Genomic DNA, 144179 nt, shown 5'->3' on the forward strand with positions numbered 1-144179 from the left:
CACCAGTATCCTAATTCTTTCTTAAAGTGCCCTGTCTCCTGCGGAGCCCGTCTATTCCCCATGGTCCTTACGGAGTCCCCAGCATCCACTAGGACGTTAGAGAAACATATATTGGATGGTTAATCGTCTCATGGTGACATGTAATGATGTGTTTAAGCAATAGAAAACATAGACGTTCTAATTTGGCAGTGAATGTTAATGATACATTGTGTAAAATGCTGCAAAATATGCACAGTAGGCATTATAGAGATGTTAAATTCCAATAACTGCTACTTTGGTACTTCCTATAAGTATAGCTATTTTAGGGCACCTATAAGTAGAACTATTTTAGGACACTTCAGGGACCCTTTTGGATGTCTCATATAGTGCATGTAATGACCAACTTATAGATATAGATAACAATGGTCTTATAGATAACAATGGTATATTCAAACATCTTATTTCCTATAATGTAGGGCTACTGTGACGTACATTTAGAAAAGCTCCAAGATGCCTTCTCTTATTGGATGGATGAATTAACATAACTTATCTCCTATCTACAAAGTGCTGCACACTGGTTAGTTTCTGATTTCTACTGTATTAGACTATTCTATTGACTCTGTGATTTGCTAATCTATCAATGGGACTCAAAGGGCAGGATTCAAATCTTTTATTGCCCCCAATCTCCCGTCTAAAGTGACAGGAGATCACGGGGCGATATTCTATGGCCCCCTGCTATCGCGCCCATAAGAGACAGGTTTAGCCACGTAAAGCAGCTAAACCCGACTAAAGTCATGGGCGCGATCGCGATGGGCGTCCAAATGGGTCACTTTTTGTGCATTTCAGCTCACCACCCCAGAGGGTGGCGAGCTGAAATGCTGATATCGCGCCCATCGGCAGCAACATTTTAATACAGCCGGCGGGCGGGAGGGGGTCCAGAAGATTTGAATCCCGCCCAATTATTTTAAGATTTTTTATTTTATTATGTAGACATAGCAGACAGTTTAATGAATATAACTCTCTTCCAGATATTATGTATTAGTCACAATTTGAAGGAGTTTAACTAAAGTAAACTAAAATCTGGAACCAACCAGCCAGCCGCCATCTTCTGTGGTGTAATGCTCAGCCAAGGGCATACTACTATAAATTCCACATTTAGCACTGGGATTTAACATTTCTACAATTTAATTATATGATGTTCAATGCATCAACTGGCTGTGTAATGCAGTAATTATTATTGGAGAATTGATCATATAGGTCTTAGTTTTTTTATGTATTTTTTAGTTGCAAATGAGTCAGGTTATATATATATATATATATATATATATATATATATATATATATATATATATAAGTTGTGCTCATAAGTTTACATACCCTAGCAGAATTTGTGATTTTCTGTCCATTTGTCAGAGAATATGAATGATAACTCACAAACTTTTCTTTCACTCATGGCTAGTGGTTGGGTGAAGCCATTTATTGTCAAACAACTGTGTTTACTCTTTTTAAATCATAATGACAACAGAAAGTACCCAAATGACCCTGATCAAAAGTTTACATACCCTGGAGATTTTGGCCTGATAACATGCACACAAGTTGACACAAACAGGTTTGATTGGCTACTAAAAGGTAACCATCCTCACCTGTGATCTGTTTGCTTGTAATCAGTGTGTGTGTATAAAAGGTCAGTGAGTTTCTGGACTCCTGAAAGACCCTTGCATCTTTCATCCAGTGCTGCACTGATGTGTCTGGATTCTGAGTCATGGGGAAAGCAAAAGAATTGTCAAAGGATCTGCAGCAAAAGGTAATTGAACTGTATAAAACAGGAAAGGGATATAAAAAGATATCCAAGCAATTGAGAATGCCAATCAGCAGTGTTCAAACTCTAATTAAGAAGTGGAAAATGAGGAATTCTGTGGAAACCAAATCAAGGTCAGGTAGACCAGCAAAAATTTCAGCCACAACTGCCAGGAAAATTGTTCGGGATGCAAAGAAAAATCCACAAATAACTTCAGCTGAAATACAGGACTCTCTGAAAAAAAGTGGTGTGGTTGTTTCAAGATGCACAATAAGGAGGCATTTGAAGAAAAATGGGCTGCATGGTCGAGTCGCCAGAAGAAAGCCATTACTACACAAATGCCACAAAGCATCCCGCTTACAATACTCCAAACAGCACAGAGACAAGCCTCAAAACTTCTGGAACAAAGTCATTTGGAGTGATGAGACCAAAATTTAACTTTTTGGCCACAACCATAAACGTTACATTTGGAGAGGAGTCAACAAGGCCTATGATGAAAGGTACACCATTCCTACTGTGAAACACGGAGGTGGATCGCTGATGTTTTGGGGATGTGTGAGCTACAAAGGCACTGGAAACTTGGTCAAAATTGATGGCAAGATGAATGCAGCATGTCATCAGAAAATACTGGAGGAAAATTTGCACTCATCAGCCCGGAAGCTGCGCATGGGACGTACTTGGACGTTCCAACAGGACAATGATCCAAAACACAAGTGAAGGTTCTGGAGTGGCCATCTCAGTCTCCTAACCTCAATATTATTGAGCCACTCTGGGGAGATCTCAAACGTGCAGTTCATGCAAGACAGTCCAAGAATTTACAGGAACTGGAGGCTTTTTGCCAAGAAGAATCGGCAGCTTTACCATCTGAAAAAATAAAGAGCCTCATCCACAACTACCACGAAAGACTTCAAGCTGTCATTGATGTTAAAGGAGGCAATACACGGTATTAAGAACTGGGGTATGTAGACTTTTGATCAGGGTCATTTGGGTAGTTTCTGTTGTCATTATGATTTAAAAAGAGTAAACAGTTGTTTGACAATAAATGGCTTCACCCAACCACTAACCATGAGTGAAAGAAAAGTTTGTGAGTTATCATTCATATTCTCTGACAAATGGCTAGAAAATCACAAATTCTGCTAGGGTGTGTAAACTTATGAGCACAACTGTATATTTATATATATATATATATATATATATATATATATATACACTGTATAGTACAATAGAGAAATAGAGTGACATAAAATATTGCAGGCAGTGTACAGTACTCTACAGCAATATATAAATGTATAAGGATTATCAGAGTAGATTGCTGGGTAGAGAGACAATCACCTCCATAGTTATTGATAAACCCCATACTTTATAGTGATATTATTAGAATTATTAATTGGTGTCTATATGATGTAGAAGCTCATCACTTCAACCTCCTGACTGACCCTTCTGCAAATGTGCAAACAGATTCTGATCTGGGTTCAGTGGATCAGCTGTGCCTGATAACCACTGGTGACAACCCACTAATAGTAGGCCTGCTGTATGTGCTGGAAGCTACTGTATAACTGAGACATAACACATCAAGAGTCTTCTAGAATATTTATTTCCAATATACCTGCATTGGAATATTAGACAAAAAAGGCACAAACTCACATAAAAGAAACAACAATAATAGTCTAGGCAAATCTACAAATAGTACTTATTTCAAAAGGAAGAATGTTATCAAACAATCAGAATCGGTCTGAATATCAGCTGAGGATGTACTCAAGGTATAACCAGACAAGAGCAGCAGCAGTTTGGAGAACATTGTTTGATGACTTCAGTTCAGACTCTTCCACTTTTATTGTGAGAAAAGATAGGACCATTACTTGTAGAACATAAGTACCACTGTCTGGCAGATACTGGTGTCAAACCAGCACACATACTTTACAATATGATCTTAAATTGCTCCGGTCGCCTACAAACAGGCAAGGCAGCCAAATTGTGGGCTGAACTTACGGGAATTTATCCCATCAATTCCTTCTTCACTAGTGACATCATGGTCATGAAGTCAGTAATACTCAGAGAATCAGTAGGTTGTATTCCTATAAGTATTCGTTCAGACCATAAATTAGCTGTATGTAAGTAGGGTAGCAAACAAGCCGATAATCACAGTCCAGTCCAGTATAAAATTACACTTGGGGCACATTTTATGAATATGTAAGAAACATGGGTCTATGTACTAAGCCTTGTAGAGATAGAAAGAGGACGGATAGTACCAACCAATCAGCTCCTAACTGCCATGTTACAGGCTGTGTTTGAAAAATGACAGTTAGGAGCTGGTTGGTTGGTACTTTATCTCTCTCCAAGGCTTAATACATAGATCCCAGAGTTCTAGCATAGCAGTTGTTCCCCCCCCCCCCCCCCCCCCCCCCCCAAAAAAAAATAAAAAAAATGGCAGGCCTTGCACCATGTATACTTTCAAGGGGTGGCATCAAGTGTGAAACATGCCAAAATCTCCATACAGTAATATCCTCCTTTACAGTCACCATATGTACAGGGATATTGCAATTCCTAGAGCAAAGAGATGTGAATGAGCTGTTAGTAACTGATTTGCAAACTTGTCCATTCCTTTCATGCACTTCAGCCACTTATCAGTACTACAGGTGTTTCTCCCTGCATCCAGCAACAAAGCTCTGAATGCGTATATGGTTAAAAAAAAACCCAACACATATAAATCTATATCTACTGTATTTGTGCATTTATTGCCTTCTCGTGTAAAAATAGATCTGCACCACATAGCATACCTATAGTCATACTTGCTGTGGTCCAAGTGGGAAAGCTGGGGCCGTGGCAGCGTGACTCGGCTATTGTGCAGCAGGAGACAAAGCCACCATGATGCAATTCACCATATATTGCATCAAGCTCCCAGAATGCCCACTCCACTGGAAATCTGGGAGTCAGGCCTATTCTCCTGGAAGTCCAGGAAAACTCTCCAAAAATCAGCAAGTATGCCTATAGTATATTGCATAATATAAGAAAACAGCTTTTTCTGGTAAAGGTTCATTCTCTTTATGTCATATCCCTCCAGGCAGCCATATCCTTATCAATGAACAAACACTGGATGATATACCCGCCTTATGAACCACAACTGTTGCGGCAGTAGACCCATGCTCCCTCAGCAAATGCACTGGCAGCCTATAAAAGAGCACAAACCAGCATTGGACTACAGTGTGTCCCGATTCCTGCCAAAGCTTATGGGTGTGTATTACAAGAAGGCAGCATTTGCAGAGTAGAAGAACTTTGGAGAAGCCAAAACGGGGGCTTTAGCAGAGTACTTGCACCAGGATGCTAGGTTCTGTAGAGAGGTGCAAACACAAGATTTCTTTTGGAGTGAGATTAATAATGCAATCTAAGATACAGTGTTGGGAAGTTATGGGAAGGACATATTTTAGGGGTGGTATTCAGTAAAAAGACTAATCTTCCACAAGCACAGAACTGATGGTCATTGGTTCTCATGTTATACTTTTAATGTGGCCCTAATTATGGCCCCGTTAAACTTTAGCCGAGAATCAGAAGAAGCACCTAGCAGGGTGAAACATCAGGTTACGCTGACCGTTACGGTGCTTTAAGGTGTACATCAGTGGCAATTTGTAAAAGATCCTTACTACATTGCTAGGAAATGGATGACACAGCACTGCTATGGAATATACTGTATAACTGAGGCAGTGTGATACTTGGTGAGGGAAGCTGCAGAGCGACAGCACGACAAAACTAAGAACGCCTCTGCCTTGTGCATTCATGCTGTGAGCCTGGCAGGAAAGCTCTACAGAATGCCAGTTTGCAGAATACGGTTGTTAGTCTCAATGACAAGAAAATTTCAATGATTTCTGGAAAGGAGGCGTTTAATAACTAGCATGCAACACTAACTTCAGTTATTTACCCTCAACTGGGAAAAGTTTTCCATGTCATGATACCACTCCCTAAAACCCAGATTTCCAACACCTAATTTTTTCTCTTTCTTGCAGCTTTGGTTAGCCTCCACCTTCCGCAACACAAAGCAACAATTATCACATAAAATGAAAGAGCAGCTGCCCTCCTAAAACACAAGAGGGACACGCTTAATACTGGCATCCTGTTGGCCAATGAGAGATGCAAGCTGAGGTAAAATGTTTATTTCTACAATGCAAATAGGTAATTGGGCTGATTGTAGATATATATTGCTAAAAAAATATGTATTCTTTCCCTAAACTAAGAAAAACAAAATATATACAGCATCCAACACATAATAAGGTGGGCTGTTTGCACAACTGCTGTCTGGATGTGCAGATCATTAAATATTACGTAAATCTCGGACCCATAATACACAGGAGCCGCACACAGCATGGCAGATCAGGTCCTGCAATGTCTGTTGCGGTGCCCCAAAAACTGTAGCATGATTGAGATGCTGCTGGAATGTAGGTGCAGCAGCGTTCCAGAAAATGGGGGCGTCTAGGCCCTGTTTTCCAGGCGTGCTGAAGCCAGTGGTTGTGTCCTGGGACGCAGCTTCACTGGCTCCAATAGGGTGATTTTGCAGGACATGACTCAGATGTCTGATGGTTACGTAGCTGATCCAATGCTGCGTCTTCAGAAGTCAACGGTGGGCGTCCTTTTTACTGCAACATTTGCATGATTTCGCACAAGCCAGAGCAGCTGTGCCACTTGCATCCATCTCTCAATCAGCCCCTATGTGGGAATCCAACAACATAGAAGGGCAAGCGAACAATGGTGTGTTTAATACACCTTGGACGGGATGTACTGAAGTCTGAGCTTGGCGGCCATGTGGGATGCTGGCCGAACTCAGACTTTTTTTTTTTTAAATGGGCATTCATGTACAAGATATGAATTAGCCTTGTACAGGATTGCACCTTTAAAAAAACATCCTAGTTCGGCTGCATCCCGCACAGGCAACAAACTTGGACTTCATTACATCCCGCCCATGGTGTTTTATCTATTACAAAGTACAATTGAGTATTATGTATTACTACTAAAAGTTTTCTATTAGCCTGATAGAATACCTACGGCATATCTATCTCCTACCTGTGGTTTACAAGAAATGCTAGTATTAGAAGGATTCAGCTGCCCACAAAGGAATGTGAGGAAACAGATTAGAAGTCAAATAAGTAGTACATGATGTATTTTTGAAGAAAATTTTGACAAAAATGGTTAATAAGAATATAATACTAGCTGTGATTGGTTAATTCATGATAAAGGGCTCGCTTCATTGAACGCCGCATTCTGACGTGACAAGTGGCAGGCAGTTACAGCCCAAATGCACAGTCTGCTGCGTTAATTGGTAATCATTGTCCACAAAAATATGTTCTAATATGTACAAATTGTCAAATAAGACATTAGGACTACCAGTGGAACAACTTTTATAGGAATATCCACCTGTCACTTAGTGGAGGAAGGCATTCTGTGGACAGGATCATTAGCAGGGGAACACAATATCACAATGTACATACTGAATAGATAGGCTTTGGTCTTCGATATCAGTACATCCCACAAAATGGCTGCCACCACTGTGGGTAGGTAACAGAAGCAGTTTAAGCAATATGTACTTCTAGTAAAATCCTTTAAAACATATCTGAAATTACAGAAGAAATCTGTAAATATTAAATTTTTCCTATTTTGTTTTTATGCAGCAGGTATTCTCTCTCTTTCTTGGAAATTATATATATATATTTATTCTATTTATTTTTATTTCCTTTGATTTTGCATGGTCATCCTATAGCAGCTCTGTCTCACTTTTTTTTAAGCATTACTTTGTTGGAACCTCTAACAGTGTAAACTGATTAGAGACACAAAATACACATTTTATAGATTACATTGTTTTTTCTTTCACAATCTGCATGAAATAATTATGACAGCTACAAATAGATCCTGGGAGTGAAATATAAGTGACATTTACAGTTATTACAAACCACACTGCTAGGCCCATTGTCTTATCTTCTGATACCTGATGCATTGTAAAGAGGACAGAAAGAGGTGATATTTGGTTCTAGCTAGGATTCTCCGCTAGTTACCACATAGCAGCCAGGTATCAGAGACAATCAATGAAGCCGCAGTTAGAGAGTAAGCCACAAGGGTATGGGTCATTAGGTCGACAGTCATTAGGTCAACCACTACTGGTCGACATACACATGGTCAATAGGTCGACTTGCATTTTTTTGACTGTTTTTGGTGTCGTTTTCATCGTAAAGTTACGGGGAACCCCAATTAGTGCACCGTTTGTCCTCGTGGATCGTAAAGTATGAAAAAGTTAAAAAAAATTATTTAAAAATAAAATAAAACTCATGTCGACCTATTGACCATGTCGACCAATAGCGATCGACCTAATGACCGTATCCCAGCCACAATTTGAAGATCTCCATGCTAAAGCAGTCTGTGCTGATTTGTCAAGTAATAATAAGGTGGATTCCATAGCCAAACATTTTAATAACAATCTAATTCTCAGTTGACAATTTTTCAGAACTGTAGAAAAAAATGCACAGGAATGATGTTAAAACTATGACGTTATCTGTATTTATATTAAAATAGGCCTATTTTATCATATCTTCAACAATTCTACTTTGTACACAGACTAAAACATACAGTTATCGTAAGGGGCTGAACTGCACCCAATATTGTCATTATGGCATGATGAACAGATATAATACAGGGGGGAAATCGTGAACAAATTAAATTCTGCAGAGTACTTGGTTATTGCACAAATGCCGTTTGCTAAAAGTTTAAAGGAGAACCTGAATCCCCACAGCTGTGATGGTGTGAGTGTCCCCAAGAGTTTCCCATTGTGATTAATAGGAAGCGTAGTAGGAAGGGAGCTTATATACACTGCTAGGAAGTTACCAGAGCAGGTGAAGGATTTGTTCCTGGGTCTGGAACAGGTGTAGCAGAGAGAAGAACATTTTACTTGTTTTACATAACTCAACCGAAAACTTTTTTTTTTAAATTTCAGATGAGGTTATCCCCGAATCTTGTCAACATTTTGAACATGATCCATTTATTCAACCAGATATAAGTTGTTTTGTTGAACTAGACGTCCCAGCACTCCCAGCCAGCTTTAGAAGGTTTTTTTTGGATATTGCTACCAGAGTGTCGCTTAGAAGCCTAGCAAAAGTGTATGCTATATTTCATCTGGGAGTTTTGGGAGGTATAAATTGAGATTACTTGGAATGATTATCAGATCACAGTATAAGCATTTTATGCATCAGCTTTGCAGTTATTTATAACATAGCAACTGGTGACAAAAAAGAAATAAAATAAAAACATGAATTTCCAAAATGGAGGGAGATAAATAAAACTAGTTGTGCTGTGGAGCCCTTTCATTTCATTTAGCTTTTGATCAATCGAATAGAGGGGATTGACGTAGAATAATATTGTAGAATCTTTCGGGTTTGTACCCTTTAACTCCCACAATTTTAAGACCGTGAAAGCAATTCATGTGCCTCAAAAAAAACAAAAAAAAAAAAGTGAAAATGAAAAACTATTTTCAATTCACAAATATCACAATACAATTTCTCTCTCTAAAAGTGACATTTAAATTAATTAGGAGCTCAATGGAAAACTCTCTGGGGACAATGAAAATAGAAGAGCGGAGGGCTTTGTTAATACAATATATACACAACGCACCTGAGTAGTGAGCTCCTTCATCACGCAGGTGTGAGAATCTTAGTGCTTGCTCATTATAGGACTACTAGCTCACAATATTAAACGGTGCCTAGAGTAAACTACAAGGGGTTAAAATCATCTGCAAAAACATGTAGTTGGTCTTGATCCAGAAGTGAGCAATCCATCAGGACTGGTACACAGGTTTCCTGTTCATCGCGCCAGTTCAAACCTAAAAAAGACCAGAGAAATAGATGAAGCGGCCCACGACAAAACATAAGCTAATATTTGCTACAGTGTAAAAAAAATTGAAGCCTTCACAAACTTACAAGTTGAACATCTGGAGCCCTGGGGTCAAAGCAAAAAAAAATAATAAGGAGGAATTTGCACCTTAGCAAAATCATGTTTGCACTGCAGGAAGGGCAGATTTATAGTTTGGAAGGGATGTGTCCTAGCTTAATTCTGAATTTCAGGGTAATAAAAAAGTTGCTACATGCAAGAGCAGCCAGTACTTTCCCTGCATGCAAAATAACTACATAAATGAATACATGCATTTGCACTATTTCCATTGCAACATGGTTTGTTCCAGGAACAACTGGCTCCTAAATTCTCTTCCCTCCACACTGGCATCTATGGAGTGTAGAAGGTAAGGTGAGGAGCTGGCACGTGACTCTAAAGGGCCCTACACACTGGCCGACATGAGTGCACGATATGAACGATCTCGTTCATTAATGAACGAGATAACGCTCATATCGTGCAGTGTGGAGGCTCCAGCGATGAACGATGCGCGGCCCCGCGCTCGTTCACGCTGGTCCCCCGTCAGCTGTACATGCAGGCCAATATGGACGATCTCGTCCATATTTGCCTGCACTTCAATGCAGCCGGGTCACGGGGGGAGAGAAGAAACTTCACTCCCCCCGTCACTGCCCCCCCGCCGCCGGATCGCCCGTCGGCCGTATCCGCCGTCGGGCAGCTCGGCGGCGGATCAGCCAGTGTGTAGTGCCTATAAGCTGTCAATTAAGTTAGGAGTCAGGTGGGTCCTGCAAACTAATTTTGATGGCTAATTTGCATAGGGAATAGCATTTGCAATACAATTCCAAACTTGCATTGTATTTTCCCAGGAAATGTACATTCTTTCTGCGCACTTCCCTGAGCAGGTAAAAGGTAGGGGAGATCTTATTTTAAGGTTAAAAAAAAAAAAAAAAAAAAATACGGGTCAAAGTGCAGAACCTCTGGTACACCCATCTCAATGTATAGTCATCATAATGATACATTTAGGAGGTTTGTAAGGAAAATATGACCACATAGACATGTCCGTTTTCATGGGAAGTTCTCTAGAAGCTGCATGATGGGATAAGTGACGTGGGACGGGTTGGGAACGGGAATTACGGCGGTCAAAATACCGGTGCCAGAATCCCAACCATCAGAATGCCGGCAAGGGGGGCGAGTGGAACGAATCCCCTTGCAGGCTCGCTACGCTCACCATGCTGCAGGCTTAGTGGCTCGCTTAGCTTGCCACAGGTTCTATTCCCACTCCATGGATGTCGTGAACACCTAGGAATTCGGAATAGCTGTGGCGGCGCTGCCGGCATTCTGGCGGTCGCTATCCCGACGTCTGTATTTTGACCGTAATGATCCTGACTACATCCCATGTGAGACAGGTACGGGGGGGTGTTGTATTGATGGGAGATGGGATCCTAAACTTGCAAATGAGCGCTAGAAGTGTTTTTCTCAACTGGTATAAAAACACTGAAAGAAATCATGCTAAACACATTTTCTGCACCCAAAAACACTGTAAAAAGTTTCATTTGCTAAAAAAACAATTGCTGGCTACCATTAATAAGTGCAAAAATGACCATTTCACACCTTTTATTAAACTCCAGTACTTTCCTTATAGGCACTAACAACCTTCTATACTGTCCAGCTATCTTGGTACTTTTGGTGTCCAGGATGATTTCCCCACTATTTTATGCACTTCTCACAGGTCCACTTTGCAGACAGGACACGGAAACATTCCATGAATCACCATTTCTAACTGAATGTAACATTTAGTAAGTGCATGCATTGCTGCAATGTATGCAAGGTTTATGATGCAAGTTCACATTCCCAAACTTAGGTCATGACATTGTAATTGCGTTATGCCAAGATATTGCCTCAACCAGTGAAGATGATTTATCCCTCCTGGATGTGCTCCGGGCCTTGGAAAGCTAACAGGATAGATGGGTTTGTTGCAGACTGACAGCCTTCTAATCTTGTATGATGCCCACAAAAGGGGTTGGCAAGCAACAAAATAATTAGTAGCCAGATGGATTGTGGCTTCTTTTCGTCATGCGTATTGTGGCTCATTCTACCAGATCTGTGGGCACCTCTGACGCTCATTGGAGGAGCAGCTGTGCAGGGCTGCCATCTGGTCCTCCGTTCATACTTTCACCACATATAACAAGTTCAATGAGTGTGCATCAAGGGATGCCAGCTTTTGGTGAAAAGTTATGCGCACACCTTTGGCTGAACATAACTTCTCCCTTAGGGGCAGCTTGGGATCACCAGGATTTTGGTATTCCCCATTAAATCCATTTCTTCAAGTCCATCTGCAGTACGGTATCCGGTCTCTAGGTCGACCACTATTGGTCTACAGTAACTAGGTCGACATGGTCTCTAAGTCGACATGTTCTAGTTCAAAAGGTCGACATGAGTTTCACAGTTTTTTTAACTTTTTCATAATTTACAATCCACGCGGACTACGACTGGGAATAGTAACCTGTGCTGAGCGCAGCGAGGCACCCTGCCCGAAGCATGGCGAGCGAAGCGAGGGGACACAGTGCACTAATTAGGGTTTCCGCTCACTATACGGAGAAAACAACACCAACAAATCATTAAAAAACCTCATGTCGACCTTTTGTCAACCCAGACCATGTCGACCTACAGACCTAGTCAACCTAGCTACTGTCGACCAATAGTGGTCGACCTAGACACTGTCGACCCTCCATACCACACCCCTGCGGGACACCTGTTGTTGTGCATTGTTATTGTTCATTCTCCAGTTTGGGTATGGCTCTTATTTGAGTGTTTATCTGTGTTAGGATCTCCAATAGGGGGAGGTTTTAGCTACAAACAAGTTAAAATTTCTGTGCAGCTTTAGCAGATACAGCGAGAGGCTCTCCAATCTCTGCCCCAATGTTTCTGCATGCAACAAGTCAAGGCTACTAAGTTTAAATATAAATACATACAAACCCCCAAAAAATAAAAAACACTCATGAAATGGACGGGCTACACAATAAAAAAATAATAATTTTAAACTTAAATTCTGACAATTGATGGACTGGCAGAAACGCATCCAATCCTACAGTTAATGACTCTCTTGTTCATTTTCCTTGTGCTGTGGCAGCCTCCACAAATATGAAGTGCCAGCAGCCTGGCAGTAGCTCTGATCAGACCCACACTGCATTCTGCACAATGGGGGTCATTCCGAGTTGTTCGCTCGTTATTTTTTTCCGCTACGGAGCGATTAGTCACAAACTGCGCATGCGCAATGTACGCAGTGCGCCTGCGCCAAGTAAATTAGCACAAAAGCTTGGTATTTTACTCACGGCGTAACTAAGTTTTTTCATCGTTCTGCTGATTGTAGTGTGATTGACAGGAAGTGGGTGTTTCTGGGCAGAAACTGGACGTTTTCTGGGAGTGTGCGGAAAAACGCAGGCGTTTCAGCGAAAAACGCGGGAGTGTCTGGAGAAACGGGGGAGTGGCTGGCCAAACGCTGGGCGTGTGTGTGACGTCAAACCAGGAACGAAACTGACTGAACTGATCACTATGTGTAAGTCTCGAGCTACTCAGAAACTGCTAAGAAATTTCTATTCGCAATTCTGCTAATCTTTCGTTCGCTATTCTGCTAAGCTAAGATACACTCCCAGAGGGCGGCGGCTTAGCGTGTGCAATGCTGCTAAAAGCAGCTAGCGAGCGAACAACTCGGAATCCCCCCCAATATGCATATGGGTTGTTCAGGTACTAGGCCAGGGCATCTCACACTTATTGACACAATGCATAAGAAGTGAAGGGGAACATAAAGAATAATAAATAAATGTCCCTGTTAGAACAGCAGAGACTGGAAAATTGACAGCATTATCCATTTGTGAGGAGAGTCCCCAAATAGCAGCAACTTCTAGAAAGGTTTCTTGTTTTGGGTTTTTTAGTTTAAATAAAAGATTGAAATCAGTGCCAGTCACCATATGGTATCCCAGTCTGGGCACAGCCATGAAGAGTGTTTCTTATGGAATACATGAAGAGCTAGACACACAATAATAGGATTTTAATACCTACCGGTAAATCCTTTTCTCCTAGTCCGTAGAGGATGCTGGGAACTCCAAATGGACCATTGGGTATAGACGGGATCCGCAGGAGACAAGGGCACACTATAAGACTTTGAATGGGTGTGAACTGGCTCCTCCCTCTATGCCCCTCCTCCAGACATCAGTTACAGGAACTGTGCCCAGGGAGACGGACATTTCGAGGAAAAGGATTTTGTTAACCAAGGATGAGATACATACCAGCTCACACCACAACACACCGTACAACATGGCTTTTCTGCAATACCAGTTAACAGTATGAACCAAAAACAGCAACGAGCTGAACATAACCGATACACAACCTCTGTGTAACAGAAGCAATAACTATCAACACTACTGCATAAACAGTCCGCACAGGGGCGGGCACCCAGCATCCTCTACGGACTAGGAGAAAAGGATTTACCGGTAGGTATTTGTGACGACGCTGCCGGCCAATTCCACAAATATGTCAATTTGAGAACTGCCACATGCGACGTACGGGGTCACTTTTGACACACGGGATTATTTAAATACTTTCAGCTGCCACCAGCAAAGACTTTTCAACGTATTACGGACGTTACAGGCGTCTTTAGCTTTACCTGTCACACACACACACTGCAATACTTAGAAAAATAGATAGGCGTGAGCCACACAGGCGTTGGAGTTCATAAGAACAACAGAATCAGGACTAAAATTAGGATTTTAATTTCAAGAATACTTCAGAGCTTTGGTTACAAAAAGGTTACAAAGATTATTAAGAATATTTTAAAAACACACACAGAATACGGCAATCTCAATAAATGAAAAGGAAATAAAACTTACAGAAACCCTACTCACTTACGCAAACAAGTTTTAAGTATTTCTGTTGTGGGGGCTGCACAGAATAACTCAGGTCATCTCCAGCATACTAGCTGTCCCCAAGAGATCACAACTCCTATTTTCATGAGTGGGACAGATATAGTCTCCAGCTTTATCAGGCCCCCTCCCTTGGGTTTTTTAACCACTTTCCTGCTGGACAAAACACCTAAACCAGGTTTTACATACTTGGTGCTTGGCAACAGCCAAGGGGGGAGGTAAGGGGTGTACTGTAGGAATCTCTTTCAAAGAAAGCAAGGTTTAAGACATTAGCCAGGAAACAGGATTCCTGCTCTGTTTACAGCCCCTCTGATGACACAACAACAAATGGCCTTATCAGCCCTCAATGTCCAGAGCTTGCAAATCTCTGCTTTTGATGTAGGAATGTCATCTCAAACTTTATGGTCTGCAGATCTCTCTTGGCCTGGACCTATGGGGGTCAAATGCAGGACATTGCATGTCAGCCATGTTGTCACATCTCGGCTGAAAAGAATACAAAATTATATATATATATATATATATATATTTACAGTCACTTGAAAACATTATTGGTGATTATTCCTGCAGGTAATCACCACACCAGGGATCACATATAATTTGTGATCCTCCTTTCTCTATTCAAACGTGACAGTATTAAAATCCTATTTTCTCTTACGTCCTAGAGGATGCTGGGGACTCCAAAAGGACCATGGGGTTTATACCAAAAGCTCCAGACCGGGCGGGAGAGTGCGGACGACTCTGCAGCACCGATTGAGCAAACATGAGGTCCTCATCAGCCAGGGTATCAAACTTGTAGAACTTAGCAAAAGTGTTTGAACCCGACCACGTAGCTGCTCGGCAAAGTTGAAGCGCCGAGACTCCTCGGGCAGCCGCCCAAGATGAGCCCACCTTCCTGGTAGAATGGGCCTTCACTGACTTCGGCAACGGCAATCCAGCCGTAGAATGAGCATGCCGAATTGTATTACAGATCCAGCGGGCAATAGTCTGCTTGGAAGCAGGAGCCCCAATTTTGAAACAGCCAAGGCTTCCGTAGCCACAGGCACCACAATAGGTTGGTTTATGCGAAATGAAGAAACCACCTTCGGCAGAAATTATTGACGAGTTCTCAATTCCGCTCTATCCACATGGAAAATCAAATAGGGGCTCTTGTGAGACAAAGCCGCCAATTCCGACACCCGTCTTGCGGACGCCAAGGCTAAAAGCATGACCACTTTCCAAGTGAGAAATTTCAACTCAACCTTTCGCAAAAGGTTCAAACCAGTGTGACATAAGAAATTGCAACACCACGTGAAGGTCCCATGGTGCCACGGGTGGCACAAACGGAGGATGGATGTGCAGTACCCCCTTCACGAAAGTCTGAACCTCTGGAAGGGCGGACAATTCTTTTTGAAAGAAAATAGATAAAGCCGAAATCTGCACTTTAATGGAACCTAATTTTAGGCCTGCATCCACACCTGCCTGCAAAAAATGGAGGAAACGACCCAGCTGAAACTCCTCCATAGGAGCCTTCTTGGATTCACACCAAGACACATACTTTCTCCAAATACGGTGATAATGCTTCGCCGTGACCTGCTTTCTAGCCTTAAGCAGAGTGGGGATGACTTCCCCGGGAATACCCTTTTGAGCTAGGATTTGGCGTTCAACCTCCACGCAGTCAAATGCAACCGCGGTAAGTCCTGGAAGTCACACGGCCCCTGCAGTAACAGATCCTCTCTGAGAGGAAGAGGCCAGGGATCTTCTATGAGCAATTCCTGAAGATCCGGATTCCAGGCCCTCCGTGGCCAATCTGGAACAATGAGTATCGCCTGAACCCTTGTCCTTCTTATGATCCTTATCACTTTTGGAATGAGTGGAAGTGGAGGGAACACATATACCGACTAAAACACCCACGGAGTTACCAGGGCGTCCACTGCACTGGCTTGAGGGTCCCTTGACCTGGAACAATATCTCTGAAGCTTCTTGTTGAGGCGAGACGCCATCATGTCTATTTGAGGAATTCCCCAATGACTTGTCACTTCTGCAAAAACCTCTTGATGAAGACCCCACTCTCCTGGATGGAGATCGTGAGGAAATCTGCTTCCCAGTTGTCCACGCCCGGAAAGAAGACCGCTGACAAAGCGCTTACATGTTTTTCCGCCCAGTGGAGAACTTTTGTGGCCTCCGCCATTGCCGCTCTGCTGCTCGAATAAAACCCTTCTCCCCGTTGAAACGGGGGTACCGTGACTATGACACGCTGTTGACACAGCTTTTGTATCGCAGCGCGTACTACTTCCCTTTCTGGGAAAGAAACTGGCATGGCAGATTTGAAAAAATCGGTGGGGGGGCACGTCTTGAAACTCCAGTTTGTACCCTTGGGCCACTATTTCTAACACCCAAGGATCCAGGTCCGAGTGAAACCAGACCTGACTGAAGAGTCGGACACACGCCCCCACCGGTACGGACTCCCGTAGAGGAGCCCCAGCATCATGCGGTGGACTTGGCAGAAACCGGGGAGGACTTCTGCTCCTGGGAACCTGGCACAGCAGGCGACCTTTTTCCCCTTCCTCTACCTTTAGAGGCAAGGAAGGACGACCCTCTTCCTTTTTTGTATTTATTAGGCCGAAAGGACTGCATCTGATACTGCAGCGTCTTTTTCTGTTGTGCAGGAACATAGGGAAGAAATGATGACTTACCCGCTGTAGCTGTAGACACCAGATCAGCGAGGCCGTCACCAAACAAGACACCACCTTTATATGGGAGGGCCTCCATAGCTTTCTCAGAGTCGGCATCAGCATTCCATTGATGAATCCACAGCGCTCTCCTGGCCGAGACTGCCATGGCATTGGCCCTTGATCCCAAGAGGCCAATATCCCTCGCCGCATCCTTTAGGTAAGCTGCAGCGTCCCTGATATAACCCGAGAGTCAAAAGAATGCTATCCCTATCCAGGGTATCCATGTCAGATGCCAAATTATCTGCCCACTTACCAATAGCACTACTTACCCATGCCGACGCCAAGGCAAGTCTAAGCAGTGCACCCGTAGTGACATAAATGGATTTTAAGGTAGTTTCCTGCTTACAATCCGCAGGGTCTTTTAGGGCAGCTGTGTCAGGAGACGGAAGAGCCACCTTCTTGGACAGTCGTGATAGAGCCTTGTCCACATTGGGAGATGACTCCCACTTTTCCCTGTCGTAAGAGGGGAAAGGATATGCCATTAGAATTCTCTTGGGAATCTGCCACCTTTTGTCAGGAGATTCCCAAGCTTTTTCACAAAGAGTGTTCAGCTCATGAGAGGGGGGAAACGCCTGTAGCCAGCAGGTCTCCCTGAAAATAATAAACCTTACAAAGTCTTTTTAGAGAAACTCAGGAGAGCTCCCCTAGTGTGTGTCCAGTCTCTCTGGGCACAGAATCTAACTAAGGTCTGGAGGAGGGGCATAGAGGGAGGAGCCAGTTCACACCCATTCAAAGTCTTATATTGTGCCCATATCTCCTGCGGATCCTGTCTATACCCCATGGTCCTTTTGGAGTCCCCAGCATCCTCTAGGACGTAAGAGAAAAGGGACAGACTGGGGCTCTGTAACAGCGCTGGCATTGCAACAAGGGGTGTGGTTATGGCTTATGGGGGAATGGTTTAGTAGCATACCCCTGTGTGTCTGTATGCCAAATGGCCGAGAAGAGCATTGGGAGGCTGCTCTGCTCAGCCAGGCCCAGTCTCTGTGTGGCTGTACCGGCCCATCAAGCCACTGGCCCTCCTGACATTTGCCAGAAGTGCCAGATAGCCAGTCCAGCCCTGCATGAAGTACTTAATGTTGCTGTATATAGTAGCCAAATACCTATGTTAATGGTTGGGATTCTAGATGTGACTGACTTAGGGCCTTATTCTGGGGTGGACGCTGTTTTTATTTGGCTGCAAGAGGCCGATGTTCTTTGCTATGCACATGAGGCACACGTGTGAAGTAGGGAGGCCAATCCCGGGATCGGCGGGATCCCGGGATTTAGGCCCAAAAACGTCCGGGATTCAATCCCGGGATTGGAAGCTCCAATCCCGGGGATTGAGGGATCAGCGTTGAGCGTCCTCAGGACGCTCAGACGCTGCCCGGCTCCCTCCTTTCGGCTCCCCCTGCGCAGCGTGACCTGTGCCTGTGAGGTCACGCTGCGCTGTAAGCAGCCGCAGAGCAGGAAGGTACGGCGGTATTCACCCGCCGCCTCCTCCCGGCTCCCCCTACACTTACCCGCCGCCTCCTCCCGGCTCCCCCTACACTTACCCGCCGCCTCCTCCCGGCTCCCCCTACACTTACCCGCCGCCTCCTCCCGGCTCCTCCTGCACTTACCCGCCGCCTCCTCCCGGCTCCCCTGCACTCCCCCGCCGCCTTCTCCTCAACGGCTGTGCAGGTTTGTACTTTTTTTAATGTCTGCGGGGCAGGTGGGGAGGGGCGCGGGGGATGGCTGGAAACAGTTGAAAGCCAATCCCGGGTATCCCGGGAATCCCGGGATTGACCATTTTTCAATCCCGATACCCGGGATTGAAAAAATGGCCCGGAATTGGCTTCCCTAGTGTGAAGATGGTAGTGTGACAATGGCTGCAGGCGCTGGATGTTTGACAAGTGTGTCACCAGTGACTACATCCTCAGATGCAGACTCGCTGGTCTTGGAAGGATAGTTCAACCTATGGGTTGCTCAGATGTACCATGGTCACGATGTTGATCAGATTTGGCAGCAGATCCAAGAAGACGGCAGCTAAACATTTTTAAATTGCACTTGCAGCTCCCCTAATTGCACTAGAGATTTGTGCAAGGACTCATTTACACCTCTGTTTATGGGCTTTCAGCTGATATACAACACAGCAGTATGTTTCCATAAAAATGTAAAAATACATTTTTTTTAAACTCAAAATTATTCATACTGTTGCTAATATACACCCAAAGTTTTATTTTGGGCTCATGATGGGATCACCTGCTTTCAGAGCTTTCCTTTTTGAGTGATTCATTAAAATTGTAATTAAAATCAACAAAACTATTTTTTTTCCGGGTCACTACATTAGAGGAATGCACGTTCCTCTTCAGGTTTGTTTGGGGATGAGATTCTAAAGACAGCGCCTGCTCCCACTTCTGCACAGGCGCACAGACTACAAGTGGTCCAGGGGAAGGATAGGTTTGGGAGGACTTTAAATAGTGAAGGAATGGTTACTGTGTTTTGAAGCGATCATCCAGAAATATTACTGTCTCAATACGTTCATCTTGTGTTGATGAAGTAACATGCATTCCTGTAATGTTTTCCTCTGCCCAATCAAAAAGTTGTAAGAATCTGATTATCATATGGACATTGTAGGCTTGCTCAAGATGCTAACCTCTGCACTGTGCCAGCTACAGCATCACAATGCCCTTTGCCATGAGCGAACAAATGCCACTCAATTTCTATACCAAAATCATCTTTATGAGAACATAAGTTGGTAAAGTTTATCTTGTTCTTAGATTGTGCGTCTGACCCATAGGAGAAGTAGAAAATCTTTTTGGGTGATTTTTCACCAAGAAGTTTGGGTTTCCTCTTGAAGCTGTAGACTGCCACTGTGTTGTGTTCCAGACAGTCTGAAATAACAGCATAGCTAAGATGCTCAGTTGTTGTTTTTTCCCTTGTAATGCACCACAAGTGGGAGATTGTACAGTAGCTTGAACACCAGTACAATGATAGCCAGGTGACCAAGGCTTCTTCTTTTGAGTACAGTGTTCCTCCCAGCACCCATTCTCCAAGTTGCTGTTCCTCCCTGCTCCGGCCACGCATTCTCCCAGTCTGATATTCCACTGTAATTAAACAATCCACTTTTTCAAATGTGACACAAATGGTCCAGGGACAGGTTAGGTTTGGGTGGACTTAAATTAGTGACCAGGAGATTTTTTCACTATTTAAAGCCCACCCAAACCTGTCCTGTCCCTGGACCACTTGTAGTGGTAAATAGGTGGGCCTATTCAACACAACTGATGTGTCTTTCCAGCTGGAGTATCTTTCCCCTTAAGCTTGAGCGCCTGCACAGAAATGGGAGCAGGCGCTGTCTGTAGAATCTCTCCCCCAAACACACCTGAAGAGGAACGTCCATCCCTCTAAACAAATATTGTTTTATTGATTTTTAATTACAATTTTCATAAATCACTCAAAATTAAAAGCTCTTATAGTAAGTGATACCATCATGCTCCCAACATTTTTTTTTGGGGGGGGGGATTTATTAACAACAGTGTAAACAACTTTTGAGATTTTTCTCAAAAAATAAACAAAAATTAACCATATAAAAATAAAAATTCTGATTTTTAAAATATGTTAGCCTACTGCTGTGTTATACATTATGTGAAATGGTGTGCTTCTGCAGCAGATACATGTTTGTGAAGGTATAAAGGGGTAGAGGGGCACTGATTAGATAATTTGTTAACAAATTTGAACAGTGTTTGAAAAGGGGATCATCGTACACTGCGCAATGTCATGTTTGTTCTGACGTGACGCCATGAGATCCATCTCTGGTCACCCCCATTTGTCTACCAGAATTTGGGAGACCTCTGGGTGTAAAGCCCATTCGTTTGCATGAATGGCATGTCGACTGAGAAAATCCACTTCCCAGTTTAGGACTCCAGAAATGAACACTGCGGACAAGGCTATATGATGAAGTTCTGCCCACTTTAACGTGTGACTTACCTCCTTCATTGCATTCTGGCTGTGAGTTCCTCCCTGATGGTTGTGGTACGCTACTGCCGTTGCACTGTCCGAGCGGATTTTAACTGGTTTCCCCTGAAGGATGTCCTTTGCCTCAATAAGTGCCATATATATGGTCTGAAGTTCCAATATATTTATTGGCAGACCACTTTCTTCCTTGGTACACTGCCTTTGGAAGCAACTTCTTCCTGACACTGCTCCCCAGCCCTGAAAACTGGCATCCGTTGTCAGAATTTCCCAATCTGATATCCAAAAGGGTTTCCGTTTGTCCAGATGGGATTTCTGTAGTCACCAGGCTAATGACCTCCTTACTTCCAGACGAAGGACCATAGTCTGCGTTTTTATTGTCTGATAAAAACCATTCCATTTGGAAAGGATCAGATGTTGCAGAGGCCTTGAGTGGAACCGAGTATACTCCACCATGTCGCAATGTCGACACCATCAACCCCATCACACGCATTGCGGCGTGAATGGATACCCTCCTTTGACTGTGTAGCAGCTCCTGAATCCTTGACTGAATTTTGGATATTTTGTTAAGAGTAGAATTACTCTCTGAAGACCTGAATCCAGCACAGCCCCCAAATGAGTCATCCGTTGTGACGGAACCAGGGACGACTTTGCCCAATTTATGAGCCAACGTGTCTCTGTTAACAAGCTATTGGCTCATGCAGATGACAATAAAGCAATGACTGAGATTGTGCCAGGATTAATAAATCCTTATCCCCTGCTGACAGAGATAAAATGCCATCACCACCATCATTTTGGTGAATACTCTGGGAGCTGTGGCCAGTCCAAATGGTAGGGCCTGAAACGGATTCTGGAGGATGGCAAATCTGAGATAACGCTGATGGGACAGTGCTATAGGAACATGTAGGTTAGCATCCTGGATATCCAGGGATACCATAAAATCCTCCGGGTCCATGGCCAAAATAATGGAACGTAAAGTCTCCATATAAAACAGAGGCACCCAAATGTACTTGTTAAGCACTTTGAGATTGAGCATGGACTGGAATGACCCATTAGGCTTCTGGACTAGAAACAGGTTGGAATAAAAACCTTGTCCTCGTTGCGCAGGAGGAACTGGAATTATCATCCCTGACTGAAGCAACTTCTGAACTGCCTCTTGCAAAGCCCTGGCCTTCGTTTCCACTGAAGACGGGCTGGTACAAAAACACTTTTGAGGAGGGTGTTTCTTGAAAGCAAACGCATAACCGTGAGATACCGTTTCTTGCGCCCAGGCTTCTGTGGTAGACTTCTGCCAGATCTGTGCAAACTGAAGAAGTCGGCCTTCCTCCCCTGGGGTTCCCCAGGTGGAGGCCCGCACCATCAGGCTGATGGCTTATCTTCTGATTTGGAAGCCGGTCCTCTGGTAGCCCAATGTTTTTAGTCTTACCAGACTTGTCAGATTTAGACTGTTTGCCATAACCCTTTCCTTTTGTTTTTCCTTAAATCAGAAAGGGGCGAAAAGCTGAAAATCAAGGATTGAATTTGTGTGTGAAGGAAACTTTACTTTCTTGGACTCTGCTTCTAAATCCAAAATACGGTTTAATTCTTTACCAAAAAGAATATCTCCAGTAAAAGGCAAAGACTCCAGAACCTTCTTGGATTCTGAGTCAGCTTTCCATGTACGTAGCCAAACCGCTCTGTGAGCTACTGCTGAGGCTGATGCCTGAGAAGCAATTGTACCCATATCCAAAGCTGCTTCTTCCATAAAAATAGCTGCCTGTTTGATATGTGCAATATGGGATTTTTGCTCTCTAGATGCCATTGAAAGATCATCCTCCAATGCATCAGCCCAGGCTGCCACTGCTTTTGCCATCCAGGCTGAAGCCATGGCTGGTCTTATGACTGCCCCAGACAAAGAAAATAGTTTTTAGAAAACCATCTATTTTCCTATCTGTGACATCATTTAATGAAGTTGAAGGCAGAGGTAATGCCGATTTTCGCACCAATCGAATGACATGCGTTATCTACTTTGGGAGCCACCTCCCTTTTAAAACAGTACCCAGCCGGAAGAGGATAATTGAAATTCCCTTTCTTTGGAATTCTAAACTTCTTACTTGGTGTAACCCAGGCCTCTTGCATAATTTCCGTCAGCTGTTCTGACCCAGGAAACTCAGTCCTAACTGTTTTGGGACGTTTAAACACAGGTGCCTTAGATTTTAACCAAGGCTCTGCTGCATCCTATAAGGCTAGAATGGCTTTCATAGCACTTATTAGCTCAGGTATGTCCACTGAGCTAAGGCCTTCCTCCTCGTCTCTGTATGCAGACCCGGAGTGCGATGAGTCCTCATCCTCCGACGAGTCCTCATCTGAAAAATGTGTACACTGTGAAGATGTTGTTTCATGTCTGTGATTTACTTACCACCTGCCTTTCAACCTGCTTTTGTTGAGAAGCTGTAAATTCCAGTGCTGGATGTGATAACCCCAGGTGGAATGTTGCATGTAAGGGTTAATAGGGTATCCTATCCCTGTTATAGGAGCTGGCACTATCCACTCAGCTATACTGGATAACGTCTGTGCAAAAGTAGCCCATGGGGGGTTCAACTTGAACCTGTGCCTGCCTCGGATTATTTAAAAGGCTTTGGTGAAAGCTAAAACAATTTGCACATAATCCATTTTGAACCAGATCCTAGGAGGTTAACCCAGCTTTGCAAGACAAACATGAAATGAGTGTTGTTGCTGTTGTGGAGAGTGTATCCTCCACACCCTTGCCTCTCTTAGACATGATAAATCACACACCTGTACAGTGTTACTACACAATTTGTGACATACAATCCGATCCCTCCCTGTTTTGCACCAGCATTGAGGATCGGTATACACAAAAGACTGACAGAATTATTAGTAAAGTCAGCAATCACACTAGTAATCAGTCACAGGTTATACATCAGTATAATAAGCAGTATGAGCACATAATCAACTACAGATACATTTCAAGTATGTAGGAGAAACATATACTGCATTACCTTATATAGGAGTTTAACCGTATTCAGTCGCACCTTGAAAGAAACAGCAGTAATAGTTTACAGACTCATATGCATCAGGCACTTATCCAACTAGTCTTACTCAAAGGTAGATAGACTTAGGAGGTCATTCCAACCTGATGGCATGCTAGGATTTTTCGCTGCGCTGCGATCAGGTCACAACTGCGCATGTAAATGCACCACAATGCGCAGGCACGTCGTACGGGTACAAAGCGGATCGTTGCTGAGCGATGGATTTAATGAAGAATCCATTAGCACAGCCGATCGCAAGGAGATTAACAAGAAGAGGGCGTTTGTGAGTGGCAACTGACCGTTTTCTGGGAGTGGTAGGAAAAACGCAGGCTTGTCCAAACGTTTGCAGGGCGGGTGTCTGACGTCAATTCCGGACACGAACAGGCTGAAGTGATCGCAGCGGTTGAGTAAGTTCTGAGCTACTCAGAAACTGCACAAAACTTTTTTGTACCGCTCGGCTGCACATGCGTTCGCACACTTGCAAAGCAAGCATACACTCCCCCATAGGCGGCGACTATCTGTTCGCAGCGCTGCAAAAAATAGCTAGCAAGCGATCAACTTGGAATGACCCCCTTAGTGCTGTATCACCCAGCTCAGGAGAGTGGGATACAGAGAGACTTCACCCCGCTTCCAGGATCAATCAATAGGTTAGTGAACGCTGAGTGGATCCAGACGCTATTAGTGTACACAACCGCCCTGTGAACCTACAGTGAACACAGACGCCCAAGTGAACACTGACGCACCAGCCACACAGCCGCCTATGCTGCGACTGGGTCCTTTTAGATACACAGCGTCTCAGACGGAAGCGGGAACTCAGTTCATGGCGGGAAACTCTGAGGAAACTGGTCATGAATCGGGGGGAGGGGAGACCAAGGTAGCGTCTTAATCCACACTGCTGACTTCAACCCTAGGGACCGTGGCCTTATACTACCCCTGGAGCCTATGATCCCTGAGGCCCAGTGCTAGTGCACCCGAGGTAGCAGTCGCATCAACGACTGTTCAGTAGTCTCCATCCCAAAACAGTGCAGCTGTGTCTCATGTTTCCCGTACTAAGCGGAACCGATGCCTTACCTTCTCCCCGTGCTCCGGCCACAGCAAGTCTGCTGGACTTGCTAGTACATCCTACACAGACACCTGCCGAATGCAGACACCTGTGGAGTCAGTTGCTGAAAGCAGGAGCTGAGGCACTGGGAGCCAACTATGCAGGAGCTAGCTGTGACCTGTAGTTCCACAAACGGAGGCAAAGATTATTCCAGATTTTGCACGTGCTGCAAGACGGAGGAGACGGAATGCAGGCGCGCCTGGTCGCAGCGGCTTTAAACACCTGTATCGGTACCTATGCTATGTTCTATGGTACATACAAGAGAGCAAGCTGGATGCAAGTTTTGTTATTAATTAATTTCATCTACTCCGGAACAATGGGGATTGCTTACCCCCGGGAGGTTCTGCTGGGGTTGCGGCAGCGCTGCATGGAGCCGGGGACCCTATATGCCGGGGCGGAAGTGACCTTTGGCTCCGGAGCTGGGAACGGCGGTCGAGGTGTCCGGGCCACTGGCATGAATGCAGGAGACGCAGCGGCGGCTAGCGGTGAGATCCCGGTGCGGGGTGCATCCAGGACGCCGGTTACATTCTCTGGATGGAGGGCATGGCGAGAGCAGCAGCATCTTGATGTGGATACTGGCCAGGAGATTGGAGGTAGTCACAGTCACTACCATTATCAACATCACAGGAGAGCTGGCCAAGGATTAAGGTACTGGGGGGTTCGCTGGGAGCCCGACTTTGCTGGAGGCTGGAAACGGTGCCCATGAAGAGAGAGGCAGCAGAAGCGAGGAAAGAGGTCTGGGGTTAAAACCAGGCTACAGCTCTGCCCCCTAAAGCCTCCTTTGCCTAGCTTATTCCTGGCAAATCTCCAGTCCATGTACAGTAAATTGGATGACATTCAAATGGAAATAGCCAATAAGCGACATTTGCGGAACAGTTCACTTGTGATTTTTACTGAAACGTGGTTAAATAGTTCTGTGCCTGATGTAGCACTGACTCTTGTGGATAGGACTTTATTTAGAGCAGACAGAACTAGCGCCTCGGGTAAAGTTAGAGGTGGCGGAGTCTGTATTTATGTGAATAATAAGTGGTGTTTAGATGCTATTTTGATTAAATCTTATTGTTCAGAGGATTTAGAATATATAACTATTAAATGTAGGTCCTATTATTTTCCTAGGGAATACTCTATTGTCATAGTGACGGTTGTTTATATTTGTCCTCAGGCAAATAAGGATTGTGCGTTAAATACCTTGTATGATTTTCTAATGGGGTTACAATCCAAATATGTGGATTTTGCTTTTATTATAGCAGGGGATTTTAATCAGACTGATCTACAACTACTTTTTCCGAAGTTTTATAAGTATGTCCATGTTCCGAAACGGGGTGTAAACATTTTGGATCAAGTTTATACAAACATGGACCTTGCTTATGAGACTATGGCCTCTCCACATATTGGGAAATCAGATCACATCTCATTATTTCCTACTCCAATGTACAAACCATTGGTTAGGCGTATTTGGCCCACTAGAAAGTCTGTCTTAACATGGCCCCAGAATGCAGTGGTGCGATTACAGGATACCTTAGCATTTACAGATTGGGAATTGCTAACTGAGAAGTCTAGTATAGGAGGGGATATTAATGTTGATCTCCTAGCAACTACGGTATTAGGCTATATAAGCTGTTGTGCTGAGAGTGTAACCATGAAACAAAGTTTTAGGGTCTATGCCAATGAGAAACCCTGGCTGAACGCTGAGGTACACTCTTTAGTCAGGGCTAGAGATAAGGCCTTTAGAACGAAGGATAGAGTGATGTATACAGCATCTAGTGATGATCTGAGGAAAGGAATCAGAAAGGCTAAAATTGATTTCTCCAGAAGAATGGAGATCAAGGTTAGTCAAAGTAACAATACTAGGAGTATGTGGCAAAGTCGCAGGAAAACACTGATTATAAACCAAAAAAGATAGAGCAAAGGGTAGAGAATAGTTCCAAGTAGAAGAGTTAAATACTTTTTACTCCAGATTTGACAAGAAAAATAATATCAGTGTTGAAGCTGTGGAGACTAGACTAGGCGAGGTCCCCATAATACTTGACGAACAAGAAGTCTTGAGATGTTTGCGTGGTGTCACTATAGGTAAAGCTGCTCGTCCTGATATGATTCAGGGTAAAATCCTTAGGGACTGTAGCGATCAGTTAGTGGGTATCCTTACGTTGCTTTTTAATGTATCTTTACATTATTGTATAGTTCCCAAATGTTTCAAAGCAATGACCATTATTCCTGTGGCGAAAAAGAGTGTGCCCAAATGTTTAGACAATTATCGTCCTATTGCATTGACTTCCTTGGTTATGAAATGCTTCGAACGCCTGATGTTAAGACATATTAAATCTAATTTTTCAGCAAATTTTGATCCTTTGCAATTTGCATATCGAGAGAATCGCTCTACTGATGATGCAGTTCTGACTGTATTACACCAGGTGCAGAACCACTTAGAGAAGAAGGGACATATGTAAGAATTTTATTTGTGGATTTTAGTTCTGCTTTTAATACTATAATACCAGTATCTCTGGTCTCTAAGCTTTTTTCTCTAGGCTTAAATGGGTTTACGTGCAATTGGATTTTACATTTTTTGACTGATCGCCCCCAAGTAGTTAAGCTAGGTAGTTTTGTTTCTAGCGAGGTGCAGTTAAAAACTGGTGTGCCTCAGGGGTGTGTCCTGGGCCCATTATTATATTCCATATTTACATATGATTGTTTTTCAGCTGTTGAATCTGTTAAGGTAGTGAAATTTGCCGATGATACAGCGGTAGTTGGTTTGATTAGCGAAAAATGATGAGGATGCTTATAGACAGGTTTTTAGATTGTTAAAATGGAGTAAGGAAAATTGTTTGCTTTTAAATACATCTAAAACGAAGGAGTTGGTAGTTGATTTTAGGCGAGGTAGTCGAAGACCGCTACTCCCTGTTTTTTGTGGATGGCATGCAAATTGAGGAGGTAGAGTCTTTCAAGTTTTTGGCCATCTATATTTCCAGAGACCTAACCTGGTCTTTAAACTGTACCTTCTTAGTTAAGAAGGCGCAGCAGGGCCTTTTTTCTTAAGATGACTTAAAGCTGCTTGTTTGAGTACAGATATGCTGATTAAGTTTTATCGCAGTATAGTAGAGAGTGTTCTGACTTACGGGGTAACAGTATGGTATGGAAACTGTACTGTGGCTGAGAAGATTTCCTTGGAACGTGTGGTCAGAACTGAAGGCAGGGTCATTGGTGTGTCCCTTCCATGTATACATGATCTTTATGAAAAGAGAGTGTTAAAAAGAGCTAGAAACATATTGGCAGATTCTAGTCATCCAAATTACTCAGTTTTTGAGAGATTACCATCACAAAAACGCTTTAGAAGTGTACGTACGCATACAAAACGTATGCTTAATAGTTTTTTCCCAACAGCTATACGTGCACTAAACGGCTTAACGAAATGAGATAATTTATAAGTAAGACTTGTTTTATTGTTTGTTTTATTGTGCAGGATGTTTATTGGAAAAATAGGATTTTAGTACCTACCGGTAAATCCTTTTCTCCCAGTCCGTAGAGGATGCTGGGGACTCCAAAAGGACCATGGGGTATAGAAGGATCCGCAGGAGCTTGGGCACACTATAAAGACTTAAACTGGGTGTGAACTGGCTCCTCCCTCTATGCCCCTCCTCCAGACCTCAGTTAGAACCTGTGCCCAGGAGAGATGGACATTTCGAGAAAAGAATTTATAATTTAAACACAGTGAGTGTTATACCAGCTCACACCACAAACATACCGCAAGACATGGCCTTCAACAGAATACCAGCCCACGTTATGAAAAACATACAGCCATATGCTGAGAGAATATGCAACACAACCTGTGTGTCAACACAACCAAATAATAAGAAACCGCATGCAACTGCATGAACAACGTCAGTGACAACCTGACAGAAAGGAAACACCACGAAGTGCAACCATAACCAATAACTGCAGACACAGTACGCACTGGGACGGGCGCCCAGCATCCTCTACGGACTAGGAGAAAATCCTATTTTCTCTTACGTCCTAGAGGAATGCACGGGACTCCAAAAGGACCATGGGGTTTATACCAAAGCTCCAAACCGGGCGGGAGAGTGCGGACGACTCTGCAGCACCGATTGAGCAAACATGAGGTCCCCATCAGCCAGGGTATCAAACTTGTAAAACTTAGCAAAGTGTTTGAACCCAACCAAGTAGCCGCTCGGCAAAGTTGAACCGCCGAGACTCCTCGGGCATCCGCCCAAGAAGAGCCCACCTTCCTGGCAGAATGGGCCCTCACTGACTTCGGTAATGGCAATTCAGCCGTAGAATTAACATGCCAAATCCTATCACAGATCCAGCTTGTAACCGTCTGCTTAGAAGCAGGGGCCCCAATTTTGTTGGGAGCATACAGGATAAACAGAGCCTCTGTTTCCCCAAACCAAGCCGTTCTGGCGACACAAATATTCAAAACTCCGACTAAATCGAGAGACTTCGAGTCAGCCAAGGCTTAAGTAGCCCCAGGCACCCCAATAGGCTGTTTCCTGTGAAACGCAGAAACCACCTTCGGCAGAAATTGTTGCCGAGTTCTCAATTCCGCTCTATCCACATGGAAGATCAAATAGGGGCTCCTGTGAGACAAAGCCGCTAATTCCTACACCCGCCTTACGGACTCCAAGGCCAATAGCATGACCACTTTCCAAGTGAGAAATTTTAACTCAACCTCACTTAAAGGTTCCAACCAGTGTGACATAAGAAACTGCAACACCACGTTAGGGTCCCATGGTGCCACTGGGGCACAAATGGAGGTTGGATGTGCAGCACTCCTTTCACGAAAGTCTGAACTTCTGGAAAGGTGGCCAAATCTTTTTGAAAGAAAATTGATAAGTGAAATTCTTCCGTAGGAGCCTTTTTGGATTTACACCAAGACACATACTTCCTCCCAATACGGTGGTAAAGCTTCACCGTTACTCCTTTCCTAGCCTGAAGCAATGTGGGAATGACTTCACCGGAAATACCCTTACGGGCTAGGATATGGCGTTCAACCGTCATGCCGTCAAACACCGCCGCGGTCTTGATACACGCCCGGTCCTTGCTGTAACAGGTCCCCTCGTAGATGAAGAGGCCAGGGATCTTCTATGAGTAAGTCTTGAAGATCTGGACACCAAACCCTCCTTGGTTAGACCGGAACAATGAGGGTCGCCTGAACCTTAGTTCTTCTTATGTTTATCACTTTTGGGAAGAGTGAAAGTGGAGGGAACACATAGACCGACTGAAACACCCAAGGTGTCACGAGGGCGTCCACTGCTATAGCTGGAGTGTTCCTTGACCTGGAACAATATCCCTGAAGTTTCTTGTTGAGGCGAGACGCCATCATGTCGAATAGAGGAATTCCCCAAAAACTTGTCACTTCTGTGAAAACTTCTTGATGAAGACCCTACTCTCCTGGATGGAGATCGTGTCCACTGAGGAAGTCTATTTCTCCGTTGTCTACACCCGAAACGAAGACCGCTAATAGAGCGTTTACATGCCTTTCCGCCCAGCGGAAACTTTTGCGGCTTCTGCCATTGTCGCTTTGCTCCTCGTTCCGCCCTAGCGGCTTACTTACGCCACTGCTGTTAAGTCGTCCTACAGAATTAAGACGGGCAGATCGCGAAGAAGATGTTCGTTGTAAAGAGCTCTTAAATCAAGAATGCTTATTGCAGACAAGCTTTCCAGCTTGACCTTTTCCCCTAGAAATTCTTCCCCTGGAAAGACTGCTCCCCAGCCTCGGAGACCTGCATCCATGGACACCAGGATCTAATCCTGGATCCCGAACCTTTGTCACTCTAGGAGGTGAGAAGTGTGCAGCCACCCCAGGAGAGATATCCTGGTCCTGGACAATAGGATTATTTTCCGGTGCATGTGCAAGTGAGACCCGGACCACATGTCCAACTGGTTCCGCCAAAACCACTCTGGCATTTGACCTGCTCACCGAATGGCCTCGTAGGCCGCAACCATCTTCTTCATCAACGGAACGTATTGATGGGTTTACACTGTTGCAAATCTGATCCGACTCTGGATCCTCAGATCTCTTTTCCCAGGAAAAAACACGGAACCTCAACCGGTCAGTATCCACTTTGACACCCACCTCCGAACTCTGCGTCGTTGGGAACAACAGTCATTCCCACTGTTGAAAGAACAGTCAGAGAGAAACAACGATTTGCACCACTCGTTTCTTGATCTCGCCTGAATCTGGAGAGCGTCCCAGAACAGAATAAGAATGGCTCTTACTGTTGAAAGAGAACCATCATACCGCCATCACTCCTATGAATGGCAAAGACAATCCTGGATATCCACCCAGGCAATTCGAATGCGGAGAACCACGCATAGAAACCTCTTTTTTTTTTTTTGGGAACAGCAGAACAATTCCCTGAACCTGACGCACCTCAGTACGGCGTCACTTACTACCTCCCCTTCCAGAAGGGAGACGGCAAGATTTAATAGCAAAACAGTGAAGGGTAACATTTGTAACTCAGAATGTCCCCCCTCGGATTATACAATCAAGTCACAGGTCCTAGTCAATTTTCAGACTAACGGAAAATTAGTAGACGAGTCCCCGACCAGAGTGGGATCCAGCCAGATAGACTCAGCGACCTGTGGCAGACGTGTTAAAAAACAGAAACCGAGATCCGGTTCCGCGGACCAAGCAGGGCTGCAGAACTCTTACCTTTTCAGCTTCCACTGTCTGCATAGAAAAGGAAAAAAGAACGGTATCTAACGATTAAAACAACTGCATCCCACCAAAGAATGTGTCCCCAACCGTTGCAAAGGAGTCTAACTCACAAGCTAGACTCACCAGTGGTATCCGCCGAGATTGACTGAACCGAGGTATCCCAGTATCTCTCGGAAACAACCTCAGCAGTTTTCCCCAGCCACACCTCCTGCCGTCACGCGGCAACCTGCTGCAATGTTATAGAATATAATCAACATAAGCAACCTTACCCACACTCTGTAGGGTAATTCTATCGGATGTCTGTCTGAACAGAACACTCCCTCATGTGCATGCAGTGGAAATAGGTATAGAAATAAAATATCACTTAGCTTCCTGTGTATGATCCTTTGCGACCGGCTCTGCATCGACCAGGAGTTGACTGCCACAAAGTCTCTCCGCGTCGGGAAGAGAATAATATTCGGACTCCTTGAGAGGATCGAAACCAACTCATCACGGCCAATCTAGAGCTTAAACAACAGAGCGACCGGCACATGAGAAGAATACCATTATTTCAGCATTCACGGATATACATAATGTAATACACAATAAAACACACATATCCTAACCATGCATATATAAACATATATATATATATATATATATAAACATATATATATATATATAAACATATATATATATATATAAACATATATATATATATATATATATATATATATATATATATATATATATAAAACCTATACGCAAAGTGGATTGTCCAGACCTGTCAGGTCCCTAGTGACAGTAATGTGTTCTGAATGTGTATGACCATGTACTGACGTGCCCCAGATGTGGATCTGCCAGGAACGTTATGGTCGACAGAAACTTAGTATATGTCGACAGCAGGGAATAGTAAACGGGTAAAATTAACAATCTTGGAACCCCGAGGGGTCTGAGGGAAGCATACATATACAATTTTCAATAAGACTCCCCCCACATATATCTATATATATATATATATATATATACACACAAGGCAATAACAGCCTGTTAATTTTTTTACCCAGTAAATACCGTTGATGCCGACAGGGCACCCACAAACAACTGTGTCTCCCCTAGCGTGTTTACTTTTTTAAGCACACACACACCAATCTGCTAATACTTAATCTTCTGAATCAAGTACCGTCATGCGCCGGCAAAGCCGACAGCTATCCCCACAGCAGCTTGTGACAAAGCCCTCACATATGTCGACTAACAGATAGTGGGTAAACAACAGGGAAACACTGAATGTACATATCACAACAAAGATTATGCGCCCCTTATAAAACATAATGCTATATGACTCCATATAGCATTAAAAAACACTGTGCCCCCCCTCCTTCTTACTATACAGCAAGCCTTGGTGGGGACCTGAGGAAAACGGCGCTGACTCCGCTGTGAGGGCTAAGCTCCGCCCCTTCTCGGCGTGCTGAAGCCTGCTCAAAAAGCATATATAAAACTACATATATTGAGCTGGGGGAACCTATATACAGGGTATAACCCCCTGTATATACACATAAATAGAATCGCTGCCCAGGGCGCCCCCCCTGCGCCCTCGGAAGCCGGTGGTGTGTGGGAGCAAAGGCGCGCAGCGCGATCGCTGCGGCGCCCTGGCGGGGTGACATACCCGGTGTCCAGCCCACGAAATATGTCCCCCCGCGAGCGATCTAAGTCAGTATATGCCGCCCAGGGCGCTCCCCCCCCCCAGCGCCCTGCAAGAGCCGATGGTGTGCAGGAGCAGGGAGCGCAGCGCTACCGCTGCTGCTCCCTCCGTTTCGTGGCACATTGGCGGGGTGAACATACCCTGTGTTCAGACACCTAAATATGTCCCCCCGCCAGAAATCCAGACCTCAGCAACATGCCCCCAGGGCGCTCCCCCCCAGCGCCCTGCACCCTGCCAGAGATGTTGGTGTGTGGGAGCATGGAGCGCAGCGCTACCGCTGCTGTTACCTCCGTTACTGAAGTCTTCTGCCGTCACTGAAGTCTTCTTTTCTTCCAATACTCACCCGGCTTCTTTCTTCTGGCTTCTGTGAGGGGGGTGACGGCGCGGCTCCGGGAACAAGCAGCAAGGCGCACCAAGTGATCGAACCCTCTGGAGCGAATGGTGTCCAGTGGCCGAGAAGCAGAGCCCTTAAACTAAGAAGAAGTGGGTCCTGCTTCTCTCCCCTCACTCCCACGCTGCAGGGAGCCTGTAGCCAGCAGGTCTCCCTGAAAATAAAAAACCTAACAAAGTCTTTTAGAGAAACTCAGGAGAGCTCCCCTAGTGTGTGACCCATTACTACTGGGCACAAAGTCTGAGGTCTGGAGGAGGGGCATAAAGGGAGGAGCCAGTTCACACCCAGTTTAAGTCTTTATAGTGTGCCCAAGCTCCTGCGGATCTGTCTATACCCCATGGTCCTTTTGGAGTCCCCAGCATCCTCTAGGACGTAAGAGAAATGTCATTGACATTTCATATGTCTTGTCTTGTTAATGACAATAAAGAATTCTTATTCTTAAACAGCACTGTACACGTGGGTAAGCATTGTCGCGACCCGGCGGAGAGTTGTTGGACCGACTCTTTCCACTGTACGTATAAGACGCTTTTTAGAAAGATCGCTCAAAAAACATAGTAAGACTATAAAAATAAAATCAAAAAGCTTATGGGGTATATGCAATTGCCGGCGAATCGCGGCAATTTTTTGCCCGTTTTTTAATTCGACCGTCGAATTCCGGCAGGTGGGTGCCGGAATTCAACATATTCAATAAAAAACGGATTCGACAGTCCCGCTGTCGAAAAACGGGCGATTTGACGGATTTTGATTAGATTTGTAAAAATGTTAAAAAACGGGAAAAACCCCGAAAAGAAATTGCGTGGGGTCCCCCCTCCTAAGCATAACCAGCATCGGCTCTTCGAGACGGTCCTGGTTCTAAAAATCCGGGGTAAAAACTGACATGGGATCCCCCGTATTTTTAAAACCAGCACCGGGCTCTGCGCCTGGTGCTGGTGCAAAAAATACGGGGGACAAAAAGCGTAGGGGTCCCCCATATTTTTTACACCAGCATCGGGCTCCACTAGCTGGACAGATAATGCCACAGCCGGGGGTCACTTTTATACAGCGCCCTGCGGCCGTGGCATTAAATATCCAACTAGTCACCCCTGGCCGGGGTACCCTGGAGGAGTGTGGACCCCTTCACTCAAGGGGTCCCCCCCCCCCAGCCACCCAAGGGCCAGGGGCGAAGCCCGAGGCTATCCCCCCCATCCAAGAGCTGCGGATGGGGGGCTGATAGCCTTGAGTAAAATGAAAGAGTATTGGTTTTTTCCTGAAGAACTACAAGTCCCAGCAAGCCTCCCCCGCAAGCTGGTACTTGGAGAACCACAAGTACCAGCATGCGGGTGGAAAAACGTACTGTAGTTCTACTGGGAAGATAATACCCAAATAAAAACAGGAGACACACACCGTGAAAGTAAAAGTTTATTTCATACATGCCGACACACACATACTTACCTATGTTGACCCGCCGACTGCCACGTCTCCAATGTCGCCGACGATCCGGGGTACCTGTGAATAAAATTATACTCACCTGATCCAGTGTTCTGGTCTTTTATTATAATCCACGTACTTGGCAAAAAAACAAACCGCATTAACCCGAACCAAACGGACTGAAAGGGGTCCCATGTTTACACATGGGACCCCTTTCCACGAATGCCGGGACCCCACGTGACTCCTTTCACAGAAAGGTCCCTTCAGCCAATCAGGAAGCGCCACTTCGTGGCACTCGCCTGATTGGCTCTGCGCGTCTGAGTCAGACGCGCATTGCACAGCCCCCTCCATTACTTTCAATGGTGGGAACTTTGCGGTCAGGTCACCTGCGGTCAGCCGCTGACCGCAGGTAACCCCACCGCTGATCGCAAAGTTCCCACCATTGAAACTAATGGAGGGAGCTGTGCGATGCACTGTCTGCCAGCTCAGACGCGCATACAGCCAATCAGGAGAGTGCCACGAAGTGGCGCTTCCTGATTGGCTGAAGGGACCTTTCTGTGACAGCAGTCACGGGGGGTCTCTGCATTCAGGGAAAGGGGTCCCATGTGTAAACATGGGACCCCTATCAGTCCGTGTGGTTCGTGTTAATGCGGTTTGTTTTTTTGCCAAGTACGTGGATTATAATAAAAGACCAGGACACTGGATCAGGTGAGTATAATTTTATTCACAGGTACACCGGATTCTTCACTGACGAGGGGGTCGTGGCCAGTGTCGGAGTGTCAACATAGGTAAGTATGTGTGTGTCGGCAGGTGTGAAATAAAGTTTTACTCTCATGGTGTGCGTGTCCTGTTTTTATTTGGGTATTTTTTTCCCAGTAGAACTACAGGTACCAGCGGGCCCGTTTTTCTCCCGCATGCTGGTACTTGTGGTTCTCCAAGTACCAGCTTGCGGGGAAGGCTTGCTGGGACTTGTAGTACTACTGGAAAAAACAATATTCTTTCATTTTTCAAAAGGCTATCAGCCCCCCATCCGCAGCCCTTGGATGGGGGGGGGGGGGGGGGGGGACAGCCTCGGGCTTCACCCATGGCTCTTGGGTGGCTGGGGGGGGGGGACCCCTTGATTGAAGGGGTCCCCACTCCTCCAGGGTACCCCGGCCAGGGGTGACTAGTTGGATATTTAATGCCACGGCCGCAGGGCGCTGTATAAAAGTGACCCCCGGCTGTGGCATTATCTGTCCAGCTAGTGGAGCCCGGTGCTGGTACAAAAAATACGGGGGACCCCTACTCTTTTTGTCCCCCGTATTTTTTGCACCAGGACCAGGCGCAGAGCCCGGTGCTGGTTGTTAAAATACGGGGGATCCCCTGTCATTTTTCCCCCCGTATTTTGGCAACCAGGACCGGCTCGAAGAGCCCGAGGCTGGTTATGCTTAGGAGGGGTGACCCCACGCATTTTTTTTTCTGATTTGTACCATTCCATTAAAAAATATATATATATATTTTTAAAAATATATAAATAATACTTGTGCATCCAAAATAGACAAACCAAGTACCTAATCCCTTCTAATATAAATAGATATGCTATTACCAATAAAAAAAACACAAAAAAAAAAACATGTTTTTAAAATTTTTTATTCGATTCCGCCAGCAAAGTGTGGCGGATTGAAAATGACGAATTTACTGTCTAAAAGCACTGTTGTCGAATTTACAAACTTCAATTGAATATACTTTTGTCGAATTGCCGCATTTGTACCATTGCAGAAATGTTGAATTTCAAAAAGTCGAATTTTGAAAGTCCGTTTTTTTGACGAAAAGTACTGAATTGCATTGTCGAATTTTTTTTTTTGTCGAAAATGTCCCGTTTTTCGAAATTTTCGGGAATTCGACCGCAATTGCATATACCCCTAAATGCCTCCAACCTGTGCATGTGATGGATCCACAGACCAAAAATCTTTCATTGCAAATAATAATTGATGAAAATAAGAGAAATGTTATATAGTATGTAGGAATTTACTTCATTACTCATAGAAGAATCTAACAATCAACACAGAGTTATGAAGTAACAGTACTTACTGAACTCAGTACTTTAGTGCTAATCGTCTGCTGCAACCATTCCTTTCACCGGGTCCTTCTCTCTCATCTGAGAATGAAACAGTTTTATAATTATACACATGAGAATTAACAAGTTAAATCAAGCCATAGAGAAGACTTGTTGGTTTGTGTAGTAACTTTTTGTCCACAGGGTACAGCCTCCCAATTGTACCTGCTATGTGTGAATGTACCTTGGTTAATTGCTTCCTGTAACGGATGAATAGGAGGGTACTGAAACACACATACTTCTACTCAACTTCTCACTCTGGGTCTGCTCTAATAAGTGCAACTGATAAGTAGAGGAACTAAACATACTGAAACATACTTGCCAACTCTGTACCCAGGGTGCCTGGGAGATGCTAGAGGAGAAGTGCAGGTGCACTAGCTCCATTGCAGCACCACTGTACAATACCACAATGAATCAATTCACTGAGAACCACATCAATGAACCCCCAGGCTGCCCACTTCACTAGGGAAGTGGCCATATCAAGAAGGCTGGTTTACGCTCTCGGGAGTCTGGGAGGGCTCAGATATTCTCAGGAGAGTGGTCAAATAATAAGATTTTACTTACCGATAAATCTATTTCTCGTAGTCCGTAGTGGATGCTGGGGACTCCGTCAGGACCATGGGGAATAGCGGCTCCGCAGGAGACAGGGCACAAAAGTAAAAGCTTTAGGATCAGGTGGTGTGCACTGGCTCCTCCCCCTATGACCCTCCTCCAAGCCTCAGTTAGGATACTGTGCCCGGACGAGCGTACACAATAAGGAAGGATTTTGAATCCCGGGTAAGACTCATACCAGCCACACCAATCACACTGTACAACCTGTGATCTGAACCCAGTTAACAGCATGATAACAGCGGAGCCTCTGAAAAGATGGCTCACAACAATAATAACCCGATTTTTGTAACAATAACTATGTACAAGTATTGCAGACAATCCGCACTTGGGATGGGCGCCCAGCATCCACTACGGACTACGAGAAATAGATTTATCGGTAAGTAAAATCTTATTTTCTCTGACGTCCTAGTGGATGCTGGGGACTCCGTCAGGACCATGGGGATTATACCAAAGCTCCCAAACGGGCGGGAGAGTGCGGATGACTCTGCAGCACCGAATGAGAGAACTCCAGGTCCTCTTTAGCCAGGGTATCAAATTTGTAGAATTTTACAAACGTGTTCTCCCCCGACCACGTAGCTGCTCGGCAGAGTTGTAATGCCGAGACCCCTCGGGCAGCCGCCCAGGATGAGCCCACCTTCCTTGTGGAATGGGCCTTGACAGATTTAGGCTGTGGCAGGCCTGCCACAGAATGTGCAAGTTGAAATGTGCTACAAATCCAACGAGCAATCGTCTGCTTAGAAGCAAGAGCACCCAGTTTGTTGGGTGCATACAGGATAACAGCGAGTCAGTTTTCCTGACTCCAGCCGTCCTGGAAACCTATATTTTCAGGGCCCTGACAACATCTAGCAACTTGGAGTCCTCCAAGTCCCTAGTAGCCGCAGGTACCCCAATAAGCTGGTTCAGGTGAAACGCTGACACCACCTTAGGAAGAAACTGGGGACGAGTCCGCAGCTCTGCCCTGTCCGAATGGACAATCAGATATGGCTTTTGTGAGACAAAGCCGCCAATTCTGACACTCGCCTGGCCGAGGCCAGGGCCAACAGCATGGTCACTAAGTTTTCATGTGAGATATTTCAAATCCACAGATTTGAGCGGTTTAAAATGTGATTTGAGGAATCCCAGAACTACGTTGAGATCCCACAGTGCCACTGGAGGCACAAAAAGGGGGTTGTATATGCAATACTCCCTTGACAAACTTCTGGACTTCAGGAACTGAAGCCAATTCTTTCTGGAAGAAAATTGACAGGGACGAAATTTGAACCTTAATGGACCCCAATTTGAGGCCCATAGACACTCCTGTTTGCAGGAAATGCAGGAATCGACCGAGTTGAAATTTCTTCGTGGGGCCTTCCTGGCCTCACACCACGCAACATATTTTCGCCACATGTGGTGATAATGTTTTGCGGTCACCTCCTTCCTGGCTTTGACCAGGGTAGGAATGACCTCTTCCGGAATGCCTTTTTCCCTTAGGATCTGGCGTTCCACCGCCATGCCGTCAAACGCAGCCGCGGTAAGTCTTGGAACAGACCTGGTACTTGCTGAAGCAAGTCCCTTCTTAGCGGCAGAGGCCATGAGTCCTCTGTGAGCATTTCTTGAAGTTCCGGGTGCCACGTCCTTCTTGGCCAATCCGGAGCCACGAGTATAGTTCTTACTCCTCTACGTCTTATAATTCTCAGTACCTTGGTTATGAGAAGCAGAGGAGGGAACACATACACCGACTGGTACACCCACGGTGTTACCAGAACGTCCACAGATATTGCTTGAGGGTCTCTTGACCTGGCGCAATACCTGTCCAGTTTTTTGTTCAGGCGGGACGCCATCATGTCCACCTTTGGTCTTTCCCAACGGTTCACAATCATGTGGAATACTTCCCGATGAAGTCCCCACTCTCCCGGGTGGAGGTCGTGCCTGCTGAGGAAGTCTGCTTCCCAGTTGTCCACTCCCGGAATGAACACTGCTGACAGTGCTATCACATGATTTTTCGCCCAGCGAAGAATCCTTGCAGTTTCTGCCATTGCCCTCCTGCTTCTTGTGCCGCCCTGTCTGTTTACGTGGGCGACTGCCGTGATGTTGTCCCACTGGATCAATACCGGCTGACCTTGAAGCAGAGGTCTTGCTAAGCTTAGAACATTGTAAATTGCCCTTAGCTCCAGTATATTTATGTGGAGAGAAGTCTCCAGACTTGATCACACTCCCTGGAAATTTTTTCCCTGTGTGACTGCTCCCCAGCCTCTCAGGCTGGCATCCGTGGTCACCAGGACCCAGTCCTGAATGCCGAATCTGCGGCCCTTTAGTAGATGAGCACTCTGCAGCCACCGCAGAAGAAACACCCTTGTCCTTGGAGACAGGGTTATCCGCTGATGCATCTGAAGATGCGATCCGGACCATTTTTCCAGCAGATCCCACTGAAAAGTTCTTGCGTGAAATCTACTGAATTGAATCGCTTCGTAAGAAGCCACCATTTTTCCCAGGACCCTTGTGCAATGATGCACTGACACTTTTCCTGGTTTTAGGAGGTTCCTGACTAGCTCGGATAACTCCCTGGCTTTCTTCTCCGGGAGAAACACCTTTTTCTGGACTGTGTCCAGAATCATCCCTAGGAACAGCAGACGTGTCGTCGGAAACAGCTGCGGTTTTGGAATATTTAGAATCCACCCGTGCTGTCGTAGAACTACTTGAGATAGTGCTACTCCGACCTCCAACTGTTCTCTGGACCTTGCCCCTATCAGGAGATCGTCCATTTTCTTTGAAGAAGAATCATCATTTCGGCCATTACCTTGGTAAGGACCCGGGGTGCCGTGGACAATCCAACCGGCAGCGTCTGAAACTGATAGTGACAGTTCTGTACCACGAACCTGAGGTACCCTTGGTAAGAAGGGCAAATTGGGACATGGAGGTAAGCATCCCTGATGTCCCGGGACACCATATAGTCCCCTTCTTCCTGGTTCGCTATCACTGCTCTGAGTGACTCCATCTTGATTTGAACCTTTGTATGTAAGTGTTCAACTATTTCAGATTTAGAATAGGTCTCACCGAGCCGTCTGGCTTCAGTACCACAATATAGTGTGGAATAATACCCCTTTCCTTGTTGTAGGAGGGGGACTTTGATTATCACCTGCTGGGAATACAGCTTGTGAATTGTTTCCACTACTGCCTCCCTGTCGGAGGGAGACGTTGGTAAAGCAGACTTCAGGAACCTGCGAGGGGGAGACGTCTCGAATTTCCAATCTGTACCCCTGGGATACTACTTGTAGGATCCAGGGGTCCACTTGCGAGTGAGCCCACTGCGTGCTGAAACTCTTGAGACGACCCCCCCCACCACACCCGAGTCCGCTTGTACGGCCCCAGCGTCATGCTGAGGACTTGGCAGAAGCGGTGGAGGGCTTCTGTTTCTGGGAATGGGCTGCCTGCTGCAGTCTTCTTCCCTTTCCTCTATCCCATGGCAGATATGACTGGCCTTTTGCCCGCTTGCCCTTATGGGGACGAAAGGACTGAGGCTGAAAAGACGTTGTCTTTTTCTCCTTTATACGGCAATACTTCCATGTGCCGTTTGGAATCTGCATCACCTGACCACTGTCGTGTCCATAAACAACTTCTGGCAGATATGGACATCGCACTTACTCTTGATACCAGAGTGCAAATATCCCTCTGTGCATCTCGCATATATAGAAATGCATCCTTTAAATGCTCTATAGTCAATAAAATACTGTCCCTGTCAAGGGTATCAATATTTTCAGTCAGGGAATCCGACCAAGCCACCCCAGCGCTGCACATCCAGGCTGAGGCGATCGCTGGTCGCAGTATAACACCAGTATGTGTGTATATACTTTTTAGGATATTTTCCAGCCTCCTATCAGCTGCCTCCTTGAGGGCGGCCCTATCTGGAGACGGTACCGCCACTTGTTTTGATAAGCGTGTGAGCGCCTTATCCACCCTAAGGGGTGTTTCCCAACGCGCCCTAACTTCTGGCGGGAAAGGGTATACCGCCAATAATTTTCTATCGGGGGAAACCCACGCATCATCACACACTTCATTTAATTTATCTGATTCAGGAAAAACTACAGGTAGTTTTTTCACACTCCACATAATACCCTTTTTTGTGGTACTTGTAGTATCAGAAATATGTAACACCTCCTTCATTGCCCTTAACAAGTAACGTGTGGCCCTAAAGGAAAATACGTTTGTTTCTTCACCGTCGACACTGGAGTCAGTGTCCGTGTCTGTGTCGACCGACTGAGGTAAAAGGACGTTTTAACGCCCCTGACGGTGTTTGAGACGCCTGGACAGGTACTAATTGGTTTGCCGGCCATCTCATGTCGTCAACCGACCTTGCAGCGTGTTGACATTATCACGTAATTCCTTAAATAAGCCATCCATTCCGGTGTCGACTCCCTAGAGAGTGACATCACCATTACAGGCAATTGCTCCGCCTCCTCACCAACATCGTCCTCATACATGTCGACACACACGTACCGACACACAGCACACACACAGGGAATGCTCTGATAGAGGACAGGACCCCACTAGCCCTTTGGGGAGACAGAGGGAGAGTTTGCCAGCACACACCAAAAACGCTATAATTATACAGGGACAACCTTTATATAAGTGTTTTTCCCTTATAGCATTTTAATATATATAGTCATATCGCCAAATAAGTGCCCCCCCTCTCTGTTTTAACCCTGTTTCTGTAGTGCAGTGCAGGGGAGAGCCTGGGAGCCTTCCCACCAGCATTTCTGTGAGGGAAAATGGCGCTGTGTGCTGAGGAGAATAGGCCCCGCCCCCTTTTCGGCGGGCTTCTTCTCCCGTTTTTCTGAGACCTGGCAGGGGTTAAATACATCCATATAGCCCCCAGGGGCTATATGTGATGTATTTTTAGCCAGAATAAGGTACTATCATTGCTGCCCAGGGCGCCCCCCCCAGCGCCCTGCACCCTCAGTGACCGCTGCTATGAAGTGTGCTGACAACAATGGCGCACAGCTGCAGTGCTGTGCGCTACCTTATGAAGACTGAAAAGTCTTCTGCCGCCGGTTTCTGGACCTCTTCACTTTTCGGCATCTGCAAGGGGGTCGGCGGCGCGGCTCCGGGACGAACCCCAGGGTGAGACCTGTGTTCCGACTCCCTCTGGAGCTAATGGTGTCCAGTAGCCTAAGAAGCCAATCCATCCTGCACGCAGGTGAGTTCACTTCTCTCCCCTAAGTCCCTCGATGCAGTGAGCCTGTTGCCAGCAGGACTCACTGAAAATAAAAAACCTAACAAAACTTTTACTCTAAGCAGCTCTTTAGGAGAGCCACCTAGATTGCACCCTTCTCGGCCGGGCACAAAAATCTAACTGAGGCTTGGAGGAGGGTCATAGGGGGAGGAGCCAGTGCACACCACCTGATCCTAAAGCTTTTACTTTTGTGCCCCGTCTCCTGCGGAGCCGCTATTCCCCATGGTCCTGACGGAGTCCCCAGCATCCACTAGGACGTCAGAGAAATAATATTATATAGTCGGGGGCGTATCAAGAGAGGAGGAGGCCCATGTGCAGGATCCGTCTGGGCCCCCTCCTCTCTTGCTGGCAGCGCTGCAGACTCTGGGCACTAGGGTCACTAAGGACCCTAGCGCAGTCCCAGAGTCTAGTTCGTCACGGCGGCCATTTTCCAGAGATTTTCTTACTGTGCGTGTGCAAAACGCCGCCACACCATTTTTCTGGTGATTCCTGCAGCTGCCGACGCGGGACTCCGTAGGGTAAGTGATGAAAAAATAAGAATTTACTTACCGATAATTCTATTTCTCGGAGTCCGTAGTGGATGCTGGGGTTCCTGAAAGGACCATGGGGAATAGCGGCTCCGCAGGAGACAGGGCACAAAAGTAAAGCTTTTACAGGTCAGGTGGTGTGTACTGGCTCCTCCCCCTATGACCCTCCTCCAGACTCCAGTTAGGTACTGTGCCCGGACGAGCGTACACAATAAGGGAGGATTTTGAATCCCGGGTAAGACTCATACCAGCCACACCAATCACACCGTACAACTTGTGATCTAAACCCAGTTAACAGTATGATAACAGAGGAGCCTCTGAAAGATGGCTTCCTAAACAATAACCCGAATTAGTTAACAATAACTATGTACAAGTATTGCAGATAATCCGCACTTGGGATGGGCGCCCAGCATCCACTACGGACTCCGAGAAATAGAATTATCGGTAAGTAAATTCTTATTTTCTCTATCGTCCTAAGTGGATGCTGGGGTTCCTGAAAGGACCATGGGGATTATACCAAAGCTCCCAAACGGGCGGGAGAGTGCGGATGACTCTGCAGCACCGAATGAGAGAACTCCAGGTCCTCCTTTGCCAGGGTATCAAATTTGTAAAAATTTACAAACGTGTTCTCCCCTGACCACGTAGCTGCTCGGCAGAGTTGTAATGCCGAGACCCCTCGGGCAGGCGCCCAAGATGAGCCCACCTTCCTTGCGGAATGGGCCTTAACAGATTTAGGCTGTGGCAGGCCTGCCACAGAATGTACAAGTTGAATTTTGTTACAAATCCAACGAGCAATCGACTGCTTAGAAGCAGGTGCACCCAACTTGTTGGGTGCATACAGTATAAACAGCGAGTCAGATTTTCTGACTCCAGCCGTCCTTTAAATGTATATTTTTAAGGCTCTGACAACGTCCAACAACTTGGAGTCCTTCAAGTCGTCTGTAGCCGCAGGCACTACAATAGGCTGGTTCAGGTGAAACGCTGATACCACCTTAGGGAGAAAATGCGGACGCGTCCGCAGCTCTGCCCTATGTCGAATGGAAAATTAAATAAGGGCTTTTATAAAACAAAGCCGCCAGTTCAGATACTCTCCCGGCCGAAGCCAGGGCCAGTAACATAGTCACTTTCCATGTGAGATATTTCAAATCCACATTCTTTAGTGGTTCAAACCAATTGGATTTGAGGAAATCTAAAACTACATTTAGATCCCACGGTGCCACCTTAGGCACCACAGGAGGCTGTATATGCAGTACTCCTTTGATAAAAATCTGGACCTCAGGGACTGAGGCCAATTCTTTTTGGAAGAATATTGATAGGGCCGAAATTTGAACCTTAATAGATCCCAATTTGAGACCCATAGACAATCCTGATTGCAGGAAATGTAGGAAAACGACCCAGTTGAAATTCCTCCATCGGAGCACTCCGCTGCTCGCACCACGCAACATATTTTCGCCAAATACGGCGATAATGCTTCGCGGTGACTTCCTTCCTTGCCTTTATCAAGGTAGGAATGACTTCTTCCGGAATGCCTTTTCCTTTTAGGATCTGGCATTCAAACGCCATGCCGTCAAACGCAGCCGCGGTAAGTCTTGAAAAAGACAAGGACCCTGCTGAAGCAGGTCCCTTCTCAGAAGTAGAGGCCACGGATCGTCCGTGACCATCTCTTGAAGTTCCGGGTACCAAGTCCTTCTTGGCCAATCCGGAGCCACTAGTCTTACTCCTCTTTGCCGTATAATCCTCAATACCTTTGGTATGAGAGGCAGAGGAGGAAACACATATACCGACTGGTACACCCAAGGTGTTACCAGCGCGTCCACAGCTATTGCCTGCGGATCTCTTGACCTGGCGCAATACCTGTCCAGTGTTTTGTTGAGGCGAGACGCCATCATGTCCACCATTGGTTTTACCCAACGGTTTAATAGCATGTGGAAAACTTCTGGATGAAGTCCCCACTCTCCCGGGTGAAGGTCGTGTCTGCTGAGGAAGTCTGCTTCCCAGTTGTCCACGCCCGGGATGAATACTGCTGACAGTGCTATCACGTGATTCTCCGCCCAGCGAAGGATCCTGGCAGCTTCTGCCATTGCCCTCCTGCTTCTTGTGCCGCCCTGTCTGTTTACATGGGCGACTGCCGTGATGTTGTCCGACTGGATCAACACCGGTCTTCCTTGAAGCAGAGGTTCCGCCTGGCTTAGAGCATTGTAGATTGCTCTTAGTTCCAGAATGCTTATGTGAAGAGACTTTTTCAGGCTCGACCACACTCCCTGGAAATTTCTTCCCTGTGTGACTGCTCCCCAGCCTCTCAGGCTGGCATCCGTGGTCACCAGGATCCAATCCTGCATGCCGAATCTGCGGCCCTCCAATAGATGAGCCTCCTGCAACCACCACAGAAGGGATACCCTTGTCCTCGGCGACAGGCTTATCCGCAGGTGCATCTGAAGATGCGACCCTGACCATTTGTCCAACAGATCCCTTTGCATGGAATCTGCCGAAAGGGATTGCTTCGTAAGAAGCTACCATTTTTTCCCAGGACTCTTGTGCATTGATGTACAGACACCTTTCCTGGTTTTAGGAGGTTCCTGACCAGGTCAGATAACTCCTTGGCTTTTTCTTCGGGAAGAAAAACCTTTTTCTGAACTGTGTCCAGAATCATCCCCAGGAACAGCAGACGAGTTGTCGGCATTAATTGGGATTTTGGAATATTCAGAATCCATCCGTGCTGCTTTAGCACCTCTTGAGATAGTGCTAAACCCATCTCTAGCTGTTCTCTGGACCTTGCCCTTATTAGGAGATCGTCCAAGTATGGGATAATTAATACGCCTTTTCTTCGAAGAAGAAATATTATCTCGGCCATTACCTTTGTAAAGACCCGAGGTGCCGTGGACAAACCAAACGGCAGCGTCTGAAACTGATAGTGACAGTTTTGTACAACGAACCTGAGGTACCCCTGGTGTGAGGGGTAATTGGAACGTGGAGATACGCATCCTTGATGCCCAAGGATACCATAAAGTCCCCTTCTTCCAGGTTCGCTATCACTGCTCTGAGTGACTCCATCTTGAACTTGAACTTCTTTATGTACAGGTTCAAGGACTTCAGATTTAGAATAGGCCTTACCGAGCCATCCGGCTTCGGTACCACAAAAAGAGTGGAATAATACCCCTTCCCTTGTTGTAGAAGAGGTACCTTGACTATCACCTGCTGAGAATACAGCTTGTGAATGGGTTCCAAAACCGTCTCCCTTTCTGAGGGGGACGTTGGTAAAGCAGACTTCAGGAAACGGCGAGTTGGCTCTGTCTCTAATTTCAACCTGTACCCCTGAGATATTATCTGCAGGATCCAGGGATTTACCTGCGAGTGAGCCCACTGCGCGCTGTAATTCTTGAGACGACCGCCTACCGCCCCCGAGTCCGCATGCGAAGCCCCAGCGTCATGCTGAGGCTTTTGTAGAAGCCGGGGAGGGCTTCTGTTCCTGGGAAGGAGCTGCCTGTTGCTGTCTCTTCCCTCGTCCTCTGCCTCGTGGCAGATATGAATAGCCCTTTGCTCTCTTATTTTTAAAGGAACGAAAGGGCTGCGGTTGAAAGGTCGGTGCCTTTTTCTGTTGGGGAGTGACTTGAGGTAGAAAGGTGGATTTCCCGGCCGTAGCCGTGGCCACCAAATCCGATAGACCGACCCCAAATAACTCCTCTACGCATCGCCTGTCCACTGTCGTGTCCATAAAGCTCTTCTGGCCGAAATGGACATAGCACTTACCCGTGATGCCAGTGTGCAGATATCTCTCTGTGCATCACGCATATAAAGAAATGCATCCTTTATTTGTTCTAACGACAGTAAAATATTGTCCCTGTCCAGGGTATCAATATTTTCGATCAGGGACTCTGACCAAACTACCCCAGCACTGCACATCCAGGCAGTCGCAATAGCTGGTCGTAGTATAACACCTGCATGTGTGTATATACCTTTTTGGATATTTTCCATCCTCCTATCTGATGGATCTTTAAGTGCGGCCGTCTCAGGAGAGGGTAACGCCACTTGTTTTGATAAGCGTGTTAGCGCTTTGTCCACCCTAGGAGGTGTTTCCCAGCGCTCCCTAACCTCTGGCGGGAAAGGGTATAAAGCCAATAACTTCTTTGAAATTAGCAGTTTTTTATCGGGGCACCCCACGCTTCATCACACACGTCATTTAATTCTTCTGATTCGGTAAAAACTACTGGTAGTTTTTTTACACCCCACATAATACCCTGTTTAGTGGTACCTGTAGTATCAGCTAAATGTAACATCTCCTTTATTGCCAAAATCATATAACGTGTGGCCCTACTGGAAAATACGGTTGATTCGTCACCTTCACCACCGGAATCAGTGCCTGTGTCTGGGTCTGTGTCGACCGACTGAGGCAAAGGGCGTTTTACAGCCCCTGACGGTGTTTGAGGCGCCTGGACAGGCACTAATTGAGTGTCCGGCCGCCTCATGTCGGCAAACGACTGCTTAAGCGAGTTGACGCTATCCCGTAATTCGACAAATAAAGGCATCCATTCTGGTGTCGACCCCCTAGGAGGTGACATCCTCATATTTGGCAATTGCTCCGCCTCCACACCAATAACGTCCTCATACATGTCGACACACACGTACCGACACACAGCAGACACACAGGGAATGCTCTATACGAAGACAGGACCCACTAGCCCTTTGGGGAGACAGAGGGAGAGTCTGCCAGCACACACCAAAAAACGCTATATATGACAGGGATAGCCTTATGATTAAGTGCTCCCTTATAGCTGCTTTTATATTAATATATTGCCATTTATTTTGCCCCCCCTCTCTGTTATACCCTGTTTCTGTAGTGCAGTGCAGGGGAGAGACCTGGGAGCCTTCCTGACCAGCGGAGCTGTGACAGAAAATGGCGCCGTGTGCTGAGGAGATAGGCCCCGCCCCTTTTTCGGCGGGCTCGTCTCCCGCTATTTAGTACATTTAGGCAGGGGTAAATATCTCCATATAGCCTCTGGGGCTATATGTGAGGTATTTTTAGCCTTTTTAAAGGTTTTCATTTGCCTCCCAGGGCGCCCCCCCCCCAGCGCCCTGCACCCTCAGTGACTGCCGTGTGAAGTGTGCTGAGAGGAAAATGGCGCACAGCTGCAGTGCTGTGCGCTACCTTAAGAAGACTGCAGGAGTCTTCAGCCGCCGATTCTGGACCTCTTCTTGCTTCAGCATCTGCGAGGGGGCCGGCGGCGTGGCTCCGGTGACCATCCAGGCTGTACCTGTGATCGTCCCTCTGGAGCTTCATGTCCAGTAGCCAAGAAGCCAATCCATCCTGCACGCAGGTGAGTTCACTTCTTCTCCCCTCTGTCCCTCGTTGCAGTGATCCTGTTGCCAGCAGGAATCACTGTAAAATAAAAAACCTAAGCTAAACTCTCTAAGCAGCTCTTTATGAGAGCCACCTAGAATTGCACCCTTCTCGGCCGGGCACAAAAATCTAACTGGAGTCTGGAGGAGGGTCATAGGGGGAGGAGCCAGTACACACCACCTGACCTGTAAAAGCTTTACTTTTGTGCCCTGTCTCCTGCGGAGCCGCTATTCCCCATGGTCCTTTCAGGAACCCCAGCATCCACTTAGGACGATAGAGAAAAATGGGTGCAAGGTGTGCAGTGTGGCCCCCCTTGACTACAGGGGCCCGTGTGCTCCGCACACAATGCACCCATTATAAATACACCACTGTATATAGTGACCGTGATCATTTCCAGAAATACTACAGTCTTTTTGGTCACTCTTAACAATTCCATTTAAATATAATCCATGTGGGCAAAAGTGTTTTCTCATTAAAATTCCAAGACAGTGGGCTTGATTCAGAAAAGCACACAACAGGTGCAAAACCATGTTGCACTGCAGGTGGGGCAGATGTAACGTGCAAAGAGATTTAGATTTGGGTGGGTTATATTGTTTCTGTGCAGGGTAAATACTGGCTGCTTTTGCATGTAGCCCACAAATGTTAGACAGATTCATTTTTACACTGCAATTTAGATTTCAGATTGAACACACCTCACCCAAATCTAATCTCTCTCTGCACATGTTACATCTGCCCCAGATGCAGTGCAATATGGTTTTACCCATTAGCGTGCTTTTTTGGTTTACTAACAATCTTGAATAACCCCCTTAGTTCAGAACCGACTTTTGGGGTTCAATCTATGATCTTTTCATTTTTCTTTTACAGACAATCTGCATATACTGTACATGTAGAGAAGGACTTGTCATCTGCAATTTTAAAGTATATGTGTCTAACATATCCTCCACAGCAAAGGACTTAATGCACCTTAGTGCAGTTAAAAATGCCCAGTTTAAAAATTAAAACCCTATCTTGTGTAACCATACAATCTGGAGGGAAGAAAACTCAGATTTCTTAAGAAGCAGAAATACCAACCTCATCAAGCTCTCTCTTTGTTTCATCCTCCATCCTGCGAATGTCCTCCATTGTGAGCTCCACCCATTTGTCCAGCCAGCAGAAAAGCTGCCGATGGAAATTTGTGAACAGCCGCCTCTCTTGCTGATAACAAATAAAATACAATTATAGTACTAAATACAATGTTAAAGTAAGCACAATGACTCATTATACAAAAACAGCATTTATATATATATATATATATATATATATATATATATATATATATATATACATACATATACATACATACACATACATACAATTCAGAGAGAGGATGGCTGGACACAGGTCGGCCATTAGAGCAGCGCTGGAATCAGGTACCAGTGAACAGCCAGTGGCCCGACACTGTGCGGCTGCGAAACACAGCATAGCCAGCATTAGGACAAAGCTAATAGATCATGTCCCGGCCAACATCAGAGGAGGTAATAGAAAGAAGCAGTTACTACGACTAGAGAGCAAATGGATCCACACTTTGGGTACCGTGTCCCCAAGGGGCTTGAACGACTCCTTGGGATTGCAATGTTTTCTATAGTCCGTAAGCATAGTCTATTTAAGCTATATATCTCTAATATAAATTGTTAGTATTAGCTGACAAATTGATATACTATATCTGTTAACTAGCTGCCTTTGTTAATATTGTCACTCAGGTTCCTGTTTTTATTTTGTTTTTATCCCGAGTTTAGTGCACTTTTATTGTTGCCCGGTTGTTGTGGCAACGGGACGGTATGCACCCTGATTGGCAGTGGGGAGTGGACGCTCCTGGATGACGGCACCAGGGGGACGCGTCAGCATAGATGCGGCGAGACTCGTGGAGGCCGGCGCCCGGAGCGCACACTCACCTGCACCGGATCAGGTAATTTAGTGTCTGTATGTGTTTGTATAAATATCTGTTGTTTGTCATACACTCTGTTTGCTATTTCCTGACGACGGGTTGATACCCGAAACGTTGAATAAAGCACTTTTTCCAGCATCAACGACAGTCTTTGAGTGCCGCCAATCCGCACCTATATATATATATATATATATATATATATATATATATATATATATATATCTCTATATATATATATCTCTATTTATCTATCAGGATGGTGACCCGCACTCAGCGTACACACACAGTTGCCCCCGGTGCCCTCCAAACTTAAAGTGGATAAGTAGAACAGAGATAGGCGGCACTCAAAGGGTCTTGCCGAATAAAAGAAACACACTGTGGCACCAGTGTGTTTCTTCTATTTAGCAAGACCCTTTGTGTGCCGCCTATCTCGGTTTATATATATATATATATATATATATATATATATATATATATATATATATATAAAAATATATAGATCTCAACATATGAGGCTTCACATCATGTATTTCAAAGCAATAAGCAGTGTTACAGTTCCACAATGTCACCACTTTGCTTCATGGGAATTGCCATAAAGCTCCCTCTCAGTGTGCCGTATACATCTGCACATAATGGGAGCAAATACTGGGCCTAAGTAATACCTGATCGCAGCAGCAAATTTGTTAGCGAATGGGCAAAACAATGTGCACTGCAGGTGGAGCAGATATATATATGCAGAGAGTTAGATTTGGGTGGGTTATTTTGTTTCTGTGCAGGGTAAATACTGGCTGCTTTATTTTTACACTGCAATTTAGATTTCAGTTTGAACACACCCCACTAAATCTCTCTCTCTGCACGTTATATCTGCCCCACCTGTAGTGCACATAGTTTTACCCATTAGCTAACAAATTTGCTGCAGCGATCAGATCTGAAGGCCCACAAACTGTACGGGACTTCTTTTTAAATTAAAAAAAGGTGATTATAGAAGGACATGGTGAGGGGGATCCATGAAAGAAGGGAGTCTTGGGGGGAGGGGAGTTGCTGTAATCCAGTGTTTTCCGAACTCAGGGCACCACCATAAGTTTAGATTTACCGGGCACCATGGTTGGTATAACGGTTAGCATTACTGCCTCACAGTACGAATGTCTTGGGTTCAATTCTGACAACAGACCTAATGGTGTTGAGTTTGCATACCGTCCCCATGCTTGTGTGGGTTTCCTTCAATAGCCCAAAAATATACAGGTACAGATGTGTCCTACTATATTGTTGCTGCAGTAACGTTACGCTGGGTGTATTTTTGTGTATTTTTTCTCCAAAAATGCATCTATACTGCGGCTGTATCTGCATACAGAATGCTACGTTACAGTGTTTTCATGGAAAACAGATACTGCTGCAGTCTATAGGTATGCTGCATATCATTCTAATAAGCAGAGTCTGCTTGTGTACAGCGATGCATACAAGACTCCTTTTCAGCAAAAAATTAATTAAAAAAGACAACAGATGTTAGCAGAGATGCCCGGATGCTGCCGGCTCACTCATGTTAGGCATCTCGCAGTGCATGGCGTATTGAGGCTAGATGTATAAGGACACATCTGTAGGTACATAAATGTACCCTAATGTGTGTGTACGCATGTGGGAAACAATACAGATTCACTTATTTAATCAGAGGTAAACTGGACAGTAGTCTAAGTAGCCCTAACATTTATTCCAGTAGCCAAACAACCAAGACTTCCCCAGCCCAAGTTCATGGATAGGGACTGGAAGGAATAATGGGGGTAATTCTGACCCGTTCGCTCGCTGCGTTTTAACGCAGCAGAGCGAACGGGTCCCTACTGCGCATGCCAGGGATGCGATCGCCTCTGCCTGATTGACAGGCAGAGGCGATCGCTGGGCGGGAGGGGGCGGAACGGTGGCGTTTGGCCGCCGTTTCGTGGGTTTGGTCCAGCCAATGCAGGCGTGGCCGGACCGAACGGGGGGCGGGCCGCAGCGGCTGTGTGACGTCACACGCAGCCGCTGTGGGCCGGGGAGCGATGAGTAACTCCCGGCCAGCACGCTAAAGCTGCGCTGGCCGGGAGCTACTCTTGAAGTGCAAAGGCATCACCGCTGTGCGATGCCTTTGCACTTCTGCGAGGGGGGGGCCAGACTGACATGCAGGGCGGGCTAGCCCTGTGCTGGGAGTCCCCCCAGCATGTCAGGGAAGAAGATCGTAGCTGTGCTAAATTTAGCACAGCTACGATCAACTCGGAATGACCCCCAATGACTGTTAGAGATCTCAGCAGTTTCCTCAAAGTAGTTTTACAACAGTAGAGATTTCAGGTAGACTTATTCTACCGTTTCCTTCTGTTTAACTCCTGTATAACTCTTAATGATGCTTTAAATGTAATAACACTTAGAAAATAAAAAACACTTTGAATAAGAAAAAGCACAGCAGTCTATACCAGCTGCAACCTATTCGCTAATTAATAAATAGTTGTACAGACATGTATGCTGAACAATTGCACCCCACCCACAATACCCTCTTCCCACTACAAGGAAATCCCACAGCAAACATATCTGAGTGGAATCCAATTTATCTTGGAATTAACCTGGTACTCTAGCCACATTAAATCATACTAATATATAAAAGTGTAGCTATACCAGGGTTCCCGCCAGTGAGGGTAACAGGCTACCGTCTGTACTTCACGGCCCGGTATGTACCCTAATATTATAGCCCCAAACCATACCATAAATCCACAGCCGTATTTATAAATTATTATTGAAAATATTAACAGCGCAATGTCCTGCAGAACCCGCACTCCTGCGGAAAATAGAAGGCAATGGTCAGCACAGTACCAATTCAACATCAAAACGAATATATTGAACACAATATCTCACTATACGTTATCAATTTCTATAGGTACTTGTTGACATCTACCCCCAGATTTCTGGGTCTATTATATTAGGGTACATACCGGGCCGTGGAATGCAGGTGGTAGCCTGTTACCCTCGCTGGCGGTAACCCTGGTATAGCAAAACTTTAATATATTAGTATGATTTAATGTGGAGAACGCGCGGCTAGAGTACCAGGTTAAGTACCGGGCTATGGAGTGCAGGCAGTTGTCTGTCACCCAGCGTTGCCAGTAACCATGGTAGCAGCCATAGTGACTTGTACACCTAGATTATTTGACAGCTCGTCACCAGAAGTGACGTGTACCTGGTGAACTGCATGCTTCCGGAAGTTTGGAACCCTGTGGAACGCAGGGGACTTCCGGCTCTGTCAGAGCTGACATAGGATGTGGTCTGGTAATATTGCGCATGCGCAGTCTTCTAGAACGCACACCGGCGGGGACTGGACAGCGGGTCAGCACAGCTGTGTAATGCGAGTAATTCATGATTTGGTAGTTTTAGTAGGTACTTGTTACTTTGCCTTCAGCTGGCTCTTGCCTGTGGAGGGCGACAGTGACGTGATGCAGGGGGTCTTGAACGGTCATTTACTGACCAAGGTCGTCGAATCGATAAGTGACCATTTTACCTTCTAACTGCATGTATTATTGAAGTGATTTCGGAGGCACCATGGGTGCTGCATTGGATGTATTCATAATATGTGGATGTTTATGCTGAGCCACCACCACATGAGACTTCTTTAGTCTCAAGTGGTGGTGGCCCACTTTAGGTGAAAATAAAAAGTATTGTTTTTCTATACAGTTTTGAGTGCCCTTTTCTACAATATTATACATCACAAATACAAACAATATCCTTATCTTGCGCACAGACAAAAGCAGCACTAGAGGAGACCTCTGTTGTAAGGTCTCAAATAAACGTAGAACAAATAGAATTCCTAAGTGCGCTATATTCCTTGAATATTTATTCTTCAAATCTTCTAAACAATGGACCCAACGGGTGCAGGGTGTAGGTTGGAGAATTCTTAAAGGGATTATTCACACAGTATCCTGTAACTGATATTCCCTCACCGGAAAATCACCCAGAAAAAAGGCCATAAAGGCCAATTAGTACCAATTATTGGTTTATTGACACAATTTTTAACATACACAACAAAAATGTTGTACAGAAATAAAATTTGTATATCCAATTGTAAATCCAATTGATTTATATATAAAATTTTGTCATAGTAGTACAACAGAGGTTAAAAATATGTTGACAATGAAAACCTCCACAGCGAGATTCACATATAGATCCAAATGTGCTTGTGCAGCAAACAAATGGAGAGTTCACAGATTTTCTTCATCTAAATCAATTGGATTTAAAGTCTTTTTGTCCATGTGTATATCTAAGGACATCTATATGATCATTATTGATGACTTTCATCGCAAATTTTTGTGATTAAGGACCCTGATAGGGTTTGTTTAGAGAAAAAAAGACTCATCAAGATAGCTGTATGCTTATTGCCCTATATAAACTGCAATCTTGTGGTCCTGCCCTTTTTTGTGAATTACCCCTGATGAAGTCGTTAAGACGAAACACGTAGGGTCTGTCAGCTATGAGTCACCAATCCAGATTGTGAAGAGTCTCCCTTTTGAGCTCACACCTTGTGAACGTGAGGGAGGATCTAACTTGCCATCTACATGATCTGGACTTCTCTCACTGATATACAAATGTTATTTCTGTACAACATTTTTATTGTGTATGTTAAAAATTGTGTCAAACCAATAATTGGTGCGAATTGGCCTTGGCACCAATTATTTCATTGTTTTGAAGATTTGAAGAATAAATATTAAAGGAATATAGCGCACTTTGGAATTCTGTGTCAATTCCTGAAGGATAAACTGCATAAATTGTTTACAATTAAATTTTGTAATCAATGTGCACAATATAAAATATACAACAAAATATTAGATGGCACTACTGTCTTTTCAAAATTAGTTCCGCTAAGCAATAACAGACATCCATGCATGCGAAGTCGCTGGCAAACGCTGGTTGATATTGACTTTGTCTCAGTGTTGTAGCTTCTCTGAATGGGAAATTTTATGATAACCAGCTCGTTCCCAGAGCCAGATTTAGGGCCATATGGGCCTGGTGAGACTGGAAAGTTATGAGAAGGGGAGGAAGTGTAACCAGTGCAGTGTGGGGTGCGACCAGTGTCATGTGTATATTGGGACATCTTAGTATAAATAGGAGCCAGCAACTGCAGTCTGACAGGGAAAAGTATTGTGCAGTATTGTTCTGTTTCAGTGACTTTAGTATACATTTATTGATGCAAAATTAAACTATATAAATTACAAATATCTATCAGTAAAACATTATGGCATGTCTATCTGTAGATAATGGTGTAGGCATAGAGCTGGGGCGTCAGGTACAATAGGCTTAATTGATTAATTTAAAACACATTAAATTGATCAATTATAGGGCGGTATCCAATTAGCCGTGGTAATTTACCACAGCTAATTGATCCCCTGGAGGCTATCTAATTAGCCCCGAAAGCTGGCAGTTATTGGCAGGCAAAATAAAATCTGCGATAACGAGCCCTATCAGCCCAGTTTTTGTTTTTTTTTAACAAAAACACATAGGTCCGTGAGCTTTTCTCGGATCCTGTGTGTTTTCAGGCAAAAACATAAATTTATTTAGTCTGGGGAAAAAAAGTGGATTAATTGGATAGGTCAGAAAAAAAAATAGTCAAGAATTTAAAAAGAATCAGGAAAAAAACGCTGCTAAAAAACTTTTGGAATTAACTGCATACCCCCTCCCCCCAATAGTTGAACATAGTTCATTATTGCACCTACATAAGACATTCACCAATATTTTTTTTTTGTGTTAAGGTCCATACACACTTAACGCTAAAATGAGCGACGTCGCTCATTTCCCCCCTCCTTGAGCGACGTTGCTCATTTTATCGTCAAGTGTGTATGCCGCCAGCGACAACCGATGCGCGGCCCCGCGGGTCGGCAACGATCGTCGCTGTCGGTAGGGCATGCATGAAGGATGTGGACTGTCGTCCACGACCTTCATGCAGGGCTGGCGAGGGGCGTGACGTCACTGAGCGATATGAGCGGTCATATCGCTCAGTGCGTACAGGCGGCCGCCGACCGGCCGGCCCGGGAGGGGGAAACGTTAGACGATGTCGCTCACAGAGCGACATCGTCTAATGTGTATGGGCCTTTAGTTAATAAATGTTATATGGAATGTATGTTTTAGCTTAATTTCTTTGTAAACATAATAAAACAAATGGTCATCATTTTGAATGAATAGAGAAACAAACAGTTATCTCTACATCATAGATTGTTTATTTACAGAGAAAAGCAAAACATAATTCATATATAGAAGTTCCTCTTGTAATATAAGTAAATAACAGTTTAGAATACTGTTATTTTTAACACTAGCTTAACCCATGTATATGGCTAATTAGCTTGTTTTCACTAACATGGCAGTGAAAACACATAGGTCTGTAAATTTACCACGGATTCTATGCATTTTTATACGAAAACATAAAATTTAATGACTGCAAAAAACACGCTCTAGTTCAGGCTTTTTCAACCAGCGTGCCGTGGCACACTAGTGTGCCGCGACCAGTTGCAAGGTGTGCCGCAGAGCCAGAGCAGCTTCCTGCACCATCAGAGTGAACTGTTGGCCCAGGCTCTTCTTAGAGGATCAGTCGTGCTCCGGCCATGACGTATGCCTTGAAGACGCGGCATTGTGATATCATAGGTCACAGCCGCCGCTTCTCACCACCCAGCCAGCCCACCCACCTGCACACACATCTTCCAGTTCCTGCCTGCATACACAGCTTTCCTTGCCCACCCACATCCACATCTGCCTGACCGCCCACTGCTCAGTATTCGCAGCACTTCACTATGAACAATCCCCGCCACTGAGGGACAGGGAGGAGGACAGCTGACCAGTAGGGGCTAATATTTGCTATTTTTTTTCTCCTGTGGGGTACAATAGGATTTATATGGGGAGAATAAGGATTTATGGGTAAAACAATGTGAATAATTCATGTGGGGAGCAATAGGATTTATGTAGGGAGCAATATGATTTATGTGAGGAACAATGTGATTGTTTTTTCTGTGTAGGCCAATGTATGTGTGGATTTCTTTTTACTATGGGGGCCAATGTGTGTTTTTTTTTTTTTTCTGTGGGGAACTGATGGTGTGCCTTGCCAATTTTAAAATATTGTTCGGTGTGCCGCGAGTAAAAAAAGGTTGAAAATCACTGCTCTAGTTGAATAGCCTGAAGCAATTTTTTATTTTTAAAAGCTGGGAGAATACCCCTATTTTTTGCATCCGTTAAAATGTTTTGGTCTAACTGAATTCTCCCCCTTAAATGATACTATCTGATCCTTCTTTAGCTCTCCATGGGGGGTATTCAATTATGTCCAGTTTTTTCGGCTAGCCAAAAAATCCAGACATAGCTATTTAATCCCGGCCGTTTTCGGACACTTTTTCTGACAACGCAGATTCAACTAGTTAACAAGTCGGATCTGCATCCACGGAAAATAGTCGAAAACAGATGCGTTTTCTACAAAAACACGTGCATCGGTGAGTAATTTGATGATCCACATGTTTACAGACAGTGCAGATTTTTCGACAGCTGAAAAATTGGCACTTTGATTGAATAGGTCGAATGTAAATTCAACCTAAAAAACAGGCGAAAAGTGCAGTTTTTCCCGACTGTCGAAAAATTCGACACTAATTGAATACCCGCCTAAATCTGGGTGAATGGCTGAAACGGTTTCATTTGTCTGCAACTAATTATGAATGCACTTGTCCTCTGCATTTAACATAAGTTAATAAATGTTGCAAATAAATGTCAATTTGGTCTACATAGGCCCGCCAGATAAGTCAGCGTGAGAAACTGATTTGATCATTCAAATTTGGGGAAGTAAATATGCCCATAGTAAATTTTACAATAAAAACTTTAGAGCGCTTTTATTCTTGTAAAATTACTTGGTTCTTTTTCCTCATCTCATATTAGTAAAAGTGACTGATTTACCCATAAGTTAATATGCAGAGTCGTAACAAGGCTCAAATGCGCCCTGTGCGGCTCCACCTACTGAGTGTGCCCATGATGTCATGACATTACACACAAGGGTAGGGGCCGGCAACTCCGGTGAGTGAAGCGCTGAATGGGGCCCTCCCGAAGACACTCCTTATGGCTGCACAGACTGCAGGGTGCCTGTTTGGAGTGTCCACTGGACGCTCCGTTGGTGCTGCAGCAGTGATCCTGGCTGCAGGGTGCACTCAAACATTATGGCTGCCATCGGGTTCCAGTGGCTTGGAGATCCATTCACTGCCATCTATCATCCTGGCTGCCAACTGGCTCCTCTATCCTCCTGAGCCTGCAAGCCCCCCATTTTAACTTTCTTTAAAGACAATCTAACCAAAAGATCTGATGCAATTTGTAACAAGGTTACCAGTGGAATTAGGCCTATAAATTAACACCAAATCCATCATACTGATTGGGTTCACGGAATGAGCAGAATCCCAAGCTGCCATATGAAGAACAAGGCTGGTAATCTTGAAACTTCTAACATATATACAAAGTTTGGATCCTGGAGACCAACTGCAAATGCTCAAACCTGCAACACTAAGGAGAGGCTTTTGCTGTTTCAGAACCCTTTTACCCATACGGCCTCAAAATGGAAGTTGTCCTCTATCTGCAAAGAACTGTTTCACAGGGGAATCTAATTATTTACTCTGTATCTTCTATCTGGATACCGAGAGGACATCCAGCATCTCCACATCTTGAATGCAGACCTTACTAAAACTTACTGTATACTGATCTTCATATAGTTGACATAGAACTTACTAAGCAAAAACATAAGAGATGACCGGTCAGGTTTTGCTGAAAACCAAACACACCCAAACTTCGGGGTTCTGAGTCTGACCAAGTCCTGGCTTGGATCACTTTGGGGTTCCAAGTAGATCAGAGTCCCTGCTCGGGTCTTCCCACCAAGTTCAGATCTCAAAAAATGGATTTTACATATTTTGGATTGCATGATTTCAGGTACCAGGGTATAATCTGTAATTCATGCTGCAATACTACATGCCAGCACCCACATTACATGGTTTTAGCTATTTTTATAAATTATTGAAGAAATATAGATACAAAATCAAAAGTAATACTTGAGGGTGGTTTTTCCGAAACCAAAACATGACAATGACAGAGATCCAAAACCAAAGCACAAAACTCAGTGCAAAATTACAAAAAAAACATATAGGGCAGAATTTAAATGTTTTGTCCACCGGCAGCCACTAGATGGCGCACAACGGAGCTATTCAATTGTAGCTCCGTTACGGGTGCGATGGCTGCTGGCGCCTGCATTGTGACCTAGCGTCACCCATGAAGCCCCAACCCCACCTATGATTGGCCCGCTGAGTAATAGAGCAAAAATGACCATCACTGTGTGAAACAATCGATAGACCCTTGTCAAAAGGTTTCACACCATCGAAAATAACCAACTGTACCATCCATGGTTAACCCACTAGTCTGGGCTGTGATTTAAATGTGTTTGAAATCCACTCACGTCTTGGTCCATATTGAAAAATGTATTTCATTTAAAACTGGCTGGGAAACTAGTTTAATATAATGCGTCCGAGAAACAAATATATTAACACACTTCCGAAAATCTGCGGGATAACAATTTGTCTTAATTTTCTATACGTGGCTACAAGTGGGGTAATGTGCCTATTTTATTCCATATTGACCCCATATTGCTGCATGAATGTGTCCAAAATGATACCTGCATCAACATACTGGCCACACATCTGGTCATTCGGTGGCGATTTATGTACGATTAACTGGTGGAGCGATATGCAAGCAGCCAATCAAATACAGCTAGACAGTAGTCATCATTATCGGTATTTATAAAATGTCAACATATTACACAGAACTCTGCATGGAGGGGGTCATGATAGAAATAAAATAATACACAACACTACACAGAAGGTAAAGACTACCTACATCATCATGATTCTCTAACCTGAATGTACTGAAAATGTGGCATGGATGACAAACCATATAAAGGAATCCTTAATTAATTACTATAAGTCACTATATACAAGAATGTTACAGTAGCACTTTGCTATGGCTACATTAATGTCAACAGACAACTTTGTATTGATACAGTGATTTCCAAACAGAAGGGTTATTATTATTATTATTATTGCAGCAGCAGCAGCAGGAGAAGGGACACGTGTGGGACAGTAAACTGCTAAACCATCACTCACTCACCTTTTGTATGAAGCTTTCCACTTTGTTCTGCAGGCCCCACCACTTGAATTTTACAGTCACTAGCTTGTATGCACACATGTGAGGGACGTCCGTCCGCTGTCCAATTGTTTTCTACAAGAGGCAATGCACACAAGTCACTGGCGTACTTCAGCATTAGAGACACAAACAGGTGCTGTTACCCAACCTGTTTTCATCTTCACCTTCTTTGTCTGTACGGTACTAGAAATACATAGTGCATCCGGAAAGTATTCAGAGCGATTCACTTTTTCCACACTTAGTTATGTTACAGCTTTATTCCAAAATGGAATAAATTTATTTTTTCTCCCAAAATTCTACACACAATACCCCATAATGACGTGAAAAAAGTTTTTTTTGAGGGTTTTTGCTAATTTATTAACAATAAAAAACTAAGAAATCACATGTAAATAAGTATTCACAGCCTTTGCTCAATACTTTGTTGATGCAACTTTGGCAGCAATTACAGCCTCAAGTCTTTTTGAATATGATGCCACAAGCTTGGCACACCTATCTTTGGGCAGTTTCGCCCATTCCTCTTTGCAGCACCGCTCAAGCTCCATCAGGTTGGATGGGAAGCGTCAGTACACAGCTATTTTCAGATCTCTCTAGAGATGTTCTATCGGATTCAAGTCTGGTCCACTCAAGGACATTCATAGAGTTGTCCTGAAGCCACTCCTTTGATATATTGGCTGTGTGCTTAGGGTCGTTATCCTGTTGAAAGATGAACCGTCGCCCCAGTCTGAGGTCAAGAGCACCCTGGAGCAGGTTTTCATCCAGGATGTCTCTGTACATTACTGCATTCATCTTTCCCTCTATCCTGTCTTGTCTCCCAGTTCCTGTTGCTGAAAAACATCCCTACAGCATGATGCTGCCACCACCATGCTTCACTGTAGGGATGATATTGGCCTGGTGATGAGCGGTGCCCGGTTTCCTACAAACATGACACCTGGCATTCACGCCAAAGAGTTCAATCTTTGTCTCATCAGACCAGAGAAATTTGTTTCTCATGTTCTGAGAGTCCTTCAGGTGGATTTTGGAAAAAACTCCAGGCAGGCTGCCATGTGCTTTTTAGTAAGGAGTGGCTTCCGCCTGGCCACTCTACCATACAGGCCTAATTGGTAGATTGCTGCAGAGATGGTTGTCCTTCTGGAAGGTTCTCCTCTCTGTACAGAGGAATGCTGTAGCTCCGACAGAGTGACCATCAGGTTCATGATCACCTCCCTGACTAGGGCCCTTTTTCCTTGATCGCTCAGTTTAGACGGCCGATCAGCTCTAGGAAAAGTCCTGGTGGTTCTGAACTTCTTCATTTACGGATGATGGAGGCCACTGTGCTCATTGGAACCTTCAAAGCAGCAGATATTTTTCTGTACCCTTCCCCAGATTTGTCCGAGACAATCCTGTCTCGGAGGTCTACAGACAATTCCTTTGACTTCATGCAAGGTTTGTGCTCAAACATGCACTGTCAAGTGTGGGACCTTATATAGACAGGTGTGTGCCTTTCCAAATCATGTCCAATCAACTGAATTTACCACAGGTGGACTCCTATTAAGCTGTATGAACATCTCAAGGATGATCACTGGAAACAAGATGCACCTGAGCTCAATTCTGAGCTTCATAGCAAAGGCTGTGAATACTTATGTACATGTGATTTCTAAGTTTTTTATTTTTAATAAATTTGCAAAAGTCTAAAAGAAAACTTTTTGTTGTCATTATGGTGTATTGTGCGTAGAATTTTGAGGGGAAAAATTAATGTATTTTTTTTTGGAATAAGGCTGTAACATAACAAAATGTGGAAAAGGTGAAGAGCTGTGAATACTTTCCAGATGCACCGTAACATCGCATTGGATGCTACAGGATACAGCCATTTTTAAATCAGTTACTGATGCATCAGCTTTCCAAACTCACCCTATTAGAGGGGATAAATTGTATTTTTTACCTTCTAATACAAACACAATAATTGTACTGAAAAGCAGAACTGTAACTTATGTAATATATTTAAGACCATGAGGATGACTACCAGCTTTGTTCATACAAAAAACTGGCCAATCTTATCCATCGGTCTGATTCCTGTTGTAAAGTATCAATGCAGTACCGATGTGCATGTGCAGTACAGGTTCTGCGTCACTGGAAGCAGAGCAGCTACAGACGTGAAGCGATTGACAGTCTGGAGATATTTCTGGCAACAATGGCACGCCTCCGTTTTGGGGGAATGCCAAGGTCAGGGTCTCAGTATTCCAAAAGATATTTCCCAGCTTTTTGGTAGGAGATGTGGCGGCCAGCTTGCATCACACAATGGAGTGGCATGGACACAGCACTGGATCACAAATGCACGCAGGAGGTGTCTACCAGATCCCTCTTGCTGCATCATATCTGTGCATCGCAGGGACGGATCTAGACTTTTCTTTAGGGGGGGCGGTTTACTGTTTAATCTTGACTCCTCCCTCTACAGTCCCAACTCCTCCCATCTGCAATCCTAACTCCTCCTCTCTCAATTCTGACTGAACTTTTTGAGTGAGACTGAGATAGAGCTTTGTTATTGTTCTATGTACATGTGACTGTGCTATGGGATAATTGTATTTATTAGCCCTAGTACCCACACACCAGCAAGTGAGGGGCAAATGCTCTGTAACCCTTGCTCTCCTGGCTCCTCTGTGCTGCTGTGTTATAAGCTGCAGCACATCGTTCTGCCTCAGGCTCTCCCAGGAGAGCTCTCTTCTGCTCAAAAGTGGGCGTGGCTATGACTGTTAGGGGGGGGGGGGGGGTCGCCCCCTTTGCCCCCCCTAGATCCGGCCCTGGTGCATCGCTGCTGCTTCCAAGTAAGCAGCAGTTACACACCCTCCAATCACATCTGAATCAGGCTTTCTGGTCTTAAACGAACATTGGCAACATCTCAGTCCAACTCCAAGGGTGAGATATATCAAACCTTTTAATAAGGAAAAGTGGAAGTGTTCCTCATAGCAAACAATCAGATTCTAGTTATTATATATCTAGTACATTCTATAAAAAGATCATTAAAATCTGATAGTTTACCATAGGCAACACCTTCACTTGTCCGCTTTAGAAAGATTAATAAATTCTCTGAGGTTCTAGCTGTGATACCATTTAATATGTGACGTCCCGTGACAAGATATATAGCTCACAGAAGCAGACAATCTTGCAATTGCACTTCAGGCTGAAGTTAGAAATGATGTCAATGTATCATATTGTGGTGATGAATCCATACAATTACCTTCCAATCAGGAGCTAGTGGTCCACGACAAGTCTTGACAGACTTGTATTTTGCTGGGTCCTCTTCTGGTTTATAATCCTAAAATGCACAGAAAAAATATATACATTTATTATGTTTTGGGTTTTTTGGTTCAAGTAATTCATTAAAAAAATAAGAATAATTTCAATGTCACTAACAGTCAGATCATGCACAGCAACTGAATGCAATCTATACCTGGTCAGTTGCTGTTGAACTACAAATTCCAGCATACTTTGCAATATGAATATTAGTATCATAATGTAATTTACAGATCTACAGCTGTTTTGGGACACAAAATAAGCTAACTGTGACATCTGCGCACCGGACAGACATTTAACGTGCCTGGAGATGACCTAAGTGGAGAATTTTTTTTCTCATGGACAACTTTACGTGGCCCTTTAGTGTGTCACATCAAAACAAAATCTTTTCATGTTGATGTCTGGAGGAAAAACTACTAATTTCATCACGACAATTTTTACAAAATTTATTACACTGCAACATTCAATAAGTGTCATTTAATGCATTGTGTAAAATTAATTATGTAGAATATATATTTCTTAATATAGAAAACAGTATTATTATTATACTCTAAAGTTGCATACACATTGGGCGTTTTCCCCCCCTGCCCAGCGATGTCAGCGGGGGTGAACAGCTTTCCATAGCAGGAGACTATGGAAAGCCGCTCACCCCGCCGTTCATCTACTGGTAATACCAGCAGATGAATGGAGGCCGCCAGCGATGAAGCGGGAGCGCGCATCAGCGCTCATCGCTTGTGCATACACAATGGGCAACTTTGAGCTGATAGCAGCTCAACACACCAAAAGGGAGCTGCTTTCAGCTCCAAATCGCCCAGAGTGTATGGGCCTTAAGAGGCAGTAAAGGTGGAGGATATTTTTGAACTAACGTAGGCCAAGTATAGTAATTGCCTGCTGACATAACTGCAAATGGACTGAGATTGGACAAGAGACACATATAAGCCTATAAGCCCGTTCAAGCCATGTTATATGCAGGTGGCTGAGAGAAGCTAAACATACACGATGGAAGTGGTAGCCAGCATTAGTGAAAGTGATACTTGCAATGTACTGCTTGGCTAATATGTGTGTTCCTCATTTCTTGTACTAATAATCTTTTTGTGCGTATTTAAGCTATTTTTTTTCTTTTCCAACATGAGATGGTGAGTTGTATCTGCAAAGAGGTTTCATTTCTAATGGAGATAAATGTGTATTTCCACCAGTTAAGGCATGGACTCCACAAGACTTATGAAGGTGCCCTGTGGTACATGGTACAAAGATGAAGTCCTGTAAGTTGTGAGGTGGGGTCTCCATGGCTTGGACTTGTTTTCCCAGCACATCCCATAGATGCTCCATCTGTTGATAACTGGGAAGTTTGGAGGCCAAGTAAACACCTTGAACTTTTTGTGACATCCCTTAAACCATTTCTGAACAATTTTTGCAGTGTGGTAGGGCGCATTATGCTGCCATCAGAGAATACCACTGACATGAAGGGGTGTACTTGGTTTGCAACAATGTTTAGGTAGGTTGTACGTGTCAAAATAACATCCACATGAATGTCAGTACCCAAGGTTTCTCAGCAGAACATTGCCCAGATTATCACACTTTCTCCGTGACTTATCTCCTTCCAATATTGCACCCTGGTGCCATCTATTCCCCAGGTAAAACAAGGTACACATAACCAGCCGTCCACATGATGTAAAAGAAAACTTGATTCATCAGTCAGGCCACCTGCTTCCATTGTTCCATGATCCAGTTCTGCTGCTCACGCACCCATTGTTGGGCCTTTTGCCGGTGGACAAAAGTCAGCAGTGGTTCTCTGACTGGACTGAGGCTATGCAGCAAACTGCGATTCAATGTGTGTTCTGACACCTTTCTATCGTAGTCAGCATCAACTTTGTCAGCAATGTGTGCTATAGTAGCTCTTACGTGGGATCAGATAGGAGGTTGGCCTTCGCTCCCCACCCGCATTAATAAGCATTGGGTGCCCATAACCCAGTTGCTAGTTCACTGGTTGTCTTCCTTTGGACCATGTTTGGTAGCTACTAACAACTGCATACTGGTAACACCCCACAAGACCAGCTGTTTTGGAGAAGCTCTGACCCAGTCGGTTAGCCATCACAACGTGGCCTTTGTCGAAGACTCTCAGACCCTTATGCCTGCCTATTTTTCCTGCTTTCAACATATCTACTTCAAGAACTGACTGTTCACTTGCTGCCTAATATACCCCCCACACACACACACACATTATATGTATATATATATAATTTATTTTTGAAGCATGCATACATGCAAGTGTTTATGCACCAACCTTAGAGAGAACCTGGCTGCGATCTGCAATATCGATTTGTACTACTTCCACATTCTTCCAGATGTCTGGCTCTAACTTATGCACCTGCAAAGACAGGTCATATTAAGCAGGATGTACAGTAAATACAAACATAACTAATAATGCCGGTCATTGTGTATGAAAACATGGTGTATAATTTTGTGGCACAAACAAAACTTAACAGACTAGTCACATCACACAATAGACTGGCATGATCTGTTCTACACAGCAGCCTCCGCACCGACCACTGCGCCCTGTATGAGGTGCCAGACAGGGATGCTTCAACTCTGCTATTAAATGAATAACATTCAACAGTTACCGTATATACTCGAGTATAAGTCGACCCGAATATAAGCCGAGGCACCTAATTTTACCACAAAAACCTGGGAAAACTTATTGACTCGAGTATAAGCCTAGGGTGGGAAATGCAGCTCTAACCGTACACAGCCCTCATAGTGCCAGATATGCCCCCACAGTGCCAGATATGCCCTCATGCTGCCAGATATGCCCCACAGTGCCAGATATGCCCTCATGCTGCCAGATATGCCCCACAGTGCCAGATATGCCCCACAATGCCAGATGTGCCCCACAATGCCAGATTTGCCAGATATGCCCCAGTGCCAGATATGCCCTCATGCTTCCAGATATGCCCCACAGTGCCAGATGTGCCAGATATGCCCTCATGCTGCCAGATATGCCCTCATGCTGCCAGTTATGCCCCACAATGCCAGATGTGCCAGATAGGCCCTCATGCTGCCAGATATGCCCCACAGTGCCAGATGTACCAGCTATGCCCTCATGCTGCCAGATATGCCCCACAATGCCAGATGTGCCAGATATGCCCTCATGCTGCCAGATATGCCCCACAGTGCCAGAAATGCCCTCATGCTGCCAGATATGCCCCACAGTGCCAGTTACCATACTTACCATCCGTCGCTCCCGCACTGTCTTCTGAAGGAGGGACACGGAGGGCACAGCGCGCGGCTCTCCTGTGTCCCTCCTGCGTCTCCGGCGTGTGTGTTAAAAGGAAGTGCCGGTTCGTGCACTTCCTTTAACACACACACGCCGCTGCCGCTGGAGACACAGGAGAGCCGTGCGCTGTGCCCTCCGTGTCCCTCCTAAATACTGACTCGAGTATAAGCCGAAGGGGCTTCTTCAGCACAAAAAAAAAGTGCTGAAAAGGTCGGCTTATACTTGAGTATATACGGGTATATTTAAAATGATTATCAAGTTGAGCAACGGAAACCTGAAACTTCCCCCAGTCAGTAACGGTCGCCCAAAGCAAGTAAGATACTAAAAAATAGCAGGAAGACAGACCACTAAGACTGTAAACATATGGAACACCCATACACAGGACACAACCTAAAGGTTTGTAAATCTTGCCTATAAAAGTAAACATTTCACGTCACATTTGGAATGATGATTTCTATAGTAACAGAGGGGTTTTTGGTCTGAAACTTACATTGTCCTGTGTACCCAGATCGGGCTTGTGCCACGTCTCAATCTTAATCAAAAAATCATCCTTCATGTATTCGTTCTGCAATACAAGCACAAGCCATAAGTGTCTTACTGTGCCATCACGGAGAACGTGCCAGGATCATTAGCTGCACGCCGGGACAGTTGCTGACTTCACTGAGTGGGAGAGGAAACTGTGGGGGTAATTCCAAGTTGATCGCAGCAGGATTTTTGTTAGCAATTGGGCAAAACCATGTGCACTGCAGGGGAGGCAGATATAACATGTGCAGAGAGAGTTAGATTTGGGTGTAGTGAGTTCAATCTGCAATCTAAATTGCAGTGTAAAAATAAAGCAGCCAGTATTTACCCTGCACAGAAATAAAATAACCCACCCAAATCTAACTCTTTCTGCACATGTTATATCTGCCTCACCTGCAGTGCACATGGTTTTGCCCAATTGCTATCAAAAATCCTGCTGCGATCAACTTGGAATTACCCCCTGTGTTGTGACCAAATTATTACTGCAAATACTTACAAGGATCAGTACGTTATGTTTAAAGCCATGGTAATGTAAGTGATGGTTATTTACTCTTCTCTAGACTATAAGAATCTTTATAATGGCTCACAGGCTTGAAGACCAGACTCAGGGCACCATGTAACTATTGTTAACATTATAAAGAGCAATTAATGTAGTAGTTAGAACAGGAAGACCTATTAAGCTATTAATGTGAGCACATTTTGTAAAGAGCCCATTGGCAAACGTCCCCTGGGGAGAACTATTCTCTGCCTGGGAAAAAAGACGACAGTGGACTGTTCTGCATCCATTGCATGAATAACGGATGACATTGTGTGGTAGAACACAAACTAAAAGGTCACCGTGCTGGCTGAGACAGTAATGGCAGCTGTGGGACTTTAAATGTCATCAGAAGTATTTTCCTAGTGACTGCTGTGTTAAATATTGATTAGGAATAAGATGGAAAAGACATCTTACGCAAAAGTATTTCTTTTACTTTATAAAATGACTTGGTAAAAAATGTGTCATTTGGTATTCTCCAGAATAGAACACATGTAAAGGATGTTGCTGTGATAAATGTAATAGCCTGCAGTCATGTAACAGAGTTTCAGTGATAGTACATCTATTGGGGGGCAATGTATCAAACCTTTTAGAGAGTGGAAAAGTGTACAGGTTAACCATAGCGACCAATTAGCTGCTATCTATCATTTCATAAAATGTACTGGATAAATGCTACATAGAAGCGGATTGGTTGGCAATTTATCCATCCTTTACAGCAGTGGTTTTCAACCTCGGTTCTCAAGTACCCCCAACAGTTCATGTTTTCCAGGTCACCTACAAGTTGAACAGGTGTATTCATTACTCACTGACACATTATAAAAGACCCACAGGTGGAGCAAATTATTTCACTTGCAATCCTGTGAGGAGACCTGGAAAACATGAACTGTTGGGGGTACTTCAGGACCAAGGTTGAGAACCACTGCTTTACAGTGCTCTTGATTCTGGTTTAAAATTTCTAATACTTAGGCTCCCATTTATCAAGCCTTGGAGAGTGATAAATAGCACGGTGATAAAGTACCAGCCAATCAGCTCCTAACTGCCATGTTACAGGCCGTGTTTGAAAAATTACAGTTAGGTGCTGATTGGTACTTTATCACCGTGCTACGTATCACTCTCCAAGGCTTGATAAATCTGGGCCATAATATGGTTAGTTTATCTGTATGACTATCTCAAAATTGGAATCCTGGCAAAGCAAGGAGCAGACCGACCTGTAACGAGATGGGTAAATAATATATGGTTCTTTAGTCTAAATGTTAAAGTCAGGATAAGGTGGAGGGGTTCATATCTACTGTAGAATGATGCAATGAAGGAACAAGGTATAAATCCTGGCCCGACCACTTCATTTGGTGACATCCTACAGAGCTTACAAACACTGATGTTGCTGCAGAATGAATATGTCAGGATGTGAATACTATTTTCATCCAAGTGCAAAGGCTAAGGCCAGGTACACATCTAAACGATGGGTAAGCGTGACGTAAGTTGGGGCCCCCGACCTGCACAGATTGCCCATATACATAAAACAATTTAATGAACGACTGAACGATTAAGGATTAGTCGTTGATAAAGGAATGCAGAATAACGGTGATGCTTCTTGGAGCAAATCAGTTAATGCTAATTAAAAGGAGACAGCAAAGAGTGATATAAAATTAATCTGGGGACTGATACAAAATACTACGTACATTGGGGGTAATTCCAAGTTGATCGCAGCAGGAATTTTTTTAGCAGTTGGGCAAAACCATGTGCACTGCAGGGGAGGCAGATATAACATGTGCAGAGAGAGTTATTTGGGTGGGTTATTTTATTTCTGTGCAGGGTAAATACTGGCTGCTTTATTTTTACACTGCAAATTAGATTGCAGATTGAACACACCACATCCAAATCTAACTCTCTCTGCACATGTTAAATCTGCCTCCCCTGCAGTGCACATGGTTTTGCCCAACTGCTAAAAAAATTCCTGCTGCGATCAACTTGGAATTACCCCCATTATGTATCTTTAGTCCTGTCCTCCCTCAAGGGTCCAGATAAGTGGTGCTTTCACGGGTTCTCAATAACCAATAGTACAGGTCACCCCTTTCCCCATTTAATATTCATTTTGACACCTTGGCCCTTTCTCTGCACAGCCCCTGGACATACGAGGAATAATGGCAGAAAGTATCCATCACGTGGTTGCAGTGAAGACAATCTCCTTCACCCTATCTCAAAGCCCATTACCTCCCATCCTATTGGTGGATTTCAAAAAGTTTTGTAACCTATCAACTTTAAGATTAACTTTCAGAAATCAGTGTTTTTATATGTCCATCTGAATGAGTCACTGGTCTCTGGTCTAGAATCCCACTTCTTTATCTTGTCAATATATTTTTTGTGAACTTTGTCCTTGAATTCAGCAGAAACAAAGCAGAAATGCAAGGTGGACACTCCCTACCTGAGCTTGGCACTCTATTATTAAAATAAGTATTTTACCCAAGCTGCTTTGCTTCTTGCAGGCCCTCCCTATGCACACTCCTGTCTTCCTTTACTTTATTATGGGACAGCTCCTTTCACACAGATTATGGACTGGTGAGCAATTAAACCACAGCATACAGATGTGTCCTCCTATATCTTGCCACAACACACCATGCAGCAGGAGATGCCTGGCGTGAGACAGCTGGCAGCTCTGCTAACGTCGGGCATCTTTTTTTTGCCGATAATGCATCTTATTCGCATCGCTATGTGACTAGGACGCACAAGCAGCTTATGCTGATTAAAATTATATGCAGAATGCCTACATTCTGTTTGCGTCTGCATATGAAATGCTTTATTACAGTGATTTCCAGGTAAACACTGTAACGTAGCATTTGGTATACAGATACAGTCACACACAGAATATATGCATGCCACATATCAGTTTAACCAGCATAAGCTGTTTGTGCGCACTATTCACATAGCAATCCGACGGTGCTACGGAGTCACGGCATGGCATGACTAGAAGCGCTATTTAACATGACCGCAGCAAGGATCTAGGAGGACACATCTGTAAAAGAGCTTTCCGGGGATGGACTTGGGCAACACGTTAAGGATATAAGGAACAAATATCACAAGGGGAATACAGGGATTCCTTATGGAATTAATGGAGCGATTGACGGCTGCGAATAGTTACAGCCAGGCGCGACATGCAGCATGCCGCATCGCAGCAAAGATGAGCATGGCTACAACTGTAGGTCAGATACCTTCCATCACCATACTCACATTGCTCACAGACACTAAATATATAAAAATTTACTTTGATGCAGTGATTTGCTCACATCACACAAGTAGTGTGCCGCTAACCTATTAACACAAAGCTCTGGGCACTTATATTGGGATGTATAAATTAACGAACATTAGAGGCGAATTTACCATGCTAGAAAAAAGGGGTTGTAATTGAATAGCTATAGGCGTAAAAGTCCAAGGCTACAATCACTTTTCCTCATGCGGTAATTAGCGCAGCCCTTAGTGGTCTTTTTCTAATTAAGAACTGTGAAAGACTTAACTACAAAGTACAGTACAACTATTTAGGTTATTGGTACAATAAAGCTTAATACTGCATTGTATGCGTGTTTGTTCCTTGTAGACATCAATTCTGCACTACTAAAGGCCCATACACACTGGCTCAAAGCCGCCCAGTGTGTATGCCCCGGCGATGAGCGCTGATGCGTGCCCCCGCTTCATCGCTGGTGGCCGATGTTTATCTGCTGGTATTACCAGTAGATGAACGGCGGGGTGAGCGAGCGGCTTTCCATAGTGTCCTGCTATGGAAAGCAGTTAACCCCCCCAGTGACATCGCTGGGCAGGGGAGAAAAGCGCTGTGTGTATGCTCTGAGCGATTTTTAGCCCAGCGATGTCAGCCATCATCGCTGTGCATACACGCTGGGCAAAAACGCCCAGTGTGTATGCACCTTAAGTCTTAGAAAACATAAAGATTCATACTTACTGTAATTACTGCTCGATGACACATGGAAGAAAACAAGAGAAAGAAAAACACCTGGTTATTAACGTATATTATTTTGATGTGAGAAATAGTTTATTATTCTGAACTGCTTTTATGAAGTAGCAGCAGGGGTTAAAGCAGAGCTGCCTCCCTGCTGCTCAGCGGTAGGTCTTGCTCTCACTGCTGCAATCAACTGGGCTACTTCCTCATTTATGAGCTCTAGGTGGTTGCTGGAGTTCAAGCAGAGAGTCTAATGTGCTAACAGGTTTCTGACCTCAAGAGCTGTAACAGACTTGAGGGGAGATTTATCAAAGATTAGAGAGAGATAAAGTAACACAGAAACATAGACAGCAGATAAGAACCACTTGGCCCATCTAGTCTGTCCCTTTTAGGATGCGGTTAGGGGTTAGAATTGGACTAGAGGTTTGGTTAGGGTATGAGTATTAGGCCCAGAGCTCGGATTAAGGGTAAAGTTTAGAGTGTAGGGTTAATTGTGAGGGTTTATGGTATTAGTGTTAGGGTTTAAGATTAAGAGTGTTAGGGTATTAGTGTTAGGGGTTAGGATCAAGGGTGAGGGTATTAGGTTGAAAGTCAGGGTATGTGGACAACTATAAACTAATCAGCTTCTAGCTGTCACATTTCAAACACCGCCTGTAAAATGACAGCTGATTGGTTAGTACTTTATCTCCCCCTAAGCTATTATAAATCTCTCCCTTGGTTCTTAGGGCCTAATTCAGATCTGATCACAGCAGCAAATGGGCAAAACCATGTGCACTGCAGGGGGGGCAGATATAACGTGCAGAGAGAGTTAAATTTGGGTGGGGTGTGTTGAAACTGAAATCTAAATTGCAGTGTAAAAATAAAGCAGGCAGTATTTACCCTGCACAGAAACAAAATAACCAACCCAAATCTAACTCTCTCTGCACATGTTACATCTGCCCCACCTGCAGTGCACATGGGCCCTCATTCCGAGTTGTTCGCTCGCTAGCTGCTTTTAGCAGCATTGCAAACGCTAGGACGCCGCCCTCTGAGAGTGTATCTTAGCTTAGCAGAATAGCGAACGAAAGAGTAGCAGAATTGCTACTAAATATTTTTTTTGCCGTTTCTGAGTAGCTCCAGACCTACTCCTAGATTGCGATCAGCTCGGTCCGTTTAGTTCCTGGTTTGACGTCACAAACACGCCCTGCGTTCGGCCAGCCACTCCCCCGTTTCTCCAGACACTCCCGCGTTTTTCCCTTACACGCCTGCCTTTTTTAGCACACTCCCGGAAAACGCTCAGTTACTACCCAGAAACGCCCCTTTCCTGTCAATCACTCACCGATCAGCAGTTTGACTGAAAAGCACCGCAGGATCAACAGCAAAACTGCTAAGTTTTAGTTAAATAACTAAGCGCATGTGCGCTGCGTACCATGCGCATGCGCATTTAGCAACAAATTTAGCAACAAATTTAGCGAAAATCTGCAACGAGCGAACAACTCGGAATGACCACCTTGGTTTTGCCCATTTGCTAACAAATTTGCTGCTGTGATCAGATCTGAATTAGGCCCTTAGTAAATTAAATTAACCAGATTCAGTGGTAAAGGGTGAGTAACCATGTAAATGAAACCGAGCTCCCAACATGTCTCTTTAATCACAGCATATTATCTTTTATTTTAAAAGTGCCATAAAGTGCCCGCAGCTCTGAGCATAGTGGGATGACAGGACACATTTACAATAGTAAATAATGAATACAGGATATAGAGTGCTACTATGAGCAAACAACTAGCGTAAATAACAAACACATTCCTGAGAACAGTGAGCATACATAGTCACAGGTAAATGCAAAGAGGGGAGTTTAACCAAGGTTAAATCAGGCGCAAAAAGGGCTGTTGTGCTAATTTTGAGCAGCTGCCACACAAGCAGGACTAGTCAATCCTGCAAATACAGAAACAACAAATAGCAAACAAAATGGCAGCGCTGGAATCAAAAATTAAATGTGATCCATTCTCACATATTGGTGACACCTCAATTACCAACTCAGCAGTGAGGATTCCGCAATCTGGTGAGGACTAAGGACCCCAAAGATCCCATCCATTCAAAGGGACGCCATTCAGAGGACTCCTTCCCTCCAGCGGTAATCATTGTGGTAACTATCACCAACAGGACTGTGCCACCAGTTCTAATGTTCATTCTGATCCATTCATCTGACGTCCACATTAATTAAGGAACGGACATACATCTAGTAGCCCCCTGGTGATCTGAATGTTGATCTTATCATCAATTTTATTATTGCTTCGGCAATGTTGTGCACTTTTAATTATTCATGCTATTAAATAATTTGGTACTTTTCCTTTTCAGTCCATTCATCTCCATTTGTTCCAAGTGATATATATCGTTGTGTTGATTTCACATTTAATTTTTGATTCCAGCGCTGCCATTTTGTTTGCTATTTATAGTCACAGGTAAGGAGTATAATAAATCAGTATGAAAAACCGCGGGATCCCGGCCAACAGTATGCCGCCAGCGGGGCAAGCGCTAGAAAGTCCCTTGCAGGTTCGCTGCGCTCGCCACACTGCGGACACGCATAGAGGGAGAAAAGCCTGTGGTGCCGGGTTTCCAGCGGCGCTATTTCAGAGTCAGTCGGGATTCCAGCGTCGGCATTGTGACGTCCAGGATCCCAACTAGCGGTATTGTAACCGCATCCCTAATAAATGCATGGATGCAATCAGCAGGGGGGAGAAATCACATCACATAGAGAACCAACTCTGCATGTGACATGACAGGAACAAACAAGGACAACAGAGCGGACAGGCATGAGACATAGGGGGCAGTGCACTATGAGAGCAGGAGAGACAACAGAGGCATTGAGCATAGAGCTCCAAGCAGTTAGCAGAGAAGGTAGAGGTTAAACAGTTGGGTTGGAAGTTGGGTGGGTTGAAGCAGGTAAGGGGAGGGAAGATAGGGGAAAGGGGTGCTGGGGAGAAAAGTAGGATAAGGAGGAGGAGTGGAGGACTGGGCAGTGTGGACAAACATGAAGAGCAGTCCGTGTACTACAAGTAATAAATATTATATGGTAAAACACAGCAACAGTATAATGATAAGATGAATAACCCTGAGAAATAAAACGGGAGAAATAAGGTTTGAATATCACGGACTTCTATGGCTGCATCATGCAGTCCCCCAGTCTGGACTGTGTAATATTATGGTGGGTGTTAGTGAGGTCATTGGCAGGCAAGACCTATTTTCCCTCATATTTCTAAACCAGAGCCCAGAGACATGTAGTTACCACACTGGTAAAATGAAAATAAATATAATTTCATGTGATAAATAATTATAATATTGACAATAGCTGAATCTGTGAAAGGTCGCTAAACTTAGGTTTAAATCCAGTTCAAGAGATGTTACACTGAACAATGTTCCTCTTTATATAGAGTAGGTCAGGGGATACCAACATGCAAGGGAATACCTTTAGGGAGACAAAAACAGCATGCGTGTGCCAAGTTTGCATCTTTCTACCCCTCTAGCCTCTCCCAACATTGGTAACGAGATGCCTGTGAAAATGTCCTGAATTATTCATATTAAAGAGCAGCACAAGTGAGAAGCACATGGAGATTAGGTAACAAAGTCACAACTTGAGCAATGAGCCTGCACAGTTACAAGTCAGTCTGCGGGGCTCTAACTACAGGGTATACAGAGCTGCTATGCAAGACCTAGCAGTCACAATACTCACTGGTTCGGCAGTAAGGGTAAGCGTTCCAGGCCTTCTCGTGCATATTCAGTGCTCCCTCGGGCGCCAGCATCCTTACAAATGTTGGTACTTTGCTGTACACAAGACAGACAATGAAAAAGTTTTGTAGACATTGACCTCACAAAAGCCTAAATTGCAAAGGCTGCAGACATAAGGACAGTAAGAGTACACACAGACAGGTAATAAAAGTACGCACAGACAGGTACAATAGATGCAAAACAATGTAACCAAATAAAATAACACCAGATTCTGAAACATACAGAACCCGAAAATAACTTCCACCAAGGGAAATGCTCGAGGGTGGTGTGAGAAACAGGCTTTAAAAAGGTTACGCATACTGGAAAAATATACAGCAAACCACAAACAACTCCATAAGCAATCAATGTACAAATGTTAAAATACGATTGTAATTAAAAAGTACTACATTTCATCAAAATGCTCCAACAATATGGTGAATAATAGTCCAACGTGTACAGCCTCAGTCACATAGCTACATTTTTAGACAACGAATGTGGTTTTTTGTATTCTTATTGGTTAACATTAGCATACACACCCCACACCATTCCAATCCTTTTTCTACTGTATTCAACATTGCTTAACAAGCCTCAAGCTGGCTGTTCACGACCAACTGTTTCTTCTGATCAGACTGCTCAACTAACATGAAGCGATCAACCTTGCATCAGATATGCCTGTTACTCGGGGGCAGATGTATTAAGCCTGGAGAAGGCATAAAGAAGTGATAAACAAGCCATAAGTGCAAGGTGATAATGCACCAGCCAATCAGCTCATATTGGCAATTTACATATTGGAGCTGATTGGCTGGTGCGTTATCACCTTGTACTTATCACCACTTTATCACTTCTTTATGCCTTCTCCAGACTTAATACATCTGCCCCTTTGTCTCTAGAGTTCTATTGTCACAAATCTTTAGTCTCCATACATTCTTTAGATGATTGTGTCTCCTAGGCAAATTTAAGTATTCCCCCCCAACCCCAACCCACCATGGTTTAAACAATCTACTGCCCACTTGGCACCAGGGCTGGCTTACCCAGGTGGGTTGGGCCCAAAAAGATGCATGTGGGTCCCCTTCCTGGGTATATCCAGCCCTAGTGCAAATAGAACAACGGTTCTTCCTGTTCCCAATGCCTGGTGGGTGTGTAAAGAATAGATTTAATTCACTTCTCCTTGACACACTACAGGTACCAGATTGGCCAGGTGACAGAAACAGCCATTGGGGCATGCTAGCACTTGGAGACTCACAAGTGTCACCGGGAAGCATTCACTATCCCTCCAGGGGTGTCGTGGACCCCCGCGGTCGGGATATCGAATGCTTCCCGGTGACACTTGTGAGTCTCCAAGTGCTAAGTCTGGATCCCGGTGCCGGTATGCTGGGCGCCGGGATCCCAACAGCCGGGATATAGTAGTAGACCCGTGTCACCTTGCCCTGGCACCTGTACTGGTGACAGGGCAATATTGGAAAACCAAAACAGTTTGGAACGGACATTATTCAGTGAATGGTCAGCTTAAATCAATGGATAAATATGCTACTTATAAATCATGGATCTGAACAGATTGGGGGCATTTAAAATAGTATATATAGCCGCAATAACGCACTTGTTTTTGTTCAAGAATGCAAAACATGAGAGTTTAATTAACTGGGACATGAAAGGGTGCAGGCTGTGCATAGTTCTAGGTATAGCTAGATAATATAGAGCCGTTTTTGGAACGTGGCCACTACTTTAAGGTGACTTAAGCTTGTTGTAGGTGATTGTTATAGTGATTCTGTAGGTATACATATTACTATACTCAGATATGAAGAAAAAAAAAAGGTAGAATGTCAAGTTAACATTTGAAATGAAGACAGCGCTAATATAATTGTTTGGTCATGCATAGCTAAAGATATAAATGAGGATAAAACAAGCAATATTATGGACGAGGGAATAAGAAATGGAACATTTGAATTAATGCGGTGCTAATCATTTTTAGTCACAGATAGAACATTTGGGAAATGCCTTTAAAAATAATATAGAAACCTAGAATTTGATGGCAGATATGAACTTCTTGGCCCATCTAGTCTGCCCTTTAGTATCTCAATGGATTACTGGGAAATAGATTAGTAATGAGCTCTAATTGATGGAGGGCGAAAAAATGGGCATCTATTTTATCCAGTTGTAAAATGATCCCCAATATATTGAAATTAGATTTTATATTGATTAATAAACTAACACTTTTTTTCTATTCGTACAGAACATTTTATATACAGTGGTGCTAACACTAAACAATAAAGCTTTTACAATAAGGTTCAGTGGTACAAGTGTGTGGCAATTGCCAATTCAGTCATCTGTGCGTCTAGCATTTTATATTATACGTTGTCTCATTTAATAATGCATTTCTTTTACACTCGACATAGCATGCCCTGTGCGCATTGCGCTTTTAGAGAAAATCTAGAAGATATTTTGAAGAATTTCAGCATTTCTAGACATTTGCACTCAGTGGTCACTTTGGGCCTAATTCAGACTAGATCGTAGCCGTGCAAAATTTTGCATGGCTACGATCAGTTACTCAGACATGCGGGGGGACGCCCAGCACAGGGTTAGTCCGCCCCACGGCTCTTGCGTGCTGGCAGGGAGCTTCTCTTCGCTGTCCGGGTCTTAGCAACTGCATGTGACAACATGCAGCCACCGCAACCCGTCCCCCGTACGGTCCGGGCACACCTAAGTTGCCCGGACCGCACCCCTAAAACAGCGGCCAAATGCTGCCGGCCCGCCCCCTGCCGCCCAGCGACCGCCTTTGCCTGTCAATCAGGCAGAGGCATCGCAGGGCTGAGATGGCAGTCGGCTGTCTGGCATGCGCCGGCACACTGCGCGCCGCATGCACAGTTCAGACCTGATCGGCTGCTGTGTGAAAACGCACAGCAGCGATCAGGTCTGAATTAGGCCCTTCTAGTACTGGGCATGACAACTCTTTGCCCCATAACAGCCTGAATTCTTTGTGGCCTGGATTCAACAGGTGCCAAAAACATTCCTTAAAGATTCTGATTTATGCCAACATATGATATGCCGGCGGATGGGATGCCGGTGGTCATAGGACCGACACAGTCATCTCGATGGATAGAATCCCAACAGGGGTCAGGTAAGTATGTATCTCGCAGGCTATTACATAAGTCCCTGTGACTTCTAGTTTGGATGTGTATATATCTGTATCTATCCAAATATACTTGGATTATTCAAGATGGTCGCCACTAGCTGTCTCCAACAATCAAACATGTTTAGCACAAGTTTGTTTGAGGAATGCAGCTTCCTTTAGCAACTACATTTTTTATTTCGTTTTTCTTGATGAAATGAAGAATGCAAATTAATATTTTACCTTTGCAAATGATAAATCTTGTGTGTGTATTGGCCCTTCTCTCCATCCTTCTCATAGGGTTCATTTACAAGGACTTCCACACCTTCACCCCCACCTGTTTCATTCTTACTGGCTTCTGCTACAGAGTAAAGCTGGCCCACTTGGTACTGAAAGAGATAAACAAAAAATGCTTTTGGACCGTTGTAGTGCGTATAAAGTTACCGCTGATCTGAAAGACAAAACTAGTACATCTTAGAGCAAGAAGGGGTCAACAGAGGAAACGGGTGCACAGACATAAATGAGAAATCTTCAGATATCTGAAACATGTATATGGCCCTGTACTGGCATTAAACAGAACACATGGCTCCTAAATCATTTTCTTGGTGCTTTCAACAGTCTGCACAATTTGTTTTTACATTTTTATTACTAATGAGTACAACACAAATGTGATATTTAATGTACATTTCTTTACAAATAGTTTAACATTGATCCCTGACTGATCATCTCACTAGTATAGTCCACATTTCACCCATCGCTGACCCAAAGCTTTCTGTTTTCTCGCCTTTATACACCCCCCTCCCCTGCATTGCTGATCCCTGCTGTACAGGTCACAGGACAAGTTTTAAGAGGATCGGCTGGTCCCGGCAACGCTAGCATCGCCTATTTAATCCTTCCTGTTATTTCTGATCCGTTAATCTCATTTATAAAAAAAAAAAAAATAATTATAAAAGAAGAAATAGATGAGGAGTAACAGAGGATCCCACAAGATCTTCTACTGCACAGACGCTTAGTGACAAATACAATTATGTTTTTTTCTCAGAAATATTCAGCTGTCTGGTATTATTTCACCTATTATATACCCATTAAACTAAAATGTATAGATTTGGGGATTTCTAAGGGATTGGTGAGGATTTGACTCAAATCTCTGAGAAAATCTGAAAAAAATAAATAAATAAACCAACCCTTCTATTTCAGATTCTAACAACACATACACACACCTCTTTATATTCAGCTGCATAGCCCAGTCACTGAACAATAGGATCAACGGAGTGCCAAAATACACATATCTGGCTTTTGTAGGCGTCAGACTGAACATACGGATTGCAATGAGAATCTAGCTGCACACAAGTACCAGTGTTACTCATGGGCTCGACGGCCCATATTGTGTATAACTGCATAAAACCACACAGTTGTGACACAGACAGGCCTGCCGTGTATCATTGTATATTATATTGGCAGCTCTGTTAATGACAGATACTGTAGTACCTGTCACCAATTACAAGTTAATGCCCAAGCCCAGTACTGGTGTATAGTAGAGGCTGGCTAACACCACGCTGTCAAATCACTTAGGTGCATCTTTAGCCATAATCCAAAATATCTCATCCTAAAGGGTATATTTACAAAAGTGCGGGTTTATAAAAGTGGAGATCAGAGACCAATAAGATTCTAGCCAACGTCTTCTAAAAGGTGCTATATAAATGATAAATAAAATATGATTGGTTGCTATGAGCAACCCCTCTGCACTTTAGACCTGCACTTTAGTAAATATACCCTTAAAGTACACCAATATATTTAACCCCTTCGCTGCTGAGGGTTCTCTCACCCCCATGCTGAGGCCATTAAATTAATTTTAGTTTTTTTTTAGTTTTTTTTTTAACTTCCCTGAAAGCAGGCCGGCTCATCACCCTAATGGTACCCATACGCTTGTGCGATGCCCCACGACGCAACATTGCGGGGCATCGCACCGTCAGTTCAGGTGCGATGAAACTGCACCTGAACTGCCAAAGTGATTACCATGCGATAGATCGCATGGTAATCGCGTGATCGGCACGTCACCGCCGAGTGGGAGCAGCCTCTGGCCGCTCGCTGCGGGTGCCCATCGCAGTGCGATATATCGCATGTGGTTTTAAAACCACATGCGATCGCACTGCGATGCGAGAAATATTAAGTGCAGCACATAATATCTTGAGACGTGACATTTGAGCGGCGTGCCCGCACATCGCATCTCAAGGTACCGTATATACTTGGGTATAAGCCGACTTTTTCAGCACTTTTTTTTGGGCTGAAAAAGCCACCTCGGCTTATAGTCGAGTCAGCGTTAGGAGGGACACGGAGAGCACAGCGCGCGGCTCTCCTGTGTCCCTCCTGCATCTCCGGCGGCAGCGGCATGTGTGTGTTAAAGGAAGTGCACGAACCGGCACTTCCTTTAACACACGCCGCTGCCGCCGGAGAGACACAGGAGAGCCGCGCGCTGCGCTCTCCGTGTCCCTCCTTCAGAAGACAGCGCGGGAGCGACGGAGGGTAAGTATCTAGCACTGTGGGGCACATCTGGCACTGTGGGGCACATCTGGCACTGTGGGGCATATCTGGCACTGTGGGGCACATCTGGCACTGTGGGGCACATCTGGCACTGTGGGGCACATCTGGCACTGTGGGGCACATCTGGCACTGTGGGGCACATCTGGCACTATGAGGTCTGTGTACGGGTAGAGCTGCATTTCCCACCCTAGGCTTATACTCGAGTCAATAAGTTTTCCCAGGTTTTTGTGGTAAAATTAGATGCCTCGGCTTATATTCGGGCCAACTTATACTCGAGTATATACAGTACCTAAAATGTGCATACAATACTTCGATTTCTCTCACAGATGAGGTCGAAATTGAAGGATAGCACCTAATATCTCACAAGTGTATGGGCACCAAAAGTTTTAATGTAAGTGAGGATGACGAGTAATACTAGTCATCTGCAGCAAAGGGCTTCATTTACACAACTGAATGGACCAAACTCCGTACAATGTTTGATCATCAGAAAGTTTACTTTATTTATATCTGAGCCCTAATTAACCATTTTCTCATCTGTCCAGATTCTCAACTGAGCAGGATAAATCAAATAAAGCACAAAGTGACACACAAAACGCCAGTAAGGGGTTAGCAAATAGCTAGGTCAACTATTTTGATATGCAAAGAGCTATGTCAGGGCTGAATCTATAATCACCACAGAAAACAATGCTGCCATTGTAGAACTCCGCATAAGCTACATACGTGCTGCATGGTACTTGTGCACATCCTCGAGCCTACATGGATAGGACAAAGACGGGAAGCAAATATCCAAATGATCCTTTTTAAAATAAGATTTTACTTACCGGTAAATCTATTTCTCGTAGTCCGTAGTGGATGCTGGGGACTCCGTAAGGACCATGGGGAATAGACGGGCTCCGCAGGAGACATGGGCACTTTAAGAAAGAATTTGGATTCTGGTGTGCTCTGGCTCCTCCCTCTATGACCCTCCTCCAGACCTCAGTTAGAGAAACTGTGCCCGGAAGAGCTGACAGTACAAGGAATGGATTTTGGTAATCCAGGGCAAAATACATACCAGCCACACCAATCACACCGTATAACTCGTGATAACCTTACCCAGTTAACAGTATGAACAACAATAGAGCATCAGATCAACCTTGATGCAACTATAACATAACCCTTATTTAAGCAATAACTATATACAAGCATTGCAGAATAAGTCCGCACTTGGGACGGGCGCCTAGCGTCTACTACGGACTACGAGAAATAGATTTACCGGTAAGTAAAATCTTATTTTCTCTAACGTCCTAGTGGATGCTGGGGACTCCGTAAGGACCATGGGGATTATACCAAAGCTCCCAAACGGGCGGGAGAGTGCAGATGACTCTGCAGCACCGAATGAGCAAACACAAGGTCCTCCTCAGCCAGGGTATCAAACTTGTAGAACCTTGCAAAGGTGTTTGAACCTGACCAAGTAGCCGCTCGGCAAAGCTGTAATGCTGAGACCCCTCGGGCAGCCGCCCAAGAAGAGCCCACCTTCCTTGTGGAATGGGCCTTAACTGATTTAGGCAGCGGCAATCCAGCCACAGAATGAGCCTGCTGAATCGTGTTACAGATCCAGCGAGCAATAGTCTGCTTTGAAGCAGGCGCCCCAAGCTTGTTGGAAGCATACAGGATAAACAAAGATTCTGTTTTCCTGACCCTAGCTGTTCTGGCTACATAAACCTTCAAAGCCCTGACCACATCCAGTAACTCGGAATCCTCCAAGTCAGTAGTAGCCACAGGCACCACAATGGGTTGGTTTATATGAAAGGATGAAACCACTTTTGGCAGAAATTGTGGGCGGGTCCACAATTCTGCTCTATCCGCATGGAAAACCAGATAAGGGCTTTTATGTGACAAAGCCGCCAATTCTGACACACGCCTAACCGAAGCCAAGGCTAGTAGTATTGACCACCTTCCACGTGAGATATTTCAATTCCACCGTCTTGAGTGGTTCAAACCAGTGTGATTTCAGGAAACTCAACACCACGTTAAGATCCCAAGGTGCCACTGGAGGCACAAAAGGGGGCTGAATATGCAGCACTCCCTTAACAAACGTCTGAACTTCAGGCAGAGAAGCCAGTTCTTTTTGAAAGAAAATGGATAGGGACGAAATCTGGACCTTAATGGAACCCAATTTTAGGCCCAAAGTCACTCCCGACTGTAGGAAGTGAAGGAAACGGCCCAGCTGGAATTCCTCCGTAGGGGCATTCCTGGCCTCACACCAAGCAACATATTTTCGCCATATAAGGTGATAATGTTGAGCCGTCACGTCCTTCCTAGCCTTTATCAGCGTAGGAATGACCTCATCCGGAATGCCTTTTTCTGCTAGGATCCGGCGTTCAACCGCCATGCCGTCAAACGCAGCCGCGGTAAGTCTTGGAACAGACAGGGCCCCTGTTGCAACAAGTCCTGTCTCAGAGGCAGAGGCCACGGGTCCTCTGTGAGCATTTCTTGCAGATCTGGATACCAAGTCCTTCTTGGCCAATCCGGAACAATGAGTATTGTTCTCACTCCTCTTTTTCTTATGATTCTCAGCACCCTTGGTATGAGAGGAAGAGGAGGAAATACATAGACCAACTGGAACACCCACGGCGTCACCAGCGCGTCCACAGCTATTGCCTGAGGGTCTCTTGACCTGGCGCAATACTTCTGTAGCTTTTTGTTGAGGCGGGATGCCATCATGTTCACCTGTGGTAGTTCCCACCAACTCGCAACCTGCGCGAAGACTTCTTGATGAAGTCCCCATTCTCCCGGGTGGAGGTCGTGCCTGCTGATGAAGTCTGCTTCCCAGTTGTCCACACCCGGAATGAACACTGCTGACAATGCGCTTACTTGATTCTCCGCCCTGCGAAGAATTCTGGTGGCTTCTACCATCGCCACCCTGCTCCTTGTGCCGCCTTGGCGGTTTACATGAGCCACTGCGGTGATGTTGTCTGACTGAATCAGAACCGGTTGGTCGCGAAGTAGGGACTCCGCTTGGCGTAGGGCGTTGTATATGGCCAGTAGTTCCAGGGTGTTGATGTGGAGGCAAGTCTCCTGACTTGACCACAGACCTTGGAAATTTCTTCCCTGTGTGACTGCCCCCCACCCTCGGAGGCTTGCATCCGTGGTCACCAGGACCCAGTCCTGAATGCCGAATCTGCGGCCCTCGAGGAGGTGAGCACTCTGCAGCCACCACAGGAGAGACACCCTGGCCCTGGGGGATAGGGTGATTAACCGATGCATTTGAAGATGTGATTCGGACCATTTGTCCAGTAGATCCCATTGAAAGGTCCTCGCATGGAACCTGCCGAAGGGAATGGCCTCGTATGATGCCACCATCTTTCCCAGGACTCACGTGCAGTGATGCACCGACACCTGTTTTGGTTTCAATAGGTTTCTGACCAGTGTCATGAGTTCTTGAGCCTTCTCCTTCGGGAGATAAACCCTCTTCTGGTCTGTGTCCAGAATCATGCCCAGGAAAGGCAGATGAGTCATAGGAACCAACTGCGACTTTGGAATATTTAGAATCCAGCAGTGTTGTCGTAACACTTCCAGAGAGCGTGCTACGCTGATCAGCAACTGCTCTCTGGACCTAGCCTTTATGAGGAGATCGTCCAAGTATGGGATAATTGTGACCCCTTGCTTTCGCAGGAGTACCATAATTTCCGCCATTTCCTTGGTAAATATTCTCGGTGCCGTGGAGAGACCAAACGGCAACGTCTGAAATTGGTACTGACAATCCTGTACCACAAATCTGAGGTACGCCTGATGAGGTGGATAAATGGGGACATGAAGGTATGCATCCTTTATGTCCAGAGACACCATAAAATCCCCCCCTTCCAGGCTTGCGATGACCGCTCTGAGCGATTCCATCTTGAACTTGAACCTTTTCAGGTATATGTTCAGGGATTTTAAATTCAATATGGGTCTGACCGAACCGTCCGGCTTCGGTACCACAAACATGGTCGAATAATAACCCTTTCCTTGTTGAAGGAGGGGAACCTTCAACAACCACCTGTTGAAGATACAATTTGTGATTTGCAGCTAACACTATTTCCCTCTCTAAGGGGGAAGCTGGCAGGGCCGATTTTAGGTATCGGTGAGGGGGCATCTCTTCGAATTTCAGCTTGTATCCCTGAGACACAATATCTATTGCCCAGGGATCCACCTGGGAGTGAACCTACTTGTGGCTGAAATTTCGGAGACGTGCCCCCACCGGGCCTAGCTCCGCCTGTGGAGCCCCAGCGTCATGCGGTGGATTTAGTGGAAGCCGGGGAGGTCTTCTGTTCCTGGCTGTGTTGTGCAGATTCTTTCCTCTGCCCCTGCCCCTGGCAAGAAAGGACGCACCTCGGACTTTCCTGCCTTTTTGTGATCGAAAGGACTGCATTTGGTAATACGGTGCTTTCTTAGGTTGTGAGGAAACATATGGCAAAAAATTTGACTTTCCAGCAGTAGCTGTGGAGACCAGGTCCGAGAGACCCTCCCCAAACAATTCCTCACCCTTGTAAGGTAAAACCTCCATGTGCCTTTTTGAGTCGGCATCACCTGTCCATTGCCGAGTCCACAGGACCCTTCTGGCAGAAATCGACATTGCATTTATTCTAGAGGCTAGTAGGCTAATATCTCTTTGAGCATCTCTCATATATAGGACAGCGTCTTTTATATGCCCCAGGTTCATTAATATAGTATCCTTGTCTAAGGTATCAAGTTCCTCAGATAAGGTATCCGTCCATGCTGCTACAGCACTACACACCCAGGCAGACGCAATTGCCGGCCTTAGTAAGGTACCTGAATGTGTATAAATGGACTTCAGGGTACCCTCTTGCTTTCTATCCGCAGCATCTTTTAGGGTGGCCGTATCCTGTGACGGCAGGGCTACCCTCTTGGATAAGCGTGTTAAAGCTTTGTCCACCCTAGGGGAGGATTCCCAGCAAAACCTGTCCGTTGGCGGGAAAGAATACGCCATAAGCATCCGTTTGGAAATCTGCAGTTTTTTATCTGGAGATTCCCAAGCCTTTTCACATAACTCATTTAGCTCGTGTGAAGGGGGGGAAGGTCACCACCTGCCTTTTTTCCCCCATACATATGAACCCTCTTGTCAGGGACTGGGGTTTCCTCTGTGATGTGCAACACATCTTTCATTGCTATAATCATATAACGGATGGATTTAGCCAATTTAGGCTGTAACTTTGCATCATCGTAATCGACACTGGAGTCAGAATCCATGTCGGTATCTGTGTCAACAATTTGGGATAGTGGGCGCTTCTGAGACCCTGACGGCCTCTGCGACATAGGATCAGGCATGGGCTGAGACCCTGACTGTCCTAAGGTTTCAGCTTTATCCAACCTTTTATGCAAGGAATTAACATTATCATTTAAAACCTTCCACATATCCATCCAATCAGGTGTCGGCGCCGTCGGCGGAGACACCACATTCATTTGCTCCCGCTCTGTTTACACATAGCCTTCCTCGTCAAACATGTCGACACAAGCGTACCGACACACCACACACACAGGGAATGCTCTTTTTGAAGACAGTTCCCCCACAAGGCCCTTTGGAGAGACAGAGAGAGAGTATGCCAGCACACACCCCAGCGCTATATAACCCAGGAATAACACAGTAACTTAATGTTAACCCAGTAGCCGCTGTTATATTGCTTTTTTGCGCCAAATTATGTGCCCCCCCTCCCTCTCTTTTTACCCTCTTCTACCGTGTATCTGCAGGGGAGAGCCTGGGGAGCTTCCTCTCAGCGGAGCTGTAGAGAAAAAAAATGGCGCTGGTGAGTGCTGAGGAAGAAGCCCCGCCCCCTCAGCGGCGGGCTTCTGTCCCGCTTTAATGTACAATTCTTGGCGGGGGCTCATGCATATATACAGTGCCCAACTGTATATATGCAAACTTTTGCCAAAGAGGTCTCTAATTGCTGCCCAGGGCGCCCCCCCCTGCGCCCTGCACCCTTACAGTAACCGGAGTATGTGGGTGTAGTGTGGGAGCAATGGCGCACAGCTGCAGTGCTGTGCGCTACCTCAGTGAAGACTGGAGTCTTCTGCCGCCGATTTCGAAGTCTTCTTGCTTCTTTCACCCGGCTTCTGTCTTCCGGCTCTGCGAGGGGGACGGCGGCGCGGCTCCGGGATCGGACGACGAGGGTGAGATCCTGTGTACGATCCCTCTGGAGCTAATGGTGTCCAGTAGCCTAAGAAGCAGGACCTATCTGCAGAGAGTAGGGCTGCTTCTCTCCCCTCAGTCCCACGATGCAGGGAGTCTGTTGCCAGCAGAGCTCCCTGAAAATAAAAAAACCTAACAAAATACTTTCTTACAGCAAGCTCAGGAGAGCTCACTGAACAGCACCCAGCTCGTCCGGGCACAGATTCAAACTGAGGTCTGGAGGAGGGTCATAGAGGGAGGAGCCAGAGCACACCAGAATCCAAATTCTTTCTTAAAGTGCCCATGTCTCCTGCGGAGCCCGTCTATTCCCCATGGTCCTTACGGAGTCCCCAGCATCCACTAGGACGTTAAAGAAATTATGTAAAACTGTATGGCCTGAGCATATGTATTACCGTAGGGGTGATTACTTTATACACATTCCTTAGGGAAATATGAGAATGGGTTTCCTTCTTATCACTATCTAGCAAGTATCCTGCAAATTCACCTGATAAACAAAATGAATCAGCCATGTTTCCCACAAGCTGTCATTTACATAGGAATGTTTAACAGTTTATTTTAGGAGTAAGCAATCATTTGTTTGGCTTAGCTTGCTTGTTATTTCTTATCCGGAGTTGACTCTGTGTCCTTTACCTTAATGGATGTCAGGGAATGTGGAGGTTTCAAACTTGCTGGATTTGTGGTCAGAACAGTTCTGCAGTCCAATGTAATGATCACGATTTATTATCTTAGACACATACTCCAGTCAGAGCCATGTTGTCAGTCTAATTGAAAACCTGAGCAATGATCTAAGAGTCCTGTGCGGAAATCCTCTCACAGTTTCATGTACCGTCTATTTTTATTTTTTTTAGAAATTATTTATTTTCAAAAATATTTTTTTAACAATATACAAAATATAATAGGTAAGAAAAAGCAGGCAATTATTAACAACTCTACAACAATATAGCCTTATCAGAATCGTCAATATAGCCTTATCAGAATCGTCAATACAGCCTTATCAGAATCGTCAATCGACAAATGTATATTGAACACAGAAGAGAAAAAGAAAATAAGCGAGCAGGAAAAGAATAAACAGAAGAGAAGGAGGAAGGATGTATACAATGCAGTATTATGTAATATAATACTTAGGGCCGGGGTTAAAAGTGACTTATTTGTTAGGTAGGTCTTGTAGTAAATCCAGCTAAACCAGACCACCACCATGATAACAGTGTATTTTTTGGATGTGGAGAGGAAGATACAGGTAATGGCCAAGTAGAAGGCAAGACGCTGGCACCTACCCCAGGTCTACAGAGGAGTTTGAGTGCGCTAGTATACTGAGACCACTGCTCCCTAGTTGCACTACTGAAATGCTTGAGTAGCATTTTTTTTGTAGCTGGAAACAGAGATATCGAACAATACCCAAAACTCAGTGCCTGAGTCGAACAATACCCAAAACTCAGTGCCTGAGGGAACAGAGTAACCCAAATTTTCTGGCTGTGAATTTCAGCTAAAATGGCAGTATGAGAAGGCAGCCCCACCATATGTGAATCATCTTTAGGACATCTCAGGCAGAGAGGGCATATAGTTGGGAAGATTATATGCAGGGTAGTTGGGCAACATGGAATCCCCAGGTAGTCACCTGGTATTGGATCTCCAGATCTTCCACGCTAGAGGAGCATAAATTAATGACTTGGTAAACTTTCTCCCAGTTAACCTGTACACCTCTAGGCATGAGATCACAATTCAGCATAAGGAGGGGGGCAATGTGGGCCTAGGGAACAAACTGCTCAGCAGAGTTTTATACATACACAAAATCATATAATTAAGAGTAATTTGGTAAGAGCACATGGATTCAAATGGTGTCAGTTCCCTAGTGAGCATAGGAAGACCACCTAGGGAAGAGGCAAAAGTACCTTGAACTTTTTTTGCAAGAAGCGAGATAGTCCTGAAGTTGACAGAGACTTATTCAAAAGGGATCAGTACGAAATCCCGCTGGACGGGATCCCGGCGGTCGAAATACAGACACCGGAATCCCAACCAGCACAATCCCGACAGGGGTGGGGAGCGGAACGCACACTAATTTATTCTCCCTCTATGGGTGTCGTGGACACCCACGGAGGGAGAATATGTCGGGATTGTGCCGGTCGGGTTTCCGGTGTCGGTATTTCAACCGCCGGGATTCCGTTCGGCGGGATCTTGACAGCATCGCATTCAAAAAGACTCACAGCTATAAGAATAGCAAAAGGTGCTACCACAAAGTATTACATTAAGGGTCTGCACACTTATACAACCAGGCCTTATAGGGATTATTTAGCCTTCTTTTTTTCCCTAAAGGTTTATTTTTATTTTTACACTTGCATTTTGTTGGTTTCAAGAGGACACTAAAATGTGGAAGGTCAGATCTGCAATTTCAGTAAGGGTGTGTAGAATTTATGTCCACAATATGCATTTAAACAAGTACAAATTCCCAGCTAAAAAAAAATAACCCAAGTATTTCAGGAAATTCATCCTTGTAAATCAAAAAGGAAAATACAGGTATAATGTTTGGAAAAGAACCAATAAAAACATTAGCGTATTTTTTAATCTTAAACAGATACCAGATATGAACTATTACCAGCCCTAGAAAAATGAGTCATGCTTACTCCATTAAATAAGGTGTAATAAGGAAAAGCATGCTTCACTCCAGCAGGAACCTGAATTCTGCTCAATCTACAGATCTGTTCTGAAACTGTACTTGCAGGACTGGAATAAGCAGTTATGGCTGTTCTGTAGATCTTCACAAACACTAATGTAATTCTATAGCAGCCTTGTCTCTGCTCTTTCATTTTGTTTTCAAGCACGATAAGCACATAATAGAAACAAAACCAACTTACACAATTCACACAAGTTGCAGAAAGAAAAAAGGAACAGAACTTAGCCAGGTCACGGAGCGTCTGTGTACTGCGTGGTCACTCTCAGACCACACTGTGCTCTGGTAGGCAGGGCACTGCACACATACCCTGCATTTACCGGATGACCTGACTGTTGTCCATACCGGGCCAAGTCAGGTGACCACTTGATGAATCAGATCTGATCATTTTGGTCCTCATATGTGATGTGTGGCCAATTTGGTCAGAAACCCCAAAATTGCTTTATGAAATTGCTGCATGCGGCCAGTTTTAACTTGTAATTTTAAGGAAAGAGCAGGAGTACTAATCTATTATCAACCCCCCGAGTTTGACACTTGTTGCTATGGAAAAGGAGTAAAGACAAGCAATGAACACACACTAAAAAAAAATCTTGGCATTTAAAAACAGAGGAAGACACATTTATATCTCCTTTTGTGAAATAAAACAGGTGTAAGCGGCCAAGCTTAGACACAAGCCAGACAGAATAAACAAAGGTACAATGGGCCCAATTCAGACATGATCGCAGCAGCAAACTTTTTCTCTAATGGGCAAAACCAATGGGCCATTTCAGACCTGACTGATAGGCTGCGTTTTCTCACAGACTGCGATCAGATCTGAACTGCGCATGTGTATGCACCGTAATGCGCAGGCGCGACGGACCGCAGCAATGGGGATGGCCGGTCAGCGACGGGATGGTACGAAAATTCCAAACGCACCGGCGATCGCGAGGAGATTGACAAGAAGAGGACGTTTGTGGATGGCAACTGACCGTTTTCAAGGAGTGTCTGGAAAAACACAGGCATGTCAAAGCGTTGGAAGGGAGGGTGTCCAACGTCAAATATGGTCTCGGACAGGCTGAAGTGATCGCAGCGGCTGAGTAAGTCCTGGGCTGCGCAGAGACTGCACAAAATCAGTTTGTGCAACTCTGCTACACATGCGATCGCACACTTGACAGCTAAAATACACTCCCCCAGTAGGCGGCAACTGTTCGATCGCAGGGCTGCAAAAAAATCGCTGCCCAGTGATCAGGTCTGAATTACCCCCCATGTGCACTGCAGGTGGGAAGATATAACATGCAGAGAGAGTTAGATTTGGGTGGGGGGTGTTCAAACTGAAATCTAAATTGCAGTGTAGAAATAAAGCAGCCAGTATTTACCCTGCACAGAAACAAAATAACTCACCCAAATCTAACTCTCTCTGCACATATTATATCTGCCCCACCTGCACGGCACATGGTTTTGCCCATTAGAGAAAGATTTTGCTGCTGTGATCAGGTCTGACCCAATGTCAGAGCAGTATGTGTTCATAATACTAGGTAATCCTGCCATTTTGTGGGCTAAACCAGTGCTACTGCTTAATGCCTCCATTACAATCAGTTCCTAGAGGCTTGGTCACATGGCTCTTCACCAATATTGGGCAGGTCCAAAGAGTACAATTCAGAGAACACATACTTCTATTACATTCACTTTTACAGATCGGTATCCCCATTCCCCTGCTACAGGTAAGGCCACTGCATATTGACATTTAGTGACATTAATCAGAAATGTAAACATGGATACAAATGATGCAATTAGCAATGCCTACTCAAGCAAACTTCAGACACCCACAAATGGCAAAGAACAAAGTAAAAAAATCCTACGCCTCTAATGATGAGAAACATTAGATAAACCAAGAGTGTATGAACATATCATAAATTCCTTGGGGGAGGAGGGATGTGGTGCCAAGAATCAATGTAAAAAGTTACCCACAAATGTACCACCGTCCCCATAAAGGCTCCAAATGCGGGAAGACGGAGGAGAGAAGGGACCACGAGAAAGTCTTGGAAAAGGGGTGGGGGGACAGCACAATATACTTCATATAAGGGTTGGGTATGGGTGACCATTTGGGAACCCGCCAGTCACCACACAGACACCGGTATCCCGAGGTGTAGATTGCTGATGGGGGGAGGACGAGCGCAACAAAGCCTCTTGCGGGCTCAGTGGCTCGCTACAGGTTCTATTCCCACTCTATCAGTGTCGTGGACACCCACAAGTGGGATAGTCCCTGTTAGTCGGCATGTCGACTGTCGGTCTTTCAACTGCTCGGCATCGGTATAGTGACCAGCGGACACAACAACGTCCCATACAAATATACAGTTAAATGTAGATTAGATGTTACGTATATAACATAATGGGCCAGATGTAATGACGCCCGAGTTCGGCGGCCATGTGGGATGCTGGCCGAACTGGGACTTTTTTTTTAAGGGGCAATCACTTACGAAGCATGGTTTTGCCTTGTAAGTCATTGTCCCTTTAAAAAAAAGTCTGAGTTTGCCCGGCATCCCACACGACCACAGAACTTGGGCGTCATTACATCCGTCCCAATAATACAGAATGCACTTATGTGCCACATGGTTCATCTGTTTATGTATACTACGGTTTGTACCCATGTTGGAAGAGTGGGCGCGCTTTTTGTTTATGCAATACATAAAATGTACTTACAACTATTGCATAGCGGAAGGTTAGGCCTTCACATAGCAGCCATTTTGGCTTTCACAGGGACCACTGTCCTAAGCAGCCAGGGTGTTTAGTAGACGTCTACAGCCAGAAACCTTAACACAACAGAATATGTCCTTACTGTTACTGGAGACATTTTGTTTTATTTCTTCTTTAAATGATTGTTTTGTGCAAATTAATTTCTTGACCACGGACCTACACTAACCCCTCATGTCATGGCCTAGACTGAAAAATATGGACATTTTCAGGTACAAGACCCAGATGTAATAGCCATGGGAAGTGCTGATATTTCAGCAATCTAGACATAAGATTTAGATCTTGAGGCTTAATCGCTGAAATTTCGCCACTTGCCGCAACTGGAAGGATAATACATTTGGCCACATACCTTTAAAACCTTAGATGTTCACTGAAAAATAAGGACAGCTGGCAACTACACAATACACTGAGGCACCTCTAGGCTTCAATGTACTCTCACACTGTAATACTTTGATTGATCAGGTAACTTTTGGCAGAGAGATTGCTTCTAAATGACACAGGCGAGAGACAAAGATAGAGAAGGCTTTTAAAGGACTGTACTTCACAAAGAAAGTTGGCAACTGTCACTGAAGCCTTACAAAGAGAAACTGAAGGACAATTACAAAACGTCCTTTAATTACTTTTCTTAATACACAGTCAATGAAGAAATCCTGGTTTGCAGACAGAATTGTAACTTGTGTTCTGAAACAAAACAGATCAGAGCAGCACAGCTTGTAAGGATGCAGGTTAGAACTAAACAGGGCACAATGGCACGGGTAATCTGCTGGAAGACATTATTTCACAAGCATCTATTATGGGTGTATATTGCTTACATGAAACAGCAATTTTATAGGCTGAACCTAATATACAGCACAATGTAGTTTAGTAACTTTTAGTCACGACTGTCAAAAGCTAGATTAATTAATAGCCCTGTGATTATCTATGACAAGCTGGCTGCTTTTTATACCTCAATATATAAATATATGAAACACAAAGCGATGCTTTATAATATATAAAGGAGAAGACTGAACAGGTACAGCACGAGTGTGTAGGTAGAAACCATATGTATATAGTATTGTACAAATTCAACATACAGTACGTGTTGGGGCAGTTCCCTTTCCTGAGGGTGGTGGAAGCAATCAGTAGGCATGACAATGTTTGTGCTGCCTACACACAGGGATGGCTGCCATTGTAGTTGCTTAACCAATGTATATGAAAATACTACCTACTCCTTCACCAGGAACCAATGACACCACTATAACATGAGGCAATGCACTCCTTCTACGTCAGTCACAACTGTATAATTAATGGCTAAACTGCATACTCAAGAATAACAGCCCACAGAATGACTGTACAAGTGATGGGTACACTGTGAGCAACCACTATTTCCAGCAGTGGTTTCCCCGGATACTACCTGGTCTTTGCTTACAGAAATAGTGCGGGAACACAAAATGATTACTTATACGTAGTAAAGCATTTTTATTACTTTTGCTTTATTTGTGTGGGTCAGTTTACATGTTTGGGTTTTTTTTTGTGACTAGAGATTTTGATTAATTGCATGGTGCACTACAGGTCTCTAATCCAGAGGTCCTCAAACGCAGTCTTCAAATTGACTGAGGTGCTAATTAAGTTCCATATAGCCAAGCATGGATAAAGGGAAAACCTGGACCGCTGGGGTGCCTTGAGGACCACGTTTGAGAACCTTTGCTCTAATCCACAGGTTCTCAAACTCGGTCCTCAGGACCCCACATGGTTCATGTTTTGCAGGTCACCTGTAGATTTTTAAAATGTGACAGTTAGTGATACACAGTGCACCTGCTGGGTGACATGGAAAACGTGAGGACCGAGTTTGAGAACCACTGCTCTAATCCATTTAAAGAGATACAGTACATTCAGTGAAAGTCAGAGCCTAGCAGTCAGCTTGATATTCTACTGTTTTGAACAATCCCTCTAATATAATTACTGATATTACTGATGCCCGCAGGACATTAAAGGGGTCCCCCACTTATGGACCACTACCCTTCTGAAGTAGGTATGCAAGTTCCTGAAATCTACAGGTCACACTGCATCCGGTAGCGCCTTTGCCATCAGTGAAAAGCACTTCCAATGTAGGGTATAATGGTAGAGATGCATACCTTCCAACATGACCCTTTCCAGGAGGGACACAATGCTCTGCTTCTGGACTTTTCTCTTACTGTATGATTGCCGGCACCTGTTTGAACAGGTTAATGGATGAGAAAGGTGTTTCAGCACAGGTGATGGCAATCATAGATTAAGAGGGAAGTCCAGGAGCAGAGCAATCTGTCCCTCCTCGAGAGGGTCATGTTGGGAGGTATGGAGATGTACTAAGCATTGGAGAGTGGTAGGTAGTTTCTCTCTCTCCGCTTCATCAATCAGCTCCTGTCATGTTACAGGCTGTGTTTTTTTCTTCACTTTATCACTCTCCAAGGCCTAGTACATCAGCGCCAACATCTGCGGGCATCCTCCGTATTATAGACAGGAGGGGTGAGAATGGGGTAAAATTGATTGGATGGATGGATGGCTGCCACTCCTGTCCAGTCAGGTGCAGGATTCACTACAAATTATCAGACATGGCAATACTTAATAATTGCTAATGGCTTACACTAAACAATAGTAGTATTGACCCTTTTGATTATTGATAGTGTTGATAGGTGGTAATTCTTATCTTTATGCCCTGCCTCTATTATGCATCAAATAAGCATAAGACCTGACTGGTACTTGAAGGCTGTAGTAGGACAGCACCACTGATCTGAATGCAACCACTACAGCATAAAGTGCTTACAGGATCTATACATCCTGTCCAATCCAATAAAACAGAACAAGATAAGAGGAATGATGTAGGATCCAATAACTAGGTGGACAGGTCAAAAAGTCGACATGAGTTTTTTAAAAATTTGTTTTCTTTTTTTGACCTTTTTCTTACTTAACGATCCACGCGGACTACGATTGGGAATAGCAACCTATGCCAAGCGCAGAGAGGCACCTTGCCCGAAGCATGGCGAGCGAAGCAAGCCATGCGAGGGGACACGGTGCACTAACTGGGGTTCCCGGTCACTGTACGGAGAAAACGACACCAAAAGGTCAACATGAATTTTTTATATTTATTTTGACCTGTCGACATGTCGACCTAGAAACCCTATCCACCTAGAGACCCTGTCAACCAATAGTGGTCGACTTAGTTACTGTCGACCTTGCATACCACACCCGAATGATGTGGCTGACTCTTCCTGGATAGTTTTTGTACTTTCTGCATACTCAGCTAGCTACTACGTAAGAGATCGACCCACAGGTTATTTCTTAATGCAAAACAAGTGATCTTAAAAGAAGACTGGTAACTAAAATATCTTTAACTTCGGTCACTAACCAATGTGATATGTATATGGGGCTGATTCATAGTTGTATATAAATAAACCATGATTGAAGCCACTTTACGCATTTAAAAACACAGATGTGTCCTCATACACCTTGCCTCAATACGCCGTGCATCGTGACTCTGCCGTGAGTCAGCCGGCAGCTCTGCCAAAGTTTGACGTTTTTGTTTTTCGATAATGCGTCTTAAGGCCCATGCACACTAAAAGATTTTTTCCAGCGATTTGAGCGATAGTTTTGGTTTTGCATGATCTATCGTTCAAATCATCTCGTGTGTACACAACGAACGATGCGCGCCCCCACGATCGTTTGAAGCGGGATGTCAGTCATCCATGCATGCAGCGCAATCCCCTCAGTCTCAGCTGAGCAGACTGCTCGTGCTTCAGATAGTTCGTAAAATTGCTCAGTGTAAACACTCAATATTGTTTGTCAGGGAGTTCAAGGGAAATTCACTCATCTTCCAAATTGTTAATCTTTTAAGTCTTCTAGTTTGTATGGGCTTTTACTTGCATCACTATGCGACTAGGATGCACAAGCAGCTTATGCCGATTAAAATGATATGCAGCATGCCTATATGCTGTGTGCAACTGTGGCTGTATCTGCATATGAAATGCAACATTATAGTGATTTCCAGGAAAACACTGTAACATAGCATTTCGTATGCAGATACAGCCACAGTCATAGACAGAATATAGGCATGCCACATATCATAAGCTGCTTGTGTGTTCTATTTGCATAGAAATGCGACTCGTACACATTTAAATGGAATAAGTCGCACGTAAAGTCGTTCGGCGCTACAGAGTCACGGCGCGGTATGGCATGACTAGAAGGGCTGTTTAACGTGCCTGCAACAAGGATGTAGGAGTACACATCTGTAGATGCAGATTTCTGCCTGTATTCAGAGCATATATGTAACCGCACTGCCACCATCCAGCCGCAGAAGAAAGCAGTCGTTATTGACACCACCCCCAACCATGGTGCAGGAGATCCAACTAAAAGTGGCCAGGTCTCTTCGTATGCTTACCTCTGAATAGTCCTGTTGCCACCCAACAAAACCCAGTTACCACTGAAATCTGTACCACTCTGAACCATAAGCTACATATAGGAGGTCCCAGCGCATGTGCAAACTGCTAAACACTGCGAGATCTGTAAGCAGACAAAACCGCATGCACTTCTGAACAAGCCCACAAGTTACTATACTCCTCTGCATTATGAAGTTTTGTGTGCCTACAATACTCCCTGGCATCCTGTGAATATGGTATAATATATGTAAGGCCACAATCTATACCATATTCACTATGCATTTTTAGTACAGAAGCATCCGATACTGGGAAACAGCACAGCTGACACCAAGACAACCCTAGTAACATGCACTTCCTTCAATTCTAGCTGGGCAGCAAGCTTAATGAGTTCAGGTACATTCCCTGGCAGGGGCGTAGCCAGAACTTTGCAGGCCCCATAGCAACATTTTGAAGGGGGCCCCATTCCACTGCTTCTAGAGACACTTCTCTGCAGCAGTTGTTAATTTTATGCCCTCTAATAGTGCCCTAGTTCATGTTCTGAACCATAGTAGAGCTGGGATACGTTTGTGTGACCGGCGGTCTCACAATATCGACGCCAGATTCCCGGCGTCTGAGAATCCCGCCAGTCGGCATGCCAACCAACAGTGACTATTCCCACTCGTAGGTGTCCACGACACCCATAGAGTGGAAATAGAACCTGTGGCGAACGCAGTGGGCCACCAAGCCCACTGCGTGGCGAGCGCATTGAGCCCACAAGGGGCTTCATTGCGCTCACCCCCCCCCCACCGGCCATCCAACAGCTGGGATCCCGCTGTTGGTATTGTGACCGCCAGTCACACATACCCAATGCATAGAGCCTTATTTAATGTTATGCCCCATAGTAGTGCCCTGGTTTCTTTTATGAATCGCAGTAGTGCTTAAGTTCACCCTATGTAACATTTCAGAGCTGCCAGTACACATTATGCCACACAGTACCCCCAATTCACATTGTGATATATAGTGCTCCCCATTCATATTGTGCCTCATTACAGTGCCCCAGTTCATATTATATAACATTAAAATGCCCTCCAGTTAATTTTATACCACACTACAAGGAGCAGGTCCAGGGGCATACATAGCTATATTGCAGGCCCCATGGAAAAGTTTGAAAGGACCCCTACGTACCACCCAATGGTGAAAATTGTATATAACACAAGTAACTGTGACAGGGAAGGTGGCCCTTCTCAGCTCTGGGCCCCATAGCAGCTGCACTGGCTGCACCTATATCCCAGTATATAAACACATGTAACTGTGACAGGGAAGGTGGGCCCCTCTCAACTCTGGGCCCCATAGCAGCTGCACTGGCTGCACCTATGGTAGCTATGCCCCTGTATATAACATATGTAACTGTGACAGGGAAGGTGTAACTGTGACAGGGAAGGTGGGCCCCTCTCAGCTCTGGGCCCCCTAGCAGCTGCACTGGCTGCACCTATGGTAGCTACACCCTTGTTCCCTGGGGATAGGAATGGAACACTTCATGTTGCCGATTTATATTCTTACCCCAAACTACATCAAAAAATAATGTTATGTACTGTGTTATTTCTGTAACTTTTTATCACGCTCTCTAATGTTTATAAACCTTTACTCTCGTTTAAAGCTCAATGATAAAACAAAAGGGAGAGAGAGGTATAGTATTATTTTCAGTTAGAATGAACTGGGAGTATTTACGTTTATGCAAAGTGACTGGGTCGTGGGTCACATATCACAGGTTGGAGTATCTAGTAACACTAGTACATTCTATACAGTATAAAAAGATCTCTATATGCAGTTTAGGACTACGGCATTAATCAGCTTCAGCAGCAAGGCGGAGTGGAGGAATTACAGTGTTACAGAACAATTATCATGAATAGTCATTCTGTACTTTTGGACTTTGCTCCTCTGTATCTTACGGCACTACCCAGTGACTAATTCCAAGCTGCATTTCCGCTGACTATTCATGGCTAACTACTAAATGAGGATTCAGAAACAGTTCTTGCAAAGGCCGCTCCTAATATTATTACAGGACTGCTGTGCTGAACAACCAGGGACCTGTCATTAGAAACACAGCCTCATAAAATAAACATGAGAGCTTTGAGCGCTCTCTTACCTATCTAGAGACATTTGCAAGCAGAATGTAGCTGTAAGGGCCATGCATGTGTGTTATGTAAGCTTAGAATAAGGAACCTTTGAAAATTACTTTATGATCATTTAAAATTAGGAATAGGAAGTAATAGGTGGTAAACAGGTTTGTTCTGATGATGCAGATGTAGCCATGCTCATCTTACTGCGATACGGCATGCCAGCCTGCAACTACTCACAGCCGGCGATCGCTTCATTAACTCCTTCAGGAAAAGTCGCAGCCTGGAATGCCATGCAGCATGCTGCATTGCAGTAAGATGAGCGTGGCTACATCTGTACCTGTTATTACAGTAAATCTGGGTATACACTAGACGATAAATGGGACGATTGGTCATTTTCAGCCAAATCGGAAAAACAAATTGTCCATATCGTCCAGTGTGTATGTACTATTGTGCACTCCCATGCATTATTCATCACATCTTCAGATCTCCTGAAGATATTGGTAACGATTTTTGTTCTAACCTAGTGTGGTATCGGGATCCTGGTGCTTGGGATGCCGGTGGTCTGAATACCGACAGCGGCATCCATACGCGCAGGATCCAGACACCTGGAAGGTAAGTAGGCTAACCCTCCTCCTACCCACCCTCCCCGCAGCCTAACCCTAACCACCCTCCCCGCAGCCTAAACCTAACCTTCCCCACTGCAGCCTAATCCTAACAGTCCTTTCCACACCTCCATCCGGCCTCATCCTAAGGAGCCCCAGAATGTTGATCTATGTCGGAATCCCGGCATTAGTATTCCGACTGCCGGCATCCTGACCAGATCCCGTACTCATTACTAAAAATATATATTTATATATCGTTAACGACCAAACGATGCAAGATCTATCATTCAGTCATCTGAAAGATTACAGTGTGTATGCACTATATCAGTTATTGTGGGGTTCAAGGGAAATCGTAATGACCTTTGCGTCGTTTATGCATCGTCTAGGGTGTACCCAGCTTTACGGATCCCTGGACAGGAGCATGTTAGTTAGTAAGAGAAGATGCATGTGGGCAAAACAGTTATCTTGGTGGTTGCACCAATATTCAGCGCTGGAGCAGTAGAGAATGATTTAAAGGAGGGCACATTTTTGGCCAGTTTGTCCCTGTTGTCATTATAAGTACATTATTACAGTGGCTGAAAATGGTGACAATAGTGGTAATACCGTTTAATCGAGCTTTGGACTTAAAAACTCAGCTGTCCACATGACAAAAATTAAATACCTGGCACTCTTCCTTTAATACCATCCTTCTGTGTATTACAGTACGTATAATGGCCCTCATTCCGAGTTGATCGCTCGCTAGCTACTTTTAGCAGCCGTGCAAACGCATAGTCGCCGCCCACGGGGGAGTGTATTTACGCTTTGCAAGTGTGCAAACGGCTTTGCAGCCGAGCTCTGCAAAAACAGTTTGTGCAGTTTCTGAGTAGGTCTGGACTTATTCAGCCCTTGCGATCACTTCAGTCTTTTTGGACCCGGAATTGACGCAAGACACCCGCCCTGCAAACGCTTGGACACACCTGCGTTTTCCCAAACACTCCCAGAAAACAGTCAGTTGACACCCACAAACGCCCTCTTCCTATCAATCTCCTTGCGATCGGCTGTGCGAATGGATTCTTCGTTAAATCCATCGCCCAGCAACGATTTGCTTTGTACCTGTACGACGCGCGTGCGGATTGCGGTGCATACGCATGCGCAGTATTAACCTGTTCGCTGCGCTGCAAAAAATGGCAGCGAGCGATCAACTCGGAATGACCCCCACAGTTGGATCATCCGGATTGACTCACCACAATTAAAAAGCTACAAACATATCAAACAGAGGACATAATATGTATTATATATGGGTTTTCAATAACTCTGGGACATTTTTGTCTCTAGCAGAATTAAACATCGCAAATGTATTCTCTTATATATTTAACTACTGGAAAGAACATTTGTTGCTCATAAGCAGGACATGGATCTTAAAGGAGTATCACTACACAGAAGATCATATTACCTTCTTATACTAGAAGTCATCTCGCCCTGTGATAACAATTTAGATAAATGTGTGATATTATGATTAAATGAAAAATCAATGAAGAGTTCCAGTATTGGCCTTATATCAATTCAGGCACTTTGAGATAAACCACTGAGCTGCAATTTGTTAATTACAAATATTTGTTATTCCAATCTTAACAAAACATTCCTTTAATGAAACTAATTTCTGCAAAGTTTGTAAATATCAAACCCACACAAGCACGGGGAGAATATACAAACTCCACACAGTTAAGGCCATAGTGGAAATTGAACCATGACCTCACTGCGGTGAGACAGTAATTAGTGCTGGTCTTCTTCATTTTAGTTTCTTATGTTGTTAACATAAAGGATTTTTTGTTTGGATTTGTTGTAGAGACTCAGGCACCCACTAATTACCGCAGTGATAAAAAAAAATTGAACCCCCCCCCCCCCCTCAGCTAGTGAGTGTATCTGAAACTGTCTGTAATGTAAAACGGTTCTCACTGCTGAGTGCATGCATATCCACCGGACTTTATCCTAACATTGTTACATTACATGTCACAGTAAATACACTCTGCTGGCTTAGAAGATATGGTACAGTTGGTAACATGCTCCAGCTAAGTATTTCTCTCATCCACTGACAGATATCGGAGAGCCTGCTCATTAATTGGTTCTTTTCTACATATATGGTGGGAGTGTCCCACATTAAAGAAACTCTGGAATGCAATTAAAAATCTCACTCCGTTAATTGCTCATGTTGCCATCACTTTTTCTCCCCATTCTAATCCCTAGGGCCTCTCGCCACCTTACATGAGACATTAGGATTCACAGCTATATGCCAGATAGGGGATGCAGTTATGGGACCGAACCTGCATCCCGCCCCCTCAAAATCCGACAGTCAGCATGCCAACTAACAGGGACTATTCCCACTCGTGAGTGTCCACGAGACCCATAGAGTGGGAATAGAACCTGTGGTTATTTCCCCTTCCCCCAGCAGTCTAAACCCCCGGCGTCGGTATACTGACCGGTGAGATCCCAAACGCCGGTCACCCATACCCAACCTTGTCAGATAGCCATTGGCTGGTAATTAAACTCAACACAGTCACATCAAGTAGCTTTAAGCTAGATGAGGCATGTATACAAAATAGTGCATCATGCGCCATCAAGAAGGGTCTTCGACCACATTCTACAAGACCTGGGAACCGTGGACTCTATATTACAATGCAAGGTCACACTCCAATTGCATGGGTTTTATTTGATCCACTTAACCTTCAGAAATTGAGCTCTACCTCTTTGTAACATATTCCTACCAATAAGCCACCGCTACGTTTTTCTTTCTATCACCTAATAAAACAGGAAATAAGGGTCTTTATTTAGTGCTCATAATTATGCAGGAGAATGTTATTATCTACCTCCGTTTATATCTCTTTCCGGATCTTTTTTGTTTGCAATACCCAAGAAAAAAAAAACTTCTCAAAAATAAATTTAAATCTATGTAAAATTGTTAAAGAAACCATAAACATAATTTGCATTAATCAAACAAAAAATATAGTGCATCGATCATGAAAAAAAAATTATATTAAATAAATATTTATATCCTGCTAGAACAGGCTTTTTCAACCAGTGTGCCGCGGCACACTAGTGTGCCGCAACCAGTTACAAGGTGTGCCGCGGAGCCAGGGCAGCTTCCTACACCTTCAGAGTGAACTGTTGGCCCGGGCTCTTCTTAGAGGATCAGTCATGCTCCGGCCGTGACCTGTGCCTTCAAAATGGTGTGATATCATAGGTCACGGCAGCCGCGTCTCACCACCCAGCCAGCCCACCCGCCTGCATACACATCTTCCAGTTCCCGCCTGCATACACAGCTTTCCTTGCCCACCCACATCCACACCTGCCCGACCGCCCGCTGCTCAGTATTCGAAGCAATCCACTATGAACAAGCCCCGCCACTGAGGGACAGGAAGGAGGACAGCTGACCGGTAGGGGCTAATATTTGTTATGTTATCTCTCCTGTGGGGAGCAATAGGATTTATGGATTTATAGGGGGAACAATGTGAATAATTCATGTGGGGAGAAATGTGATTGATTTATGTGTGAGCAACATGATTTATGTGGGGAGCAATGTGATTGATTTATGTGGGTAGCAATAGGATTTATGTAAGGAGCAACATGATTTATGTGGGAAGCAATGTGATTGATTTATGTGGGTAGCAATAGGATTTATGTAAGGAGCAACATGATTTATGTGGGGAACAATGTGATTGTTTTTTTCTGTGTAGGCCGATGTATGTGTGGATTCTTTATTTCTGTTAAGGCCAATGTGTGTGTTTTGTTTTTTTCTGTGGGGAACGGATGGTGTGCCTTGGCAATTTTAAAATAGTGTTCGGTGTGCCGTGAGTAAAAAAAGGTTGAAAATCACTGTGCTAGAATATCTAACCAAAAATTGGTTGTAGGTATAGGTTGTTTCGCCCTGAACTAACAGCTGCTGAATGCCTCACAGATCAATTCAATTGTTGTTCCGTTCAGGCGCAAACAACTGCCGCGGCAGGCTTTTCAGCTACCTACCCCTTAAGGTGGTGAGCTGAAATTAACGAAAAGGGACTCGTTTGGGCTCCCAAGCGGCATTTTTCACTCATTAGTTAAGTCTTTACAAGGCTAAACCAACAATTATGGAATCTGTCAGCCCCATAAAACAATTGAATAGCACCTCCAATCCAGTCACTTTAGATGGGAGATTGGGTGTGATAAAAACAAATCTCGTCTTGTATGTGTACATGTTCTAGTCTAGTGCTTAGTGGCACGTGTAGATAGGAGGCGGTTGTTTTTTTTTAAATAAAATTAGTATCTGAACGTCTGACGAGGTGCATGTGCATATTTATAACAGTGGTCTCAAACTTGGTCCTCAGGAACCCGTACAGTTCACATTTTCCAGGTCACCTCATTACTCATTGACAAATTTTCAAAGATAGTGAAATATAAATAATGATCAGCTACAGGTCAACTACGTAACCTAAAAATAACCTTGTACAGGACATACCACATTTTTATACATCAACATCTCTCATAGGGTTCTTTGTTATGACAACACTGTTATAGGCCACCAGGTAGAGAAAGGGTTTTCCGGATGATATGTTTGAACAATTGACTGGAGTTACTGGTTTAACAAACAGTATCCATGGCAATCTTCAGCTAATCAATGATTTACATTATACTCTAACAATTACACTGCACACTTCATGTTTCACTTTTCTGGCCTTTTGTTGTGGAGCCTACAGTACAGTGTATCCCCACATGTAGTGTACAGGGTGTGGCGATACATACCAGCACACTGAACCATTGTAACCTCTCAAAGCACCTTTCTGTACATGCAACACCAAACTGATCTAAAGTAATTATTGGGTGCGTTTACAGTCAATCAGACCAGAATTGAGTCAAATTGAGTGTACACAACCGGTTCCACCTTCAAATATTACTAGTTGGTACATGACCAAACATCAACGTATATATGTCAGGGAATATAAGATTTTTCTTACCTCTTCTACTGATAGCGGCAACACAACTCGGCTGTAATAAAACAGACATGAAAATTAATGGGTACCATTTAAAATATGTAGCCTTATTTTATTTTATTTTTTATGTACACTGAAAAGTATCAAGCCAGTCACATTATCAGCTACAATACCTTAAAAGGGAACAGTTAGCAATTGACTTAAAGCTACCGTTGGGGAGTTCTAACAATATGCACATGTGCGGTTATCGGGGTGCACATGTGCCAGTGTAGGCTACCGGGGACAGATCCTAAGGATCTCTTTCTGGAACAAAATGTGAAATTGTAGCAAATGGGCTATATTGGCTGATGTTCGCTTAAAATGAAGTCTCTTTTCGGAGAGTGATACATTAAGGAGACCGTAGCCCCCATTTAAACATAAAAAAAAAAAAAAATTGGTTTGTGGTATCTTAGCTGAACACAGGAGTTATGTGTGTGTTACAGAACAACTGCTCCGTGGACCAGTTTGAGAATTGTCCTAAATGTGATTGATATGAAAAGATAAGACACCTACAACGGCCCAGCAGCCAAAGGCACACATCATTTCAGTGTCTGAGTTCTGCCATGAGCATATACTGTCGCAATGCCAAAAGGGATGATTCAGATGTAGATGCAGTGTGGGTCGGTGCTGCGCCTTCTGTGGCAGTGGCATCTTTTGACAACAAAAAGATGCCCCCAGATCCGCTACATCGGATTCACAGCATAAATGTTGCCAGGCCCATCGGACATCTGAGTAATGGGCCAATACAACAGGCAGCTATCGGGGCAATCTACTGTTCTGCCAATGCCCGCGTTGGGGGTTCTGGGAAATCAAACATGTTGTAAATCCTTGACTTGCCGATTCAGACCAGACAATGATTGGTGAGTCTAGGATTTTTAACATGCTGTATTTTTGCTGATTCCCTGACAGATCATCGACCATCAATGTCTGCCGATTGGTGTTTTTGATTGCCAATCGGATCGGTTTCAGGGAAATCGGCTTGTAGATGCAAGGACCTCATAACCCAAAACTACGCTGTACCAGTGAAACCATCCAAGGACTTATCCACTGGTTTTGGCGCTCCAAGAAAACGCGTCCAACGTACCTCTATGTTCTGGAACATTCCCCATTGCTGCCAACAAATACCAGCAGCATGTCAATCATGCTGCAGCTTATGGGGTATGCGACCAACATTGCAGACGTAAGGAGGCACAAGAACACTGCATCTTTGACGCACGCACAGTTCTCCATCCGTCTGGAAACTGCGTGAAGATGGAAACAGCATCCACCTCTGAATCAGCCCCAGAGATATTAACGGGAACACCGACTGTAGAGACAGTTAAAGCTAGGCACAATGATATATAATACTTAGCGCTAATCAATAAGGAATACTCAGGAAACTCAAGGTAACCTTGACCTATCTTCAATATATAGAGAATGCTGGGATACCAAAGGTGTTTTTTTCTGTAACACTGTTAAGTAATTGTCAGCTTCCCTGTAATGTGACTGGCATGACCCCTTAGTCAGATTGCACCCCAAAAGGTACACATCATGCATATCTATAATAGTTCTAATAGCACAAAGTAGTTACAGACAAAAACACTTCCAGAAATAGTTTATGAGGAAACTGCGTAATCCTCTCTTTCGTAAGTTGTCTTGATTTATGCCAAATGTAAGCAACATGTAGCTCTGCGTTACATACTGGTCTGCAAAGTTATATAAACAGCCATTAAAACACACTACCAGACATCTAGCTACTGGAAATGTCCTGCCTATTCCAGCTGGAAAACCTTTCAGCATTTGTAAATTAACTAAAATGAATATTTCTCACTTTGCTGAAGTAACTCTTTATAATATACTTCTTAGAAAATGTGGGAAACACCTTCAAGAGGCGTGACGTTTGTATAGTGTAGTATACCACAGAAGGGAATGTCCTCACTGAGGTTCTGTAGCCTCCACCTGCCTATTGTTTAATAATACAATATGCCAACTTCATATAGCTCAACCTTATATGATTTTTTGCTGTTAGAACATTAAAGGGGCATACACACGGTGCAATATGAAACATAGTACATATCACACCATGCACATACAGCTTGCGATGCCGATGTGCGCTGACCAATATAACACATTTACTGCACAATACAGCACACAGTCCCAACATTTAGGAAGCACAATGATGATACAATATTTTTAGTGATTAAACTGATCTAATGACCTAAGCAGCACAACATAATACCAGATATACAATACAACAAGTATAATATTGCCTTAACCAGTGCTGGAGTAAGCTTACATCTTCGATTAAACAAAAAATATAGAATTTAAATAAGACAGAAAAAAATAAATCCTTATTATTCCTGCTTAGCCTACAGGCTCAGCGACAAGCTCTCAGATCATGTGAGGGCAGACAGCACAAAGCTACAGGAAGCGGTGACACCATTGCACATATAGCTAGCTTTTACTTCATATAACACTCTGGGAACCACCATACTATACAGGGACCTGGTGTGCTCAGAATGGGTATGGGACTCAGGGTCGACAGTGTCTAGGTCGACACCCATTAGGTCAACACCTATTAGGTTGACAGTGTCTAGGTCGACACCTATTGGGCAACAGTGGCTAGGTTGACATGAACAAGGTCGACATGGGTTTTTCATGTTTTTTTGGTGTCGGTTTCTTCGTAAAGTGACCGGGAACCCCAATTAGTGCACCATGTCCCCTTGCATGGCTCGCTTTGCTCGCAATGCTTCGGGCAAGGTGCCTCGCTCTGCTACCACTGCGCTCGGCACAGGTTACCATTCCCAATCGTAGTCCACGTGGATCATAAAGTATGAAAAAGATTTTAAAAAAAGAAAAAAAATTGAAAAACTCATGTCGACCTTTTTGCATATTGACCTTGTTCATGTTGACCTTATGGTCGTGTCGACCCATTCACTGTTGACCAAAGGGTGTCGACCCAGAGTCCGGATACCGCTCAGAATTCCTTTATAGTAAATGGCATAATAACAAACATTGACATTTTTTTAGATTATTAATATATTCAGTTACTTTAATATTGTGCAATACAGCTATTAACTACAAGAGATGCTACCACAGTGTTCTGCAGGGCTACAAGAGTAACAGCTACAGCCCGCAGGAAGTATGCCCCAAAGCAATCCGGTATCGGTCATTGCCACGCTACACTATGTTGCCATTAATCAAATGATCCAACGCACAGAATGAGTAGGTTTTCCTGTAGATGACTACCTGTGACCGCCCATCACCAACTGGCTCACTTCAATTACAGGGATACAGGCCTACAACAATCCCTCTATCACCCACTGTACCATGTACAATACTGTCTGTCCACACTTTCTCCAACACAAACTAATATATTAATGAGACATGGCATGTCTGTGTTCCTCAATGTTTACACATCTAGTGTCATCAAGTTCTGAAAGAAGTAAAACACAAATGTCAGCTATATTTCTGCAACAGTTTATTCTTGTAAAATAACACAAGTGTTGGGACACCAGAATAAATTGAAAGAAAAAAAAAAGAAAAAAAAAGTTAACTAATTACATTATCAGGTAGTTCAGCCCTTCTTCCGCCGACAAAAATAAACCTACATTTTCAACAAACGACAACTGAGCAGTAAGCTAAAAAACATAAAATCTAATATTTACCTAGAACATAACCTGTTCCTGTCTGCAGATACAGGCTGTGGGGTGATGGGTATCTATCACAGGTTACTCAGCAGTCAGCACCTGGCAGTGTCAAATGTCATTTTCCAGATTACTATGCCTTACCTGCAGCCAGGGTCAGATGCAGTCTGCACCACTACCCAGTCTCTACTCATGCCCTATCCTTCACACACCATCCACAGCTCATCCAAGGTCCAACACTGCCCCCCAACACCAGCATCATTACCCCTGAGATCCGCACTGATCCCTACTCCCAACTACAGCTGCACATCTTCAGCACTAACACAATCACTGATCCCTACAGTAGGTCCAGCATTGCTCCCTCCGACAGCTGCACATCTTTACTCCTGACACCAGCACTGATCCCTACTGCCTGCCCAGCATCGCTCCCTCCTACAGCTGCTCTCATCTCATTCATTGCGGGACCCCCCTTCCTCCCGCCTCCCCAGCGCCCCTCTGCCGGTGCTTACAACTCCTTTATCAGCACCATGGCCGCTCCCGATCTTCTTCTCCGCTGCTCCCGGCCCCGAGTGAAGGTTACCGGTCACTTCTCACTCCGCACCGCGCTGGGGGCGGGGCGTTGCTGCAGCAACTGGCACGTCACGGGGGATCGTCAGAAACGGTGCGCGATGAGATCGAGAAAAATCGCCAACCCCCCTCCCACAGCCTCCGCTCCAACATCTGGAGTAGAGAACCCCAGCATCGTTCTGCTGAGGACACTGTCTGGGAGGCGCATCTGCATGCATTGTTTTGTCTCCATCATAGGCGCCATTTTGTTGAAGTCAATTTAGTAGACCATCATAGAATGTAAACTTCGAGAAAATGGCGGCGGCCATTGGCGTAAGTACGTACGCAGCGTTCTTCTTAGGTGTTCTGCTTAGGTGTGGCAAAAAACTGTGTCGTGTAGTTACTGTGTATTATGATGAATATATAGGTAAAGTGTTCTCACTCAGCTGTAGACTCCTGTATCTTGTAACTGCTGCATATGAGACTATATGGCATGTCATAAATAGAAATACATTGCAAATGTTTATCTTTAGTTTTGCTATGTTTTAATTAAGTTGCTCCTATCACATTTTAGGGCATCATTATTAGAGTAAGTATACTTACTACCCAACATTTAAAATTGTGGAAAAAATAAGTTCTACCCTGGATCTTGTCAAAGCTCCATTACTTTAGTCTCTTAATATAAAAGATATAAAAGGATACCATCAAAAACGGTATTTCTGTTATTTGGATTTTGCCTGGTTTGGGACTCATGAAGCTTATAGTGGAATACAGAATGGGGAACTACAAGAGTAAGGGCATATGGAGCATTACGAGAGTGGACGCATATGGGGCACTACAAGAGATGGGGTATATGGGGCCCTCCAAGATTGGGGCAGTGGGACACTACAAGAGTGGCGGCATATGGGGCACAACAAGACTGGGGGTATGTGCGGCACTACAGTGTCGGAGCATATCAGGGCCGGCAACAGAAATCTTGGGGCCCCGTACAGTGATATGTCTGGGGCCCCCTCAGATGACATATTTCTGCAGTGGGGTACACTGTGATTCCACAGGGAATAACATCGGGTGTAGAGTTGGATCTTGATCCGAGGCATCAACAGGCTAAAAGTTTTGACCGTTCTCAGGATACATAGCGCCGCCTCCTCTATATCCCCGCCTCCAGGCACTGGAGCTCAGTTTGTAAGTTGGTGCCTGCAGTGCAGGCTGCTAACGGGGTGGGGGGCTGCGCTAGGCAGCCCTGAAAATAGCTTTTTGAAGAAAAGAATTCAAGGGCCGCAGCACAGGCACTTAGAAGTGCTATATGTCAGTCTGACATATCGTGCTGCGGCTCCCTCACCTATCCCAGCGGCGCTGTAAACTCCCGCGCCATGGTTGCCGGGTACTTACAGCGGAGGGCTCCGGTCACTACAGGCACACACGCCACTGCTCTCCTGGATCGCGTGGCCACATCTTTGGGAGGAGGTAAGAGGGTCCCCCAGGCGGGACCCGCTGAAATCGCAATCCGGCGCTGTCTCTTGATAAAGCCAAATATTTATCTTATTTAAAACCATTTAAGAGGTCTAAGAACACTGTACGCTATTGACGTATGGAGTACCGTAAAGGTACGCACATTGCGTAGCAATCGCTTAGCCGTAGTCGAGACGCTCAAGCGTCACGTTCGCTCACGGCCAAGAGATCACAGGCAGGCACGCTATTGGCTGCCGACTAACGTAATGGTTCGCTATAGCGTAGCGGACGCTCGGGACCACGAGGAGATCACCAGCGGCGCTGACGCTCACAATGTTAAACCTTTATATGTAAACCATGAACAATGTATTATACAGGAAAACCTTAGTGTAGTGATAGAGTGTAGATGCAACACAGTGTAACCTTATTAACTTAAAAGCTGTTCGAGCGTCACCGACGCTCTCAGAATACTTAACACTATAAGAAATACACAAATACCGGGCTTAGGGTCTAACGCCTTATATGAATGTTATACTTGAAAAAGAATAATACAATACAAGTCATACACTACAATATAACATAGACTAACTAACCAGATAACTACACAGGAAATACAATACAATTACGTTTAAGGGAAAATGAGAGAGAAGGAGGAGGAGAGAGAGAGAGAGAGAGAGAGAGAGAGATGGCTCACAATAACAATAAAGACAATATGATTGCGGAGAAAACTTACGCACAAAGGAACGATCGCATGCGCCTTTCTGAATATCCAGCTCCCGATTATCAGTGATGAGAACCGTTGAAGAGAGTGTACTGGATACGATCGGCTTGTCTATTTATGCCCCACACACAATACAATTCAATGGTCCCTACAATCTCATTGTTCATTGGACACAGGAATTCGTCTTCGCATTATAACAAAAGGTCATAGGTTGATTCATACGGGTGGGCTGTGTCTATTTCCAACTGCTCAGGTGGGTGGGAAACTAGGTTTCCCGCCGCATGGATAAGTAAGTGCAAATAATAGTAAAAGTACATAAACTTCTTATGTCCATAACTATTCGCACGAGCGATTAATCCGCTTCAAACCAACACCGGAATATTGCTAATTAAATACTCTTCCGATGGATACTAAACACCACTGTATGACCCATGTCTGACCCTTCGTATCAAACAAAGAGGGATCTCTTTGTTCATGAACATGCTACATTAACTAAACTTTCAGATTCTATTAAAGGGACCATGATCTACAAAATACATTAAATAGTTAAAATATGTAACGATTGAGTCGCACGCTGGGCACACAGAAACTCTACCGTAAATGCGCATACCGTGTGCCTGCGGGTGCACGTAACAGCGGGTATGCGCACGCACGGGAGAGTGCACGCATGCGCAGCGCGTACCTGTATGAGGTGCAAATATGGTAGTGTGCATCGTGATATTTTTCTGACTTTGACAGTCCACCCTTTGGCAGTCAACATTAACTGCCACTTCCTAAAACATTTCAAAACGAGAAAAATATATGTCAGGTGTAAATACATTTCCATGGTTGGGTAAGGGAGGAGAGAAGAAGGTGTGAAAAGGGTATGACCTAGTGAGATAGCAGTAGCATGTGTGTATGAATCCATGTTTGGGGGGTCATGTATCATCGTGCCGTACGTGTTTTAGATCAAGCTTCGAGGTATTGCGAAGTATACATTTAAATTCCTTCTTATCCCGCGGTACGGGTCTGTGGATGGGCTGTCAAACTTTACCGAGCTCTTTTCGGATTTTGGTTGCAACAAAATGGGGGAGCACATTTTAGTTGATGATACATGAATGGGGGGATATGTGAATGCTGATATCTGTGCCTGTATTCCCTATCGACTATGTGTGTCATTACCTGAAGGTTGTAGAAATGAAGATAAAGAACAATTATGGTAAATGCAGTGGTATTCTATGTCAGGTTAATGAACATTTGTCGGTTGAAGTCTTGTTCGGTGTCTGTTGAATGCAGTCTTCTTTGGGCTTTTGCCAAAAAGTGTGGGCAAAAGCTTTGTCAATGTCCATAGACTTACAAAAGTGTTGGGCTAGCGTAATTTAAAAATTTCTAGGGAAACTGGGGGTCTATGGCATAGTTCATCAAATATCTGTGTATAAGGTTGTCAAAACTTCTTCTTTAATCCATCAGTTGTCTGTATACAGGATCATCAAATTCCTTGTCCAAGTGGGTCTTTTTACCTTGGAGAAAACGGAAAAACAGGTGAAAGAAACGGACCGTATAATCGCATTTTCATCACATCATTGTTTCTAACGTTGGGTCATAAATCAAATCCATTGGAATTACAATTTCCTCACTCCTTAGACTCATTACCCTGGTACTACGTTTGCACTTCATTAAAGCCTGACCGCATCTAAATATCAAGCCAATCGATATGACAACACCTAAGATACAAAGAAGAAACTTCCCTACATCCATTATGACTCCTTGAGCCCATTCTCCTAAACCAGAGAACCAATTTCGCGGGTTCAACCATGACACCCAACCAGTCAGCTCATTACCCACAGCAGCAAGGGTGAGATTGTGTCTCCTGCGAAATTCCCACTTTAATTGGAGAATGTCATCCATCTTTTGGTCTATGACCTCGACCGGATCCTCGGTACTATTCGTAATATATTTGCAGCATTTCACGCCGTACTGCGTTGCCAGTGTGACACAATATCCACCTGTCACTGCTGTGAGATAATTAAGAACCATTCTATGCTGAACCAGTTCTGTTTTATAAGCTTGAAGCTCTCTTCCAGTATATCTAAAAGTGTCATCATACATTTCTGTGATATTGTCTAACAAATTTGCAAGCGCAGATATGTATCTATAGTTCAGCACTCCTCTAGCGGTGCGAGTGATATCTAACGCGATTAGGAATTGAATCCCGGTGGATTCATGGATCATGTCAGAGGCCGAATGCTCTGTCCTTTCTGTCAGTTGCCTTTTAACTACGTGCTCGTAATGGGTGTGAGTATAAGGAGCTTGGGCACCACGGTGTATATCTTTCATTTTGGCATGTGATACAGTCATTACTTCAGGCAGTACTTTTCCAATATAACACAATCCTTCAGAGTTTGGGGCAAGCCACTTATACGCCTTCCTCCCGCATATGAAATATGCATCATCGGGGAGAACATATGGGACGGAGTAGGACATAACCATATTACACATCTTCCATGTGAAATCTCCTAACCCTAATTCTCCCATCTGTCTAGTACACGTATCAGTTTGTACGATATGTGCACAGTATCCTGGTGATACCTCTCCAACTCTCGTAATCCTACTTCCTAGGGTATACCTATATCGGAAAGATTTTTCTCTACTGGCTATGTGGCGTATAAGCTCTGTATCTGTAGGCATTCTATCTGCTCTATATGAAAAGGTCATGGTTTGGTTACTCCATGACACTTCCCAATTTCCCGGCTTTCGGGGATTGGTAATGTTAAAACATATTAGGGATCTATCCACATGATATTGGTGGAGCTTCAAACTAGGAGGACTGGAGATATTAAACCTCCTGTCCACCGGTCTCCCACCCTTTAGCTCAAGTACCTCTCCTACCGTTAAAGGGAATGGTACTAGTCCTGATTTGCTATGACCTTGAGGTACTTGAGAGCATACCCAACAATCTGTTTGATTTAACACACTACCCACTAAGGAGTGATAGTCACTCAATGGATGCCGGTCCATGTGGATATTAAAACTGGATTGGCATTTCTTAATGCACCCATCCTCAACTACATTGTCACAGAGCCTACAGATACAGTTTTCTTCAGCTAACAATCCTTCACAATTCCTTCTATTGTCAATGCTATCGGATCGTTTTCTGATACTCGCCTTTACTTGTTGATTAAGTTGTTCTTGGAAAACTACGCCTCCATCTTTGTCATCAGAACCTTTCTGGATCCTTTCTCGACCTCCATGGTACTCTCGCCGGAACAGACTGCTCTGGTCAACATCATGGTCAACAGGAAAATCCATATCACAGTCTCTTGGGGCAAGTCCATCTTACAGGAGGAGAAAAGAAGAAATTTGTAATGGGGGTACAGAAAAACAGTTTGAGGGGGAGAGAAACTTGTTACGATAATTAGTTCTCTAGTCTTGTCGTTCTTCTTGTTCTGCTGTCATCTCAAAGGTGCTGTCTCTCAGTCTTCCAAACGAACATTCCAGTGATGCAATATTCCTTCCAAATCAGCGATCTCTCTGTAAGGAGCAAAAATCTTGCATTACCATTTGTCTAACTGATGGGTGACATACCATCTTTAAAACATGAAAACATGAGTGAGAAGAGAGAAAACAAAAAAAAAAACAAAAGAGAGAGAACAATTCATAAAAATATATATTACATAAACCAACAATAAACAACAACAGGATAAAAAAAACATTTTCTTTCAAACATTTTAAAACATTGTCAGATCATCAGGCTGTCATATCTACATGTCCAATGGTTTCCTTGCGCAGTCCCCCCCCACCAGCACCTCCATACTCCACCCTCTGTATCTGGCCAGGATACATTGATGCGGATAGGTCATGCTGGGGTTTGGTAGACTTCTGCAAAGACCAAGTAGATATGCAATGTTTGAGTCCTACCAATAATCGTCAGAGATGGGGAGAGAAAAGAAACATTTCACAGATACATTTACAACATTTCACCCGGTCATTCCTGTGTCTTCAGGGAATGACCTCCCAATTTATTAACTGTTACCTCAGGCTTACCATCAGTCCTAATGATCACCTTTCCTGACTACATATCATGGGTGTGGCTCAAAATTCTTCCTATATGATCCCTGATTATAATTAGATGTGTCATATTCATTGTCTAGGGGGTCTGACCTTACGTGGGATGTTACAGTTACTGGCATAATGCCCTTCTCTTTTACAACGATAACAAATCCTTGAGTTCCTCCATGTGCCAATGGCCTGGGGTTTTGGTTGATTTGATGTCTCCTCTAATGCTTGGATGCTCATCACCATCAACCGTTTTCCCTGTACTTCCCTGCTTCCTTGGATATCATGGTTATGTTGTTGTCTAGGGGGTGTATATACCTTGTGTGTGCTTCTAGACCTGCAATCTCGTGCAACATGACCTTCCCTTAAGCAGTTGTAACAGCTTGTCACCTTTGACTTAACCACAGGGATCTGAGGCTTCTTTGTTTCCCCTTGCTTGATGCTGGTTTGCTCATGCCCAACAGCAGAGTCCCTTAATGCAGTTACTGATTTATCTCTCCAGTATGGATTGGTGATCTGTATCCTTGCTCTCAACACTTCCTTTAAACCATCCATTAGCACAGATACTGCTACTTCTCTGTGCGGTGCACTTGTTTCGATGTTTTCTATACCCTTATACCTAGTCATGTCCTGCAATGCCCGGTGAAAATAATTAGAAGTACTTTCCCCTTTGTTTTGTCTTATGGAGAAGATTTTGTTCCACTCGACAATGGCTGGGAAATATACTTCCAACTGTCGGTTGATCTGCTTAATACATTCCTGATTGTGTTCCTCCGTACAAGGTACCTCCGTGTCTAATTTACAATCAGCAATAAATTTCGCAGGGTCAACACTGGAGGGCAAACATGCCCTCAGCACTGTCCGCCACTCTTTGTTGGTGGGTTCTGTGGAGTTTCCTATTTCTTTAATAAACCTTTGACATGCTACTAGATTTTTCCTGGGATCAGGAAATTCAGACATAATTGATCTCAATTCGGTCCGGGACCAGGGACAGCGCATTGCACTGTCCTTGACGGGAAGGATTCCCTGATCGTCAGTCTTCCCATCGGGGACTGTGATCACTCTGACAGGACTAAACTCAATTACATCACCTTGTTTTGGTCTTACAATATGGGGCACATTTGTTTGTGCGTGATATAAAACATTGTACGTACCTGTGGACACGACCTCACCTGACCCTCCGTTAGGGGGTTTGATTATTGCCTTTACCGATTTGGTCGCGTCCACCTGGATGTCTTGTAGGATGGCTTCTGGAAGAGGTGCCGACATCGTTCTGGGCTCACTTTCTTGCTGGTAATCCTGAGGGAAGTTTGACATGGGGTGCAACTTGCATAGGTTAATAGTTGTACATTTAACAGTATTACAATTATCATTGTTATGTTTATTACACTTATTCTTATCATCTATACTACAGTTGCTAAGAGCGTTTTTATTGTTCATCATTGTGCCTTTCTCCGCAACCATAATTCTCTCCATTGCCATGTCTCTCCTCCCAAGATAAGAGTCAGATATGTCAGTTAACTCTCTTTGCAATTCACTTTCCTGTTGCCATAACTGTAAACAATCAAAATGTTTAACTCGTCTCTTTGCTGATTTAATGAGACATATTCTCCTCCTTAGATTCAGTAACACATCTGGGCTAAAGCTGCCTACTTTTGGGAACTTCTCCCCGTCATATACAGTCATTCTTTCCCATTCATCACATAAAATTTCTGTGTGTGAACCGTATTTTTCACACATTACGTACCTTGCCGACCCGATTGGTCGGTTTATAGAATCAACCCGAACCGAGGTTGATCGCCCCCTTCCTGAACAACTGGCCCCCATAATTTGCAGGTGTTGCTTGCTCTACCTCTGACCTTTATATCAGGGTCTTCAGCGAACCCTTACATAAAACCAAAATATTCAAAGATAGGTTGACGGTGGTAGTTTACCGAGTACCCCACTTACTCGCCCACGCCGACCAATACGACCTCCACACTGATATAGTGCTGGCGTACTCGACCCAGGGCCCCTATGAACCTTTGTTTGCTGGAACATGTGAGTGTGATCCGCAGAGCATTAACCCTTTCCAGTAACTGTGGGGTTGTTGGATAATTCCTGAGTGACCAGCGAACTTCCCTTTTGAAAATAAAAAATTACACAAATCACGTTAGAATGTACAAATAGCGTTTATGACCCCTTTCGTACACAAATGGTACTAGGTCAGATTACTAACTAATGCACACAATTACGTGCGGTACAATCGTTCAGTACATAAGCAACTAATCTTATGTACGGAGCGACCAACGGAATCGACATTCGGCAGCTGCGAATTCCTTCAGCCTGAGCTTTATGGCCTATATGGGTTCCGCCCCAACCCTTCTTGGTGTTGGGCTACTTGAACTGTATAGTGGACTTCCTTGTCTGCTGTACCTGGACCTCCTGGTCTGTTATGCGACCTCCTGGTCTGACCTCCTGGTCTGCTACAGTATGACCTCCTGGTCTGCTACACTCTAATGCTCTTTATATGTTTAACAAGGGATGCCTCCCTAGCCACCGTGCATGTCACTTACACGTATGTAATTTCACGAGAACTCGATGATTTCTGTGGTTCAATCCCCAAAATTGTAAAAACTTATATAATTGCAAACACTCACTCACCACATGTACACTTTTGTTTCTATTTCTATTTCTGCGCAGAAATTTCTTTCCTTTAGACCAGATGTGTTGTAAATTTGGAGAAGGATCTGTTAGTCTAAATTTCGGACACTAAAATAGACTTGCGCTATTTATCGCGTCGCCACCTTTTCGCCTGTTAAAATAACACTAGCGTGTGATTTGAGTTACGTGGGCGTACCCGGACGCTCCGTTGCGTAATATACGCTGCGTGCGTCGGCCTTTGCGTACGCAAGTCTCACCCTTTGTTAGAGACACGTGTACACCAGTCTTTATCCACCGTAACACAACTAACACGTTTATCAATGTAGATGATCCTTGATCATCTACCGAGCACCACACCGATCTCTCCTTGTATCTTTAGGTAGAGCTGTGTGCGTGCTTTGCAATTTATCCCTTAATGTATTACTTTTACACTTTAACTATGAAATAGCGACAAATCTCTCTTAGCACGTTTATCAATTATAAAATGGCAAACAGGAGAGTGATATATGAAAATACACGAATAAAAAGAAATGCAGATATGCGTGTGTGCGTACGCAAGACAGAAATAAACAGTTTTAAAAGACACTAGCGTGTTGTTCTTACCTCCGGTTCCGGATTCCCTCAGCACCCTTTACTAAGCGAAGCAGACGCTTATCCAGACAGCACTACGAGGAATATGATCTCCCGCCCTTTGCTGATGGATAATGTCTGCTGAAATTACCTAGCAGAGATATGTGAAGGACGGACGAGCCGCCAATTGATAAAGCCAAATATTTATCTTATTTAAAACCCTTTAAGAGGTCTAAGAACACTGTACGCTATTGACGTATGGAGTACCGTAAGGGTACGCACATTGCGTAGCAATCGCTTAGCCGTAGTCGAGACGCTCAAGCGTCACGTTCGCTCACGGCCAAGAGATCACAGGCAGGCACGCTATTGGCTGCCGACTAACGTAATGGTTCGCTATAGCGTAGCGGACGCTCGGGACCACGAGGAGATCACCAGCGGCGCTGACGCTCACAATGTTAAACCTTTATATGTAAACCATGAACAATGTATTATACAGGAAAACCTTAGTGTAGTGATAGAGTGTAGATGCAACACAGTGTAACCTTATTAACTTAAAAGCTGTTCCAGCGTCACCGACGCTCTGAGAATACTTAACACTATAAGAAATATACAAATACCGGGCTTAGGGTCTAACGCCTTATATGAATGTTATACTTGAAAAAGAATAATACAATACAAGTCATACACTACAATATAACATAGACTAACTAACCAGATAACTACACAGGAAATACAATACAATTACGTTTAAGGGAAAATGAGAGAGAAGGAGGAGGAGAGAGAGAGAGAGAGAGAGATATGGCTCACAATAACAATAAAGACAATATGATTGCGGAGAAAACTTACGCACAAAGGAACGATCGCATGCGCCTTTCTGAATATCCAGCTCCCGATTATCAGTGATGAGAACCGTTGAAGAGAGTGTACTGGATACGATCGGCTTGTCTATTTATGCCCCACACACAATACAATTCAATGGTCCCTACAATCTCATTGTTCATTGGACACAGGAATTCGTCTTCGCATTATAACAAAAGGTCATAGCTTGATTCATACGGGTGGGCTGTGTCTATTTCCAACTGCTCAGGTGGGTGGGAAACTAGGTTTCCCGCCGCATGGATAAGTAAGTGCAAATAATAGTAAAAGTACATAAACTTCTTATGTCCATAACTATTCGCACGAGTGATTAATCCGCTTCAAACCAACACCGGAATATTGCTAATTAAATACTCTTCCGATGGATACTAAACACCACTGTATGACCCATGTCTGACCCTTCGTATCAAACAAAGAGGGATCTCTTTGTTCATGAACATGCTACATTAACTAAACTTTCAGATTCTATTAAAGGGACCATGATCTACAAAATACATTAAATAGTTAAAATATGTAACGATTGAGTCGCACGCTGGGCACACAGAAACTCTACCGTAAATGCGCATACCGTGTGCCTGCGGGTGCACGTAACAGCGGGTATGCGCACGCACGGGAGAGCGCACGCATGCGCAGCGCGGACCTGTATGAGGTGCAAATATGGTAGTGTGCATCGTGATATTTTTCTGACTTTGACACTCTGAAGACAGACCGCGCGCGCTGGCATGGACACTGTGCCCATACAGGGACCCCACTAGACCACCAGGGCAAGGGGCACAGGTCAGATTTCTCATAATCCGTTTTCTTTAGGCCCCGCAGTACCCGGTAGTGAAGTCCAGCAGAGGGAATAAGGCGCTGACCTGTAGCCCCTACCCCCAGCCCCAGGCGCCATTTACTGCAAATGTTCCCGCCCTGGAGCTGCATCTCTCTTCTCCCTCACTCCCTGTCAGCGTTTGGGCGCCATTACAAGAGCTGCGCTGATCCTGGGACTGCTGGGCAATGTCTCCTCTGTAAAGCCTCCTGCCTCATCAGCGCTGTGCATTTACAGGACACTTAAGTATTCTACATGTCGTTTAGACAGTGTTAATTAAGAACAAGTGCATAACTACAGGGATATTTAGTACAAGTATCCCGTGATATACATCCAGTCTTTACTGTGCATTGTTATATCTGTATATATATAGCTTTACTTAGTAGTCCAGTTACTTAGTATTGCTAGTCCAGTGCCTTTTTATTGTTATTTGTAATAATTTCAGCATTGTACATGTGACTGTGTGTGCCAATAGCTGCTGTGTGGTCTCTATTCCGTGTATCTCACACATATTGCTATCCCTATATTCTGTACCCTGAAGGGGGCTAAGTGCATCAGGGTTCTCGTATAATATAGAGTTTCACAGGATATACTACTTTGGTATTTTTCCCTGTGTGTTTCAGTCACCATATACCTCTTAAATTCTCTGTTTGTGGTCTGCTTTGCAGTCACACTATACAGGGTTTTTTTTTGTCAGGTACTTTGCTGGTTATATTGTACTATTACGCCCTAAGGTTATGCTTCCATATAATGTCTGCTACACAGGGCGGGAGATCCATGGCTGGCACCATGCAGTGCTGACGCCACGGATTGCTCGGAGGAAAACATTGCAGCTGAGGGTTCAGGTACTGGGGGTTCTATACCCCTCAGTCAGTCTGCAGCACTGGGGTCACACCAAGACCCACCTTGGGCTGCCTTTTCTAATTTACTGACTACGCTAGTAACTAGACTTGTGCCCCATGTGGGACCTCCTGTGCCATTACAGCCACATATTGTCCCTGCAGTTAATCCGCCATGGGCAGATAATCTGTCCACTCAGTTACAGCAATTAAATCAGTCTTTGGCTAAACAAAAACCTAACCTTCAACCGCCTAGGACCACGTGGTCTTCTAAGCAGGCCATTACTTCCTCACAATCCACACATGTTTTGGATACTTAATCCGATGAAGATGGCGTATATACTGACCCCTCAGACACTGATGCAGATACTTCTGATAGGGAATCTATTACACAGGTGGATGTTCCTGACCTATTGGAGACTATCAGACTGATTCTTCAAATTGATGATGACGCAGAACTTCCAGATACCTCTAAGAAACCTGATAAGTTCAAGCGTCAGAAGGTTACTAAATTAGTTTTACCCCATTATGACCATTTGGTTGACATACGTCAGGAATCCTGGGAATATCCAGGTAAGAAATTCTCCCTGTCTAAGGAGATGCTAGCTCGTTATCCCCTTGCTGCAAAGTAAAAATTGGGAAACACCGCCTCCAGTGGACTCACAGGTCACGCGTCTGGTGGTGTCATCTGCTCTGCCTGTCACTACCGTCACCTCTCTGAAGGAACAGATGGATAAGCGTGTGGAGGGTTGCTTGAAGTCTATTTACACTCTTGCAGGAGCTGTGCATAGGCCTACTATTGCGGCTTCTTGGGATGCAAAAGCTATTGAAGCCTGGGTTCAGGAAGTTGCAGCGGAGCTACCGTCTGATTTTCCTGATAGTGCTAGACAGTGTCTTTCATATATTATTACAGCCTCTCATTATATTCAAGAGGCGGCATCTGATGCCGGTGTCCTGGCGGCCAAAGCGTCTACTACATCCATTCTGGCTTGCCGGATTCTCTGGTTGCGGTCCTGGTCTGTAGATCTGGACTCTAAAAAGACCTTGGAGGTGATCCACTTTAAGGGAAACATTCTTTTTGGGGAAGATCTCAACAAGATTGTTGCTGACTTAGCATCCGCTAAGACTGCCTGTCTGTCTAGTACTAATCCTTCGGCTCCGAAGGCTAAAAGTACTTCCTTTCGCTCTTTTCGACCTCCAAGTAAACCAAAGGGTCAGGCGTACCTGAAACAGGCTCAAACCTAAACGTTCCTGGGCTGGCCGTCAGGCTGCTTCCAAAACAGACAAGCCTGCTGCATGACGGGGCGGGCCTCCCCCTGGGGTACCCCATGGTGGGAGGCCGACTTCTGCAGTTTGCTCAGGTATGGTTACAGACCACTTCTGACGCCTGGGTGAGGGAAGTCGTCACTCACGGATAAGCCATGTCTTTCAAGAAACGTCCCCCTCGCCAGTTTTGCTCAACAAACATCCCTTCGGATCTGGTAAAAGCAAAAACTCTCCATTTGGTGGTACAATCCTTCCTGGACACGGGTGATAGTGCCGGTGCCTCTGGCTCAGAGAGGCAGGGGGTACTATTCCATGTTGTTCCTAGTTCCGAAACCGAATGGATCCTCCCGGCCCATTCTCAACCTCAAGTTTTTGAACAAATTTGTGAAGGTTTCCAAATTCAGTATGGAAACTCTTCGCTCTATTGTTCTGGCCCTGGAGCCCATGGACCATATGGTATCCATGGACATACAGAATGCTTACCTGCATATACCTATTGCCATGACACAGCAGCAATACCTGCGGTTTGCTATTGGCAACCTACATTTTCAATTCCAGGCCTTCCAGACCACGGCTCCGAGAATCTTCACCAAGGTCATGGCGGTCATGACGGCTCTGTTCCGCTTTCAGGGTATCAGGATCCTGTCGTATCTGGACAACTTTGATTGATCCTGGCGAACTCTCCAGAGGTTCTCCTCCATCACCTGGAACTGTCGGTCCACTTCCTACAAGCCCACGGGTGGCTCATCAACTGGAAGAAATCCTCACTGGTCCCTGCTCAGAGCATGGTGCACCTGGGGGCATTATTGGACACCCACAACCAACGGTTATTCTTGTCTCCAGAGGAAGTCCTGAAACTTCAGGACAAGATAAGATGCTTCCTATCTCGTCCGCGTGTGTCGATACACTCGGCGATGCAAGTACTAGGCCACATGGTGTCGGCTTTCGACATGGTGGAGTATGCTCAATTTCATTCCCGCCCTCTGCGAGGTACACTGGATTCCACAGGGCGCCCACCCTGACGCATTTAGCTTCTTTGGGTTTGTATGGCATTAGCCGCTGATACCTTCTCCTGTCGTGAGAATGTAGTTGTATGTGGCTACTAACTGTTGTCATCTCTCTTACCTGCTACTCCAATGGACTGGTTAATAAAACTGAGCTCCAGGCGGGGATATAGAGGAGGCGGCGCTATGCATCCTGGGAACAGTCAAAGCTTTTAGCCTGTTGGTGCCTCGGCTCAAGATCCAACTCTACACCCCAATGTAATTTCCTGTGGAATCCAGTGTACCTCGCAGAAAGAGATTTAACAAAGGTACGTTCTTACCATAAATCTTTCTCTCTCTCTCTCTCTCACTCTCTCTCTCTCTCTCTCTCTCTCTCTCTCTCTATATATATATATATATATTTATTTATTTATTAAAGCGCAACGGAATTTGTTGTATATAAGAAACTGTATATAAATATACATGTGTATATAAATATGTATATCTGTCTTTCCTCTCCCACATACCACAGTCTGTGTCTCCCTCTCTTCTTCCAGCTCCCCAGCCCATCCCAAAGCCCTCTGTCCCCACACCAATCCACTCTTACTCCGGGGAGAGACTCACCTGTGCTGCACTTCTCAGACCTGAACACCGCACAGGAGACCCTACCAGAAGAGGCCAGGGCAGGGGAAGGGAATCCTGGCCGGCGGAGCTGCTGCCATGTCCCGTAACTGCCTACAACATAGCAGAATCCGGAAGAGCGGACGCACACTCGCTCCGCACGGTCACTGTGTGTGAGAGGCTCCTGTCACTCTGAGGCTGTGGCCACACCGCCTACAGCTCACTACCATATTTGGACAAGACGGCTCACATCCCTGCTGGGTACTTTACAGCATATCCTTGGGCACCTCTGAGCCTTGGGGCTTGGTACAGTTATCCCCTTTGACCCCCCCTGTCGCCGGCCCTGGAACATATGGGGCATTACAATGTTAATTGGAGCACTACTTTGGGGAATATTAACTGGAGCACTATTGTGGGGGCATATTAGTATTGATATTCTTAGTTTTGTTGGCTCAGAGTCTTAAAAGTATGCCTTCCAACCAGTGGCGGATTTTACCTATGGACTGCAGCCCCCCAGTAAAATCCGCTAAATCAGCTCATGTCAATGAGCCAGATGCAGTTCGTGAGACTGCATTGGCTACACTGTAACTGGCAGTGTGTCCTACCTGCCAGTCACCCGCAGGACAGGTAGTCCCATTGGGAGGTGTTTCCACACTCTAGGTCTGCCAGACCAGGTTGCGATTAGCAGAGAGCTGGCTTCCAGTAGGAAGCCACTCCCTGCCTTTCGGGCAGTCCTAGCTGGTTTCTATGGGCTGTAGCCGATACAGTCCATAGTGCAGTACTATTGCAGCTACTGCGCATGCCCCTGACATGGCACCTGTCAACTACATCGTACAGGTGCGGGGTCCCGGCCGGCAGTAGGAACCTAGCAGCACAGCCAGCGGCAGCCCCCCTCCTCCGCCCAGGTAGGAGATGCTCCCAACTATCCTGATTTTGGTGGGACAGTCCACATGCTCCATGATGCAAGGCCACACTCATTTATTCAAGTACTAACAAATGTCACCCTTTAGCGTAGGTCACCAAGTTCAAAAGTCTGTCCATCCCTGCCTTAGGGACAGCTTATGAAACATTTATGTGGTTATTTTTCCAAACCGGGATGCGGATGCCACATGGTATAAAGAGGACATTCCCATTGGACTCTATGCTCTTTGTCCCCTTGATTTTCCCAATACCAGCATAGAAGGAAGTGCTAGTGCTGGTTTTAATGCCTATGCATTTGTTACCATTAACCATTCATTATCAAAACTTGTTAGAAATTAACCAGCGAATTGTGTGTTTATATCCCAACAAACATTGCCAGCAGCTTAGCGAATCAGCTGGCTATTGCATCTGGTGATTTGGTGGCCAAAGTTGTTGCAATCTTACACAACTAAGAGAAAAACAGAAAATCCATAAACCATTCAAATTCTGGCCTTCTACCTTACTGCTCTGGATTTTGAACATATGTCCCGATATCCGTAAATTGCAGTATTTCCTTGGCCACATGCAGCAGAGGCAGATGCCTCCAATGTGTGCTAAACGCGCCCACCACAGGTCGTGGCCAAGCCCACTACGTCACAGCCATGCCCTGTTTCCCAATTGTACATTTATCAATATTGGGAGCTAAGCTATGAGGCCCGAGATTCAGAACTGATTTATGGAGTAGCCAAAATGCATTGGACTCTATATAGAGATAAATTACAGGCACAAAATTGAAGCGTAACCTACATTTCTGCAGCGGAGTACACTGGTATTCCACAGGGAACAACATCGGAGTGTAGAGTTGGATCTTGATCCGAGGCACCAACAGGCTAAAGCTTTGACTGTTCCCAGGATGCACTGCACCGCCTTCTCTATTTCCCGCCTCCAGGCACTGGAGCTCAGTTTGTAAGTTGGTGCCTGCAGTGCAGGCAGCTAACAGGGAGGGCTGCGCTAGACAGCCCTGAAAAGAGCTTTTCTGACAAGAAAGAAGACTTCAAGGGCCGCAGCATAGGTACTTGGTGCTATATGTCATACTGACATATCATGCTGCAGCTCCCTTACCTCCCCCAGCAGCGCTGTATACTCCCGCGCCCTGGTTGCTGGGTACTTACAGCGGAAGTGCTCCGGTCTCATCAGGCACACATACCGCCACTGCTCTCCTGGATCACGTGGCCGCACGATAGGGAGGAGGTAAGAGGGTCCCCCAGGCGGGACCCGCCGAGATCGCGATCTGGTCGCGGTCTCCGGAGAGAGACCGCGCCGCTGATGTGGACACTGTGGCTGTTCAGGGACCCCACTATATCCACCAGGGCAAGGAGCACAGGTCGGATTTACTAAAATCCGTTTAGTACAGGCTCCATAGTACCCGGTGGTGAAGTCCAGCAGAGGGGATAAGGCGCTGACCTGTAGCCCCTCCCCCAGCCCCAGGTGCCATCTACAGCAGATGTTCCCACCCTGGAGCTGCATCTCTCTCTCTTCCTCACTCCCTGTCAGCGTTTGGGTGCCATTACACAGAGCTGCGCTGATCCTGGGATTGCTGGGCACTGTCTCCTCTGTAAAGCCGCCTGCCTCATCAGCGCTGTGCGTTTACAGGACATTTAAGTATTCTACATGTCGTTTAGACAGTGTTAGTTTAGAACAAGTGCATAACTACAGGAATATTTAGTACAAGTATCCTGTGATATACATCCAGTATTTAATGTGCATTGTTATATCTGTATACATATATAGCTTTACTTAGTATTGCTAGTCCAGTGCAGTTTTATTGTTGTTTGTAATTATTTCTGCATTGTACATGTGACTGTCTGTGCCAATAGCTGCTGTGTGGTTCCTATTCCGTGTATCTCACACATATTGCTATCCCTATATTCTGTACCCTGACAGGGGCTAAGTGCATCATGGTCTTTTACCACTTAAATCCTCTGTTTGTGATGTGCTTTGCAATCACACTCCACAGGGGTTTTTTGTCAGGTGCTGTGTCTGGCTATTTCTGCTGCGGGGTACACTGGGCTCCACAAGGATTAACATCGGGGGTGTAGAGTAGGATCTTGATCCGAGGCACCAACAGGCTCAAAGCTTTGACTGTTTCCAAGATGCACTGCGCTGCCTCCTCTATAAACCCGCCTCTGTGCACAGGAGCTCAGTTTGTAAGTTGGTGCCATGCAGTAAGCAGGCAATCAACAAGAGGGCTGCTCCTGCATCCCATTTTATAAGCTAAATTTTAGAAGAAAGAAGAAATTTAAAGACTTCAAGGGCTGCAGCTTTAATGAATGTCAGTCAGACATCCTTGGCTGCAGCTCCATCACTCCCCCAGCGGCGCTGTACACTCCCGCGCCCTGGTTGCCGGGTAACTACAGCAGAGGCTCCGGTGTACTTCTGGTCAGTCACACACACTCGCCGCTGCCCTCCGGGATCGCGTGGCTGCAGGTACAAGGGTAGGTAAGGGGTCTTTTTGGCCCGCTGTAATCACGATCCGGCGTGGCCGTGGGAGGCGGGCCGCGCGCACTGGTGTGGACACTGTAAAGGGCAGCCGCTCCACTAGCCTCTGGGAACAGGGCACAGGTAGGGGTTTTTCTCTCTAAAAAAAAACGTTTTAATACAGCCCACAGTGCCCGGTGGGGAAGCCAGCAGGGGGATAAGGCCTAACCTGTAGCCCCTCCCCCAGCCCCAGGGCGCCATTTGGGTAAATGCATACCTCCCAACTGTCCCAATTTTAGCGGGACAGTCCCGCTATTCGGACACTGTCCCGCTGTCTCTCCCGCGGGGGACAGTTGGGGAGGCTTTGATCACCGCTGCTCTGCTCTGCAAAGCAGCAAGTGATCTCTAAATAGATGCTGTGCGCACGCGCACAGCATCTATTCAGTGCAGGGAGTGAGCCGGGGGCTGCCCAGCTGCTCAGTGAGCGCTGGGCACGCCCCCAAAATGACTAAAACGGACCCTCGGCACGTGGTCACGCCACTCGGTTGTAGCCACACCCCTCCCATATGAGGCCACACCCTTTTTTGGGACGCACGCAGCTACGCCGCGCCGAGTGTCCCAATTTAGAAACATTAAAAGTTGGGAGGTATGTAAATGTTCCTCCCTAGAGCTGCATATCTCTCCCTCACTCCCTGTCAGCCGCCATCACACGGAGCTGCGCTGTTCCTGGGACTGCTGGGACAAATCCTCCTCTGTAAAGCCGCCTGCTCGCCAGCGCTGTGCATTTTACAGGACACTTAAGTATTCTACCTGTCAAGGGACAGTGTTAGTTAAGAAAGAGTGCATACATTCAGGGCTGTGTGGTACAAACACCCTGTGATATACATCCAGTATCTACTGTGTTTTGATATATCTACTATTTACATATATAGCTATACAGAGTATTACTTTGTATTGCTAGTCCAGTGCAGTTTTATGGTTTAGTATAATTTCTGCATTGTACGCTTGTGACTATCTTGGGTATTTCACTGAGCTTGCTACTTCTATATTCTGTAACCTGAGGGGGCTAAGGGGGTCATTCCGACCCAATCGCTCGCTGCAGTTTGTCGCAGCGCAGCGATCAGGTCGGAACTGTGCATGCAGCTTTCGTTACCTAGCAATCGCCTCTGAGACAGAGGCGGTCGCTGGGCGGGAGGGGGCTGAACGGTGGCGTTAAGCCGCCGTTTAGGGGGAGCAGTCCGGCCAATGGCCAGACCGTTGGGGGGGGCGGGCCGCGGCAGCTGCGTGACGTATGATGCAGCCGTTGCGGCCAGCGGGTGCAACGAACAACTCCCGGCCAGCCGCAGGAGCTGCGCTGGCCGGGATTTACTCCTCGCATACAAAGGCATCGCCACTGTGCGATGCGCTTGTATTTGTGCGGGGGGGGAGGGGGCGGACTGACATGCGGGGCGGACTAGCCCTGTGCTGGGCGTCCCCCCGCATGTCAGTGAACATGATCGTAGCTGTGCTAAATTTAGCACAGCTACGATCAACTCGGAATGACCCCCTAAGTGCGTCAGGTTTATGAACTGATATAGGTATTTCACAAGATATACTTACTGTGTATTTCTCTGACGTCCTAGTGGATGCTGGGAACTCCGTAAGGACCATGGGGAATAGCGGGCTCCGAAGGAGACTGGGCACTCTAAGAAAGAATTAGGACTACCTGGTGTGCACTGGCTCCTCCCTTTATGCCCCTCCTCCAGACCTCAGTTAGAATCTGTGCCCGGCTCGAGCTGGATGCACACTAGGGGCTCTCCTGAGCTTCTAGAAAAGAAAGTATATTTAGGTTTTTTATTTTCAGTGAGATCTGCTGGCAACAGGCTCACTGCTACGAGGGACTGAGGGGAGAAGAAGCGAACCTACCTGCTTGCAGCTAGCTTGGGCTTCTAGGCTACTGGACACCATTAGCTCCAGAGGGATCGAACACAGGCCCAGCCTCGGTCGTCCGGTCCCGGAGCCGCGCCGCCGTCCCCTTTGCAGAGCCAGAAGCAAGAAGAACGTCCAGGAAATCGGCGGCTGAAGACTCCGGTCTTCATTAAGGTAGCGCACAGCACTGCAGCTGTGCGCCATTGCTCCCCATGCACACCTCACACTCCGGTCACTGATGGGTGCAGGGCGCTGGGGGGGGGGGCGCCCTGGGCTGCAATAAGATTACCTTACATTGGCAAAAAATACACATAATATAGTCATTAAGACTATATATGTGTAAAATCCCCTGCCATATATCCATAAAAAAAAGCGGGAGAAGTCCGCCGTGAAGGGGGCGGGGCTATCTCCCTCAGCACACTGGCGCCATTTCCTCTCACAGCTCCGCTGGAAGGACGCTCCCCAGGCTCTCCCCTGCAGTTTCCAGGCTCAATAGGGTAAAAAAGAGAGGGGGGGCACTAAATTTAGGCGCAAATACTATATATATATAGCTGCTATAGGGTAAAAACACTCATTATAGTGTACATCCCTGTGATTTATAGCGCTGTGGTGTGTGCTGGCATACTCTCTCTCTGTCTCCCCAAAGGACTTTGTGGGGTCCTGTCCTCAGTCAGAGCATTCCCTGTGTGTGTGCGGAGTGTCGGTACGGCTGTGTCGACATGTTTGATGAGGAGGCTTATGTGGAGGCGGAGCAGGTGCCGATAAATGTGATGTCACCCCCTGCGGGGTCGACACTTGAGTGGATGGATATGTGGAAGGAATTACGTGACAGTGTCAACGCCTTACATAAGAGGTTTGATGACATAGCAGATGTGGGACAGCCGGCTTCTCAGTCCGTGCCTGCCCAGGCGTCTCAAAAGCCATCAGGGGCTCAAAAACGCCCGCTACCTCAGATGGCAGGCACAGATGTCGACACGGATACTGACTCCAGTGTCGACGACTATGAGACTAGTGTACATTCCAATAGGGCCATCCGTTACATGATTACGGCAATAAAAAATGTGTTGCACATTTCTGACATTAACCCTGGTACCACAAAAAAGGGTATTATGTTTGGGGAGAAAAAGCAACCTGTGGTTTTTCCCCCTTCTGAAGAGTTAAATGAAGTGTGTGATGAAGCGTGGGTTTCCCCCGATAAGAAACTGGTAATTTCCAAAAAGTTACTAAGGGCGTACCCTTTCCCGCCAGAGGATAGGATACGTTGGGAGACATCCCCTAGGGTGGATAAAGCGCTCACACGCTTGTCAAAGAAGGTGGCACTACCGTCTCCGGATACGGCCGCCCTAAAGGAGCCTGCGGATAGAAAGCAGGAGGCTATCCTGAAGTCTGTATATACACACTCAGGTATTATACTGAGACCGGCTATTGCTTCAGCATGGATGTGCAGTGCTGCAGCTGCGTGGTCAGATTCCCTGTCTGATAACATTGATACCCTTGACAGGGACACTATATTGCTAACTGTAGAGCATATTAAAGACGTAGTCTTATACATGAGAGATGCACAGAGGGATATTTGCCAACTGGCATCTAGAATAAATGCAATGTCCATTTCTGCCAGGAGAGTATTATGGACTCGGCAGTGGACAGGTGATGCGGATTCTAAAAGGCACATGGAGGTTTTGCCTTACAAGGGTGAGGAATTGTTTGGGGATGGTCTCTCGGACCTCGTTTCCACAGCGACGGCTGGGACGTCGACATTTCTCTGACGTCCTAGTGGATGCTGGGACTCCTAGTGGATGCTGGGACTCCGTCAGGACCATGGGGATTAGCGGCTCCGCAGGAGACAGGGCACAAAAATAAAAGCTTTAGGACTAGGTGGTGTGCACTGGCTCCTCCCCCTATGACCCTCCTCCAAGCCTCAGTTAGGTTTTTGTGCTCGTCCGAGCAGGGTGCAATCTAAGTGGCTCTCCTAAAGAGCTGCTTAGAAAAAATTATTAGGTTTTTTATTTTCAGTGAGTCCTGCTGGCAACAGGCTCACTGCAACGAGGGACTTAGGGGAGAAGAAGTGAACTCACCTGCGTGCAGGATGGATTGGCTTCTTAGGCTACTGGACACCATTAGCTCCAGAGGGATCGAACACAGGCCCAGCCATGGAGTCCGGTCCCGGAGCCGCGCCGCCGACCCCCTTGCAGATGCCGAAAAGTGAAGAGGTCCAGAAACCGGCGGCAGAAGACTTTTCAGTCTTCATGAGGTAGCGCACAGCACTGCAGCTGTGCGCCATTGTTGTCAGCACACTTCACACCAGCGGTCACTGAGGGTGCAGGGCGCTGGGGGGGGGCGCCCTGGGCAGCAATGATAATACCTTGTTCTGGCTAAAAATACATCACATATAGCCCCTGGGGCTATATGGATGTATTTAACCCCTGCCAGGTCTCACAAACACCGGGAGAAGAGCCCGCCGAAATAGGGGGCGGGGCCTATCTCCTCAGCACACAGCGCCATTTTCCTGCACAGCTCCGCTGCGAGGAAGGCTCCCAGGACTCTCCCCTGCACTGCACTACAGAAACAGGGTAAAAAAACAGAGAGGGGGGGCACTTTTTTGGCGATATTGATATATTAAGCTGCTATAAAGGAAACAACACTTCTGTAGGGTTGTTCCTATATATTTATAGCGCTTGGGTGTGTGCTGGCAAACTCTCCCTCTGTCTCCCCAAAGGGCTAGTGGGGTCCTGTCTTCGATAAGAGCATTCCCTGTGTGTCTGCTGTGTGTCGGTACGTGTGTGTCGACATGTATGAGGACGATGTTGGTGTGGAGGCGGAGCAATTGCCGGTAATGGTGATGTCACCCCCTAGGGAGTCGACACCGGAATGGATGGCTTTGTTTATGGAATTACGTGATAATGTCAGCACGTTACAAAAATCAGTTGACGACATGAGACGGCCGGCAAACCAGTTAGTACCTGTCCAGGCGTCTCAGACACCGTCAGGGGCTGTAAAACGCCCTTTACCTCAGTCGGTCGACACAGACCCAGACACGGACACCGAATCTAGTGTCGACGGTGAAGAAACAAACGTATTTTCCAGTAGGGCCACACGTTATATGATCACGGCAATGAAGGAGGCTTTGCATATCTCTGATACTGCAAGTACCACAAAAAGGGGTATTATGTGGGGTCTGAAAAAACTACCTGTAGTTTTTCCTGAATCAGAGGAATTGAATGAAGTGTGTGATGAAGCGTGGGTTAACCCCGATAGAAAACTGCTAATTTCAAAGAAGTTATTGGCATTATATCCTTTCCCGCCAGAGGTTAGGGCGCGCTGGGAAACACCCCCTAGGGTGGATAAGGCACTCACACGCTTATCAAAACAAGTGGCGTTACCGTCTCCTGAAACGGCCGCCCTCAAGGATCCAGCTGATAGGAGGCTGGAAACTACCCTGAAAAGTATATACACTCATACTGGTGTTATACTGCGACCAGCCATCGCCTCAGCATGGATGTGCAGTGCTGGGGTGGTTTAGTCGGATTCCCTGACTGAAAATATTGATACCCTGGATAGGGACAGTATTTTATTGACTATAGAGCAATTAAAGGATGCTTTTCTTTATATGCGAGATGCTCAGAGGGATATTTGCACTCTGGCATCGAGAGTAAGTGCGATGTCCATATCTGCCAGAAGAAGTTTATGGACGCGACAGTGGTCAGGTGATGCGGATTCCAAACGGCATATGGAAGTATTGCCGTATAAAGGGGAGGAATTATTTGGGGTCGGTCTATCGGATTTGGTGGCCACGGCAACAGCCAGGAAATCCACCTTTTTACCTCAGGTCCCCTCCCAACAGAAAAAGACACCGTCTTTTCAGCCGCAGTCCTTTCGTTCCTATAAGAACAAGCGGGCAAAAGGACAGTCATATCTGCCCCGAGGCAAAGGAAAGGGTAAGAGAGTGCACCAAGCAGCTCCCTCCCAGGAGCAGAAGCCCTCCCCGGCTTCTGCAAAGCCCTCAGCATGACGTTTGGGCTTTACAAGCGGACTCAGGGGCGGTGGGGGGTCGACTCAAGAATTTCAGCGCACAGTGGGCTCACTCACAGGTGGACCCCTGGATCCTGCAGGTAGTATCTCAGGGTTACAGGTTGGAATTCGAGAAGTCTCCCCCTCGCCGGTTCCTAAAGTCTGCTCTGCCAACGTCTCCCTCAGACAGGGCGACGGTATTGGAAGCCATTCACAAGCTGTATTCTCAGCAGGTGATAGTCAAGGTACCCCTCCTACAACAGGGAAAGGGGTATTATTCCACACTATTTGTGGTACCGAAGCCGGACGGCTCGGTAAGACCTAAATCTGAAATCTTTGAACCTGTACATACAAAAATTCAAGTTCAAGATGGAGTCACTCAGAGCAGTGATAGCGAATCTGGAAGAAGGGGACTTTATGGTGTCTCTGGACATCAAGGATGCTTACCTGCATGTCCCAATTTGCCCTTCACATCAAGGGTACCTCAGGTTCGTGGTGCAAAACTGTCATTATCAGTTTCAGACGCTGCCGTTTGGATTGTCCACGGCACCTCGGGTCTTTACCAAGGTAATGGCCGAAATGATGTTTCTTCTGCGAAGAAAAGGCGTATTAATTATCCCTTACTTGGACGATCTCCTGATAAGGGCAAGGTCCAGAGAACAGCTGGAGGACGTAGTAGCACTAACCCATGTAGTGCTGCAACAGCACGGGTGGATTCTGAATTTTCCAAAATCTCAATTGACCCCGACGACACGTCTGCTGTTCCTGGGAATGATTCTGGACACGGTTCAGAAAAAGGTGTTTCTTCCGGAGGAGAAAGCCAGGGAGTTATCCGAACTTGTCAGGAACCTCCTAAAACCAGGAAAAGTGTCTGTGCATCAATGCACAAGAGTCCTGGGAAAAATGGTGGCTTCTTACGAAGCGATTCCATTCGGCAGATTCCACGCACGAACTTTTCAGTGGGATCTGCTGGACAAATGGTCCGGATCGCATCTGCAGATGCATCAGCGGATAACTTTGTCTCCACGGACAAGGGTGTCTCTTCTGTGGTGGTTGCAGAGTTCTCATCTGTTAGAGGGCCGCAGATTCGGCATACAGGACTGGGTCCTGGTGACCACGGATGCCAGTCTGAGAGGCTGGGGAGCGGTCACACAGGGAAGAAACTTCCAGGGAGTGTGGTCAAGCCTGGAGATGTCTCTTCACATAAATATACTGGAGCTAAGAGCGATTTACAATGCTCTAAGCCTGGCAAAACCCCTGCTTCAGGGTCAGCCGATGTTGATCCAGTCGGACAACATCACGGCAGTCGCCCACGTAAACAGACAGGGCGGCACAAGAAGCAGGAGGGCAATGGCAGAAGCTGCAAGGATTCTTCGCTGGGCGGAAGATCATGTGATAGCACTGTCAGCAGTGTTCATTCCGGGAGTGGACAACTGGGAAGCGGACTTCCTCAGCAGACACGATCTACACCCGGGAGAGTGGGGACTTCATCCAGAAGTCTGTTAGGATTCCCGTACTCCAGACCAGAGGAGATCTTATGGCAGAGGTCTGAGTACTGGAAAGATATACTGGTTGTGGGAGCAGGAGAGCCTAGTAACCCCTGGCGCCCTAACTCCGTTGTCTCGCCCGTGTTATCAGAAATCCCCTGCGAGACTATGGTTGCTTGAGCCCATGGCAGCCGCGTTCGAAGGGCGGATTATGTCTGCCCAACCCCGATGCCCCCTCAGGTCTTAATGGGAGACAAAGGGAAATCCGAGACAGGGTGATAACAAGGGGCCCTCTGACTAAGCAACCAGGCCAGGGGTTACAAGCTAACTAACTAAACCAAAAAGTATGTGCGGACTAGCCGCCAGGGAAAAGGACAACCAAAGATCCACTGATCCGTAACTCCTATCCAGCACCGCTGGATACCAGAGTGGATCAGGGGGAGCGGAATCCTCCGCAAAAGCTCCAGAACACAAAGATACAAAATAATAAACAGTAAGCGGTCAAGCCGCAACACACGGCTACGCCGCGACTCACGAACACCACAGGATGTTAAAAGGTGCTCGGTCAGACTCCAGGAACAGATGACAACTTCCGAGTACAGGATCACTGAGGACAGGAACAACCGGATTGAGCAGGACTGGAACCCTCTGTAACCGACACAGGCAAACAGGAAGCTATCACCGGCGTCTGTGAGAAGTCCAAAGGGTGCTTATAACTGTGAGCTCCCCAATCAGGAGCCAGACTGGGTAATCACAAGTAATGCCGTGCAGCTTGCATGCTGCACGGCCAGCACACCATTATACAATTAGAAAAGACCCAGCAACGGGGAACGCGGCCCGAACGTGGCGTCCCCGTTGCTAGGGTCTGAGCGGCTCCGTGCGCCCGGCGTCTAGCGTTGCCAGGGAGCCGGCGGCTGTACGCGCACGGCGTCCCTGGTTGCTAGGCGCCGGGCCGCACCGACGAGCGGACCCCGGCGCCTAACAGTACCCCCCCCTTGAGGAGGGGTCAAGGAACCCCTAAAGCCAGGTTTCCGAGGAAATTCTCGAAAAAATGCCCTCTTGAGCCTCGGGGCATGGAGATCCTTATCCAGGACCCAAGACCTTTCTTCTGGACCATAACCTCTCCAATGCACCAAAAAATAAAGCCGACCCCGGGACAACTTGGAATCGAGAACCTTCTCCACCAAGAACTCCTGCTGACCCTGTACAACTATTGGTGATCTCTCCTGAGATATCTTACGAGGAAATCTACTGGACGAAACATATGGTTTCAGTAATGAGCAATGGAAAGTATTTCCGATCCGTAAAGTTTTTGGTAAACGTAACCGGAAGGCAACTGGATTGACTTTTTTGATAATGTGAAATGGTCCAATAAATTTAGGACCCAATCTGGCTGAAGTTTGTCGAAGTTTAATGTTGCGAGTCGACAACCACACCCTATCTCCTACTTTAAAAGTGCACGGCCGCCGGAGCCTGTCAGAAAATCTCTTTTCCTGAAATGCCGCTTTTCTGAGAGCCAGGTGCACTTTTCTCCAAATGAGCCTAAGATGAGAGGTCAAGGTCAGTGAGGAAACAGAGGAATGTTGAAAAAAGGAATTAGCTCTGGGGTGAAAACCAAAAACTGCAAAAAATGGAGACACATTGGTGGAGGAATGACAGGCATTATTGTAAGCGAACTCCGCCAATGGAAGAAACTCAGACCAGTCATTTTGGAGTTTGGCCGAGTACAACCGCAAATATTGTTTTAGTGATTGGTTAACTCGCTCAGTCTGCCCGTTGGATTGGGGATGGTAGCCTGACGTTAAAGATAATTTCATCTTCAATGAGACACAAAAAGATTTCCAAAACTGTGCAATGAATTGTGGACCCTGATCGGAAACAATATCAGTGGGTAACCCATGGAGTCTGAAAACATGGCGGAGGAACAAGACTGCCAATCCCTGGGCAGATGGCAATCGGGGAAGAGCAATGAAATGGGCCATTTTACTAAAACGGTCCACTACCACCCATATGACTCGGCATCCGGCTGACAGAGGGAGGTCCACCACAAAATCCATGGAGATATGAGACCATGGCCTAAGAGGAACATTCAAGGGCATAAGCTGACCGATAGGCAAAGAACGGGGAACTTTATGCTGTGCACAGACCTGACATGAAAAAACAAACTCCTTAATGTCTTTGGAAAGACCAGGCCACCATACTGAGCGGGAGACTAATTCCAAAGTCTTAGCGATTCCCGGATGCCCGGCAACTTTGCTATCATGAAACTCCGTCAAAACAGTTGCTCTCAAAAACTCAGGGACAAAAAGACGACCAGCAGGAGTATTTCCAGGAGCCTGATGTTGAAGCAGCTTTAACTGGGTAAATAAATCCTGTGTGAGGCCTGCCCGAATGACTGAAGACGGAAGTATGGGAGTAACAGGACTGTTGTCTTGAACTGGAAGAAAACTGCGTGACAGGGCATCTGCCTTGGTATTCTTGGAACCTGGCCTGAAGGTGATAATGAATTTGAAACGAGTAAAAAATAAAGCCCAACGAGCCTGCCGGGCATTCAGTCGTTTAGCTGATTCAATGTATTGAAGATTTTTGTGATCAGTCAAAACTGAAATGATATGAGTCGCTCCCTCAAGCCAATGCCTCCACTCCTCGAAAGCCCATTTAATAGCCAGCAATTCCCGGTTACCAACATCGTAGTTGGATTCAGCAGAAGAGAATTTCCTGGACATAAAGGCACAAGGGTGTAATTCAAGGGAATCCGGATCCTTCTGAGATAGGATAGCCCCTACTCCAACCTCTGAGGCATCAACCTCAACAATGAAAGGCAATTCTGGGTTGGGGTGTCTGAGGACAGGGGCTGAGACAAAGGCTTGTTTCAAGGCCTGAAAAGATAGCTCGGCTTCACGTGACCAATTGGTAGGATCCGCTCCCTTCTTAGTCAGTGCCACAATGGGAGCAACTAGGTCAGAGAAAGAGTGAATAAATCTTCTATAGTAGTTTGCAAACCCTAAAAAGCGCTGAATTGCTTTTAAGCTGGTGGGTTGCGCCCAACCAAGAATGGCTTGGAGCTTCTTTGGTTCCATACGGAATCCCCGAGGGGAAATAATGTATCCTAAAAAGGATACCTCCGTGACATGAAATTCACACTTCTCCAGCTTGGCATATAGGTGATTTTCACGTAATTTTTTTAGAACCTGACGCATCTGGGTAACATGTTGTTCTACAGAGTCAGAATAAATCAAAATATCGTCTAAGTAGACTACAACGAATTTTCCAAGAAATTCACGGAGCACATCGTTAATGAGATCCTGGAAAACTGCCGGAGCGTTGGACAGGCCGAATGGCATAACCAGATACTCATAGTGGCCTGACTGAGTACTGAATGCCGTTTTCCACTCATCCCCTGACTTGATTCTGATGAGGTTATATGCTCATCTCAGGTCAATCTTGGAAAAAATCACAGCCGAACGTAGCTGATCAAAGAGGACAGAGATCAGTGGCAGAGGGTAAGTATTTTTTACTGAGATTTTATTCAAGGCTCTAAAGTCAATGCAGGGTCTGAGTGAACCATCCTTCTTCTCTACGAAGAAGCCTGCACTTAAAGGGGATTTAGATGGCCTGATAAATCCTTTCCCTAGGCTTTCTTTAACATACTCATTCATGGCCACAGTTTCAGGTCCGGACAATGCATATAACCTTCCCTTAGGCAAAGTGGCACCAGGAATTAGCTCAATAGCACAATCATAAGGCCTATGGGGAGGCAGAATATCCGCATTGCCCTTGGAAAAAACATCAACAAAATCCTGGTATTCCACAGGAATGGGTGCGGGAATGGCAGCAGCTATTCTGATGGGAAGCGTAATACATTCCTTATTACAGATGGTACCCCATTGTGAGATCTCCCCCGACTGCCAATCAATGATGGGATTATGAAAGGCCAGCCAAGGGTGACCCAGAACCACTGGAACTGCTGGGCAATGGGTGAGGAAAAACTAAATTTTTTCAGAATGCAGAGCTCCTACCGAGAGTAGAACAGGAGGTGTACAGAGAGAAATAACCCCATTGGACAAGGGACTCCCATCTAAACCATGCATGGTGATACACCTACCCAAGGCTAACTGAGGAATACCTAAGGTCTTGGCCCATGTTAAATCCATAAAGTTCCCTGCAGCTCCACTGTCCACAAAAACAGAGACCGAGGAACAGAGGCTGCCAAAGGAAACTTTAGCTGGGACTAACAGTGAATTATTTGAGGAGATAAGCTGCAGACCAAAGTGAACCCCCTCACAATTCACTTGGTCGAGACGTTTCCCGACTTGTTCGGACAACTACGGGCAAAATGTCCCTTACCTCCACAGTATAAACAAAGACCAGAATTTTGCCTTCTGGTTCTTTCTTCAGGAGACAGTTTGGAGAGACCTATCTGCATAGGCTCCTCTATGTCCACAGGGATGGAAAAAACACAAGGAGTTGACCCGACAGATGCTCCTTTTTTCAGCCCTCCGCTCTCTGAGCCGACGATCAATCTTAATAGAGAGCTCCATGAGTTTATCGAGAGTCTCAGGAGCGGGATACTGAAGGAGACTGTCTTTTATAGACTCAGATAAGCCGAGGCGAAACTGACTGCGCAGGGCTGGGTCATTCCATCCACAGTCGTTCGACCAACGGCGAAACTCCGTACAATAAATCTCTGCGGGATTCCTACCCTGTCTGAGAGCACGCAACTGACTCTCGGCGGATGCCTCTCTATCAGGGTCGTCATACAATAGCCCTAAAGACTTTAGAAAGGCGTCTACAGAAAATAAAGCCGGATCGTCTGTCTTTAAACCAAAAGCCCAGGTCTGAGGATCCCCCTGAAGCAGAGAAATAATAATTCCAACCCGCTGAGCCTCCGTACCTGAGGAGACTGGTCTCAAACGAAAATAAAGTTTACAAGACTCTTTAAAATTAAAAAACTGTTTTCTATCCCCAGAAAAACGGTCAGGCAGATGCATTTTTGGTTCAGGAATGACCCTCGGGGAAGTCCGTAACAGATCTTCCTGTGACCTCACCCGAAGGGACAGATCCCGAACCATCTGAGTAAGTTCTTGAATCTGGCTAACTAGAAGCTGGCCAGGATTTGGCCCGACACCGGTGGGATTCATGAGGCCGACAAATCTCCCAACTGAACAAGGGAAAAATTAACTCCTGTTTAATTTTAAATTTTAGTCTGGCCGGTGATAATGTTAGGATTCCCGTACTCCAGACCAGAGGAGATCTTATGGCAGAGGTCTGAGTACTGGAAAGATATACTGGTTGTGGGAGCAGGAGAGCCTAGTAACCCCTGGCGCCCTAACTCCGTTGTCTCGCCCGTGTTATCAGAAATCCCCTGCGAGACTATGGTTGCTTGAGCCCATGGCAGCCGCGTTCGAAGGGCGGATTATGTCTGCCCAACCCCGATGCCCCCTCAGGTCTTAATGGGAGACAAAGGGAAATCCGAGACAGGGTGATAACAAGGGGCCCTCTGACTAAGCAACCAGGCCAGGGGTTACAAGCTAACTAACTAAACCAAAAAGTATGTGCGGACTAGCCGCCAGGGAAAAGGACAACCAAAGATCCACTGATCCGTAACTCCTATCCAGCACCGCTGGATACCAGAGTGGATCAGGGGGAGCGGAATCCTCCGCAAAAGCTCCAGAACACAAAGATACAAAATAATAAACAGTAAGCGGTCAAGCCGCAACACACGGCTACGCCGCGACTCACGAACACCACAGGATGTTAAAAGGTGCTCGGTCAGACTCCAGGAACAGATGACAACTTCCGAGTACAGGATCACTGAGGACAGGAACAACCGGATTGAGCAGGACTGGAACTCTCTGTAACCGACACAGGCAAACAGGAAGCTATCACCGGCGTCTGTGAGAAGTCCAAAGGGTGCTTATAACTGTGAGCTCCCCAATCAGGAGCCAGACTGGGTAATCACAAGTAATGCCGTGCAGCTTGCATGCTGCACGGCCAGCACACCATTATACAATTAGAAAAGACCCAGCAACGGGGAACGCGGCCCGAACGTGGCGTCCCCGTTGCTAGGGTCTGAGCGGCTCCGTGCGCCCGGCGTCTAGCGTTGCCAGGGAGCCGGCGGCTGTACGCGCACGGCGTCCCTGGTTGCTAGGCGCCGGGCCGCACCGACGAGCGGACCCCGGCGCCTAACAAAGTCTTCCACATGATTGTGAACCGTTGGGAAAAACCAAAGGTGGATATGATGGCGTCCCGCCTCAACAAAAAACTGGACAGGTATTGCGCCAGGTCAAGAGACCCTCAGGCAATAGCTGTGGACGCTCTGGTAACACCGTGGGTGTTCCAGTCAGTGTATGTGTTTCCTCCTCTGCCTCTCATACCAAAAGTACTGAGAATTATACGGCAAAGGGGAGTAAGAACGATACTCGTGGCTCCGGATTGGCCAAGAAGAACTTGGTACCCGGAACTTCAGGAGATGCTCACGGAAGATCCGTGGCCTCTACCTCTAAGACGGGACCTGCTTCAGCAGGGACCGTGTCTATTCCAAGACTTACCGCGGCTGCGTTTGACGGCATGGCGGTTGAACGCCGAATTCTAAGGGAAAAAGGCATTCCGGAAGAGGTCATCCCTACCCTGGTAAAAGCCAGGAAGGAGGTGACTGCACAACATTATCACCGCATTTGGAGAAAATATGTTGCGTGGTGTGAGGCCAGGAAGGCCCCGACGGAGGAATTTCAACTGGGTCGATTCCTACATTTCCTGCAAACAGGATTGTCTATGGGCCTCAAATTAGGGTCCATTAAGGTTCAAATTTCGGCCCTGTCGATTTTCTTCCAGAAAGAATTGGCTTCAGTTCCTGAAGTCCAGACTTTTGTAAAAGGAGTACTACATATACAGCCCCGGTTGTGCCCCCAGTGGCTCCGTGGGATCTTAATGTAGTTTTGGATTTTCTCAAATCCCATTGGTTTGAGCCACTCAAATCGGTGGATTTGAAATATCTTACATGGAAAGTAACCATGCTACTGGCCCTGGCTTCAGCCAGGAGAGTGTCAGAATTGGCGGCTTTATCGTATAAAAGCCCATATCTGATTTTCCATTCGGACAGGGCAGAACTGCGGACGCGTCCTCAGTTTCTGCCTAAGGTGGTTTCAGCGTTTCACCTGAACCAGCCTATTGTGGTGCCTGCGGCTACTAGCGATTTGGAGGATTCCAAGTTGCTGGACGTTGTCAGGGCATTGAAAATATATATTTCAAGGACGGCTGGAGTCAGAAAATCTGACTCGCTGTTTATACTGTATGCACCCAACAAGCTGGGTGCTCCTGCTTCTAAGCAGACGATTGCTCGTTGGATTTGTAGCACAATTCAACTTGCACATTCTGTGGCAGGCCTGCCACAGCCTAAATCTATCAAGGCCCATTCCACAAGGAAGGTGGGCTCATCTTGGGCGGCTGCCCGAGGGGTCTCGGCATTACAACTCTGCCGAGCAGCTACGTGGTCGGGGGAGAACACGTTTGTAAAATTCTACAAATTTGATACCCTGGCTAAAGAGGACCTGGAGTTCTCTCATTCGGTGCTGCAGAGTCATCCGCACTCTCCCGCCCGTTTGGGAGCTTTGGTATAATCCCCATGGTCCTGACGGAGTCCCAGCATCCACTAGGACGTCAGAGAAAATAAGATTTTACTTACCGATAAATCTATTTCTCGTAGTCCGTAGTGGATGCTGGGCGCCCATCCCAAGTGCGGATTGTCTGCAATACTTGTACATAGTTATTGTTACAAAAAAATCGGGTTGTTATTGTTGTGAGCCGTCTGTTCAGAGACTCCTACGTTTGTCATACTGTTAACTGGGTTCAGATCACAGGTTGTACGGTGTGATTGGTGTGGCTGGTATGAGTCTTACCCGGGATTCAAAATCCTTCCTTATTGTGTACGCTCGTCCGGGCACAGTATCCTAACTGAGGCTTGGAGGAGGGTCATAGGGGGAGGAGCCAGTGCACACCACCTAGTCCTAAAGCTTTTATTTTTGTGCCCTGTCTCCTGCGGAGCCGCTAATCCCCATGGTCCTGACGGAGTCCCAGCATCCACTACGGACTACGAGAAATAGATTTATCGGTAAGTAAAATCTTATTTTTTACCCCATGTTCCCTCACAGCCAAAGAAAGCACCGTATTATCAGGTACAGTCCTTTCGGCCCCAGAAAGGCAAGCGGGTTAAAGGCGCGTCCTTTCTGCCCAGAGGCAGAGGTAGGGGGAAAAAGCTGCACCAAACAGCAAGTTCCCAGGAACAAAAGTCCTCTCCCGCTTCCTCTAAGTCCACCGCATGACGCTGGGGCTCCACAGGTGGAGCCAGGTGTGGTGGGGGCCCGTCTCCGGAACTTCAGCGACCAGTGGGTTCGCTCACGGGTGGATCCCTGGATTCTACAAGTGGTATCTCAGGGGTACAAGCTGGAA

General features: G+C 45.3%; 1 protein-coding gene across 1 annotated transcript; it reads right to left on the reverse strand.

The window, feature by feature from the left end:
• Positions 1-8204: 8204 nt before the first annotated feature.
• PITPNA (phosphatidylinositol transfer protein alpha) lies at positions 8205-110354 on the reverse strand. Its single transcript, XM_063956087.1, has 12 exons — positions 110103-110354; positions 105953-105983; positions 80038-80183; positions 76654-76745; positions 72948-72955; positions 68432-68506; positions 66952-67035; positions 64612-64689; positions 61365-61475; positions 50345-50467; positions 37566-37632; positions 8205-9626 (listed from the first exon to the last, which is right to left on the reverse strand). The coding sequence occupies exons 1-11, from the start codon at positions 110120-110122 to the stop codon at positions 37585-37587; spliced, it is 816 nt and encodes a 271-aa protein (XP_063812157.1). The 5' UTR covers positions 110123-110354; the 3' UTR covers positions 8205-9626; positions 37566-37584.
• Positions 110355-144179: the final 33825 nt, after the last annotated feature.

Source organism: Pseudophryne corroboree, chromosome 2 (assembly GCF_028390025.1).
Source record: "Pseudophryne corroboree isolate aPseCor3 chromosome 2, aPseCor3.hap2, whole genome shotgun sequence".
In the NCBI taxonomy this organism is placed as follows: Eukaryota; Metazoa; Chordata; class Amphibia; order Anura; family Myobatrachidae; genus Pseudophryne; species Pseudophryne corroboree.

Bases quoted from the DNA above. Each gene is read 5' to 3' on its own strand.
- PITPNA (XM_063956087.1), bottom strand. From the start codon at position 110,122: ATGGTGCTGATAAAGGAGTT. The intron at 105,984-110,102 runs GTAAGCACCGGC...GTTTTATTACAG, and splicing joins ATGGTGCTGATAAAGGAGTT to CCGAGTTGTGTTGCCGCTAT. The intron at 76,746-80,037 runs GTAAAATATTAA...TCTTGTGTACAG, and splicing joins AAGATTTATCATTTGCAAAG to CAAAGTACCAACATTTGTAA.